Source organism: Schistocerca cancellata, chromosome 5 (assembly GCF_023864275.1).
Source record: "Schistocerca cancellata isolate TAMUIC-IGC-003103 chromosome 5, iqSchCanc2.1, whole genome shotgun sequence".
Classification (NCBI taxonomy): domain Eukaryota; kingdom Metazoa; phylum Arthropoda; class Insecta; order Orthoptera; family Acrididae; genus Schistocerca; species Schistocerca cancellata.
In genome coordinates, this window is record NC_064630.1 from 830,148,229 (window position 1) to 830,292,407 (window position 144,179).

Below are 144,179 nucleotides of genomic sequence, written 5' to 3' on the forward strand. Positions count from 1 at the left end.
TTGAGCACGTCTGTCACTAGTTTCGGATGGTATTATGAAATTTTTTCTCGGCAGGGTAACACCGGTTGTACGGCATCGTCAATTGTCATTTCAGGCACTCCTCATGTAGCGCTTTGCATATGGTTATGTTATTAGAAACGAACTTTGTGATTAATTACGTAATTAGGACCGATCTTAACATCAGTTTCCTAACCAAAATAAACAAAGTACACTAGCCTAAGCTTCCTATCCTCGACAGTTTTATTTTGTTGGGGATGCAGTTTGATTTTCCATGAGAAGAGCCAGGGTTCGAGTCCTGGAAAGGGCACTGCCTTTTTTAATTCTCCCCAGTCCCGGGCGGGGGTTTGCGTGGGGTGTTAGCACAGCACTCAGTCAAAGAAACTCCTGCGAAAATACGAAACTCCCATCAAAATACGAAATTCCCATAAAAATTCGAAACTCCCGTCAGTTGTTTAGATGGGTGGGGGAGAGGGGGGGGAGGGGAAGGTGTCGGCAGGGGTGCCAGGATCCACGTGCCAAGTGTGGAAAACACAATGATGACATTCGACAGTAGGAGTAGCGATAATTAATTGGTCACTTTAATTAATTTGCATAGCAATTTGGTGTCAATACTGGGCTCAGTGTCCCAGTACCGTACTCCTAACACACACACATATTCCGTATCGTGTCATGTGCCACTCACAAAAAAGGTGCTACACAGGGAGAGAAAGTGTCCATCTGGACAACTCCTAATATTTTTTATGTTAGTTTATCTGGGAATGTCGGTTCTAAATACTCTTTTCACGAAAATAGTTTGTTGATTTGACTTAGAAGTAAAATGTAGTGGTTTAAGTTATTGGTTTTTGGAGAAAGCTTCTACTTAGTATGAGGGGTATCTTACAGCATATCCGCAACCAACAAAATAGTCATTGCTGTGAAACGTGGCCAGAAACATAATTAAACACATATGTTGATCATAAATCTTTTTTTTCGATCATAGTTTTTTCTTCTTCATATGTCTTGTGGTACACCGGTCGTAATTTGCCGCCGAGTACATAGCCAAACCGCATATGTAATGGTCCCACCGCGATGGTAGAATGACACAGGTTGCTGCAAATTTTTCTTATAAGGGAAACTCCCCATCGCACCCCCATCAAATTGTTTGGTGAAATGGCCCAGTGGATAGACAGTCGGTCAAAACCTGAACACAGATTAAGCGTGAAAACAGAAAGAAGGTGTACTGAACTGTGGGAAAGAAATAAATAGGAACCGTGACAAGCTCAAGATGTGTAGCATCGAGCGAAGGTGAATAGCCCTCGCATTGTGGCTATGTGGTCACGGTGTTGGACTGCGAAGAAGGAGATTCGTGTTCAGTTTTCCTTCGTGTCCCTATATATATATATATATATTGTCACAAAATTCTGAACTGTCCGTCCGCTCATGGACGTGTTTGCGCGCTGTATTCAAATCTGGGTCTCTGTCGTGGTGTAATGTCAGTTGGCAACAGCGAGGTGTAAGGCAAGGACCTCTAGCCTGTACGTCCCTTCTATTTCCTGTACACGAGTACCACATATTACGACACTCTGGTCCCGTTTTGGAAGTTTTGTCTCGTGCATTCCTTTGTTGCAACGTAGTTCACACCAGTTTATTTGCTGTTTTCTGTGAGAGGTCTGTCGGCCATCTCGCCTGCTCTCACCGTTCATCACATTTACTTGCGACAGTAATACATTCTTACCACATGACTCATATTCTATAATCAGTATATACGAGGGTTGGAACTTTTAATAGTGGCAACTATTTATTTACAGCTCGTACAAAATAGATACGTCTTTCAAAGTTTTACTGACCTCTAGAGTAGTCACCAGCATTGTTGCCAGCGTTGCCAGCCATGTGGAAGTCGTGGGATACTCTTAGCAGTGCCAGTTGTGTTGACAGTTCGAGCGGCGCGGTCTATTGCCCGACGAATTTGTAGCAGTTCTGAAGCGAATGCCGTGAAGTGTTTTGGAGTGCAGCAGCTGGTATAGCACTTGGCAGCCGCATCACTCAAACAAATCAGTAGTTTTTTAGGCTCAGATGAGTTGAAGTATTCGTGCGCGTGTACGGTATGACACAGCTGAGTGGAGGAAACGGCAGCGCGAGTTGTGCCGGGCGATGCGGCAGCCGGTGTTGTCCCAGTGTGAACCAGCGGACTCGCTTCAGCGCCGCTTCCATGCTAATGCTCCGCCCTCGGCCAGTGCAGCTTGCCTCTGTGTCGCAGTCTGAGTTGCGTAGCGTTCCATATACTGTAGCGTACTGTATGGACTCACTGACAACTGTAAGTCGTCGTTACAACTTGAAATATAAAAATGTAGCTGAATTTGATGACACTTCCTGGTCGCTGCATGACAAAGTGAAGTTGGATATGCAAGTCTGTTAAGATGTAGGAGACATTTTAACAACATTGTGCTTCTCAGTGCTTCTTTATTTTTTATAATTTATAACAAATTCTTTATAATGCCTATTCTTTGTGTACCTACGTCGCAAAGCAACGTTTAGAATTCCAACATACGTAATTCTCTTTATCACACAAACTGGAACAAATAAGGTAAAAAAAAAGAGTCAAGAGAACTGTATGAAGTACATGTGAATCATGTCAAATAACATTTTGTACAATATTGAAATAATTAAATGAAATCAGGTGAAGATCAGTTTGTGCGAAGCCATCATATATCAGTGCTGCAGCACACATGTGTTTTTCTAAGCATCAAACGGATTGCGCTCTGTCTCACTTGCTGTTCAAATGGTGGAGAACTGCAAACAGGCTGTAGGATCCGTTCAGCAACTAGAAACAGAAAAGAAAATTCTAATGTAAAATTCAACACAATGAAAACCTGTTTGTATACTGCAGTAGTACGGCTAACAACGCAATGCTACGTTCCCATATGTTTGTGTCTGCCGTTGGTATCACGTCTAGCATTAATAATGCTGGTATTAGAAGAACAAATTAAACAATACGTACCAAGTATTATTATTATTATTATTATAACTCTATTGACAAAGCACTGCGTATGTAGTGTAGCAGACTGGAGAATGTGAAAGGGGAGTGCCTGCAGCCACAGTACTGCTGCATTATTCTGGCCAAGGGGTCGGGGGGGGGGGGGAGGGGGGCAAGAATGACAGGAAATACAGCAGGCCTTCGACACACCGTCCTCTGGGCAGACTGCGAGAGGCTGGTAACCTATACGAAGTAAAACAAAAAATATGCGCAAGTCGGTCTAGAGTGCTTAAATTGGATGGTCTCCAAGAAGACGGAATAACAAACGAAAACTGAAAATGAGAATTCTCCAGCACTTAACATATCTCTTTATATCTGATAACTGACGGTCTGCGTGCACAGTCATCTAGTCGACACCTGAAGCTCCCCACGCCATTCAGGATAGAAGTCAATGCCAACCGCCAATAACAGTGCGGCTATTCTAACATTATACGGAAGTTTCTTTAGGTAGTCTCCGCATGCATCGAAATATGCGATCAAAACCCAAAACCTTCCTTTCGTAATCTACACTCTGCCATCTGAGCTATCCAAGGAAGACCTACTGAAGCAGAGCTATCCGAGTTTTGTCGCTGTACCTTCTGTGTTATCTTGTTATGGAAACACTATACATGGATTACAATAAAATTACAGGAACACGTATTCGGAGAAACACATTATTGTCTCTCCTCATCTATATACAACAAATCAACATAATTTTGTTTTACCATTATAGTATAGTAACTCTGTGCATTTTGAACTACGTGTTACTGTGTTACTGTTGAAGGATTGTACTAAGACATTCAACACATCAGGTACACGGTGACAGTTACTGAACTATATCAAATAAAAGCGTCGTAACTTCTGAACGGTCTGCGTTAGGACGTTCAAACTGCACGGTTGGCCGCGGGGCATGATGGGAATTAGTATGCGCATGCACTGTTTGATTTAGCGACGAAGCCCACTTTCATTTGGATGGGTTTGTCAGTAAGCAAAATTGGCGCATTTGGGGGACTGAGAATCCGCAATTCGCGATCGAGAAGTGTCTTCACCCTCAGTGGCTGATGACGTGGGGTGCAACGTCCAGACACGGAGTAATCGGAACGATATTCCTTGATGGCACAGTGACTGCTGTGGAAGGTTTTGGAATATCTTTTCATCTCCATTATCCTGAGTGACCCCGCTTTCGACAATATGTGGTTCACGCAAGACGGAGCTTGACCCCATCGAGAGTGTTTGTTTGATGTCCGGAGGAGCACTTTGAGGACCGAATTCTGTCTCTGGGGTACCCAGAGGCCACTGGCATGGGCCTCTATTGGCCGCCATCTTCTCCGGATCCAGCAAACCCCAAAATCATTTCTGAGCTGAAAAGAACCATTAAGGAGGTCATCGACAGCGTCGATGTTCTGACGCTTCAGCGGGTCATGCAGAATTTCGCTATTCGTCTGCTTCACATCACCGCCAATGATGACAGGCATATCGAACATGCCATAACCTAAATTCGAATATCTGTAGTGACGTTTACATGTTAAGAAAAGTGTGTGCAGAGCGTAGTTTGTAACTAATCTACGTTTCTTTTCATATACTTCAGTAATTAGCATCCTGTAAGTGTTACTGATGTTACTCTACCTGATGTTATGCTGGTATACAGAGTTCATTATAAAGCTCGTTAGCTATACTCGGTAGTGTAAGAAATACTAAAAGTACTCAGAGCAGGACTTTAAATAATAGTGCTTATTACTTTGTCAAGGTCATCGTAAAGGAAATGACTGCTAAGCTGAGCTAGCATACGGGGTGGAGAGTGCCAACAAAATCATTACAATAGAAATTACGAAACCAAACCATTTCAAACGTTTTGTAAGCCGGTTAGTTAAAAAAAGGTAAAAATGTTTTCGACAAAATCTGTACTGCTGAAAAATACTAGCATTTTCGGTGGTCTTCCAGCCTACTTATGGACTATTCCCTACAGCAGAACATGTTTGCCTACAGAGAACACGGCGTAAAGTGTAACACACACGGTCTTCTATCAGTTGTAAGAGTGAGGGTTTGAAGGTGGAGCCGGGGGAGACGTCCGGGGATTGTGTAGTGCTGATGGGAGTTAGGCTGTGCTAAGGAGTACTACATTCCTTCACACAGTGCGAAAGCGACGATGTTCACGAACTCTTTGCAGAGATGGATGTATTTTCTGGAACACGGCACATCCACACTCGTTACAGCGGCCCAGTGTTGAGCCAACACTTCGATGTATCCACACAACCTGTTGGGGTCACGGCGGTTAACTAGCTCTGTGGTCACAATGCGTAGTCCAGTCTGTGCGACTGTATTGCTTCCTCTCTCTCTCTCTTTCCACCTATCTATCTGTCTATCTCTCCCTCTCTCTTGCTGTCATTTCGCTACGAGAAGTGACTCTGATTTACTACTGCTGAGGCTGTCGTCACAGTGACACCGACATCGGAGGATTCTGATGACGACCGACACTGGCCGATATTTACAGATCAGTACGGCAGGGCGTGTGCGATCCAACTGCAGTGGATCTCAACACCCGAACGTACGGACTTCGGACGATGATCGATGAAATTCAGATCAATTTCTATGTATAAAGACTGAAAGGACGAATGAAAATTTGTACCAATGTTCACTAGGAACATGTGCTAACCACTAAGCACACACTAGGTCAGTATGCGTCGCTGCTCGATCCACATTCCCACTCACGCCTCAGCTTACTTGGTATTTTCCCTAAATTGGTCGCTTCAGTCTACAGACAAGCATAATAGACGTTTGAGACTTGAAAAGGTCTCTGGAACCATAAAGTTTCCTCTCATCAAATAAGTTTGTTTTCTCCAGACATTACCACTCGCAAGACAAGGACTGTGAGAAATTTTTAAGTTTAGAACAAGTAACAAGACGTTTGTGGCATCCCGAGTATGAGAAACATAATGACAGGGGTGTGTCTTGGAATCAATGGTCTGAAGTCGCTACTTTATCGTAAATAAGAAGCTTAGAACAACGTAAAAATTTGTTGAAGGTTACCTTATGCTTGTTCTGTGACTGGCTACCCATTTCAGCATCATGTATAATCCTAATACAGCATGTTCTCTACAACACAGGCAAAATCAGTATTGGAAATTTTCGGTCTCACAAAATTATGTGTTCAAGGTAGAAAGGTGATGTATGTCCATTTTGATGCTTAAAGATTCCGTGTTGTGGTAGGTGGGCATTAGGTGCCTACGTTTCGATGATCATCCTTAATGACGTTCTTATGCCACTAGGGCGGTAATTCTGTTATATGAGGTGGTTTGCAAAAGTGGTGTACGTGTTTCCATTTTTCAGTACTTCAGTTGTTCACAGCGTCTTAGTCCGAAATTTATATCTGTCTTTCACACATACACTGAATGTCAGTCGTTGAAGGTTAACTGACATACTTCTGTTTTGCTTGATTTAATTGAAGTGAAGACACAAGGTAATTAAAGACATTAACTGCCAGTGGGCTTTGATTTATATCAATGCAGAAAGTCCCAGACCAGGAGTCGAAACCTGATCTCCCGCTTACTTGGGAGATGCGTTGACCACTCCGCCACCTGGACACGGTGGTCAGTATAACTGCACGAAGGAACAGACACCACACGTTTAGAATTGAGGCAAGTACGGCTAGTGATACCTTCAGTGCAGATGCACACCAAGCTCGAACCCTTATGGGAATCTGCGAAATGACGTGAGTAGTGACGATAACGGGCAGGGGTTACCACATCGGCAGTGTGTGGATAAGCTGAGAATTTGGGTCTGACGGGAAGCGTGCAGGTATAGTCCACATAGTTGGGTTGACCACTGTGTCTGGATGGCGTAGAGGTCAATGCATCTGCCCAGTGAGCAGGACGCCTAGGTTCGAATCGTGGTCCGGCACAAACTTTCAACTTTCCCTATTGATATAAATCGATCTTCAGAGGCAGTTAATGTCTTCAATTCCTTCATGCCTTGCTTCACACTGGCTGCAGGATCAAAATCCTAATCGTCTCGAGTATGTAATACACTGTCTCTATCCATATCTCACTTACACCAATAACTGAAGAAAGAGATTCTCACCTCCTTGATGAAATGGCTTTTGACTTTATCTAGCCTAACGGCCTTCAGCAGTGCATTTCAACCGGTCCTATCTCACCTTGCTAAGTCCTGGCTCACCCAGGACCGAACCTAGTTACCCAGGACCGGTTAAAATACACTACTATACAACACTTTCAGATATTTTCATTTACAAAACGCTTATTTTTGTATGAATTACTTAGAAAAATCAATGGAAATGGATATTTTCTCTAATCACAGGCACTTATTATAAAATAATTATTTTTTTCAACAAAAATGTCAATGTAAGAAAATAAATAATTTTTTTTTAATCGTGTATGTACGACAAAAATTTTAAGAACTGTACCATTCCTTACCCAAAATGTTTCTAATTCTTTCTTCTTCAGCAGCCATAACATTTTTATGAACCCATGTTTATAAATGTTTTTTGAGACGACTCTTGACTACACTTCTACCACATTCGCATCTACCTTTAATTTTCTGATATTCTTTGCTACATTTCTTACATATATTACAATATCACCTTTTCGATACTTATCTTTATGAAATTCATCAATATTTTTTATCCATACAGCATTTTTTATCCATTTTTATCCATTCAGCTGTTTGCTGTTGTCCATTTAAAAGATATAAAATTTAATAGGAAAAAATACAATTTTTATAAAATTCACATCATGAACTGTATATCACGAAATTTATTATTTCTATTTTTAAGTTTCTTCATTCCTTTATACACACATCAAAAAAGTTTTGCCTCATCCCAGTTCGCAGATATTGTATCACAGACAAACCCCTTTGGCCGTTCAGAGATGTCACTAAACCTGCCCAAAGATGTAAACAACCATGCATGAGCTATTAGACATAGGGAGTCCGACAGCCAATCACTTCCAGTCATTCCATCAGGAAGGAGGTGCATGCCTCGTGTCGTCTGTAGTTCAACTAAGCCTAGACGTCAATACCGCGGTTATATCGTGTCCGCATTGCTACTTTATGGCAGGATGGGTGAGGGAAGTGTCCAGGCGTCTCAGAGTGGACTAAAGCGATGTTGTTCGGACATGGGGGAGATTCAGAGACACAGGAACTGCCGATGACATGCCTCTCTCAGGCCGCCCAAGGGCTACTACTACAGTGGACGACTGCTACCTTCGGATTATGGCTCGGAGGAATCCTGACAGCAACGCCACCATGTTGAATAATGCTTTTTGTGCAGCCACAGGACGTCGTGTTACGACTCAAACTGTGCACAATAAGCTACATGACGCGTAACTTCACTCCCGCCGTCCATGGCGAGGTCCATCTTTGCAGCCGGGACACCATGCAGTGTGATACAGCCGAATGGACGGCTCAGGATTGGCATCATGTTCTCTTCACCGATGAGTGTCACATACGCCTTCAACCAGACTATCGTTGGAGATGTGTTTGGAGGCAACCCAGTCAGGCTGAACGCCTTAGACACACTGTCCAGCGAGTGCAGCAGGGTGGAGATTCCCTGCTGTCCTGGGGTGACTTTATGTGGGGCTAACGTACGCCATTGGTGGCCATGGAAGGCACCATAATGGCTGTATGATACGTGAATGCCATCCTCCGACAGACAGTGCATATTGGCGAGGCATTCGTCTTCATGGACGACAATTCGCGCCCCCATCGTGCACATCTTGTGAATGACTTCCTTTAGGATAACAACATCACTCGACTACAGTGACCATGATGTTCTCCAGGCATGAACCCTATCGACAATGCCTTGGATAAGTTGAAAAGGGCTGTTTATGGACGACGTGACCCACCAACCACTGTGTGGGATCTACGCCGAATCGCCATTGAGGAGTGGGACAATCTGGACCAACAGTGCCTTGATGAACTTGTGGATATTATGCCATGACGAATACAGGCATGCATCAATGTAAAAGGACGTGCTACTGGGTATTAGAGTTACCGAAGTGTATAGCAATGTGGACTACCACATCTGAAGGTCTCGCTGTGTGGTGGTAGAACATGCAATGTGTGGTTTTCATGAGCAATAAGAAGGGCGGAAGTGACGTTTATGTTGATCTCTATTCCAATTTTCTATACAGGTTTCAGAACACTCGGAACCGAGGTAATGCAAAACTCATCTCAATGTGTGTTTTTCTCTTTCATCTGTTCTTTTACAATTAATTGAAATTCCCAATCAGTAATTAATTTAGAATACTTACCTGGTAACATAATGTTAAACTCATTATTAAGATCCATACAAATTTTTTCTCCATATATAGTATTTAAATATTCACATCCGGCAATATTATAATAAACATTTATCTCTGATTCACCGTGTTTTTTAATCTCTTTTGTTGCTGAGATTCTTGATTATAGTCTCCATTATACAGAAAAATTTTATTACACTTTTTATAATTTTTAATGCCTGTATTGTAATGTATCTATTTTATTTTCCAAAACGTATCTTTCGTTATCACAGGAACTTAATGCTTTCTTCTTTATGTTTTTCACTTCGAATCATATAAATTTTTTTCTTTTCTTCTCTATTGGTAAACAAACAATCTTTATAATCTTCTAACCTTAATCTACTTTTAACAATAAATTTTATAGCTCCTTGAGATTTTTTCTCTATTTTATAAGCATGTTTTTTGTTTTGCTCTTTAACTACAAAATTCTTGCATTATTTTTCCATTGGATTCATCTTTCATTTTTCCTAAAACTCTCTTGTTTACTTCTGGAATACCACAAATATTATTTTCAGGATAACCACTTGTATCAAATGTATCAATCATTATTTTCGTGACTTCATAGAAATCTTCAGTTTCTATATTGTAGATATAACTGACTGTATCTTGATAACACAACTCCATGTTGTCTCCATATTTTGGTTTCATTATTCTCTAGCGAAAATCATACATCAGTCGTTTAGATAACTGAAGTATACTCATTCCAACAATGACTTGTTTATTAATGTAATTTTTGTTTTATTCATATGAATAGCAACAAGATTTTCATTAAATATAGTTCTCCCTTTAAAGTTTGGTTTTGCTATAAGTTTATCACACTTTTCTCTGACTGATACGCATTTTATATCAACTCTATTTCTCATACTTTCCATTGCCTTGCCAAATACTAAATAATTCATAAATTTTGTGAAAATCATTTTTGGATCCACCTCTCATTTCTGTATTTAAATCTCAATACTTCTTCAATCAATCATACTGTTTAAATTTTAAAACTCTATGTATTTTTGTTATTTTCATTCAAAGAAACAGATAATGTTTAAGATTTCTATAGTGAACTACATGATTATGTTTATCATTCAGAGTAGGCAACAATCTGCTTTCTTTAGTTCCTGGCACATTTTATTTCCAGGAGCTAATGGTACATCTTTGTGTAAATAATGTAATTCTTTTGGATATTCTAAATGTAATACAAAAATATATGCAATTTGAACAATGTCCAATATTCGACTTACATTTGTACAATCCAATTAATATCCATCATATGGTAAATGATGACTCATACTATAACCACATAAATTATTCACATCTAATTATGATAAATAATTTGGTAATTTACTATCAAAAACCTTCATATATTTATTGTTTACTTTAACATATCTTTTACAACACTGTTATTCCTTCTCTTATTCCCTTTTCAATCATTAATACCATTTAATAAGCATATAATAAATGAAGTGGTTGTTTAATCATTTCCATCATTGAGTACCAAGGTAATAGTGGTGCAATAGAATACCAAAATGGATCAGGATAATAGGTTTTTATATAAGTTTTTCTAAAAAATTATTCTAAAATTTTCAGTTTTAAGATATATATTATGATATTAACCTAGATTTTAATACTGATTTTTTTCAAACTATTTTTGCATGTTTATAATCATTAATTTCACAGCCATTCAGATTATTAAAATAATTTTCTTTGGCTGGTAATTCAAAATTCTTCCAAGAATACATATAGTCTTATGAATATATACCTTTTCTAATCACTAGATTAAATGACTCTTCTGGGAAAAATATTCTAATTTTTTTAATCTCTTCAAATTTGATGAAAGTTGATCAAGTGAAGAAGCCATAAATTTAAACGTGCCAATAAATCTCATTTCCAAACTTTCTGATCTCTTCCAAAAACTAATAAATAAATCAGTACAAGAACTTGTATGTTTTAACTATAAATTACATTTGCTACATAGTGGATTAATATATTTTCCAGTTAAATGATCATGGTGTTGAACATATTTATTTTTCTGCGAGTAATGACATATACACAGTGTACGAACTTTACATTTATTGCCTTGATTGTACTTCAGGCGTTAATGGTTTCATTTCTTCAACTTTAGAATAAATTATTTCAAATACCTTCAACTTCTTTTTTAATTTTTTTTACAGTCATCAGTCTTCTAACAGGTTTGATGTGGCCCAACACGAATTTCTCTCCTGTCCTAGCCTCTTCTTCTCAGAGTAGGACTTGCAACCTATGTCCTCAATTCCCTGCTGGATGTATTTCAACCTCTGTCTTCCTCTACAGTTTTTGACCTCTACAGCTCCCTCTAGTACCATAGAAGTCAGAATGTTATCGATCCCTTCTGTCTTATTTGATCTTAAGTCCTCCAAAGCTCCTTTAAATTCTGATTGTAATGCTCGATCACTTATCTCTTCTAAATCTACTCCTGTTTCTTCTTCTATCACATCAGGCAAATCTTCTCCCTCACAGATGCCTTCAATGTACTCTTACCCACTATGCACTCTCTCCTCTGCATTTAACAATGGAAATCCAGTTGCACTCTTAATATTACTACCCTTGCTTTTAATTTCACCGAAGATTGTTTTACTTTCCTATATGCTGAGTCAGTCCTTCTATCATTTCTTTCTCAATTTCTTCACATTTTTCATGCAGCCATTTCGCCTTAAATTCCCTGCATTTCATATTTATTTCATCCCTCAGCGACTTGCATTTTTGTATTCCTGAATTTCCCTGAACATTTTTGTACTTCATTCTTTCATCGATCAACTGAAGTATTTCCTCTGTTATCCATGGTTCCTTTACATTTATCTTCTTTATACCCATGTTTGTCTTTCCAGCTTCTGTGATTGCTGTTTTTACAGATGTCCATTCCTCTTCAATTGTACTGCCCACGGGACAATTCTTTATTACTGTATCTACAGCCTTAGAGAACTTCAAGCGTATCTCATCATTCCTTAGTATATTGTATCCTACTTTTTTGCATATGTATTCTTCCTGACTAATCTCTTAAACTGTTCTTCATCTCTACTACATTGTGATCTGAGTCTATATCTGCTCCTGGGTACGTCTTACAATCCAGATCTGATTTCAGAATCTCTGTCTGACCATGATGTAAACTCACTGAAATCTTCTCCTATCACCCAACCTTTTCCAAGTATACCTCCCCCTCTTATGATTCTTGAACAGAGTGTTCGCTATTACTTGTTGAAATTTATTACAGAACTCAAGCAGTCCTTTTCTTTTTTAATACATGCAATAAATATCTTTGGACAATTTGATCTTCTATAAACAACAGGACCTTTACAATGACCATTTATATATTTAATATACCAGTAGAATCCTCTTGGTTCATGTTTTGATATTTCATTGTATATGAATTTTCTGGATTCGGTTGGCAGTTGTCCACCTTCAATAGCAAACTTTCAAATCAGCATAAATGACAAATGGAGCTTTTTGTATAAATTGATAATTTTGGCATTTCTACTTTTGGCATTTTTACTTTTAATGGTTTTATTAATTGAACAGCTTGATGTGGGATTATCTAGTTTTTCTTTACTAGTGAAATGGAGTAAACATAAAACATAAATAAATTTTCAATTTGGTCATTCATAATTTGACTCAAAACAAACTTAAATAAATTTTTAATATAACTATTATGTGAATTACTTCCATCCTTGAAATAAAGGAGATATACATGTTTCTCTCTCTTACATTTTGCACTTTTTAATGGATACACTATTCTTCATCAAATGAATAAACATTAATAGATACATTAATTATAGTCACAATTTTTATATTTTCTAACTCCTCCAGATTTTTTGTCTACAGCTTATAATGCAGATTTTATAGCCCACAGACAACATTTTTTATGTTTATTTTTTACATTAATGTAAGCTTTTTTATTTTTATTTTACCCAGTAATTCAATGTAAGATAACCCTCTCAATGGAACATAGCTATTAATTCCTACTTGTAGTCCTATAATTCTATTTAATGACCATCTTGATTCCCATGCTTGAAAATTATACGTTCTTCATAAAATATACCATTTACCAATCTTAAGTTTTTTAATTAATTCTCTTTCATTTGTAATGCTATAGTTTTCTGTTTGGAAATCAAATTCCTGAATATTTTTCTTTGTCTGCATTTGGTACTTACAATAAACTTTTAAAGTTACTTTCAATCAACAATGTATTCTTAGATTATCTTCCACAGTTTTAATAATTTTCAATTTTACTGCACTCAAGAAATGATTAGGTTCAATTCAATTTCTACTATTTTCAAAACTTATAGTTTGTAAAATATTTGCAAATGCATTATCAACTATATAATCATGAACTGTTCTTCTGTTTTGGTTCTCTAATAAATCAGTACAAAAATTAAATAATTTTTCATCATCAGTACTAGCTTTTTGTTTCACAAACAACACCAGTAAAAATGGAAATATTACTTTCATTGGCTTAGTTTCACTGTTTTAAAAATTTTTATCATTGCTTCCAATTTTATAATAAGGTAATTGTTTCCAAACCCTTCCACCTTGCATTACATGATGTCTACTAATAACTCTAATTAGATCAACTTTGTTCAATCTACTGTAACCTCATAAGTTATTCATTTTACAATAATCATGAAGGTGAACAAACGTGAATTTCTGCAGTTGACTTTCCTATTCATAGGAAATAAAATTTATTAGATTTGTAAAAAATACCTGTCAAAATTTCCACCGCTAAGATTCCTTATTTAAGGGGACCACAACCTGCCTATCTAACCCATGTTAATTTAGGCAAGTATTTGACCATTTCTAAAAAAACTTTTTAATGCAGGGCCTTAATATTTTTACTGTATGTTGCATGATACTAATAGTCAACTGTACTAACATCTACTTTATCGATTTTGTAGTTTTTAAGAAAATCTTTTTAATTTATTAACAAATAATATTACATTTTTTCTACAGATAACATTTTTTGTGAACTTCCTAATGGGGGACTATTATTGAATGTAGTACCAGAGGTGGTTTGTTATGTTATGCAGAGTCTCTGAAATTTTCATTCATTTATGATAGTTTCTGATGTAATGGGCATATGAACTGAAAATTTTAATTTGTGGGAAATTGACTTTAAAGAAAAAACTTTTGAAATTTGTTACTTACAGTAAATTTAAACTGTCCTGCTACATATGATGGCCCTTCTTTGGCCTCTAGCTGGTCTTCTAGTATCTTTTTCACCTTCCTGGATGTTTGTTTTGTTTTCTTGGCCATATTAGATGCATACCTGTCTGCATCAGCTATCCTCATTTTATCGCAATGTTGCAGCCCAGTGAACATATTTTCACCAGGATTAATTCCCAGCTTTTTCAGTACCCAACACTTTCTAATATTACTACAATTGAATGTGAGAATAGCATCATGAAATTCTAGTTTCATTGTCTTCATGCCTACAAATAGTTTTAGGAAGATGGTTCCAAATTATGCTTCTGAAGCATTCATTTGGGTTCTGTGTCTGCTCATGCAGACATTTTCTTAGAAGGTCAGGACGAGCCAAGTCTCTGAAAATAGGTTTAACTGCTGTAATAATAACAGCAGGAAGAGAATGCTGGCGAGAATAAGATTCTCCAGTTGCCTGAGCCCTATTGTATTTGCACCAAGAATATTCTCCTGATGGACACAATCCATGACATGGCTTATCATTAGTAGAGGACTTATGGAAGAATATTGCCCAAACATCTCTCTTCATTGCCTCCAAATTTTCTTTATTTCTCCTAATTGCCTGCCCATATTATACCTGCAAGTTTTCTATTTCAGTTTTAGTTAACTGACCCTGTCCGGTCAACAATTTTCCATCTTCTAATTTTTTTCCTCTCATATCAACAGTTAGTTTTCTAAGCATTGTTCCCAAACGTTTTTGAACATGGCCTACACTGTCTATTTTGCTAATAATGTCATCTCCATATGGCTTAGAGTTCATCACATTGTTGTATGTCTTACTGTCACCATCGCCCAAATATTTGGTGTACTGTATGCCTCGTGTTTCAATGGAGCGATGAAATATTTGTTGTACTCCATGAACTCCCATACAACTACTTGTTCCTCTAAAATTAGGTACACAGTTGTGTTCTTTATGTTCATCAACTGTACAATATTTGCAATACTTAGACATTATCTCCACATCTAACACTACTGGTATCTACACTCGTGGCAGTCCATTCAGAGAAGTACGTCGTCTTTTCTGTCAACTTCCATCAAGAGCAACTGCAATATCTGAACATCCATCATTTTCTTCCACTGCTTCCCTAGCAGCCAGTTTCATACTTTCCTCACTGACCTCACATATATCTTTCTCTTATATTGCAGTCAGTTTTTCAAATTTATTTGGTGGTTGATGTAAGTTCATCACTGAACAAAATGTTCTCCCTGCAGCAATACCCTTGCTAATGGATTGTAAAGCATAAACTGATCTGGTATTGATTTCATAAGGGCTACTTGCATCTGGTTTTGAAGAACTCATAAATGAAATCACAGCTGAGCATTTAGTGCAAATTAAATTCAAAGCATTTGCTAGGCCTTCCCTCCCACTGGCACTCTCACAAATTTTCACACTCTGTGATTCACCACACTGTCTACATTGTACAAATTTAAAAATTACATCTGATAATATTCTCAAATTTATAATAATGTTGCTGCACCCCTACTTACAGTAAATTCGTTGTAACTCTCTTGAAATGCTGAGAGCTTCGTTGATGATGCACTTGTTGAAGAATCACAATTAGAAACATTGTTGGCAGGTGACATAACCTCTTGTACAGAAAGTTTCCTCTAAATTGTTGTTTCTTGAAAATGCCTTTACATTTCGTCATCTTCAATAAACACAACAAAACAATCATTGCAAATGTAAGTATAACCACTACTCGCAATCACATTTGAACAAAACTAACCATGTGTTTGAAAGCGTGTTGTTTACAAACAGCAAAAACATAAGAATACCAACCGTTGCATTCCAAGGATAGCCACCAAACTCGGGTGTAAAAAAGAATCCCTAATGTGCAATGTAGGGGATATAAAGATCTAAAATATATGCAGGCAAATGGGTGACAGAAAGGTGGCCATGGCACATAAACACACATAGTAGGAAAATTCTCTTTCATGCTCGAAAAAATTTTTTTTAGCAAAATCCTTTTCAGAGTACTTCAATATAAACCTTAATCTATCGAAATATGGTGAAAACTGAAAATCGATTTTTTTCGACCTGAGCCACAGTGTGGTCCCCTTAATAGATATCTAAATATTAAGTATGGGCTGATTCTTTTTTCTTATTTTTCACGTACTCTAAAGTGCAATTTTTACATTTACTGTCATGTTTATCTTTATGCGATGGATGAAATCTAAATTTTTAATCTATTGACAAGTTTTACGTTTTCTTAAATTATTTGGTTTCTTGTTTTTCATTAGTATTCATAAATAATATATCCAAATGTTTTTCACTCGGAATTCGTTATAAATGATTTTTATAATAATATTTAGAAATATTTTTCCACATATGTGGGGAATTCATGTACTGTTGTAATTTTTTGTATGATATTCATGTAAAATACACACTGTCTACACATTGTTCTATATCCAGCATTTGTATATATCCATGAAGTAAAGTTATCAGTTGACTTCTCAGTGTTACAATATTTACAAAACTTATATTTGACACAAGGTTGCTCTGCTTCTTGTTCAACTGGCTCTATTTATATAGGAAAAAGTTTATTACAGAAATAAAATAAAAAAATTCTGTTAAATGGAGTCGATTATAGATCTAATCAACAGTAAGCTTACATATAAGTATTTATGATTACTGATGTAAGGAATAATCCCTGGTTTTATGCAAATCAAGTTGCTGGTCTACTGTAAATCATTTGGAAATCTTGATAGTCCTGCTTCTGGTCTACCTAAATATATATGAAATTCATCAAAATTTATCAATGACCCAGGTCTATATTTTTTAGTTATGAGATCGAAAATGCCTTTTGAAGATTAGATTTATGAAGAATGTTTACCAGTAATTAGAAAACAAGGAGAATATAAAATTAAGTAAGAAATAAATACCAAACAACTGACTTCAAAAATTGAAAAATAATTTGGTAAGATCACGTACAAAACATAAATGGACTAGAATGAGATTTTCACTCTGCAGCGGAGTGTGCGCTGATATGAAACTTCCTGGCAGATTAAAACTGTGTGCCCGACTGAGACTCGAAATCGGGACCTTTGCCTTTCGCGGGCAAGTGCTCTAGAGCACTTGCCCGCGAAAGGCAAAGGTCCCGAGTTCGAGTCTCGGTCGGGCACACAGTTTTAATCTGCCAGGAAGTTTCATAAATGGACTAGTTGATACAAAGGTTACATGAAAGTAACGAAGAAATAAATACATTATTACCACATATTGTTCCTCAGACATTTAATAAAATTTAAGACCGACTTTTATTCTTTTAAAGTAATTTGACAATAACTGTGCACACACTTATTACGTAATTAGAGCAGAAGGAAAAAATTACAAAAACAATTATACAGAATCGAATGCTGATGATAAACTTGCAGAAGGTCAGCAGCCATATTATGGAGAGGCATAACTGAGTGTCATTTATTTTTATTTATTTACACATGTAGTTCTGTAGGACCAAATTCAGGAAGATATTTCCAAAGTCATGAAACATGTTAGTATATGAAATTACAGCATAAAAGTAATAACAGATAAAATAAACTGTTCATGAATCCAAAAATGCCAAGCCATAAGTTTAAGTAACCGCAATCAACAATATAACATAGGAATCAGCTTAATTTTTAAAGGAACTCCTCAACAGAATAGAAGCAGCAGCCTATGAGGAAACTCATCAGTTTCGATTTGAAAGCACATGGATTACTGGTAAGATTTTTCAATTTTTGTGAGTGAAAGCTGCTAAGCCTTGGGAATGAGCTGATATTGTTAACAAGAAACAACAGTAAAGAATGTATATATTGAAATGCCAAAGTCAGGATAAAGAGACTAGTGAAAAGGAGTCAACAAGTGGTTCGAAAATACACTACTTACTGCCTGATCTGCCCGTTTCTGAGCCAAAAATATCCTTTGAGAATGCAAAGAGTAACCCCAAAATATGACACCATACAATGTAAGCCAATGAAAACAAGCAAAGTAGACTAATATTCATGTCACTTACTTCAGATACCGGTCACGAATAGTAAAAAAGTCAGTATTAAGTCTTTGAACAAGATCCTGAACGTGGGTATCCATGATAGTTTACTATCTGAACACTTAGAAATTTGAACTGTTCGGTTTCATTAATAATATGCCCATTCTGTTAAATTAAAACGTCAGGTTTTGTTTAATTGCGTGTTGGAAACTGTAAAAACTGAGTCTTACTGTGATTTAGCTTTAGTTCATTTTCTACAAGCCATGAACTCATGTCATGAACTGCACTATTTGAAACAGAGCCAATGCTGTACACAACTTCCTTTACTGCCACGCTAGTGTCATCAGCAAACAAAAATATTTGAATATTAAGGTGTCTGCAGAACGCCTATTGAAGCGATTTTGTGTACCAGGAGCATTGTGATAGGGAGAGAATTACAGAAAGCCGTCAGCTTTGTGTCGCAGAAAGAGTGATGATGATGAGGTCCCACACTCCGAGGAGCGTAGGGGAACAATGTGGGAGACCCGCACCGCCGACTAGGCAATGTATTAGCGGAGGTGGTTTGCCATTGCCTTCCTCCGACCGTAATGGTGATGAATGATGATGATAAAGACGACACAACACCCAGTCATCTCGAGGCAGGGAAAATCGCTGACCCCCCCGGGAATCGAACCCGAAACCTCGTGTGCGGGAAGCGAGAACGCTACCATAAGACCACGAGTATGCGTAGCGTCGCAGAAAGAGTACTGGACACATAGAAGATGTTCCATGGTGTGATGCTAGCCTAATGGAAACAGCAGTACAATAGAAATACACATGCAGAATGACTCCAGCAATGTAATAGAGGCCCTTTCAACATCCCAGCAGCCTTGTGATGTAGACGCACCTGAGGGCTGAATTAGAGGCGTGGTGAGGCGTCTGCAGAAAGACAGTATTATGCAATGGCGAAAAAGTTTCTGTGTCCAAGCGTCAATCTGTACGTGCAAGGGTGACACTAAACCAGCAGCTGTACTTCGGTTACAGGCTACTGGACACCCAGAAGAGGTTCCATGGTGTGACCATTGGTGAATGGCAACGTCAGTGTCATGGATATACACTAGAAGATCGACTCCATAAAGAGACATATGCATTAGGGCAGCACCTGTCGGATGGAGAGGCATTCCTAATGGGCAGCATTTGTGTCATGGTGAGGTGCGTGCAGAATGGTGCAGAATGGCTATAGTGGTGCAATGACAAGGTAGTTTCTATGTCCCTGTAGTGATGTGTTGAAGAGAGTGTTACAGTAAGATAGACGCTTTGCCTCAGAGACAAATTATTGTAGACCCAGAAGGGGTTCCATGGTGACATCCTTCCATATTGCCAGCAGCATTAGCATAGGAAAACACTTTCAGAAACACTGAAACAGTCTCGTACTTACTCCTGTAGTAGGCCAACAGCCATTTCGTGGAGAGGCAACAGCATAACGTTAGAGGGAGTGGCATATTGAATCGTCTGTAGAATGAGTGTTATATTGCAGTGGCGAAGCAATTACTGTGTCTCAGAACTAAGGTGATGGGGAAAGAATGACAGCAAGCCCTCGGTTTTGTCACGCAGAAAGACTGCTGGACATTTGGGAGGAGTCTGCAGAATGCCAACAGCAGAGCAAAGGCACAGCCATTTTAGTGTCCCAGTAACAATAGTATGGCATGAGAGTTACAGGAAGTAAGCAACTGTGGCTCAGAGACAGATTATTGGAACCCCAAATGTGGCTCTTTGTTCAGACCAGTGCTACTTTCCAGCAGCAACATTCTCAACAAGACACTTGCAGTAGGACAGCAGCCTTGTCATGCTAAGGCAATAACTTAATGTTAGTGGGAGTGTCACATTGAGGTGTCTGCAGAATGACAAATCTATCAAAATTATGCAGTAATTACTGTTTCCAAGAAGCAAGGTGATGGGGACAGAGGTTCAGCAAGCCATCAGTTTTGCCTCACAGAAAGACCGCTGGAGTCCCATAATGACATTCTTGGTGAGACTCTACCAGAATTCCAGAAGCAGTCACAGAGAAACATACAAAATAAAAATATTCAATAAAAATTATTTTTAATAAATGTCAGAAATTCCAACCACATCTAATTCAGAAACATCTATGAAAAATAGATCTGAACGTATTAACCAAAACAATTGTCAACTATTTTAGGTTCTCTGTTTAAGGACATTTGGTTTCCTTCATTCGAAAATAAAAATGTATTAATTACAAATGATATTCTATGTATGACATCTCACCTCCAAATAATTTGGATGCAAACAATTTTAAGGAAAAGTAAATGTTATTATCTCGAATTTCTTAAGCTAAATAATATTTCTTTCAGAGAAATACATAACAATCAACTAGCTTTAGGGTAAGAATATATTCGCAACGAAATGAAAACATTAAGATGTTGTAATCTTGTTCAAAAAAATGTATTTTATTAACAGTTAACGATTTCAAAGAATCGATTATGATAATGAATAATAAAAACAGTAAACAAATAAGAAAATATTATATTACATCAGAAAAATATATTATTCATTTATATTAAATATAGATCAGAACAAGCAAAAAGAATTGTTGCAGGTTTTCAAAACCTATTAAAAATCAATGAAGAAGAAAAAGTAGAATTAAAAAAGTAAAAATAATAAGCTAGCACCATTCAATATGAATATGAAAATTTTTATTGATAAAGTTCAACAAAAACTAAAAATGGTTATATCTGCATTCAATAATTTTCAAGCAGGAAAAGCAGACAATATGTCCATTAGAAATGGACACAATGAACAAGATACATTTTATACATGCTATAATGATAAAGTATATGATGTAAATAAAGCAGAAAAACTAATTCATTAATTACTTGATGATTTTAGAGATAAGAAGAACAAGGAAATTTTTTTTACATTACCCACCATTACTTGATTTTGTCAAATTAACGATTGAACCCATAAACTAGCCTTTTGATTATTTTAATGTTTTTAACTAGAAATTCATAAACAGAAAATGTCTTCATGAATATTGCCACCTTCACCAACAAAAATTTTTAATGAATTTACTCTTTTTAGTTTTACATACTGTACAATGACCTTCAATTCTTTGTCATCCATTTTTAGTTGTTACTCTCTGAGGATATTGTGTTTTAGTAAATTTTTTACTCTTCAAACAGTAAATGTGATTCTCTTATATATATATATATATATATATATATATATATATATATATATATATATATATAGAGAGAGAGAGAGAGAGAGAGAGAGAGAGAGATGAAAAATTTCATAAGATTTTAATTACTTCATCAGATATTCTTAACTTTACATCAACTGGAACAGTTGTAACAGAATATTTTAAAATTATAGTAAGAAAAATTGATTTATTTACTATTATTGACTGATCAATAGGAGTTATGTGATAAAGATTATCATAAACACATACTGTGATATCAAAATCATTAAACAATAATTTCTATAAATAAAAACATTTTTAAACAATAAACCTACACCTGAAAGTGTACATTTTTTGTTCGCTTCCAGTCATATAATTAAATTCAGTTGCTTGCATATCACATAATTTATCTTTAAGATTACTTAACTCATTTAAATATAAGGCTAAATCTGTTTTTCTGATATACCTCTGGAAAGTTTCTCTATTTACTTTTTTGTAAGGTAATTAGTTAGATCATTTTTATTAAGTTGTTTAATTTATCATAAGTTGCTTAGTAGTGACATAATTTTTGACCTATGTTAGAATATTCATATATTTAGGTTTTGTATCAAGATTGTTTAACTCGCTTTCCAAGTACTGTTTTTTAACTGCGTCATAGCCATTTACATGATCTTTTAAACCTACTATTCTACCTTCAAAATCAATATATCCTTTAGTTGCTTTACAAATGTTACATTATTTCTTATGAAATTGTTTAATTAAACTTTCTGTATTTGGATCAATTTTTTTATAGTTCACTTTTCAGGTTTTCTATATTTTATTTAGGTTTTCTAAATTTTATTCTCTCAATATTGTAGTATAGATGAATTTATCCCAAATAGTTAATTAGTTGCTTAGGTATATTACTGCCAAATGAATTAAAAACAAATTTTTTATTTTCATTCTTATAATAAAAAATCCAGTGAGAACCAGAATGATTAGCTGTATCTAAATTTACTTTTTCAGATTCAGATTCTTTTGATTCATTAGGTAATTCAGCAATCATATACTCCACAAAAGTGTTTAATTTTTAATTTTTTAGCAAAATCGAGAGCTATCAGCTTTACTAATTCCTTGTGAATGAGAAAACAAAAAATTATTTACAAGCACCTAATAAGGCTACAGAGATTGTAATAAATGCTGATGATAAATGGCTTCATCCAAATCATGCACAATTATGCATGAACTTAAAAATTTGATAGTTAATCATGATGGATCAAAATCAGATTAATCAACAAATGATGGAAAATCTAATAAAAATTGATTGATACTTCTGTGGCAGAACTGTTTGGTTTTGTGACTATAAAGAAAAGAAATAATATTTTATCTAGAATCAAACATTCTTTTATTTCATCAACAGCTATGTTTTATTTGACTTCGTCTGTTACTGATAAAATAAGCTTGGAAGGACATATTCTTAATAATGGAAAAATAAGGAGTAAGACAAACAAGGTACTTTATCCACTTGCAGTACTTGGTGGATTTTTTAAATATTATAAAGAAATTATGTGGGAAAGAGATTTATCAGTCATTTCCACAAGATATTCTAGTTCTGGAGATGCAGTTCGTAGATGGCCTGATTGCAATGATACTGGAGTTGAAATTAAAGACACACTCCCTAAAGAAGGAAACATTGTAATAGAATTGATGGAAATTTGTGTAGCAATTGTTAAATATTAATCAGATTACGAGTTAGAACAATGAGAAAATGTTAGGAAAAATCCAAAAATTCAGATATCTTTTTATGAACTACAAATGTAGAAGTTGCAGTATTGAGTGGTAAGAAAAATTGTGTACTTGATATCACAAATTATTATAACTCTGCAGAATTTGACATGCCACATTTCATATTTGTTACATTTCAGACAAATTGTAGAAATAATCTTTTACTTGACTCTTCATTAATTGACAACATTAATGTATAGTGTAGATAAAAAATGTAAAAGAGAAATTTCCCACAGGATGTCTGGAATATTAAACTTCCATATAACTTTCTCAAAGTATGCAATGCATATTTCGATTTTAAACGAGTTACACTACTCAAATCAGACACTGACTTAACTCCATATAATTTAATTTCAACTTATCTGATCTAAGTGATTAATGTGACTCATAAAAAAATTGTAACTTCACAGAAAACGTCTTTGAAACTTTGTGCAACTTTAAATTAAAAGTGCCTTCAGATACTTAAGTGTATATAACAATGTATATTAACAAAAACTTAATGCATGATGCACATCACAGAATACTTACTAAAATTTTTAACTATATAAGTGTAAAAAAATTAGAAACGTTATATAAGTGTTTACTTCAGGTTTGCATTTCCTTTTGAATTATTTTCAGACAGATAGAGGGAATAGAAACTGAAAAAAATTGTATATCAATTATAGTATGTTATTTCAGATAGCTCTTGTTATGTAGATTATGTGAGCATTTTGAATTTTCAACATCGATTAGTATTTGCATGAGACAGATGATTGTTCCCCACTCATCGATACAAACAACATAGGTCTTGCCTGTGCAAGCCGTCTGAGGCCGTTGACAGCTCTGGGAATTTAGAGCTTGTTTGTAATCAGCAGCGTGTGGCCTTTAGATAAGATAATGCTCAACTAGTGCGACAGTGCTCAGAGGAAAAGAGATAAATCTGTGTGCTGGATTCTCCTGTTTGCTCCGTCTCGCTTATACATTCTAACTGAGCTGTTCACTAAGCAGTTCGTAGCTTCATTCAGAGATGGCGCTGAAGCAATTGCCATTTACAACATTATGGGAATAAGCCCCTGCTCAGCGAGGGTGATAGGATACAAATTTTAGAATATGTCAGTAGTCAGCATCAGTTATTGGATGATGGGGACGAAGATGTGGAGAACAAATGGAAAAAAATTCAAAGGCATCGTTCAATATGCCCTAGATAAGTATGTTCCGAGTAAGGTGTTAAGGGATGGGAAAGAGCCACCATGGTTAATAGGCGTGTCACAAAAGCGCTACATAAACAAAGAGCACTTCAAAAAAAAAATGATGATCAAAGAGCACTTCATCTCAGACTCATCTATTCATTCTCTCAGCAGCCACACCGGCACGGAAACGCAACAGAGAGAAGGTCGAAATACTGAATTCGGTCTTCCGAAGTTGTTTCACCACGAAAGGTCAACACTGTCTCTCCTTTGAATCGTCGTGCGAACGTCGAAATGACAGATATTGAGATAACCGATCGCGGAATTGAAAAGCAGCTACAATCGCTTAGGAACACATGAGATATAGGATTCTATAAAGATTATGCGAAAGAACGTGCTCCCCTTCTAGCAGTAATTTATCGTAGATCGCTTGGGCAACGAAAGGTACCTAACGAATGGAAAAAGCACAGGTCGTTCCCGTTTTTAAGAAAGGCCGTAAGACAGGTCCCCACAATTACAGGCCTATATCGTTGACGTCAATCTGTTATAGAATTATGGAACACGTTTTATGTTCAAGAATTATGACGTTTTTGGAAAATGAACATCTCCTCTACAAAAATCAACGCGGATTCCGCAAACGGAGATCCTTCGAAAATCAGCTCGCTCTGTTCCTCCATAAGATCCACAGCGCAGTGGACAACAGCTGATGCCGTGATCCTTGAATTAAGTAAGGCACTTGACACCGTCCATTTAATGAAAAACATAAGAGCTTACTGAGTATCGGAGCAGACCTGCGATTGGATTCAAGACTTCCGTGCAGATAGAACTCAACACGTCGCTCTTAACGGAACTAAATCGACAGACGTAAAAGTAATATCCGGAGTACCGCAGGGAAGCGTAATAGGAGCGTTGCTGTTTACGATATATATATCGTCTATATTGTCTATGCCAAAGTAGCCACGCCAGAAGAATTTGCACAACGACCTGCAAAGTTGATGAGTGGTAGAGGCTCTGACAGTTGACCCTGAACGTAAATAACTGCAACACATTGCGCGTACATAGGAAAAGAAATCCACTGCTGTACGGCTACACTATTGATGAAAAACAGCTGGAGACAGCGTTTGCCGTAAAATATCTAGCCGTAACTGTCCAGAGCGACCTTAAGTGGAACAGGGGGAAAAGCAGACACCAGAATCAGATTTACTGGAGGAGTCTTAAGGAAATGTAACTCATCCACGAAAGAAGTGGCTTATAATGCGCTTGTTCGCCCATTTCTTGGGTATTGTTCGTCTATCTGGGATCCCTATCAGTTAGGACTGATGAGATAGAGAAGATCCAAAGAAGAGCGGAGCGTTTCGTCACGGGATCGTTTAGTTGGCGAGAGAGCGTTAGGGAGAAGCTAAACAATCTCCACTGACATACGTTACAAGAGAGGCGTTGTGCCTCACAGAGAGATATAGTATTGACATTTCGGGACAGCACTTTTCAGGAGGAGTCGGACGACATATTACTTCCCCCCACATACATCTCACTTAGTGAGCACGAGGAGAAAATTCGAGAAATTAATACAGAGGCTTACAGACAATCATTCTTTCCAAGCATTGTTCGCGTTGGAAGCATCAGGTAGTGGTACCGAAAGTACCCTCCGCCACCCACCATCTAGTGGCTTGCGGAGTACGATGTAGATGTAGATACTTCATTTTTGACGTATGATATTCCTTTTAAACCTTTGAGTGCTGGAGGCACACCACCTGCTGAGGCGCTGCGGCCTGCCCTGTACCTCGAGCTGCCGCCTGGGCCAGAACGGCCCGCGCTGCCCCACCCATCGCTGGGCCGAATATTTCTGGGTGACTACGACTGCAGTCGAAGCACTGTGCCCTCTCACGGCTGATGCAGAATAAATGCTCTCATTACACAGCTTCTCTGCAGATGAATCACTGGAGAATCACACTGAATCGTTAAAACTATTTTCCATCACTAATTCATCTTGCTTGTAGTTTTTTTACGCGATTTTTGTAGCTTACGCCGAAAGCGATGCGATTTACCTCAATAGTTTACTGTTCTTTCTTGCATACCCGTTTATTACATCTGCGTTTCTCTATGGGTTCCTCACAGTACTAACTAAAGAACGAATAAAATAAGCCATAGATTACAGATTACTGTAGGTTGTTTTTGTTGTTCAAAACGTCTTTTATAGGAGAAAACGACATAAAGATCATTTTTCATATCGCACTACAACATTGGAATTTACTGTGAGTAATGGTAAGAACAATTTTACTTCACTTCGTTAAATTTGTTTTGTGACGTGCCTGATAATTTGACATGGCCTATTACGTGTTTCTCAGAATACAAAAACTGAGTGCTTACCTGCAGCAGGTACACTGTGTAACGCGTTACATCCAGGTACATATGCAGCCATCCTTTGTAGATGGTAATTAGTCCTGTTATATGTAGAATCGCCGGAAATGATTGATTGTCCGCCAAAGATCTTTTTTCTTGTGCTATACTTTTAATTCTTACACATAAATACCCAACAGCTTTTCCATCATTTGAAAGCTGTGAAATCTCTGCCTTTTTGTTATCGCAGTAAATTCACTTATAGAGAAGATGCAAACTCATGAACTGTAAACCTAGAAGTTCCTTTTACACTTTACGAATATATTTTCCATCTTTCTTTTTGATACAGGCTTTGGACCGCCATAAGTTAAAAAAATATATATTTTTTTACATTTTTATATTTTTTTCGGTTTCGAAGTTTCTTCTGATAGCATTGTTGTATTTGTTCGTACTGCGATTAGTAATTCGTTTTTGTGTTGTAATTTTCAAAACCAGGTGCGACACACAATGGTGTCCTGCAAGTTTTACATTCGCACCACCTTTCCCGACACACTATCTGTTCCCAGCAAACAATGCGTCTACGCATTAGCGTACTTTTCTTATAATGCTCACTTGTTATAATGTTTGGAGAATGCCTTTACAAAAACCTTTGAGGATTATCATCAGAACACCTTCTGCTACCAGCTTGTCTGCGCTCCGGTGCATATGTTTCCGTAAGTTCCCTTACCAGCGACAGATGAAACTCTGATATCGACATTTTACGACGTGTTATTGACCTGTGTATGGCATGAGCATTTAAAACACACAGATCGAGACAGTCAAAAAAGAACTTCTTACACCACTTCATTGTTTCCCGTATCCGTCGACAGAGCTAAGGGGCATATCAGAACCGTCAACTGCTCCCATATTCAAGCAATAATCTACAATTCTTTGTGGTTTCTTGATTTTCTCTAAAGTATTCCTATCAGTTTTTCCCGCGTCAACCATTTGTGTTGTGTCACATGTGCTCAACATCCACATTTCCCTTTTGTCACACCACTTTATAACAAGCATTGTATTAGTACACATAAATCGAATATCACCTCGTTTCAGTTTCTTCTGAAGTTTCAGCATGTTGCGTCTGTCCTTACGGAAAGTATCACATGCTCTCACCCCATGACTGTGGAATCGGGAAAATAAGTCTGGGCTTGGGCACCAATTATCGAGGTAGAGGGTACGTCCTCGTTCTAAACAGGGCTTTATAAATGTAGCCACTATGTCACTGCTTTTCCCCAAATTGTGGAACCCAGTTTCTGCTGATATCCCTGTATAAACAATGAAATATAAGACACAGCCAGTCTTACAATCACATAACATAAATGTTTTTATTTCCAATCTACTCCGTTTCGATTAAATGAATTGTCTGAAAGATAAGCGTCGTTTGAATATTAACAAACTTTCATCAATCATGAGTTTCTGATCTGTTCATAATTGCGAATAAACTGTCTCCTCCAGTGTTGGCACAGTTGTCACTGAATTGTAACATTCTCATAAGTAACCAACAGTGGTCTCTTGACATAAGTTCACTAAAAATTGGTATATTTAGAAGAACATCTCTGGTCCAGTAATCGCAAATTTTCAGGTTTATCACGCGACCCATCAGAGGACAAATAGCTATGAAAAATTACATTTCTCCATTCCCAGTATCTTTCCACTTTGTTATTCGAGAATGTACTGGAGTATTCTCCTTGGTGAATAAGTGAAACCGATTCGTTTCGTCAGCTATACATTTCATGTGTTCTTCTGTAAAGCCGGCCGCTGTGACCGTGCGGTTCTAGGTGCATCAGTCTGGATCCGCGCTGCTGTACGGTCGCAGGTTCGAATCCTGCTTCGGGCCGGACGCGTGTGATGTCATTACGTTAGTTAGGTTTAAGTAGTTCTAAGTCTAGGGGACTGATGACCTCAGATGTTAAGTCCCATAGTGCTTAGAGCCAGTTGAACCATATTCTGTAAAGAATAACACGGAAACTAACAATACCTGGCTCTTGAATTATTTGAAACACAAGTCCCGATAACGTATCATCAAATGCGTGATTAAGTGGCCGAAAATCATTTTGTTTGCAGTCAAATTTATCGTTTCGTAGGCGTTTCACTATCACTTTGTGTTTCTTCGGATTCAGAACAACTTACATCTCTTGTTGAAACACGAGACTGCATCGACACCCCTGCTGACCTGGACGGTTTATGACTACAGCTTTCTGATTTTGTGGAAGAGCTGTCACTTTCGTCAAAATCAAGTAGTTCATCATCACTGTGGTTCCTCGTAAGAATCTCCACGATTCCTTCCCCAGTGAACCGACGACGTCTTGTCATTTTCTTTGTAAAATACAGCACGCGAAGAGCACTGATGTAAATTCCGGTGGAGAGTGAACTGTAGTGCGAAGCCTAGGTTCACAGCAGACAACGATTCGGACGACAAGCTAGCGGCCAGGACTGCGAAAGGTTACCGAGGCATGGGGCGGGAAGTCCACTGTGCGACCCATCCCGTCACCAGGACTCGGGCAGCGGCGCGCCTCCACCCGTCATGGGCCGGCAGACGGGTGCGACTGAGCTCGACAACAGAGCTCAGAGCAAAACCGGCGGCCGCGACTAAACTCGTCATTAGCTCCCAGTGAGCATGACGAGTAAACCCGTCAACAGCAAAGGCATAAATCCTGTTGTAAAGGAGCCTTACATGTTAATTAAATTTCATCACTTCAAATAAAATACGAAAATGTGAAGAAAATAATTTATTTACGCCGAAAATAAACCGATGAAAATAGCACTTTTAGACTGTACTTCATCATTTAGATTCTAACTATATATACGGGAGTGGGCTGGCCACACAAGCAATGGGGACCATCGATCATCAAGTCGCTGCTGTTCGAGCTCTGACCCCTCAATTAAAGACAACGGGACCCGATGCAAAGATGGACAGCTACCTCGGTTTCGAGACGGACTTCGAAACAACCCGAAGGGTGGAATGTAATAAAAGAGTAAAGGTCAAGAAAAAAAAGTCCATCGGATTCCCTTCATGTGGCACCGAAGGTTTTTGGACTTTGAGGATGAAGTTTTTATTTAAATTAAATCCAACTGCCCAGTTAAATAATAACTAAAGAGCAAGTAAAATTTTAATATGAATTATTCTTTATGAAAATGAATTAAATATTTTTTCTTACATATACCTTTTATAAAAAAAAGTATTAAACTTATTTTCTTACGTCACATTTTGTACGAAATAAATAATTATTTTATGATAGGTGAATGTGATAAGAAAAAATACATGCCCTCTGTAGTAGGACGTCTACACATGATCTGAAATTGTTTGAAATATACGAAATAAGGCATTTTCAGTGGGGGTTATTAGTAAAAATATGGCCATTGTCTGGAACTGACAGACCGTACGAAACAACGTTTGTGAGATGGACAGTGAATCTGATCGAAAAAAGTCTGCCGTGAAGCAAGTTGTGAGGACGGGTTTGGTACCGCCAGGATATTTCCCAGTGAGCTGGAATAATGTAGAAATCATATGAGACGCGATGCTGGGTGAAGTCTGTATGACGGACGGGCAGAAGCTGCGGCGTGACACGCACCGGAAACATCTGGCAGCGATCGCTGGAGACTGAGCTGCACACACATCGAGGGCGTAAAAGAGAGTTAGGCGCTGCATTCCACTGATTCTGAACATGAGTGGCTTGTGTGCAACACATTTGTATCGTCGTCTTTTTCGTCTCTGCGGTAAATATGTGTGAAATCTACGTTTATCGTTACTACGTCTCCCTCTAGTTAACTGTAATGCTTCTAGAAAGAGCACTGTGAAAAGTAACTGTGAGTAAGTGGATACAGGAAGTCAACTGGTTAGAAAGATCAACATCCTGACCTATGCGGATAATGTAACTGTAACATTGGGTGGTTGTAATCAAACTGCAGCCCCTGACGGAAGTCCAGTATCGGCTGTAATTATTATATGGCAGTGAAATTTGATATATATGCTAAAGTGTTAATGTAGAACTGATTTACATTGGACAAAATATTAGTTCCCTTTGTGACAAATATGTGTGCTGTACACTGTTTGTATGACGGCATGACATCCACGCTGTCATTTGACAAGCCACAGCGTGAGTGAACAGAGAAAAGAGACCGTGCCCTGTTAGTGAAGTTAGTGAAAGTGTTTTATATGAGCGGCAGCAAGTTCAGTGCTCCTATGAGAGAGTACCGCCGACTGGACGGTCTGAGGAGAAGCCCAATGTCATTAAACGATTCAAAGAGGATGGCAATGGAATTCGAAAACACGGGTGAGCTTCGAGAAGCACTTAGAAGAAACAGCTCGTTCTCGTGCCTGAGTCACGAGAATTTTCCCTCCCATGATCACCAACACAGAATTATTTTGTGGTTTATTTTACACTTATACCCGTGCAAGATTCAGATGCTGCAGCAGCTGAAACCTCATGGTCCGCAGCAACGTTCTGAACTTGCTCTTGGGTTTCTGTCACGGATCGAAGTTGGTGACATGTGGCCAGGCAATATTCTACGGAGTCACGAGGTACACTTTACACTACTTGGTGCTGTGAATACACAGAACTGCCGCATTTGGGACACTGTTAAACCGCGTGTGTGCACGAAGGGCCACTGCACTCGCCGTGTGTCACTGTGTCGTGTGGATCCAGACGTACCATTATTCTCGGTCCATTCGTCTTTTAAGAGAATATACTGAGATCGCCTTTCAGGTGTGCCGTGACTTCTCCTTGTAGCGCATGTGATTGCCACTTTGGAAGAGCGCCACTGTGTGGAAACCACTGTTTTCATGCATGTCGCTTGCCCTGTGAAATATCTGTTTAGTGCAACCTTCCACGAATTTGTTTTCTCCAGACGTTTCTCAGATACACGATCTGGAAGACCACCTGATCTGAATCGATGTGTCTTTTGGCTCTGGGGATACGTAAGAGAACTCGTTCACCAGAGGCACGTTCGGTCTCAGGGCATTACACAGGAACACGTTGCTTGGATTCCACCAGAACGGCTGTGACCAACTGGTTACCGCGACATTTCACGGATGCAGCATTTCGTGGACGTCTCCAGTGCTCACATAAGAAATTGTGTAAACGGAACTTAATAATAACATAATGTCTTTCTCACTTGTTTGATATTTTCTGCCTACACCCCGTTTCTAATACATGTTGTTGTTGTTGTTGTGGTCTTCAGTCCAGAGACTGGTTTGGTGCAGCTCTCCATGCTACTCTATCCTGTGCAAGCTCCTTCATCTCCCAGTGCCTAATGCAGCCTACATCCTTCTGAATCTGCTTAGTGTATTCATCTCTTGGTCTCCCTCGACGATTTTTACTCTCCATGCTGCACTCCAATACTAAATTGGTGATCCCTTGATGCCTCAGAATATGCCCTACCAACCGATATGCCCTACCAACCGATCCCTTCTTCTAGTCAAATTGTGCCACAAATTCCTCTACTCTCCAATTCTATTCAATAACTCATTAGTTATGTGATCTACCCCATCTAATGCACATGGAAACATTTCTATATGTATTTCCTTCATTCCCGGAGCAAGAATTGCACCTGGTGGCCAAAACTGGAACTATGTTTTCTCCTGGTGTAAATCTGTTTCGCATTAACGCATTAGAATATATACCAAGTTTCGCTGCCATCCAATAATTATATCCCACACTTGACTTCTGCGAGTAGCTGTATTTTAATTATAACCACCAAGTAGCACATAATGAGCAAGATCTGGTCCAGACGGCAAGAGTGTCAATGAAATAGGCAATTAGAGCTGGCTTGAAAACGAATGTGGATAAGACCATATACCTCGTAGCTGGCAGGTAACGATGACAAACCCTTAGATGTAGATTGTAAAATTTTTGAGAGGATAAAAGAGTTCAAATACGAGAGGGTAGTATGCAGTGAAAGCAGTGTGATGGCCTAGGAAATAACGACAAGAATTCAAGTAGGAAAGAGGTCAAGGTTTTCACTGAGGAAGCTGCGAAAGTGCTCAAATCGCAGCTTCTATCGAGATCTGCAAGGTCTGATGGCTACAGCACTGGAATACATTTCGTATACGGAGGAGAGACCCGTACTCTGGCCAAAAACATAAAAGGAAATCTCCGAACATTTGAAAATGCTGTTCTGCGACAGGTTTCTGGACCAATGAAGGACTGAGACGACTGGAGAAAAGGAAAAATCGCGAACTGGAGGACTTGTACAAACCGCTGCACATTCTGGTAGCGGTCAAAGAGAGGAGACATGGCGCGCAAGGCGTCGAGCAGGCCAGATCACCTGGCAGGCGGTGCAAGAAGACATCCGAGATAAGCGACCAACGAGAGGGCCATGGCTGAGACGGATTTATGGGGCCAGAGAGGATATGAGTAGCATAGGACCAGCTGGGGAAGAGTACATGGACCGAATAAGATGGGAGAGGGTGACAGGCGGGATCAGAGATCTACTGCGATTTGCGTGGCCCAACTAATAAGTAAGTAAATAAGTAATGCTGCCTATATTTCTGTGGTGTGTAATGTTCCCGTCGACACAGCTTCATTATTTGACAGAATATCTGACTCAGTAATACCAGTTATGGCTTGATGACATACTGTTTGTCCTATTGTGGGAAAGTAGCTTGGGCAAGTTAAGGAAATAACAAATATTGATGTGATTATGATAACTGTGTTAACAGCCTCTGCACTATGAGGATGCTTGTGTGTACGAATATGCAGATATGCAGGAGAGAAACTGAATGTATAATTCTAATTGATTTTCAGCATGTGATTAATTGGATTAGTTGTGTTGCTAGTTTGATGGTGATGGTTTATTATCTATCGTAAGTCTATGAGGTCCATTGGTTTTTGGCCCTGGGATTTTCAAAATCTATTAGGAAAGTCACGTAGTTCATTTCTGTTTGTTCATTTTACGGCATCACACTTTTCGCGAATGCAGCGTCACTGTGGTAGTCTAATTAGCGTATGGTAAAGTCAGAATATCCGGTATAGGACGGGAATTATCTAAATGTGTCTCTCTAAAACTTCACTCACACAAAAAATTGCACTGTATAACATGAACAGCGGAGGGGGACTGCTGATATTGCGACTCCAGTAAGTTTTTGTTAGCGCGCTGTGGCATTTATAATCTGACTAACAGCAAAGAGCCAATTATCGTTATTCCAGTACCCGCTCGTCCTAGCGTACCACCCTCTACTACCCACTAGTCCTACAAATGACACAACAGCACGGAAATTTTATTCTCCAGAGCCCAGTAATTCTACCCTGCTAGCTGTTGCTACATCTTGCAGCGGTATTAGCACATTAGTCGTCAAACGAATGTGGCTAAACTTTGCACTCTAGGCGGTGCACAGATTGGTATATGAGTTCCGCATGTCGCTGCAATCCCAGTCACCTGTTGCTGGTACGCTGACGTGTACTGCCTCTGATAATGGATCCATCAGTACCGTACCTGTGGGAGTGGGAATTTTTCCAAGTGTTTGTATGTATTGCGGAGGACCTTTACAGAGCGGTCCTCAGCTGATTTCACTTACGTGTGCCTGTGAGATGGCGCTCGTCTCTGAATTACGATGTTGGAGCAAATATTCGCTATGAGTATTTGACACTAAATGAAACAACAAGTTTACTGTTACCAGTCACCGTTTTATTTTAATTTTTCCACGACGCGTTTCGAAGGTTTAAACCTCCATCATCGGGTGGATTTACATTAGTTAGTATTACATATGTGTGTATGTTGTGTTACGATTTTGGAGGAACTTGTGGCACTGCCTAGTGGGGAAACAAGACGCTATTTCAGAATATGGTTTTGGACAGCTTTTGACAAAAAATAAACTGATATCTAATGGTAAACTTTAATAAGTAAACTAGAGTACCTCCAGTGGTCACAGGTTCGTTTTTCTGTCGTAACACTTCACATGTATACTGCCACATTTGTAAACAAATATGGCGTCTGGAATCAGCTGGGTGCAAGGTTCGTACAGCAGAAGAGAAGACATAATCGCACCCAGCTGATTCCAGACGCCATATTTGTTTACAAATGTGGCAGTATACATGTGAAGTGTTACGACAGAAAAACGAACCTGTGACCACTGGAGGTACTCTAGTTTACTTATTAAAGTTTACCATTAGATATCAGTTTATTTTTTGTCAAATGCTATCCAAAACCATATTCTGAAATAGCGTCTTGTTTCCCCACTAGGCAGTGCCACAAGTTCCTCCAAAATCGTAACACAACATACACACATATGTAATACTAATTAACGTAAATCCACCCGATGATGGAGGTTTAAACCTTCGAAACGCGTCGTGGAAAAATTAAAATAAAACGGTGACTGGTAACAGTAAACTTGTTGTTTCATTTAATGTCAGTAACAGTCACGGTAAAGCCTAACATAAAAATGTTCGTATTTGATACTAAATGGGGACAGAGGTGCTGATGTAGAGTTCCCGATCACCAGTCTTCACGCCAGTATCCAGGATTAAATTCCACACCTCTCTGCAATGTGTCATGAAGCAAGGGCATGCTGATGGCGATCCATCCTTTATACGGGTTGTTAAGCCGCCAGCCCCGTTGGTGCTAACCGAGCAGGCCATGCGCCGGGACCAGGAAAAACGCCATCCTTTCTGTCCGGTCCATATAACAAACATGACACCATACAATACAAGGACCCATCACAGTCTTTTGCACTTAGTAGATACACTTAAGATACGGCACCCAGCAATACGACCACTGTGCACGGATGCCGAAGAATCTGTCCGATTATGTAGACGAACCTACCCCTCGATGAACCCACCCATCGTTGTCTCCCCACCAACAATGCCACGCAACTCCTTCTTTCTTACTCTCTGTGCGGCAGTACTATTCATACACAGTGATTGGTAGGCAGCGGAGGAGAATTTCTTCGGGGACGGAGGGTGGGGGGAAAGAGGGGAGGTGGTGTGGAAACGAGGAAGGAGGAAACAGTCCTTCCCATCACTCGCTTCTGCCGTGCTGCTGCCTATGGTCTACAACTCGGCGCGACTTGTTTGGCGTAGAGGTAAGTTTATTTATGTGCCACTGGAAAGAGTTATGATTAAAATTCAGGACGCAGCCTTACTTATATGATTTAGTGAATGCATGCCAGGAAAGATCTCACGAGTCACAGATGTTACCTGTTCCATATTTAATCGGCGTTCGGAACGGACATCTCGCGTCGCTGATGGTAGCTGTGTCCCATCGCACTCTCCCGTCTGCGCGACTACAGTGTCAGTCCAGCACGAGCTGCGTTTCCCGTGTGGCCTTTCTCCCATTTGCCGTGACACCCCTCGGACATTAACTCCGTACCACAAGACGCGCTCCTATCAGCTGAGTGCCCGCGTCACATGTCCAGAGCCGGCAGCAATTCGCGACGGCTCGCGCCAGCCTGTTGGTGCAGTCAGCCAGCCGCCTCTCCATGTGTACAGTCGGCCGGCAGACTCGTGCGCCATGGCAACGGTGACAGTGCCGCTACGGCAGAGTTACGAAACACATTTTTCCGAAATTCCCACACCAAAGCAGAAGAGGTAAATATTGCTGAATTCGAATGAACAACAACTGCCGAAAGTTAGAAGTAGCTGCCTCGTTGTAGCGAAGCAGCTTAAGTCACTCAATAAAAGTAAGTCTTCCGGTCCAGATTATGTATCAGTTATGTTCTGCGATGTGAAAATTACCGAACAATCAGTTTAATAAGCCACAGCTGCAAAATACTAACACGAATTCTTTACAGACGAATGGAAAAACTAGTAGAAGCCGACCTCGGCGAAGACCAGTTTGGATTCCGTAGAAATACTGGAACACGTGAGGCAATACTGACCTTACGACTTATCGTAGAAGAAAGATTAAGGAAAGGCAAACCTACGTTTCTACCATTTGTAGACTTAGAGAAAGCTTTTGACAATGTTCACTGGAATACTCGCTTTCAAATTCTCAAGGTGGCAGGGGTAAAATACAGGGAGCGAAAGGCTATTTACAATTTGTACAGAAACCAGATGGCAGTTATAAGAGTCGAGGGACATGAAAGGGAAGCAGTGGTTGGGAAGGGAGTAAGACAGGGTTGTAGCCTCTCCCCGATGTTATTCAATCTGTATATTGAGCAAGCAGTAAAGGAAACAAAAGAAAAATTCAGAGTAGTTCTTAAAATCCATGGAGAAGAAATAAAAACTTTGAGGTTCGCCGATGACATTGTAATTCTCTCAGAGACAGCAAAGGACTTGGAAGAGCAGTTGAACGGAATGGATGGTGTCTTGAAGGGACGATATAAGATGAATATCAACAAAAGCAAAACGAGGATAATGGAATGTAGTCGAATTAAGTCGGGTGATGTTGAGGGTATTAGATTAAGAAATGAGACACTTAAAGTAGTAAAGGAGTTTTGCTATTTGGCGAGCAAAATAACTGATGATAGTCGAAGTAGAGAGTAGATAAAATGTAGACTGGCAATGGCAAGGAAAGCGTTTCTGAAGAAGAGAAATCTGTTAACATCGAGTATAGATTTAAGTGTCAGGAAGTCATTTCTGAAAGTATTTGTATGGAGTGTAGCCATGTATGGAAGTGAAACATGGACTGTAAATAGTTTGGACAAGAAGAGAATAGAAGCTTTCGAAATGTGGTGCTACAGAAGAATGCTGAAGATTAGATGGGTAGATCACATAACTAATGAGGAAGTATTGAATAGGATTGGGGAGAAGAGAAGTTTGTGGCACAATTTGACCAGAAGAAGGGATCGGTTGGTAGGACATGTTCTGAGGCATCAAGGGATCACCAATTTAGTATTGGAGGGCAGCATGGAGGGTAAAAATCGTAGGGGGAGACCAAGAGATGAATACACTAAACAGATTCAGAAGGATGTAGGTTGCAGTAGGTACTGGGAGATGAAGAAGCTTGCACAGGATAGAGTAGCATGGAGAGCTGCATCAAACCAGTCTCAGGACTGAAGACCACAACAACAACATGTTCTTTTCAGAGTTTTCTGATACTGTCTCCATACTTAACTAACTCAATTACTCCAATAAAACAAAAACAAAACAAAAAAACAATTTTCTTTTGCAGACAGTTGCTTTGTACGAGAAATGGGACTTCTCTGGAAGAGATCTCAAGGAAAAGAAAGATTCTCGTAAAGACACTGATGTAATTGACTGGCTGTCTAAATACATGACACAAGTACGGAAACTGGAAAGTTCTTTTACACTGAAGAGCCAAAGAAGAGTACGAAGTACGACAGGGTGGAGATCTCTTCTGAATAGCACGTTGCAAGACATCGCAGATATGCTCAATAACGTTCATGTCTAGGGACTTTGGCGGCGAGCAGAAGTTTTTATACTCACAAGAGAACCTCCCCATCGCACCCCCCCCCCCCCCCCCCCCAGATTTAGTTATAAGTTGGCCCAGTGGATAGGCCTTGAAAAACTCAACACAGATCGATCGAGTAAACAGGAAGAAGTTATGTGGAACTATGAAAAAATAAGCAAAATATACAAACTGAGTAGTCCATGCGCAAGATAGGCAACATCAAGGATAATGTAAGCATAGGTGCGCCGTGGTCTCGTGCTTAGCGTGAGCAGCTGCGAAACGAGAGGTCCGTGGTTCAAGTCTTACCTCGAGTGATAAGTTTACTTTCTTTATTTTAGCAAAGTTATGATCTGTCCGTTCGTTCATTGACGTCTCTGTTCACTGTAATAAGTTTGGTGTCTGTGTTTTGCGACCGCACCGCAAAACCGTGCGATTAGTCGACGAAAGGACGTGCCTCTTCAATGGGGACCGAAAACATTTGATCGCAAGGTCATAGGTCAACCGATTCCTCCACAGGAAAACACGTCTGATATATTTTATACGACACTGGTCACGGCATGTGCGTCACATGACAGGAATATGTTGTGGACCCACCGAACTTGTACACTCGGCGAATGGGTAAAAAGATTCTTCTACCTTTCCCGATTTAGGTTTTCTTGTGGATGTGATAATCACTCCCAAAAAGTGATGAAAACATAAGAGTTTGTGACATAAACTGAAAACAAAAAATTAAAATTTCCACTCGAGGGAAAACTTGAACCAAGGACCTCTCGTACCGCATCTGCTCACGCTAACCACAGGACGACGGCGCTCCACAGCTCACCCTGTCCTTGATTTTGCTTATGTTGCGCATGGACTACTAAGTTTGTATATTTTGCTTATTTTTTCATAGTTCCACACAACTTCTTCCTGTTTTCTCGATTGATCTGTGTTCAGTTTTTCAAGGTCTATCCACTGTGCCAACTTAGAATTAAATCTGATGGGGGTGTGATGGGGAGGTTCCCTTGTCAGGAGAGTGTTTCTGGACCCACTCTGTGTGTGGGATATCGCATTGTAATGCTGGAATTGCCCAAGTCCGTCGGAATGCACAGTGGACATGAGTGGATGCAGGTGATCAGAGAGGATGCTTATGTAGGTGCCACCTGTTAGAGGCATATCTAGACGTATCAGGGTCCCACATCACGCACACACCCTACACCATTACAGAGCCTCCACCAGCTTGAACAGTCCCCTGCTGACGTGCAGGGTTCATGGATTCATGAGGCTTCTCCATACCCGTACACGTCCATCCGCTCGATACAATTTGAAATCCATCCGCTCGATACTGTTAGAAATGAGACTCGTCCGACCAGGCAACATGTTTTCATGTATCAAGAGTCCAGTGTCGGTGTTGACGGGCCCCGGCGAGGCGTAAAGCTTTGTATCGTGCAGTCATCAAGGGTACACCAGTGGCCTTCGGCTCCGAAAGCCCATATCGATGATGTTTCGTTGAGTAGTTCGCACGCTGACACTTGTTGATGGCACAGCGTTGAAATCTGTAGCAATCTGCGGAATGGTTGCACTTCTGTCACGTTGAACGATTCTGTTCAGTCGTCGTTGGTCCCGTCCTTGCAGGATCTTTTTCCGGCCACAGCGATGTTGGAGATTTGATGTTTTATCGGATTCCTGATATTCACGGTACACTCGTGAAATGGACGTACGGGAAAACCCCCACTTCATCGCTACCTTGGAGATGCAGTGTCCCATCGCTCGTGCGCCAACTATAACACCAAGTTCAAACTCACTTAAATCTTGATAACCTTCCCTTGTAGCAGCAGTAACCGATCTAACAACTGCGCCACACACTTGTTGCCTTATATAGACGTTGCCGATCACAGCGCCGTATTCTGCCTGTTTACATATCTATGTATTTGATTACGCATGCCTATACCAGTTTCTTTGGCGCTTTAGTGTATTTCGTCGAAACTGGGGTGGACAACAACATTACTTTTATTTGAGGGGTTCATGTACAATGTTAGTAGAAACAACAGCATTATTGTAGTGAATATTGAGTCTAATTCTGGCTTTATTCATTAGTCTACATCGATGTTATTCTCTTCAAAATATTCCACCTTACATATTATACACTTACGCCAGCGCTTTTTCGAAAACTCGAAACATTTCTGGAACTCTAACTTTGGGATAGCTTGTAGCCCAATCAGCGACTAGTTTTTAATCTCATCTATGCTTGTAAAATACTTCCCTTTATTTTTTTTGGGAACAGGGAAAATCACATGGAGCTAATATTGGGGCTAGGGAATTAATACAGTATTGTTCTCGGGCAAAAATTCGCGAAAACGCAACGAAATGTGAGGAGGTGAATCGCCGTGATGCAAACGCCACGAACTCCTTCGCCACAAATCCAGACTTTTTTGTGGATTGCTACACGCAAATGACGCTGTACTTGTAAGCAGTGCTCCTTATTGTTCGTTTCAGCTTCTGGCAAGATCGTACGGTACACTGCAATGCTAAACTCGAAGAAGGCTGTGAGCATTAGCTTCACGTTTGAACGTACTTGTCGAGCGATTTTCGGTTTTGGCGATCCAGATTGCCTCTTCCACTGGGGAAATTCGACCTTAGTTTCAACGTCAAATCCGTCAAATCGTATTTCACCATCTGCTATGACTCATTTTAATAGTTCTACATCTGTGTTAACTTCATGTAGTGACTTCTGAGTAGCCTGCATTCGTCGCTCTTTTTTTTTTTTTTTTTTGTGGGACCAAACTACTTAGGTCGTCGGTCCCTAAGCCTACACAGTACTTAATCTAACTTAAACAAACTTAAGCTATAGACAAGACACACACCCGTGCCCGAGGGAGACTCGAATGACCCACGGGGGGAGCCGCAAGGACCGTGACAAGGCGCCCCTGACCGCGCGGCTACTAAGTGCGGCTCTTTTCGTTAAAAACTGAACAATTTCGAAACATATTTACCCGAAACATTTGAAACAATTTCATGGCCCGACCAGGTGACATCGCAACGCCATCACCGACTTCTCTGATTACGATACGGCGATCACTTGTGCTCATTTCTTTCACTTTTTGCAACGTTTCATCGGTTGCAACAAAATTTAATACGAATTCTCTAAAACCGTTTATATGCAAAATAAACAACCTGTGATATTACCAAAATAAGCACATAACTGAGGACGTAGGTTGCAATTGCCGTCAACAAACCAGTCAGGAGACCGATGACTGAAAAAAGACCTTCCAAAACACCGGCAGCGTTCTTTCTCACAGCTGGCAACAGACTAAATACGCAATACGCGAAACTGCTCAACATTGTGCACATACTTTTCAGTCATGTTTACCAACACAATGACAGAAAATTTGTGCGAAGTGAACTAATACAACACGTGCAATTACATATTCCTTGTTACTTTTTGAACACCCCTCTTATAGCAAGTATTGTCACGTCTCAACACAGCTCTTCAATGGAAACTTCTACCACTTAGTAGCAACACGAAACAAAAAAAAATCGTTAAATTCTGCACAATAATTGCGCTATTTAATGTTGTACAGAGAGAGAGGAGGCAGACAAAGATTAACGGTAGAGGGGTAGGAGGAGTGGAAAGAGAGAGGTGGGAGGAGAATATCCAGTAATAGAAGGCTGCGATAAACAAATACCTCAGCAACACCGGGTTTCTCACTTAGTGTACAATAACATGTATGATTCCAAGAAGTTCTCTCATTCTCCAGTAGATGGCAGTGGCATTATTTTCACAGTGGTGTGGAATTTAATTCATCGCAATTCAGCCATTAAACATAAAATACACTCCTGGAAATTGAAATAAGAACACCGTGAATTCATTGTCCCAGGAAGGGGAAACTTTATTGACACATTCCTGGGGTCAGATACATCACATGATCACACTGACAGAACCACAGGCACATAGACACAGGCAACAGAGCATGCACAATGTCGGCACTAGTACAGTGTATATCCACCTTTCGCAGCAATGCAGGTTGCTATTCTCCCATGGAGACGATCGTAGAGATGCTGGATGTAGTCCTGTGGAACGGCTTGCCATGCCATTTCCACCTGGCGCCTCAGTTGGACCAGCGTTCGTGCTGGACGTGCAGACCGCGTGAGACGACGCTTCATCCAGTCCCAAACATGCTCAATGGGGGACAGATCCGGAGATCTTGCTGGCCAGGGTAGTTGACTTACACCTTCTAGAGCACGTTGGGTGGCACGGGATACATGCGGACGTGCATTGTCCTGTTGGAACAGCAAGTTCCCTTGCCGGTCTAGGAATGGTAGAACGATGGGTTCGATGACGGTTTGGATGTACCGTGCACTATTCAGTGTCCCCTCGACGATCACCAGTGGTGTACGGCCAGTGTAGGAGATCGCTCCCCACACCATGATGCCGGGTGTTGGCCCTGTGTGCCTCGGTCGTATGCAGTCCTGATTGTGGCGCTCACCTGCACGGCGCCAAACACGCATACGACCATCATTGGCACCAAGGCAGAAGCGACTCTCATCGCTGAAGACGACACGTCTCCATTCGTCCCTCCATTCACGCCTGTCGCGACACCACTGGAGGCGGGCTGCACGATGTTGGGGCGTGAGCGGAAGACGGCCTAACGGTGTGCGGGACCGTAGCTCAGCTTCATGGAGACGGTTGCGAATGGTCCTCGCCGATACCCCAGGAGCAACAGTGTCCCTAATTTGCTGGGAAGTGGCGGTGCGGTCCCCTACGGCACTGCGTAGGATCCTACGGTCTTGGCGTGCATCCGTGCGTCGCTGCGGTCCGGTCCCAGGTCGACGGGCACGTGCACCTTCCGCCGACCACTGGCGACAACATCGATGTACTGTGGAGACCTCACGCCCCACGTGTTGAGCAATTCGGCGGTACGTCCACCCGGCCTCCCGCATGCGCACTATACGCCCTCGCTCAAAGTCCGTCAACTGCACATACGGTTCACGTCCACGCTGTCGCGGCATGCTACCAGTGTTAAAGACTGCGATGGAGCTCCGTATGCCACGGCAAACTGGCTGACACTGACGGCGGCGGTGCACAAATGCTGCGCAGCTAGCGCCATTCGACGGCCAACACCGCGGTTCCTGGTGTGTCCGCTGTGCCGTGCGTGTGATCATTGCTTGTACAGCCCTCTCGCAGTGTCCGGAGCAAGTATGGTGGGTCTGACACACCGGTGTCAATGTGTTCTTTTTTCCATTTCCAGGAGTGTATATATAAACTACATCTATAAATCTTTCTTCTTGTTAAGTCGACCTCAGAGTCAAAACAGTACCAAAATTCCTGCAGTAGTTCCTGACACCATCTTGAACCTACAGACAGAAACTGTGGCAGGGGACTATGTATGTAGTAGCGACTCCTAGGCCTTCGTTCGCTCCACTTACTCCTAGTCTACAGTACTTGGGGCAATTGACCCCCTCCGACATCAACACCACAATCACAGCACAACACATTAAACTCCGTTCCAACCGCAACACGGCCCCTGGTCACGACTGTGTCACCTACCGCCACCTTAGAGAAAGCCCCTTCTCCTTCGTGACTGTCCTTGCCCATTTCTATAATGTCATCCTCTCTACCGGCTTCTACCCCGCCCTGTGGAGGACTTCCCCCGTCCTCTTATTACTCAAACACAACCAACCCCCTTTCGTCGCCTCTTTATATCACCCCATCTGCCTCACCTCCGTCTTCAGTAAGGTCTTAGAATCGATCCTCTCCCGTCATATCCATCAGCACCTTAATCAACACCACCTCGTCCCCCTTACCCAGTGTGGCTTCTTACCCTCCTTCTCCTTAATGTCGTCCACCTTCTCTCCCACCAGCTTAACTCCTGTCTCCGCCATTTTTGTTTTCCTCGACCTCCAAATCACCTGTGAGCGTTTATGGCATCCCGGTCTCCTCTGTATACTACAAACCTACGCCCTGCCTAACAATTTTGTCCATCTGGTCGCTTCCTTCCTCTCAATCTGCCCTTCCTACGTCACCCTCCACAACACCAACTCCCGTATCTTTAATCCCACTGCTGGCGTCCCCCAGGGCTCTGTCCTCTCCCCTCCGCTCTATCTCCTGTACACCGCCAATATGCCCAAGCTGCACCCACCTGTCCACCTTCTCCAATATGCTGATGACACCGCCTTCCTGGCTCTCTATCCTACCCTTCAATGGTCCCAATGCACCCTCTAAACCCACCTTGACCAGTTCACCACTTAGTGTAACCAGTGGTTCCTTCGTCTCAACCCCTCCAAAACCTAGGCATTAATCATTGACCACACCACCCGCTCCTTCCGTCTCCATGATTGCTACCTCACCATTTATGGCCGTCCCATCCAGCCCACCCCCACCCTGAGATACCTTGGCCTCACCCTTTTCGTCACCTCACCTTGACCCCGCACCTCCTGACCGTACTTCAGAAAGCCCATTCCCATTTTCGCCTCCTGAAACTCCTGTCTGTCAGGCTATGGAGATTGCATCTTTCCACCATCCTCCACACGTACAAATCCCTCATCTGTTCTATCCTCTCCCTCCAAATCCTCGAACACCAAGCACTCCGCCTTGCCTTCCGTGTCCGCCTTCCGTCCCCCATACAGCTCATGTATGACCTCATCCCCTCCACCGCTCCTCCTTTTCCTCTAACTTCTCTGCATCATTTACACTGTCTGTAAGCTTGATTCCCCCCTCCCCCCAACTCTCCACCTCCCACCCGGTGCCACGCCTCTATCGCTACATCCCTCGACCATCCACCTTCCCACCTTCCCTGCTACAGCCCTCAGATGGTCGTTCTTTTTCGTATCGCTTTGCAACTTTATGCCCAGATATTTAAACGACTTGACTGTGTCAAGCAGTACACTACTAATGCACTATCTGAACGTTATGGGTTTGTTTTTCCTACTCATCCGCATTAACTTACATTTTCCACATTTAGAGCTAACTGCCATTCATCAGGGCAACTAGAAATTTTATCTATGTCATCTTGTATCTTCCTACAGTCACTCACTTTCGACAGATTACCGTACACCACTGCATCAGCAGGAAACAACCTCAAACTGTTGCCCACTTCGTTCGCCAAATCTTTTATGTATACAGAGAACAACAGCGGTCCCATCACACTTCCCTGGGCCGCTCCTGACGGTACCTTGTGTCTAATGAACACTCGCCGTCGAGGACAACATACTGAGTTCTATTATTTAAGAAGTCTTCGATCTGCTCATATACCTGTGAACTTATTCTATATGCTCGTGTTTTCGTTAACAGCTTGCAATGGGACACCGTGTCAAACGCTTTCCGGAAATCTAAAAATATTGACTCTACCTGTTGCCCTCCATCGTAGTTCGCACTATATCATGTGAGAAAAGGGCAAGCTGAATTTCGCATAAGCGATACTTTGTAGAACCATGCTGGTTCTTTAACATAAGCTCCTCATTCTCAAGAACATTTATTGTATTCGAACTGAAATGGTTCAAATGGCCTTGAGCACTATGGGACAACTTCCAAGGTCATCAGTCCCCTAGAACTTAGAACTACTTAAACCTAACTAACCTAAGGAGATCACACACATCCATGCCCAAGCAGGATTCGAGCCTGTGACCGTAGCGGTCGCGCGGTTCCAGACTATAGCGCCTAGAACCGCTCTGCCACCCAGGCCAGCATTCGAACTGAGAATATATTCAAGGACTCTGCAGCAAATCGAAGCTAGGGATATTGGTCTGTAATTCTGCGGTTCCGTTCTTTAACTCTTCTTATATACAGAAATCACCTGTGCTTTTCTCCAGTTGCTGGGCGAGATACTCGCAATAAATGCAAGCTAAGTAAGGGGTCAATGCCGTACAGTACTCTTTGTAAAACCGAATTAGGATGCCATCCGGAGCTGGTGCCAGATCTTTTGCTAAGATAGGACGGTGGTAGTTGTAAGCTTCGCGCATCTTTTCACAGATGCACAAATCTCTGCTAATCCTTGCTTGGCGTCATTTGTGCGTACTCTTTTGAACTGAGAGTGCAACAGCGTCTGCTTCATCAGCATCTTCCGAATTTCGTTATTAAACCATAGTGGATCTTTTCCATCGTTCATCCACCTACTAGGCACGTAACTCTCCAGACTACGATTTACAATCTCCTTAAACTTTGCCCATAATTCCTATACGTCTATCATACTGGAACTAAGTGATGTCAATTCACTGTCTGAGAGAGATGCTAACAACTGCTTATTTGTTCTGTCTTCTTGACTGATTTATTAACTTTCGTAATCATAATTGCTAGCCGGCCGGGGTGGCCGAGCGGTTCTAGGCGCTACAGTCTCGAACCGCGCGACCGCTACGGTCGCAGGTTCGAATCCTGCCTCGGGCATGGATGGTAGCTCTACGGGACTGATGACCTCAGAAGTTAAGTCTCATAGTGCTCAGAGCCATTTGAACCATTTTGAACCATAATTGCTGTAAAGACATAAAACTAGAAAACGAAACTCCTCCCGAACAGGCCATGAAGGCCCAACTGTACCGAGCATCCGCCGTCTCATCCTCAGCCCATAGGCGTCACTGGATGCGGATACGGAGGGCCACGTGGTCAGCACGCCGCACTCCCGGCCGAATGTCAGTTTCCCAGATCGGCGCCGCTGCTTCTCAGTCAAGCAGCTCCTCAGTTTGCCTCACAAGGGCTGAGAGCAGCCCGCTTGGCAACAGCGCTCGGCAGACAGGATGGTCACACATCGAAATGCTAGCCCAGCCCGACGGTGCTTAACTTCGGTGATGTGACGGGAACTGGTGTTAGCACTGTGGCAAGGTCGTTGGCGCTATAATGACATCATGATCGCTAATCACCGTTTCTATACTGACATTGTCGATAAGGTCCGGCCTATTTGTAGCTACAAGGTCTAAAATATTTCCGTTGCGTATGGGCTACCGAACTAGCTGTTCAAGTCAGTTTTCAGAAAACGTGCTCGAAAGTACTTTGCATGACTGGCAGTACCCCCCCCCCCCCCCCCGCCACCTAATGAATCCATAGACATCCCAGTCTATACCCGATAGGTTATAGTCGCCTCCAATAGTATTGCATGATACTGTTATTTACGCGCTATTGATCGAATACTTTCTTTGATTGACTCTAGAACTGTCACAACGAAATCGGTTGGCCGATAAAAACATCCAACAATTAACTTGGTTTCACCTACACCTAACATCTATTATAAGCGACCAGATGACTTCATTGTCACACTCAACTTCGACCTCAACAGAGACAAAATTTTTGTCTACTGCAGTAAACACTCCCCTTCCTATTACCTGTCCTTGCCATATTCGTTCCACGACTCGCTAAACACGTCAGAGCTTTCCACTTCGGGTTTCAGTCACCTCTCGGTCCCAAGAATAACTTCACCGAGAGAATTTTCCAGGAAGGCAGCAAATTCTCGAACTTTTTTGCGAATACTTCAACAGTTACTGATAAAATTTCGACACTCGAAGTTACTTACTCTGAACGTGGACTGACTTCCCTTGCTGCGTATCGACTGGTGAGTATTCATCAGAATACCTCAAACTACTGCCTAGCCTGAAAAAACCTCATGTGCACTCCACAAGTACTCTGCTACCGCAGTAGCCGCTTCCTGCAGGCTCGATGGCCATCGGCAAGGCCGCCAAGCGGCCAGTCCCCACTGCGACGCCTTAGCACCCGCCTGCGATGAGGGCGGATCCACCGTGTCAGGTACACCACGAGGTGCCTCGACGTCAGAGCCCGTGGGCAAAACACCTGAGGTGTCCCACGTGATGTACAACATTCTCTGCCACCACTATTCCCCGAGGCAGCTTCCTGAAGACGATAACCAAATGCAATCAGCTCTTCGCGAACTGCGGCCAGCTGCTCGAGCATCAACACACAGCAAAAAAAAAGAAGGTTCAAATGGCTCTGAGCGCTATGGGACTCAACTTCTGAGGTCATAAGTCCCCTAGAAGTTAGAACTAGTTAAACCTAACTAACCTAAGGACATCACACACATCCATGCCCGAGGCAGGATTCGAACCTGCGACCGTAGCGGTCGCGCGGTTTCAGACTGCAGCGCCTAGAACCGCACGGCCAATTCGGCCGGCCACACACAGCATGCACACATTCTAACCATTCCAGCAAGACCAGCTGAGGAATCAAGCGATAAAGGCAGACAGAATCTCATATACGCAACATTCTACCCTCCTGATGCGTCACCAATGGATGCCGATGCGTTAGTGAGCTATGTAGCTGTCTGTTCAGTGAGCAACTACTGCGCTACAGCCTGAATGAATTTACCATTACAAAAAGGTGAGATTAAGTCTCTTAAACAGAACAAATCACACGAAATTTAATGAATATACTACGAGGAAAAAACAGTAAAAGGTAAACACTTAATTTGCCGTTCTGCCGATCAGCCGAGAGCTGCAACCTGACTGACTGGCTTAGTAAACTAACGGTCGCTTTGATTAATATGTTCACAACCAACGAAAATATTTCATGAGAGTCATGCATGTGTGGGTATCAAGACCACAAATTAAAAAAAGAAGAAAGAAAAGAAAACACACGTGATCTGCTCGTAGGCATGAGCCCATGAGAGCGCTCCTTTTGTAAAACTTAGTGTACGCTGACTCATTCTTCAGACTGACTCCTAGAATTACTTCACACGGAAATTTGAGGTGTACTTTCCGGACGTGACATGCAAAGAACAGTGTCCGCATTTAAGTTCGATTCACAGGAAAAGACAGCTGAAAACTGTGGCACCTGTTGTAATGCTGAAAAAAGTACTCTATCTAAATGAAGCAAATTCGCATTCCTTGCTGAAATAGTTTTTCAGAAACATTATATTCTTTGCATACAAAACTTAAATCAACAAATTTTGTATTTGGGTGTCTTTTCCGCTGTTAAGTTGTTATCAAACGATTGCAGGGAAACTGCTTGTTAAAAATATATCATTCTTTCACATCTTATAGTCTCACATCGCTACTTCATGACGAAGTGTCTGCTTTGAAGTTAAATAACTCACTTCTCAGTCTTCGAAGAATTTACACTGTGAGTGTGTACTGCGATCGCTAATCTGTGGAAAACAGAAACTGGCAGTCTCAAATTGTATTTTGTCGAAATGCGTGACCCAGCCATCTCTAGAAGCCTTTCGAAACCTTCTGCAGTCATCTACAAACAATTTCTGAATCGCACTCCATCTTCTCTTTATGAAGTTCATGAAACCGTCAACTTTTGTGAGCAAAGATACTACTTCAGGCTGTATATCACGCTGCACACGAAATGTAGTTAACATTTCGAAATATTTAATGTATAAAGTAACATATGCGAAACCCTTCGATCTGTCCATCTATTCCTGATTCCTTTGTCCATCCACATCCACCCCCACCCCTCTCTCTCCCTACACATCCCCTCCTGCCCCCTCTCTCTTTCCATCCATTCTTCTATCCATTTCGACCGTTTCCCCATCCATGGGCATCCACATGTGCAGCACCTACACAACAGCTCGATAATGCAGGCCAGTATTAGTCTAACACAACATGCCTGTCATTCAGGGTAGCCTAGTCACATGGGACTGGGAAACCCGCCTCTTGCCCGTAATGTGTAGGCTGCCCTTCATAGCAGGTTGATAAGGTAAGCTGATACAATTCCCACGCAACACACCAGTCATGCAGGGCTATCCACTACAGCAGGGGCTGATGAAACACTTTTTTGCCCTTTCTCCAGTCCTTCGGAGCTACGGGTTTATAATCCCCGCAATGCTGATACCTTTCAAGGTTTCAGTTTCTGTGCCAACTTTGGTTGAGATCGATCAGAGGATTGGGAGGAGATCCCAGACATACACTCATACATAAATACGTAATCTGCCTTTCCCACACGGATTCACCTGCATATGCATTCGACAGATATATTGAAAACACTCCCTCTCCCCTCTGCATGTCCAACTGTCTATATCCCCCTCCCCTCTCTCTCTCTTCATCTCCTCTTCGTCTATTTCCTCCAGCTGCTCTCTCTGATCATATCTTCCTCCCTCCTTACTCTGAATATATATCGTCCTCCTCCTTCTCTCTCTATCCATCTCTGCCTCCCCCTCTTCCTTTTTCACCAACCCATTACTCCTCTACACCTTCCACCTGCCTCACGCATCTCCCTCTCCTGCCCTATCTCCAGCCATTTCCTCCTCCCTCTTTCTCTGTCCGCCCCATTCACAAAACACCAGTCACGCAGGGCAGGCTATGTGTCGGGGCCCGGAAAAACTATTATGTGCCCCTGACATGTAGGCTGCCCTGCAAAGCAGGAAATCTGTCGGATGCCAGAAGCACGTACGATTTTTATATCCTTCCACCGGCCACATTAGATTCACTTGAGACCACTGCATTGCACGTGCAACACCTGTCAATAGTAACAAAGGCAGAGAAGATAGCAGACGAAAGTTTTCTGTAAAGGTAGCGCCGAAGGGGAGAGGACGGTAACTTTCTTTGATCGTCAACTAAAAGACGGACAGCCACTAGAACACGAGTGAGCACAACCGAATGTGAACCGGACAAGAGCGAATGTCATTTTCTCACACGTGCTAGCATTTACGACAGAGAGAGTTCTCGTGCGGAGGTGACTCACGTGCAGGAAGGTCTGCCTGGAGAGCGTGTAGAGGCCGCCCACGGTGACGCGCAGCGGCCGGGCGGCGCGCACGGCCAGGATGCGCAGCGCCTGCCGGAAGCGGCGCCCCCCGTCCGGCCAGCGGCTGCTGTACGCCGAGAAGGGCAGCCGCTCGCTCTGCAACACGCCGGACACCCCCGCGTCACGGGCACTGTGCGGCACGCGCCCTGCGTGTCTGCACTGCAAGCCAGAGCGCCAGCAGTTGTCCGTTACTTTGTCCTGATTCAGTCAGTGCTGGCTCGTGGTTTCCATACCGGGGGCGGCCTACCAGCGTGGCCAAATTCTAGAGTGGCAGAGACTCTTGAGGGGGGTAGTAGGACGTCAAACTGGCCGACTTAGGGCAGGAGAGGCACGACAGGACATTTTAATTTCCACTGTCTATACTTTTACAAATAAATTCATAAAAGTTTGTCAGCATGACCATGAAGGGTTCAGGATTCACGCTCCTAGCAGTTGAAGTTCAAAAATATAACAAAATATATTTTTTTACTTGTGAAATGTCATCATTTTTTCACTTACTATTGGCTGCATTCGTTGCTATAGGTACACTTTTCTTCATAAGTAATGGAGATTCTTCGATGCATTTTGCACAGCATACAAACCATACTTACAGGTGTATGAAACTCTAGAATTCTCCAAATCTATTAAAAACTGTGCTAAAAATTGAGATAATTAACCATAAAATTTGAGTTTTTCCTAAACATGAAGTTTAAAATGTAACAGCTCATTCATTTTTTCATTAATTACATAAATTCTAGAGTTTCATACACCTGTAAGTATGGTTTGTACGCTGTGCAAAATTCATCGAAGAATCTCTCTTACTTGTGAAGAAAAGTGTACCTATAGCAACAAATGTAGCCAATAGTAAGTGAAAAAATGATGAAATATCACACGCAAAAAAAATTTTTTTGTTATACTTTTGAACTTACATTGCTATGAGTTTGAATCCTGAATCCTTCCTGGTCGTGTTGAGAAAGTTTTATGAATTTATTTGTAAAAGTAGAGACAGTGGAAATTAAAATGTCCTGTGGTGCCTCTCCTGCTCCCAGACGGCCCGTTTGACGTCATACCCCCCCTAAACGGTTTTCCTTTCCTTTTTTTTCTCTTCAAATATGTATCAGTATACGTACTTTTGGCAATTCTGTTCAGTACACACATTGTAAAAACCGTAAAAACGCACCTCACCATACAGAAATGAATTTGCAAATAACAAACTTGATCAAGCAAAAGGCGTTAGCAAGCAAGGTTGGTTGGTTGTTTAGGGGAAGGAGACCAGACAGCGAGGTCATCGGTCTCATCGGATTAGGGAAGGACGGGGAAGGAAGTCGGCCGTGCCCTTTGAAAGGAACCATCCCGGCATTTGCCTGGAGCGATTTAGGGAAATCACGGAAAACCTAAATCAGGATGGCCGGACGCAGGATTGAACCGTCGTCCTCCCGAATGAGAGTCCAGTGTCTAACCACTGCGCCACCTCGCTCGGTTAGCAAGCAAGGAATGTGTTATAAGTTCGCTAGCCTCCAAAGCCGGTGTCATTTTGGATCGTATAATTTTTGAGCCACATCGTTATGAACTACTGAAACAACTAAGGAACGGAGCAATTTAATTGTTTCAATAGTTTACAATGAGCCGGCCTCGGTGGCCGAGCGGTTCTAGGCGCTTCAGTTCGGAACCGCGCGACTGCTACGGTCGCAGGTTGGAATCCTGCCTTGGGCATGGATTTGTGTGATGTCCTTAGGTTAGTTACGTTTAAGTAGTTCTAAGTTCTAGGGGACTGATGACCACAGATGTCCCATAGTGCTCAGTTCCATTTGAACCATTTTCGTTTACAATGCTGTGGCCCAATACACTGAATTATTTAATCAAAAAAGGACGTGCTAGCCACTAAAAATAATGACACACGTTTGACACGCTGATTTCACCTAATCGTTCGCGTAGCTCTCACTGGTTGATGTTACTTACGTTCCCGTATTTTATTGTACTCTAGCGAGAAATTTATATGTTTAGCATGTCTTTATTACAGCGGATAGCGCATTAGCAAATGCCAGGAACACAACAGTATCGTTAACACTACGGAAGCATTAGTACTAGAGGCCGATTAATGACGCATCGAAGCATAACACGCCGATATATGACAAGGATTCGAGAGGGAAGGTTCCCTCTCGTTGCAACCAATGAAACGTGAAAATCAGATGGTGGTTGGTGTGACTTCCTAAGGCTCAACTACTAGATCAGTCTAGATAGTCTCAAGTGCTGTTCCCCGTAGAAACCACGCCACCCACCCCCCTCCAAATCCGTGCTAATTGGCATTTCAAGGTGCAGGGTAATGACTTGCTACTAACTGCCTGAGAAACGTCACTCTAAATATGCAGTTCTACAAGTGTTGACTGTCTTTATCTAATCCAATGTGGGGTGGGGGCGGGGGAGGGGTGCTTGATGGGGGAGATTATGAATATTAAGTGAAACAAGAGTTATAACAGACAAATAAACAACTGAATAGCAGCTTGTGACAACTTTACACCAATATCGTTGGCATAGCCGACACAGGGATCGGGGGGAAAATCTAATGATCTCACAAGATATTTACTTGTAATTGCGGAATGCCTAGTGATTGTCGTAAGGTTGATGGAAGTGACTCATCCCACAGAAAGGAAAAGCACCACATCTGTGCCTGAACTTGAAAGCAAACTGTTCATTACTGACAAAATGTAAGATTTCAGAGCAAAACTTGAAATAATCAGAATATGAAAAATGACACTAATTTCGCTATGTCTTTTCTCGTGGCTTACATCATAATCTCAGTATAGCATTGCACTCGTAGTCGCTGCAGAATAGATTATTGGTGGATCCAACAGCCCTCACCAGCATCTGAGTCTAAATTAGCTCAAAAAGTCTCTCAGTCACCAATGCATCCGCTCAGAAGGATCAATGGCAACTCTCAGCGTCAAAGTCGTACTTTCCTATCTGATTTCCAACCCTACCTGAAATAAAAGGAAACCTCGCTTTGCCACATTTTCCATCTCTCACAGTATATGATTGGCTCAGATGTGAATCTTCCAAGTGAGTCTCGATCGAACTGCTCATTGCAGAAATTCGTTTCCTTCCCCTGATTGATGGCTCATTGGCTTTTATCTAACCATCTGCCAATGAAGATGAAGCGCTAATAGAAAGCACAGAAGCTGAAATCGTTATAGGTACAGAAAGCTGGCTTTACGAAGTCTCAGACGGTGTTCAGGAAAGATGGATTAGGCAGAATTGGTGGTGGAGTGATTCTGTCTGTCAGTAGTGGTTTATCTTGTAGTTAAGTCGAAGTAGATACTCCGTGCGAGTTGGTATGGGTGGAGGTTATACTTAACAGCCGAACTAAGTTAATAATTGGCTCCTTCTACCGACCCCAAGACTCCGAGGATATAGTTGCGGAACAGTTCAGAGAAAATTTGAGTCTCGTAACAAATAAATACCCCACTCATACGGTTATAGTTGGTGGGGACTTCAACCTTCCCTCGATATGTTGGCAATAATACTTGTTCAAATCCGGTGGTAGGCCGAAAACATCTTCCGAGATTGTCCTAAATGCTTTCTCCGAAAATTATTTCGAGCAGTTACTCCACGAACCCACGCGAATTGTAAATGGTTGCGAAAACACACTTGACCTCTTAGCCACAAACAATCCAGAGCTAATAGAGACCATCATGACTGATACAGGGATTAGTGATCACAGGGTCGTTGTAGCTAGGCTCAATACCGTTTCTTCCAAATCCACCAGAAACAAATGCAAAATAATTTTATTAAAAAAACGGATAAAGTGTCACTAGAAGCCTTCGTAAGAGACAATCTCCATTCCTTCCGAACTGACTATGCAAATGTAGACGAGATGTGGCTCAAATTCAAAGATATAGTAGTAACAGCAATTGAGAGATTCATACCTCATAAATTGGTAAGAGATGGAACTGATCCCCCATGGTACACAAATCAGGTCCGAACGCTGTTGCAGAGGCAACGGAAAAAGCATGCGAAGTTCAGGAGAACGCGAAATCCCGAAGATTGGCTAAAATTTACAGACGCGCGAAATTTGGCACGGACTTCAACGCGAGATGCCTTTAATAGGTTCCACAACGAAACATTGTCTCGAAATTTGGTAGAAAATCCGAACAAATTCTGGTCGTAAGTAAAGTACACAAGCGGCAAGACGCAGTCAATACCTTCGCTGCGCAGTGCCGATGGTACTGTTACCGATGACTGTGCCGCTAAAGCGGAGTTATTGAACGCAGTTTTCCGAAATTCCTTCACCAGGGAAGACGAATGGAATATTCCAGAATTTGAAACACGAGCAGCTGCTAGCATGAGTTTCTTAGAAGTAGATACCTTAGGGGTTGCGAAGCAACTCAAATCTTCAGGTCCAGATTGTATACCGATTAGGTTCCTTTCAGATTACGCTGATACAATAGCTCCCTACTTAGCAATCATGTACATCCGGTCGCTCACCGGTAGATCTGTACCTGCAGATTGGAAAATTGCGCTGGTCGCACCAGTGTTTAAGAAGGCTAGTAGGATTAATCCATCGAACTACAGACCTATATCATTGGCGTCGGTTTGCAGTAGGGTTTTGGAGCATATACTCTATTCAAACATTATGAATCACCTCGAAGGGAACGATCTATTGAAACGTAATCAGCATGGTTTCAGAAAACATCGTTCTTGTGCAACGCAGCTAGCTCTTTATTCGCACGAAGTAATGGCCGCTATCGACAGGGGATCTCAAGTTGATTCCGTATTTCTAGATTTCCGGAAAGCTTTTGACACCGTTCCTCACAAGCGACTTCTAATCAAGTTGCGGGCCTATGGGGTATCGTCTCAGTTTTGCGACTGGATTTGTGATTTCCTGTCAGGAAGGTCGCAGTTCGTAGTAATAGACGGCAAATCATCGAGTAAAACTGCAGTGATATCATGTGTTCACTAGGGAAGCGTCCTGGGACCTCTGCTGTTCCTGATCTATATAAATGACCTGGGTGACCATCTGAGCAGTTCTCGTAGGTTGTTCGCAGATGATGCTGTAATTTACCGTCTAGTAAGGTCATCAGAAGACCAGTATCAGTTGCAAAGCGATTTAGAAAAGATTGCTGTATGGTGTGGCAGGTGGCAGTTGACGCTAAGTAACGAAAAGTGTGAGGTGATCTACATGAGTTCCAAAAGAAATCCGTTGGAATTCGATTACTCAATAAATAGTACAATTCTCAAGACTGTCAATTAAACTAAGTACCTGGGTGTTAAAATTACGAACAACTTCAGGAGGAAAGACCACATAGATAATATTGTTGGGAAGGCGAGCCAGAGGTTGCGTTTCATTGGCAGGACGCTTATAAGATGCAACAAGTCCACTAAAGGGACAGCTACACTACACTCGTTCGTCCTCTGTCAGAATATTGCTGCGCGGTGTGGGATCCTTACCAGGTGGGATTGACGGAGGACATCGAAAGGGTGCAAAAAAAAAGGGGACAGCTCGTTTTGTATTATCACGTAATAGGGGAGAGAGTGTGGCAGATATGATATGCGAGTTGGGATGGAAGTCACTAAAGCAAAGACGTTTTTCGTCGCGGCGAGGTCTATTTACGAAATTTCAGTCACCAACTTTCTCTTCCGAATGCGAAAATATTTTGTTGAGCCCAACCTACATAGGTAGGAATGATCATCAAAATAAAATAAGACAAATCAGAGCTCGAACAGAAAGGTTTAGGTGTTCGTTTTTCCCGCGCGCTGTTCGGGAGTGGAATGGTAGGGAGATAGTATGATTGTGGTTCGATGAACTCTCTGGCAAGCACTTAAATGTGAATTGCAGAGTAATCATGTAGATGTAGATGTAGAAAAAGAGTACATCATTCTCTCTGTCTCTTTCTTCAACTAATGAGTACTCTGCCTCTTCATCATCCTGTCTCTCTTCCTTAGAATTTGTTTACGTTAGCCAATAGTGGCAGGTTTCACATTAAATAAACATTGTTTTTTTTTCTGCAAAACCAGAACATTTGGCGGTCTCCCACAATTTCTAAGGTCCACGACCAAATGTCCCCTATCCGTGACTGAGATGTTTAGCTTTAGTTTTCTCTGCTTTTCTCGGGAAATGGGCACCTTTCGCCATCTCCTGTACAAAGGTCCATTCCAGCTAAAGAGGGCGGAGTCCTCACTCCATTTACTGATCGTAAAATATTTTCTCCAGGTGTTTCTTTATAGGAGATGCTAGCTGCATTTCTGTAAATGGCCCAACTTCCTGTGGCGTCTCTGCACAGCAACAGAATCTGTCCGCTGGCCAGTGACCCCTTGGAACCCCTGGTGACCTTTCCAAGGATTTTTCCATTGGAGGAGACTTTCCTATGGTTTTGTCTGGTGTGCGCCCCTGACCATCGCTTCATGATGCTTCCAATATTTCCCATTGCTACATTGCACGCAAGTATGAATTAAAAGTAAGAGAACAGCAAGACTGCATCAGTTATCTACTGGCAACCACTAGTACTGTGATTTATCAGTTTTAAGAAGTAAATTAATTATTTCGATTAAATGGGAGTTACATTACCGATTCTGACGTGTGGTGAGACTGTTTGCGAATAACTGTCCCACGAAAGTGCACCATTTTCGAAATACTTCATAATAATTTAAACTCTGCCACCTATTATTGAGTGGCCATGGTGGTCTCTTTAGTACAGTACTAGGCTTATTCCCTCAAGGTTCCAGGTTCAGTTCGAGGTAGGAATGAGGAGTTTTTCTCATTTTAGCCCTTCCAGGATGGGCCCAGGTGTAGTCAGCCTGCTATGAAATTCAGTACGGGGCGTCTTGCCCAGTGTGTAATATGCGGCTGGAACGATCGACTCTCCAAACTCCCCCTGGCATGATGGAGTGTACGTAAGAATGCAGGTGGCGGGGCGATGTGCAACAGCAAGGAGCGGTGTATCACTTTGTTCTCAGGCCAATAGCATTATTCTGCCATGTCAGTCTGAAACTCATGCTTCAGGGAGCACGTAGAACATTTAGCATTGGTTTTCATTTTAGTTTAGGTATTGTGGTGTTGCTGACCCACTATAGTTCTCTACATGGCTGGTATGAAGCAAACAAAACTATTATTACATTAAGAAGTGACAGAGATAGTTTTGCAAGAAAATAAATTTTACCAGTGTGACGTTTACGCCAGCGTTGCCAGTTATCAGGTTAGGCGTGCGGCAGACTCCGAGGTCACACTGGCAACGCCGCAAAGTGTTTCCCGTCTCTCTCTCTCTCTCTCTCTCTCCGCAGAAAGCATCTTGCAACAGCCCTCTCACCGGCATAGTACTTAAGTCAGGCCAGCAGCCCACTGCGGCTTGAGCACCGCCGACTTCGCCTTCTGCTAATTACTGAAAAATCTAGCTTGTGGTTCACTCAGCTACGAGCCCGACCCGTAATTAGTTTGTTATAAATCCTGTCGTATGTGACGTACGGGCAGCAAAGCTGTCAAAATGGATTAAAGTGTTCAGAGGTGTCTGTACAACCGCTCGTGATGAAATAGAAACTGAGTGTCTACCTGTCACCATTTTAGATTCGATAAAGCAAGATGATTCATAACCCCAAGGAATCAGATGCTTTACGATTTTTTTCTTATTGTATGAGTTTATTGATCTGATACCTATTAGTATAGGTAGTAATAGGTATCAGATAGATTATATAATGGTAAGACAGAGATTTACGAACCAGGTTTTAAATTGTAAGACATTTCCAGGGGCAGATGTGGACTCTGACCACAATCTATTGGTTATGACCTGTAGATTAAAACTGAAGAAACTGCAAAAAGGTGGGAATTTAAGGAGATGGGACCTGGATAAACTGAAAGAACCAGAGGTTGTACAGAGTTTCAGGGAGAGCATAAGGGAACAATTGACAGGAATGGGGGAAAGAAATACAGTAGAAGAAGAATGGGTAGCTTTGAGGGATGAAGTAGTGAAGGCAGCAGAGGATCAAGTAGGTAAAAAGACGGGGGCTAGTAGAAATCCTTGGGTAACAGAAGAAATATTGAATTTCATTGATGAAAGGAGAAAATATAAAAATTCAGTAAATGAAGCAGGCAAAAAGGAATACAAACGTCTCAAAAATGATATCGACAGGAAGTGCAAAATGGCTAAGCAGGGATGGCTAGAGGACAAATGTAAGGATGTAGAGGCTTATCTCACTAGGGGTAAGATAGATACTGCCTACAGGAAAATTAAAGAGACCTTTGGAGATAAGAGAACCACTTGTATGAATATCAAAAGCTCAGATGGAAGCCCAGTTCTAAGCAAAGAAGGGAAAGCAGAAAGGTGGAAGGAGTATATAGAGGGTCTATACAAGGGCGATGTACTTGAGCACAATATTATGGAAATGGAAGAGGATGTAGATGAAGATGAAATGGGAGATACGATACTGCGTGAAAAGTTTGACAGAGCACTGAAAGACCTGAGCCGAAACAAGGCCCCCGGAGTAGACAACATTCCATTGGAACTACTGACGGCCTTGGGAGAGCCAGTCCTGACAAAACTCTACCATCTGGTGAGCAAGATGTATGAAACAGGCGAAATACCCTCAGACTTCAAGAAGAATATAATAATTCCAATCCCAAAGAAAGCAGGTGTTGACAGATGTGCAAATTACCGAACAATCAGTTTAATAAGCCACAGCTGCAAAATACTAACGCGTATTCTTTACAGACGAATGGAAAAACTAGTAGAAGCCGACCTCGGGGAAGATCAGTTTGGATTCCGTAGAAATACTGGAACACGTGAGGCAATACTGACCTTACGACTTATCTTAGAAGAAAGATTAAGGAAAGGCAAACCTACGTTCCTAGCATTTGTAGACTTACAGAAAGCTTTTGACAATGTTGACTGGAATACTCTCTTTCAAATTCTAAAGGTGGCAAGGGTAAAATACAGGGAACGAAAGGCTATTTACAATTTGTACAGAAACCAGATGGCAGTTATAAGAGTCAAGGGACATGAAAGGGAAGCAGTTGTTGGGAAGCGAGTAAGACAGGGTTGTAGCCTCTCCCCGATGTTATTCAATCTGTATATTGAGCAAGCAGTAAAGGAAACAAAAGAAAAATTCGGAGTAGGTATTAAAATCCATGGAGAAGAAATAAAAACTTTGAGATTCGCCGATGACATTCTAATTCTGTCAGAGACAGCAGAGGACTTGGAAGAGGAGTTGAATGGAATGGATAGTGTCTTGAAAGGAAGATATAAGATGAACATCAACAAAAGCAAAACAAGGACAATGGAATGTAGTCGAATTAAGTCGGGTGATGCTGAGGGAATTAGATTAGGAAATGAGACACTTAAAGTAGTAAAGGAGTTTTGCTATTTGGGGAGCAAAATAACTGATGATGGTCGAAGTAGAGAGGATATAAAATGTAGACTGGCAATCGCAAGGAAAGCGTTTCTGAAGAAGAGAAATTTGTTAACATCGAGTATAGATTTAAGTGTCAGGAAGTCATTTCTGAAAGTATTTGTATGGAGTGTAGCCATGTATGGAAGTGAAACATGGACGGTAAACAGTTTGGACAAGAAGAGAATAGAAGCTTTTGAAATGTGGTGCTACAGAAGAATGCTGAAGATTAGATGGGTAGATCACATAACTAATGAGGAAGTATTGAATAGGACTGGGGAGAAGAGAAGTTTGTGGCACAACTTGACCAGAAGAAGGGATCGGCTGGTAGGACATGTTCTGAGGCATCAAGGGATCACCAATTTAGTATTGGAGGGCAGCGTGGAGGGTAAAAATCGTAGGGGGAGACCAAGAGATGAATACACTAAGCAGATTCAGAAGGATGTACGAGGGCAGTTCAATAAGTAATGCAACACATTTTTTTTCTCGGCCAATTTTGGTTGAAAAAACCGGAAATTTCTTGTGGAATATTTTCAAACATTCCCGCTTCGTCTCGTATAGTTTCATTGACTTCCGACAGGTGGCAGCGCTGTACGGAGCTGTTAAAATGGCGTCTGTAACGGATGTGCGTTGCAAACAACGGGCAGTGATCGAGTTTCTTTTGGCGGAAAACCAGGGCATCTCAGATATTCATAGGCGCTTGCAGAATGTCTACGGTGATCTGGCAATGGATAAAAGCACGGTGAGTCGTTGGGCAAAGCGTGTGTCATCATCGCCGCAAGGTCAAGCAAGACTGTCTGATCTCCCGCGTGCGGGCCGGCCGTGCACAGCTGTGACTCCTGCAATGGCGGAGCGTGCGAACACATTCGTTCGAGATGATCGACGGATCACCATCAAACAACTCAGTGCTCAACTTGACATCTCTGTTGGTAGTGCTGTCACAATTGTTCACCAGTTGGGATATTCAAAGGTTTGTTCCCGCTGGGTCCCTCGTTGTCTAACCGAACACCATAAAGAGCAATGGAGAACCATCTGTGCGGAATTGCTTGCTCGTCATGTGGCTGAGGGTGACAATTTCTTGTCAAAGATTGTTACAGGCGATGAAACATGGGTTCATCACTTCGAACCTGAAACAAAACGGCAATCAATGGAGTTGGCTCCGACATCGACCAGTGGAATGGTACCATGCAGGCATACAGGCCCTCATTTCAAGGTGGCGTAAGTTCGTAGCATTGAATGGAGATTACGTTGAAAAATAGTGTTGAGTAGCTAAAAGATTGGGGAATAACCTGGTGTATTTCAATGCTGAATAAAACAACCCCTGTTTCAGAAAAAAAATGTGTTGCATTACTTATTGAACTGCCCTCGTAGGTTGCAGTAGGTACTGGGAGATGAAGAAGCTTGCACAGGATAGAGTAGCATGGAGAGCTGCGTCAAACCAGTCTCAGAACTGAAGACCACAACAACAACAACATGAGTTTATTTACGTTTATTAACGTTTTACGATTTGTTCACTAAGAATCTGTCACAGAACACATGAACGTCCGGAGACTATGAAGTAAAAATGGCCTCCGGCTGTGGTTTACAAATCAGGCAACATATTTTTATAAGAATGAAATTCAGAAGTTGATTGGTTGTTATGACAAGTGCCCAAATTTTAATGTAAATGGTGTAAAGTAAACTGACATATAAACTTTCAGGTAATACTACAATTGGTTTAAAACTACTCTGTGTTTGTTTGCTACAAATTAAGTACTTCCTTAAAAATACGCCTCACAAGTGAAAAGGATGCAACTGTCGTTACTGTTTTCCATCCTGGATTGACAAAACAAAGAAGCTAGTTGACCATTTGACGACAGACTGAACAACGTCTACATTGTGACGTGTTACTCTTTGTCAAATGTGCCACGTGACACAACGAAGTCCTGAGTTGTGCCAACCGGTACTGGGAAGATACCGGAGAAACCGTGTAGCGATGCAGAGTGCGAGCAGTCCAACGAGACCTCGACAGCGACGCATTGCTGACGGAGTGTACAGCCTCGCGCCACGTCGAGTGTGGAGAACGCTCTCTCCAATATGTGCAAAAAGTTGCGCAGCCTTGCAGTATTATGCACGTACACTGGAACACTCAAAAGTTCGATTCAAAATTATCACTTTTATGAAATTGTTGCTCGAGCTGTGACATTACGTACAAAATATTTTTTCTCACTTGCGACTCACACATATACGAGGTGGATTCAAGTTCTAAGGCCTCCGATTTTTTTTTCTAATTAACTACTCACCCGAAATCGATGAAACTGGCGTTACTTCTCGACGTAATCGCCCTGCAGACGTACACATTTTTCACAACGCTGACGCCATGATTCCATGGCAGCGGCGAAGGCTTCTTTAGGAGTCTGTTTTGACCACTGGAAAATGGCTGAGGCAATAGCAGCACGGTTGGTGAATGTGCGGCCACGGAGAGTGTCTTTCATTGTCGGAAAAAGCCAAAAGTCACTAGGAGCCAGGTCAAGTGACTAGGGAGCATGAGGAATCACTTCAAAGTTGTTATCACGAAGAAACTGTTGCGTAACGTTAGCTCGATGTGCAGGTGCGTTGTCTTGGTGAAACAGCACACGCACAGCCCTTCCCGGACGTTTTTGTTGCAGTGCAGGAAGAAATTTGTTCTTCAAAACATTTTCGTAGGATACACCTGTTACCGTAGTGCCCTTTGGAACGCAATGGGTAAGGATTACGCCCTCGCTGTTCCAGAACATGGACACCATCATTTTTTCAGCACTGGCGGTTACCCGAAATTTTTTGGTGCCGGTGAATCTGTGTGCTTCCATTGAGCTGACTGGCGCTTTGTTTCTGGATTGAAAAATGGCATCCATGTCTCATCCATTGTCACAACCGTCGAAAAGAAAGTCCCATTCATGCTGTCGTTGCGCGTCAACATTGCTTGGCAACATGCCACACGGGCAGCCATGTGGTCATCCGTCAGCATTCGTGGCACCCACCTGGATGACACTTTTCGCATTTTCAGGTCGTCATACAGGATTGTGTGCACAGAAATGCCAACTCTGGAGGCGATCTGTTTAACAGTCATTCGTCGATCCCCCAAAACAATTCTCTCCACTTTCTCGATCATGTCGTCAAACCGGCTTGTGCGAGCCCGAGGTTGTTTCGGTTTGTTGTCACACGATGTTCTGCCTTCATTTAACTGTCACACCCACGAACACCCTTTCTACACATCCATAACTCCATCACCACATGTCTCCTTCAACTGTCAATGAATTTCAATTGGTTTCACACCACGCAAATTCAGGAAACGAATGATTGCATGCTGTTCAAGTAAGGAAAACGTCGCCATTTTAAGTATTTAAAACAGTTCTCATTCTCGCCACTGGCGGTAAAATTCCATCTGCCGTACGGTGCTGCCATCTCTGGAACGTATTGACAATGAACGCGGCCTCATTTTAAAACAAATCGCATGTTTCTATCTCTTTCCAGTCCAGAGAAAAAAAAATCGGAGGCCTTAGAACTTGAATGCACCTTATATATATATATATACTGACCAGCGGGAAAATGCTCCTATCGGAACACAAAAAATGAGAATATACCATTGTTTATTAAAAGATTCTGACTGAAAAGTGGGATACCAGCTGCCTCATTTTGTCTCCCTCACTAGCTTCACAAATTTTCCCAAAAATTTTGGCATGTGAACATTTTCGTGCTCTTTATTAACAAGTGACTATTCTCCCACTCCCACAAGCTCTCCTAACTGTGACTCACTCACACCCAGCAGTCCATCGCCGTAAGTCGCTCGTACCCATCTGCTACCACTGTCCACGTTCATTCAGCACAACTCATTGTTATTATCTCTTTCTGTCTCCCTAACATCCACAACCACAGCCTCCTTTGTTCTGTACAGCTACAGCTGGCTCCTCCCACTGTCGCTGTCTCCCTCTTGCTCCCTCTCCCACTGCTAGTGCCTCTTCTCCGTGTCACTCTTTCTGTCTTCCTGGCTGTCCTTGTCACAGACTCTGTCTCTCATTGTCAGTAGCTATCACCCACTTCTACACTCTCCTTCTCTTTGCTCCTCTTCCACTGCTAGGGTCTTCTTCACTCTTTTTGTAGCACTGTTCTGTCACTGTCAAATATGTTCAACAGCCACTGTGTCCCTCTCTTTCTCTCTTACTGTCACTGTCTCCTTAGCTCTTTCCATTCTACAACTACCGTCTATTATCTTCCACTGTTTATTACTTTCCATCACGTTCCCACTGTCACTGTCTCCTTCTCCCACATCATCAAAAACTCGACAATGTTCGCATGTCAGATTTCTTGGGAACAGCCTTTAAAGGTGTTGACGAAGGTAGAATGAAGCAGCAAGTACCATACTTTTCGTTTAATCTTTTAATAAACCGAAATGTATTTGCCTTTTCTAAGCTCTGATAGGAACATTTTTCTGCTTCTGCCCTTACTTTCCCTGTTGGAGCAAGTCATTCATGTTGTTGTTGTTGTGGTCTTCAGTCCAGAGACTGGTTTGATGCAGCTCTCCATGCTACTCTATCCTGTGCAAGTTCCTTCATTTCCCAGTACCTACTGCAAACTACACCCTTCTGAATCTGCTTAGTGTATTCATCTCTTGGTCTCCCTCCACGCTGCCCTCCAATACTAAATTGGTGATCCCTTGATGCCTCAGAGCATGTCCTACCAACCGATCCCTTCTTCTAGTCAAGTTGTGCCACAAATTTCTCTTCTCCCCAGTTCTATTCAACACCTCCTCATCAATTATGTCATCTACCCATCTAATCTTCAGCACTCTTCTGTAGCTCCACATTTCGAAAGCTTCTATTCTCCTCTTGTCTGAACTATTTATCGTCCATGTTTCACTTCCATACATGGCTACACTCCATACAAATACTTTCAGAAACGACTTCCTGACACTTAAATCTATACTCAATGTTAACAAATTCCTCTTCTTCAGAAACGCTTTCCTTCCCATTGCCCATCTACATTTTATATCCTCTCTACTTGGATCATCATCAGTTATTTTGCTCCCCAAATAGCAAAATTCATTTACTACTTTAAGTGTCTCATTTCCTAATCTAATTCCCTCAGCATCACCCGACTTAATTCTACTACATTCCATTATCCTCGTTTTGCTTTTGTTGATGTTCATCTTACATCCTCCTTTCAAGACACTCTTCATTCCATTCAGCTGCTCTTTCAGGTCCTCTGCTGTCTCTGACAGTATTACAATGTCATCGGCGAACCTCAAAGTTTTTATTTCTTCTCCATGGATTTTAATTCCTACTCCAAATTTTTCTTTTGTTTCCCCTACTGCTTGCTCAATAAACAGATTGAATAACATCGGGGATAGGTTACAGCCCTGTCTCACTCCCTTCCCAATCACTGCTTTCATTTCATACCCCTCAACTCTTATAACTGCCATCGGGTTTCTGTACAAATTGTAAATAGTCTTTCGTTCCCTGTATTTGACCCCTGCCACCTTCAGAATTTGAAAGAGAGTATTCCACTCAACATTGTCAAACGTTTTCTCTAAGTCTATAAATGCTAGAAACGTAGGTTTGCCTTTCCTTAATCTGTCTTCTAAGATGAGTCGAAGGGTCAGTATTGCCTCACGTCTTCCAACTTTTCTACAGAATCCAAACTGATCTTCCCCGAGGTCCGCTTCTATCAGTTTTTCCATTCGTCTGTAAAGAATTCGTGTTGGTATTTTTCAGCCATGACTTATTCAACTAATAGCTCGGTAATTATCACATCAGGGAACACCTGTTTTGGGATTGGAATTATTATTTCTTCTTCAAGTTTGAGGTTATTTCGCCCATCTTACCAGATGGTAGCGTTTTGTCAGGGTTGGCTCTCCCGAGGCTATCAGTAGTTCTACTCCCGCGGCCTTGTTTCGACTTAGGTCTTTCAGTGCCATGTCAAACTCTTCTTCTTCATCTTCATCTACATTCTCGTCCATTTCCATACTATTGTCCTCAAGTACATTACCATTGCATAGACCCTCTATATACTCGATCCACCTTACCGCTTTCCCTTCTTTGCTTAGAACTGAGTTTCCATCTGTGCTCTTAATATTCATACAAGTGGTTTTCTTTTCTCCAAAGGTCTCTCTAATTATGCTGTAGGTATATATATATATGCCTCTACATCCCTACATTTGTTCTCTATCCATCCCTGTTCAGCCATTTTACACTTCCTGTCGATCTCATTTTTGAGACGTTTGTGTTCCTTTTTGTCTGATTCATTTACTGCATTTTTATATTTTCTCCTTTCATCAATTAAATTCAATATTTCTTCTGTTACCCAAGGATTTCTAATAGCCCTCGTCTTTTTATCTACTTGATCCTCTGCTGCCTTCACTATTTCATCTCTTAAAGCTACCCATTCTTCTTCTATCTTATTTCTTGCCCCCATTCTTGTCAGTCGTTCCCTAATGCTCTCCCTGAAGCTCTCTACAACCTCTGATTCCTTCAGTTTATCCAGGTCCCATCTCCTCAAATTCCCACCATTTTGCAGTTTCTACAGTTTTAATCTACAGTTCATAACCAATAGATTGTGGCCAGAGCCCACATGTGCCCCTGGAAATATCTTGCAGTTTAAAACATGGTTCCTGAATCTCTGTCTTGCTATTATATAATCTATCTGAGACCTTGCAGTATCTCCAGGCTTCTTCCATGTATACAACCTTCTTTTATGTTTCTTGAACCAAGTGTTAGCTATGATTAAGTTATACTCTGTGCAAAATTCTACCAGGCGGCTTCCTCTTTCGTTCCATAATCCCATTCCATATTCACCTACTACGTTTCCTTCTCTTCCTTTTCCTCTTGTCCAGTCAGCCATGACAATTAAATTTTCGTCCCCCTTCAGTATCTGAGTAATTTCTTTTATCTCATCACACATTTCATCAATCTCTTCATCATCTGCGGAGCTAGTTGGCATATGAACTTGTACTACCGAGGTAGGCGTGGGTTTCATATCTATCAAGGCTACAATAATGCGTTCACTATGCTATTTGTAGTAGCTTACCAACATTGCTATTTTGTTATTCATTATTAAGCCTACCCCTGCATTACCCCTATTAGATTGCGCATTTATAACCCTGTATTCACCTGACCAGAAATCTTGTTCCTCCTGCCACCGAACTTCACTAATTCCCACTATATCCAACTTTAGCCTGTCCATTTCCCTTTTTAAATTTTCTAATCTAACTGCCCGATTAAGGGATCTGACATTCCACGCTCCGATCCGTAGAATGCCAGTTTTCTTTCTACTGATAACGCCGTCCTCCTGAGTAGTCCCCGTCCGGAGATCCGAATGAGGGACTATTTTACCTCCGGAATATCTTACCCAAGAGGATGCCATCATCATTTAACCATGCAATAAAGCAGCATGCCCTCGGGAAGTATTACGGCTGTAGTTTCCCCTTGCTTTCAGCCGTTCGCAGTACCAGCACAGCAAGGCCGTTTTGGTTAGGCCAGATAATCATCCAGACTGTTGCCCCTAGAACTATTGAAAAGGCTGCTGCCCCTCTTCAGGAACCACACGTTTGTCTGGCCTCTCAACAGATGCCCCTCCGTTGTGGTTGCACCAACGGTACGGCTATCTGTATAGCTGAGGCACGCAAGCCTCCCCATCAAAGGCAAGGTACTTGGTTCATTCGGGAGATGTCATTCATATGAAAAGAAACTTATGGATCAGCAAAATTGTTATATTTTATATATTTAAAATTGATATAAAGCAAAACTGTATGGGTTTACGCCTCTGATCTGATTTTATGTGCACATAATTTTTGCATGTGCTCGGTACCACAACAACATGGGGTTCCCAGAACGCTTCTGATGATAACGGAGACACTTTAGAGCATATTTCTCCGTGCTATGTCACTTCATAAACTACCTCTCCGCATTTTTGTCCGTTTTCGAGCTACAGAGGTTCAAAGTTATTTGAACCTCTGTAGCTCGAAAACGGAAAAAAATGCCAAAAAAAATTTTCAAGAATGTTCGAGGTCAGTGTCCTGGGAATATACCGTAAAAATTACAATCACTTGCTGTGCATAGCAACCTTGGAGGCCGCGGCTCGGTTTTGGCACTCAAAAACCAGGTTTTTCGGGTTTTCTCAGGATCTGCCCATAAACTAAATGCTGCCGCCATTATCCCCTTCGACGCATCGTAAACCACATGTAATACAAAAGGAACCAACCCATTTGCACCATTCGCCTAAGCTGGAGGAGGTGTGTAACATTTAGAGATAGTCCCTAGCCGATGGCTATCCAAAAAATTGTACCCTATCTTTCTATCATAAGTAGAGCCTCAGGTATGAGCCCCGAAAAAAATCCCGTTCTTACACGCGGTGTTGTAAGCCATATTAGGTAGCACATGCTGTCGCATGTGTACCAATGAACATATATTACCTACGTAGTGTTTACTCAGCAAACCACAGAACCAGTATGATAGACCAGAACATAATTGGGTCACATACTGGAGGATTATATAAAGAAATCCATCACTGCGCAAATTGTTTTCAACATGGGGCTACAAGAAGCGAATATTCATACAAGTCAAAAATCATGTCTCAGACAAACATTTTTAGAAACAACAAGACACGAAACATGAAATAGGCGGTCTGCATTTCGCAGCCGTAATCGGAGGTCGTGCAGTCCTACTTCATCTGTGCCGAGTGCGAAGCTTGTGCTTGCATGGACCATCTGCCCGCCAAAGCTGTTACAGACTGTACGCTGTGCAGCGTAAGAGTGTTTCCGCATCATGTTGGCTGTAGCTCAGAAATACCGTTTAATCGTCACTTGATGTGATACAGCATTGCTTCTGAAGTAGAGATGGGGGATCCGCTCTTGAACTAATTCATAGAGTTGAATCTTTCAAAGGAGTGAACAATCAGTGATTCAGAAAAAAAGAACGGTAGCTCCAAACGTTTCCCACGGCAGAGAGAGAGAGAGAGAGAGAGAGAGAGAGAGATGGAGCATATCAGCAGCGCCTCTGCTGGTCAGAGCACAGTGCACGCCACACAACACAGCCAGCGCCGGCCTCTGCCCTGCTTCTACCTTGGCTGCCTGCATTGTGCAGTGCCCCATTGGATTTTGTGTTTCACATATGCCGTGCCGTCTCTGTGCGTCGTCTGCCGCGCGCAGTGTCTGGCGCAGCTTAACTTCGCATCGCACTCTGTCGGCGATCGTTTCAGTCGCACATCCTGCCCTCTGGGCAGTTGATGCGAGCAACAGGACAGAGAGCCACCTAGCGGATAACATAGGAACTACTTACAAAAACCTGCTCGCAAGGGAACGGACGATTTGTCTCGGAGCGGGTGAGTTCACCGCTCCCCCCCACCCACGAAACTCGCCCGCTCAACGCTCACCCCACCATCTCGACTCTAGCCAGAGCGTTGAGCAAAGCGACTCAGGTGTCACTGTGGTCTCTGCAGTCTCAGCTCACGCAGTAATACAGCTCGTGGCTCGACCTGCTCGACTCAGCGCCTCTGCATCGGAGTTCGTCCCTACCGGATATTGTTCTTCGTAGTAATACCGCTATGTATATTACATTATTATGTTATGTATACATCAATTGTTTTTATTTTATTTTTATTTGCTTAAACTGATTAGATTAGGTTCCTGATGACTCCTCTTACTATAGGATTTTTATTATGGACACTCGAATTTACGCTTTAATTACGAGCGAACCGTAAATGTATCGCAAAATGTGATACACCAATATTTTCCTTGTTTTATTCTGCGTAAGGCTATATGCAGCACTTTCGTTTTATAGTGAAATTTTTTTTTTTTTCTTATTCTGGTACGGATTTTGCGATTTTAGGCGTCTTCGGAAGGAAACGTTCACTTTAAAAATATATGGCTTGCGATGTATTTTTATGAGGTTAATGAAATTTTAATACATTATATCCAAATATATTGTTAATGTAAATCTCAAGTTACAACATTTTCCGATCACCCAAAAAACCACGATAGTGCAAAATAAATCAATAATCAAAGACTTTGTCATATCGTGGAAATTTCAATAAACAATACAAAATTCTTACTCATTATCTGTGTTACTTCAAAATAGGATCAAATAAGATCAAAATACAGGTATAGTACTGGAATAAACCAAGTTTAAAGGGCAATGTGCCTTCCATTTATTTTCTATTGTAAATGAGTGGTGAGTCATGAAAAAGAGCTAATTCATTTCAGGGAGTGAACAGTTCTGATCCAATCTCTGAAAAGAACAGTTTTGCCCATCTCTATTCTGAAGTACGCGGTACAAAATGTCTGTAAATTGAGATGCAGTAAACACAGACGACCAAATTCCTGGAGCAGCACTGACCATCACGAGCAATTATGGTTTGGTCTCCACAAACGTACCAGACTGCTTATAACAGCTTCTACGCCCACTCCTGCCTTCCCTTGTAAATCACAGCGGTGGTTGCGCGTAGCCCACCCACCTGCTCCATCAGGTTGTTGCCGTACCAGCAGTACAGCAGGTTCTCGAACAGGTAGCTCTCCAGGGTCATGCCGATCTTGGCCAGCGTGCTCAAGTCGCTCCTCCTCTGGAACAGCCGGGCCGCCGCTGCGTTTCAACGTTGCGGGAGTACTTACTATAGTATCATAGGTATAATGTAGGTCCATTCGAGGTATTACTTACCGTTGTAAGTACGAATGCATACACACAGATCAGAAGCATGTTGAAAACAAACTGCACGAAGATGGAGATTCCCATTACTTCCTGTAGGGTGTTAACGCATCTGCAAAGTTAAATGGGAAATGCCTGCTCATGAAGCAGAAAAATGCAAAACAATTATTAAACTAACCTAACATATAAATATAGTGTATTTTACCAGTCTTTTTTTCTACCTGCGACTCAGCCTATGAAACTGTTTTCCTGGATGTGTATTCTGTGTAAATAGCAATTTGAGTTACATAATGGTTATCTTTTTTTCATTCACAGACGTTAAACCTGGCTGAGGATAGAAAAGCGGACAAATGCGATTATGAGACGCGATCTGAGGGTTGCGTGCAAACTCAGTTATGTTCGTAAAAGATAATAATAATTTCATGTTACTCAGTGGCTTGGCCCAAGTCACCATTTCCGTGACCTGCGTGCACCTAACAAAATGGCTCTGAGCACTATGGGACTTAACATCTGAGGTCATCAGTCCCCTAGAACTTAGAACTACTTAAACCTAACTAACCTAAGGACATAACACATATCCATGCACGAAGCAGGATTCGAACCTGCGACCGTAGCGGTCGCGCGGTTCCAGACTAAAGCGCCTAGAACCCAGGCAACAATCTGGGACACGGGACCGACAGTTTAACGCGGAGTCCGAACCACGTGTTTTCTCTGGCGACTCCTGCAACTCCTCACACCAGGCTGTTCCAGCTCGTCGGCTCCGTTGTGAGCCACGGAGCGCTCCCTGCTCCAGGGAGCCTTGTCGCTCGCTGTGGCCATTCAAGTGGGCCGGCACGCCGGCACGTCGCACGGCTGGATGAGGCAGGCGGCAAGGCAAGCTATTTGATGTGCAAGCTGCGTCTTACAAGATCGACAACCTCATATTCTTAGCTGCTAAGACGTGGTGACATGCTACACCAAGAAATACGTTGTTCAGAAAATAAATAAGAAACAAGTGTTTTACAAGAATTTGCATACTATATTTATTGGGTCTCTGTAGCTTGACATTTTCTTTTCATTACAAGATCGGAAATTTCAGGCGCCAAAGTGCTCGCAGCGTTAATGCGTAGGATGGCCTTCATTGTTGCATCTTGAAGGAACGATCGTTCCTTACTTTTTACTCTTTTCATTGCTGAGAAAAGCTGCTCATAACAATACATAGATCCAAACACGCACATGATCTGAGCGGCATTGTTGTGAAGCTTGGGAAATGTATTTTGCCGTAATGAACGATACATTCGTCACATATCCAACATGTTGTAGTATCTCTCTTTCAACAAAGTTGAATTCTGCAAATCAATAATCTCCGATTGAAGTGACGATGACAAGTCATAGAGGGAAACTGAAAAAGGAGTGCTGAACACCGAAAGTTCCATTTCCAAACTAGTGAGGTCTCGGAATCGTGTTTGAAACGACCTGATGAGCTGCTTTAACTTTGCTTGGTAATCGTCGAAAGTAGTACCTTCAGGTAGTTTTAAAGAAGCAAGACGATTGAAGAACGTTAAATGTCCATTATTCATCTGCCTCTCAAATAAACGTAACTTTTCCATAAACGCTTTGATCTGGTCGTGCATGTCAACGATTAGCTGCCCTTTGCCCTGCAATGACAGATTTAAATTATTCAGATGCATAGTTATGTCAGCTAGGAACGCCAGGTCTGATATCCATTTTATCTCTTTCAGACAACCCATTTCTTCCCCTTTCATTTCGAGAAAAAGGGATATTTCCTCACTAATGGCAAAGAAAACACAATAACTTTTCCCCGACTCAGCCAACGAACTGTACTGTGGTAAGTTATATCCCCATACTCCGCTTCCATATCTTTCAACAATCCTTTGAATTGGCAATAATTCATACCGTGAAGCCGCACAAATTTCAGACACTTCACGACATCTTTCATTACGCCACCTAGCTCTACTGTTTCTGCACACAGTGCCTCTTGGTGAATAAAACAATGAAGAGTCAAACTGACTTTCCCGAATTCGTCCCTGAGTTTATTTTTCAAAAGAGAAGCAAAACCTTAGTGACGCCCGATCATTTGTGGTGCACCGTCTGTCGCTACAGAATGGAGATTATCCCACGGCAAATTCATATTGTCCACTGATTCACAAACAGCTTCGAAAATGTCACGTCCTGTTGCGGTGTAATCGAGTGGTTCCACATCCAAGAGTTCTTCAGTTACTTGCAGCTCCATGTCGACACCACGCACAAAGACTGCAAGCTGAGCACAGTCCGATATGTCGGTGCTTTCGTCAAGTGCTAGCGAAAATGCAACAAAGCTCTCTGCCTCTTTCCTGAGCTGTGTCTCTAAATCCGCTGCCATGTCCAGGATTCGACGAGACATTGTTTGCTTCGACAGGCAAACCCCTTCAATTGCCTGCACCTCCCTTGGAAACAAACATTCTGCAACTGCTAACATGCACGATTTTACGAGTGGTCCCACCGAAAACGGCTTGCCACTCGTCACAATGATGCGAGCGACCCTGCAGATTCAGTAGTGTTTTCTCCGCTCTCATTCACCTGAAAATTATAAACGCATTACAGAACACGAACTATGTTGCATGTTTTGATACCCTCTGTATTACGAAAGCGTTTTTAAACTTGCGTCTCCTGATTTGTCGTTCTTAAGCCTGGCTACCAGTTCTCTGCATGCAACGCCTTCTACCTGGTCGTAGTGCGCTGCATGAAGACGTGTATAATGTTGTTATATATTGCACCTCGTCCTAGAATTAAATGCTTTATGACATACAAGACACTGCGGATGACCATCCCTCTCAATGAACAGAAAGGTATCCTCCAATAGAGGTAGAGGGCTCCCGCGGCTAGTAATAGCTGTCACTGAACACGGATTATTGCGTCAGTTGCGGCCGCATGCGGCCAGGGGGCAGTGAGTTCGCTTTCCCCCTCCACGCGGGCTCCGAGCAGCCGCAGTGAGCGCTCTGGAGCGCTCCGGCTCTCTGGAGCTCGGTTGGAACAGCCTGCCTCACACTGTTGAGAGGTGATGGCCAGGTTTACAATTAATCTGAAAATTCCGTGTTACGATCGAGATTCGATATCGCGACCTCTCGATGTCCAGGCACGCACTTCACTGCAGGACAACCAGGCCTGACATGTATGTAAATAGTTCATCCATACGTTTTGCTGAGTGACTTCCGAATATGAAAATATGTGAGATATATGGCCGAATCTCTCGATTCCATTGACTTAGAAGCGTAAATTCTTTATCCGTCAAGCGACCGTAGACCTTACTACCGGACATAAATTTCAACTTTATGTCCGTTCCTGTGAACGAAGGGGTCTTAACAGTTGGCCATACAGACAGACAACATAATATGATCTGAAGCATTTCTAAATTTCATCTGGATACAATTACTGCAATACGCTATCGTAACGTACTTACACGAACGTTATTTTCTCCATACTTGAAAGTCAGCTTGTATTCTTAGGAACTTGTAACTTACCAGCATCGGTTTTTAATCGTTCGTATAAGTGGAGCAATACTATAAGATTTTAGAGACCTGGTCGATAATGAAAGAGTGATCAATATTGTAGTGTTGGCAGAGGAGCCAACACCGTGTTACTAGAGGAGACCGAAATGGACGCGTTTTAGCTAACGAAGGCTGGCGTGAGGAAGGAAGAACTATACTGACGTGAGGTCTGGAACATGACAAGGAATTAGAATTCAGAAAGCGGACGCAACTAGATTGATACTTAACTTTAATCCATTAATTATGAACGTCGCTTTTGACGGTACATGATTCACAATATCAATATCAATAGTAACTGGTAAAGGCGCCTTGCTAGGTCGTAGCAAATGACGTAGCTGAAGGCTATGCTAAACTTTCGTCTCTGCAAATGAGGGCGTCTGTAGTCAGTGAACCATCGCTAGCAAAGTCGGCTGTACAACTGGGGCGAGTGCTGGGAAGTCTCTCTCTAGACCTGCCGTGTGGTGGCGCTCGGTCTGCAATCACTGATAGTGGCGACACGCGGGTCCGACGTATACTAACGGACCGCAGCCGATTTAAAGGCTACCACCTAGCAAGTATGGTGTCTGGCGGTGACACCACAAATATATCAGTAGCATAATAGTTGGAGAACTCTAAGGAACAGGAGACGTCTCTATACATATGGGTCACTAATTTCTGTGGTGCTGGCTTTCTAAGAAATACACAAAACAAGAGTGATTTCAACAATTATGTTCCTGTGGAAAGCTAACTGATGGTACTAAACCTGAGTTTTATGAAAAATTGTGCGTAATTTGGAAGGTAAATGGTCGTTGGTTGGAGCCTGATGGAGCTACATCTGTCTGAACTGTGAAAAAGACAAGTACTATATATCATCTTAATTACTGGCAACGACTGAGTTTGTTCACTGAAATAATCGAAACATTGATGTTTGAGTAAAGCATTCGAATGAACTGGAAACTGAAACGCTTGTCATTTTTCGTTGACAACGATCACGATAGCAAATGTGCATTTAGCTGACTGTCGTTATCCAATGATATCAGTCACCCGAAATTGTTTCAGGCTTTATTTTCTATTGAAAATAGTCTTCAGTAATCGAGAAGCCGTGCTGGTGGATGCTGTGTGGCGAAGTTCGAGTTCTAGAAAGGCGTAACTGTCAGTGCTGTTTCTCTGTTCCATGTGCGAGTGTTCAACAATCATTTACCAAAAAGTCTACACTTGCTAAATAGCAGTTTCATTCATTGTTTAAATACGATGTGCTGAAAAAATTTGACTTTATATATTCCTGGAGTTCAGTGGTCTGACGACGATGAGAAGTAAAATTAAGTTAAATAACATTACACTATTATGGACGGCAAATCGAAATTCACAGTTAGAGATTTTATTGTTCAGTACATTTGTATTTCAAGAAGCATTAAGTATATAAGTATTAACTCTGAGTCTTGATAACTACACACATCAAAAAAAGTTTTGCATCACCTTGGTTTCGAGATTTCCGGAACCCGTACAGAAATTGCAATATAGATCAACATAAACATCATTTCCGCCCTTTTTGTTGCCCATGAAAACCACACATACAGCGAGACCTTAAGAGGTGGTGGTCCAGATTGCTGTTCACGCCGGTACCTCTAATTCCCAGTAGCACGTCCTCTTGCATTGATGCATGCCTGTCTTCGTCGTGGCGTACTATCCACAAATTCATCACGGTACTGTTGGTCCAGATTGTCCCACTCCTCAACGGCGATTCGGCGAAGATCCCTCAGAGTGGGTCGTGGGTCACGTCGTTCATAAACAGCCCTTTTCAATCTATACCAGGCATAGGGTTCATGTCTGGAGAACATGCTTGCCAATCTAGCGATGTCGTTATCCTGAAGGAAGTAATTCATAAGATGTGCACGATGGGGGAGCGAATTGTCGCCCATGAATACGAATGCCTCGCCATTGTGCTGCCGATATGGTTTCACTCTCGGTTGGAGTATAGCATTCACGTATCGTACAGCTGTTACGGCGCCTTCCATGATCACCAGCGGCGTACGTCGGCCCCACATAATGCCACCCCAAAACATCAGGGAACCTCCACCTTGCTGCACTCGCTGGACAGTGTGTCTAAGGCGCTCAGCCTAACCGGGTTGACTTCAAACACGTCTCCGACGATTCTCTGGTTGAAGGCATATGGGACACTCATCGGTGAAGAAAACGTGATGCGAATTCTGAGCGGTCCATTCGGCATGTTGTTGGACCCATCTATACCGCATTGTATGTTGTCGTGGTTGCAAAGATGGACCTCGTCATGGACGTCGGGAGTGAAGCTGCGGATCATGCAGCCTATTGCGCACAGTTCGAGTCGTAACACGACGTCCTGTGGGTGCACGAAAAGCATTATTCAACATGGCGGCGTTGCTTTCAGGGTTCCTCCGAGCCATAATCCGTAGGTAGCGATCATCCACTGCAGTAGTAGCCCTTGGGCGGCCTGAGCGAGGCATGTCATCGACAGCTCCTGTCTCTCTGTATCTCCTCCATGTCCGAACAACATCGCTTTGGTTCACTCCGAGACGCCTGGACACTTCTCTTGTTGAGAGCCCTTCCTTGCACAAAGTAACAATGCGGACGCGATCGAACCGCGGTATTGACCGTCTAGGCGTGGTTGAACTACAGACAACACGAACCGTGTACCTCCTTCCTGGCGGAATGACAGGAACTGATCGGCTGTAGGAGCCTCTCCGTCTAACAGGCGCTGCTCATGCATGGTTGTTTACATCTTTGGGCGGGTTTAGTGACATCTCTGCATCTCTGAACAGCTAAAGGGACTGTGTTTGTGATACAATACCCACAGTCAACGTCTATCTTCAGGAGCTCTGGAAACCGGGGTGATGCAAAACTTTCTTTGATGTGTGTACGTTATTACAATTTCTTATGCAAATAATAAGTGTTTCGTAGGTACATTATGGATAGGTTGATGTTCAGTTTGAAACAATGGAAACTCCAGGCTCCAGGTAGACATATCAACAGCATATATCTATATATATATATATATATATATATATATATATATATATATATATATATTCAAACTGAACATCAACCTATCCATAATGTACCTACGAAACACTTATTATTTGCATAAGAAATTGTAATAACGTACACACATCAAAGAAAGTTTTGCATCACCCCGGTTTCCAGAGCTCCTGAAGATAGACGTTGACTGTGGGTATTGTATCACAAACACAGTCCCTTTAGCTGTTCAGAGATGTCACTAAACCCGCCCAAAGATGTATATATATATATATGGTGTAAATAAAGTCGGGAACACTCTCAATTATTATATATTATAAATATATAATCTGCATGTGTGCTCTTATAGGCTTCATTCAGACATCTGAACTAGTAGCATAATTTAAGAAAAGTTTTTAGGAATATGTCAAAATAAATTTTGCTCTAAAAAATTTTAATTATATTGTGTATGTGCTTAAAGTCACTTGTTAGTGAATCTGCTTCAAAAATTCGAATTTTTTTCCATCTTTAATCAATATTTAGAGTTTTTTGAACAAAATGGTAGTTAAATGAATCGATTCGGGCATCGGGAACATCTTTACATACAAATTTAAATATATGTGGGTATGCGACGGTCGGATGTCAAATGACGTCATTATTATTTGCGCGGAAAGAAACAAGGTTTCACAGTACAACTGAAGGAAAGTAACGGAAAGTCTTTCATTTGTAATTACATAAGACGAAAAAACAGCTTTTCACTGAGTTCCTTTAATCCGTTTTTCGGTTTGTATTTCCGTCTTTGAGAGCGTCTTTTCCTGGGAAAGTAAGTGTGTATCAAATTGAAACTGATATCACGTACTAAGGTTGGTGGTCGCTTGGTGGTGTCAAAGTTTGAAGCTTGTAAGTGAAGGCAGGGAGGAGTTAGGGTAATTTATGCGTTCGCGATGTGTGTAATTTATGAGGCAACCAAAGACAACAGAATAGCACAGAGGAGCAAGAAAAGGAAGAGATAAGATGAGGAACACACAAACCAAGAATATTGTGCAACTGGAGAGCTTTAAGAACAACAGAGGTGAGTAACAGATGAAGTGTACCTTTAAACTGAATTTCCCAAGAGTCAAATTTTCTGACATGTTTATTTTTATGGAAAAAAACTATTTGAGCCAGAGGTCTGAAATTTTTTTGTGATATTTCAGGCTACCATTTGGAGAAAAGTAGACTACAAATACCAGCTTACTATCAGCAGGAGGAAAAAATATACCCTTATTAACTATAAAAAATTACCTTAATTTTGATTGTCTAATGTATGTATTTATAGTATAAAAACTATTGATTGAAATCATTTGATTGTAGTCTGATTTGTAGATAATAATGTCATAAATGTGTGCGCAAAGTTTTAAGCATCTAGGAAATGTAGCTAATAAGTCTATAGACTTCAAACATAGACTGGCAGGAAAAATTTTACATTACTGACCGACATAAATGTTTATATAATAAATTTTATATCGAAGCTATTCTGATTATTGTTATACCAATACCTTCATCCTCAAAACACTTTGATTATCCTAAAATTTCTGTGTATTCGGAGTTCACATTATGTAGTTAGACCCTGATAAACTTCATGAAAATTATTACTGTTTTTTCACTGGCAAGTTACCTTAAGGAAGGAAAATAATTGCGGGCATTAGGTGAAGGCTGCTTCAGTTTGGAGCACAGTGCTTGTTTTGGCCAGAGTAATATACAGAGTGACAATTATTGAACTACATGAAACAAAATCGTCATAACTTCTGAATAGTTTGCTTTAGGACGTTCAAACTGCACGGTTGACCGCGGGGCGTGGTGGGAGTTATTGATGTGAATAGCGACGAAGCCCACTTTCATTTGGATGGGTTCGTCAATAAGCAAAACTGGCGCATTTGGGGGACTGAGGATCCACACCGAGAAGTCTCTTCACCGTCTGTGGGTGACTGTGTGGTATGAAATGTCCAGGCACGGAATAATCGGTGGGATATTCCTTGATGGCACAGTGAATACCGAAATGTAGTGAGGGTACTGGAACATGATTAGATCTCCATTATTCAAAGTGACCCATATTTCGACAAGATGTGTTCATGCGAGACGGAGGTCGACGCCATCGAAGCAGCAGAGCGTTTCATGTCCTGGAGGAGCGCTTTGGGGGCAGCACTCTGAGCAGGGGCCACTGCCACGGGCCTCGATTGGCCGCCATATTCTTCGGATCTGGAGCCATATTAATGACAAGGTGCACACTAATAACCTCAACACCAATGCTGAGCTTAAAACAGCCATTCAAGAGGTCATCGACAGCATCGATTTTCCTGACACGTGAGCAGGCCACGCAGAATTCAGCTCTTCCTCTGCGCCACATCATCACCAATGATGGCAGGCATATCGCACATGTCGCAACCTATATCCGAATATCTGTAGTGACGTTTACGTGTTGAATAAAGTGTGTGCACTCCGTAGTTTGTAACTAATTTACGTTTTTTTCGGATAATTCAATAATTGTCACCCTGTGTAACTGCTGTGTACAGCATAGTAGTACTGATCTGAGCGCAGTGTATCGGATAGTGGGGGATAAACATGGTAGCCACTAATGTATCACAATTATAGTTTGTAGTAATAACTTGCAAATGCATTTCAGGTGAGTACAAGCCACAGAACAAATGTACACATAATCTTAAAAAAGATTATATAGAAAGTACGAAATTATAAGCATAACTCTCATTCTTTCTCCAGATACTGTTTGGTGGAACAGGGAAAAATCTTAATATAAGATACAAAGTAGGCGTAGAAGCACTTTCTCTTCTTTTTCTTCTTATTTTTCTTTTTCTTTGTATTCGGTGATTCTTCAGTCGGTGACCAGCCTTCGCCTCTTCCACCATTTGCGCCAGATATTGCAATGTTGTGGCAGTGATTTTCTGTTCCTGTATCGCCTTCTACGTGGATATTCTACAGTAACACCTATCAGCACGATCTTTGCCCCCTTCTTTTATACCCCTGTGTCACACATACAGTATGTGCCACATGCCCATCTCAGTCTCGTTGACTGCGTTGTCTTTGTGATGTGTGGTTCTTTACAGATGGCATAAAGTACATTGTGTAAGTAGGTTGTTTATGTTGTTTATGTTTTCTTTATGTAAGTAGGCTGTTTATGTTTTCTTATTGGCAACGTTACGTAGCGCTCTATATGAAAATCACTGGCTGTGCTGTGTATGTAAGTAGGCTGTTTATGTTGTTTATGTTTTCTTTATGTAAGTAGGCTGTTTACGTTTTCTTATTGGCAACGTTACGTAGCGCTCTATATCAAAATCACTGGCTGTGCTGTGTGCAGTCTGTGGCTAGTTTGCATTGTTGTCTGCCATTGTAGTGTTGGGCAGCGGCAGCTGGATGTAAACAGCGCGTAGCGTTGCGCAGTTGGAGGTGAGCCGCCAGCAGTGGTGGATGTGGGAAATTAGATGGCGAATTTTTGAGTACAGAATGGATATCTTGAACTGCTATGTATATTATGATTTTTCAACACTATTAAGGTAAATACATTGTTTGTTCTATATTAAAATCTTTCATTTGCTAACTATGCCTACTAGTAGTTAGTGCCTTCCGTAGTTTGAATCTTTTATTTAGCTGGCAGTAGTGGCGCTCGCTGTATTGCAGTAGTTCCAGTAATGAAGATTTTTGTGAGGTAAGTGATTTGTGAAAAGTATAGTTTAATGTTAGTCAGGACCATTCTTTTGTAGGGATTATTGAAAGTCAGATTGCGTTGCGCTAAAAATATTGTGTGTCAGTTTAAGCAGATAAAAGAAATTATTCAGGTTGTGAAGGGAGACGAAAATTTAATAGTCATGGGTGACTGGAATTCGTCAGTAGGAAAATGGAGAGAAGGAAACATAGTAGGTGAATATGGATTGGGGGGAAGGAATGAAAGAGGAAGCCGCTTTGTAGAATTTTGCACAGAGCATAACTTAATCATAGCCAACACTTGGTTCAAGAATCATAAAAGAAGGTTGTATACATGGAAGACCCTGGAGATACTAAAAGGTATCAGATAGATTATATAATGGTAAGACAGAGATTTAGGAACCAGGTTTTTAATTGTAAGACATTCACAGGGGCAGATGTAGACTCTGACCACAATCTATTGGTTATGACCTGTAGATCAAAATTGAAGAAACTGCAAAAAGGTGGGAATTTAAGGAGATGGGACCTGGATAAACTGAAAGAACCAGAGGTTGTACAGAGTTTCAGGGAGAGCATAAGGGAACAATTGACAGGAATGGGGGAAAGAAATACAGCAGAAGAAGAATGGGTAGCTTTGAGGGATGAACTAGTGAAGGCAGCAGAGCATCATGTAGGTAAAAAGACGAGGGCTAGTAGAAATCCTTGGGTAATAGAAGAAATATTGAATTTAATTGATGAAAGGAGAAAATATAAAAATGCAGTAAATCAAGCAGGCAAAAAGGAATACAAACGTCTCAAAAATGAGATCGACAGGAAGTGCAAAATGGCTAAGCAGGGATGGCTAGAGGACAAATGTAAGGATGTAGAGGCTTATCTCACTAGGGGTAAGATACATACTGCCTACGGGAAAATTAAAGAGACCTTTGGAGATAAGAGAACCACTTGTATGAACATCAAGAGCTCAGATGGAAACCCAGTTCTAAGCAAAGACGGGAAAGCAGAAAGGTGGAAGGAGTATATAGAGGGTCTATACAAGGGCGATGTACTTGAGGACAATATTATGGAAATGGAAGAGGATGTAGATGAAGATGAAATGGGAGATACGATACTGCGTGAAGAGTTTGACAGAGCACTGAAAGACCTGAGTCGAAATAAGGCCCCCGGAGTAGGCAACATTCCATTGGAACTACTGACAGCCTTGGGAAAGCCAGTCCTGACTAAACTCTACTATCTGGTGAGCAAGATGTATGAAACAGGCGAAATACCCTCTGACTTCAAGAAGAATATAATAATTCCAATCCCAAAGAAAGCAGGTGTTGACAGATGTGAAAATTACCGAACAATCAGTTTAATAAGCCACAGCTGCAAAATACTAACACGAATTCTTTACAGACGAATGGAAAAACTAGTAGAAGCCAACCTCGGGGAAGATCAGTTTGGATTCCGTAGAAATACTGGAACACGTGAGGCAATACTGACCTTACGACTTATCTTAGAAGAAAGATTAAGGAAAGGCAAACCTACGTTCCTAGCATTTGTAGACTTAGAGGAAGGTTTTGACAATGTTGACTGGAATACTCTCTTTCAAATTCTAAAGGTGGCAGGGGTAAAATACAGGGAGCGAAAGGCTATTTACAATTTGTACAGAAACCAGATGGCAGTTATAAGAGTCGAGGGACATGAAAGGGAAGCAGTGGTTGGAAAGGGAGTGAGACAGGGTTGCAGCCTCTCCCCGATATTATTCAATCTGTATATTGAGCAAGCAGTAAAGGAAACAAAAGAAAAATTCGGAGTAGGTATTAAAATCCATGGAGAAGAAATAAAAACTTTGAGGTTCGCCGATGACATTGTAATTCTCTCAGAGACAGCAAAGGACTTGGAAGAGCAGTTGAACGGAATGGATGGTGTCTTGAAGGGAGGATATAAGATGAACATCAACAAAAGCAAAACGAGGATAATGGAATGTAGTCGAATTAAGTCGGGTGATGTTGAGGGTATTAGATTAGGAAATGAGACACTTAAAGTAGTAAAGGAGTTTTGCTATTTGGGGAGCAAAATAACTGATGATGGTCGAAGTAGAGAGGATATAAAATGTAGACTGGCAATGGCAAGGAAAGTGTTTCTGAAGAAGAGAAATTTGTTAACATCGAGTATAGATTTAAGTGTCAGGAAGTCATTTCTGAAAGTATTTGTATGGAGTGTAGCCATGTATGGAAGTGAAACATGGACGGTAAATAGTTTGGACAAGAACAGAATAGAAGCTTTCGAAATGTGGTGCTACAGAAGAATGCTGAAGATTAGATGGGTAGACCACATAACTAATGAGGAAGTATTGATTAGGATTGGGGAGAAGAGAAGTTTGTGGCACAACTTGACCAGAAGAAGGGATCGGTTGGTAGGACATGTTCTGAGGCATCAAGGGATCACCAATTTAGTATTGGGGGGGGGGGCAGCGTGGAGGGTAAAAATCGTAGGGGGAGACCAAGAGATGAATACACTAAGCAGATTCAGAAGGATGTAGGTTGCAGTAGGTACTGGGAGATGAAGCAGCTTGCACAGGATAGAGTAGCATGGAGAGCTGCATCAAACCAGTCTCAGGACTGAAGACCACAACAACAATACTGCCTCCATAGCCGACCATAATTGCGAAAGTGTTGCTGGCGCAGGGTTTTGTGCACGAAGTGACCTCTCGTTTATGTCCCACAAATGTTCGATGGGATTCATGATGGGTGAACAGGGTGGCCAGATCATTCGCTCGAATTGTCTTCAGATCAGTCGCGAATAATTGTGCCCCAGTGACATGGTGCATAGTCATTCATAAAAATGCCATCGTTGTTTGAGAACATGAAGTCCATGAATGGCTGCAGATGGTCTCCATGTAATTAATTTCCAGTCAATGGTCGGTTCAGTTGAAACAGAGGACCCAGTCCATTCCATGTAAGACTACCCACATCATTATGAAGCCACCATCAGCTTGCACAGTGCCTTGCTGGCAACTTGGATCCATGGCTTCGTGGCGTCTGCACCAGACACGAACGCTACCATCAGCTCTTACCAACTGAAATCTGGACTCATGTGGCCAAGCTACGTTTTTCCAGTCGTCCAGGGTCCAACTGACGTGGTCTCGAGCTCAGGAAAGGTTGTTCTTGTACTTGTTTTCAGTGAGTGGGGTTTTGTTCAGTCTGTGAAGCATATATTGGAAGCCGCCTAGTTTGTGTGTAATCGGATGATTAGAATCTTTGTGAATGGCTGTGCTGGTGGTGGTCACTTTCCTGAACGTAGAGAATTGGTGTTGGTTGTTGTGTCTGTATATTGTGAGGTCAAAGAAGCTTAAACTCTTGTCTTGTTTTGTTCCTATGGTGAATTTTATTTTTGGGTGTACTTTGTTTATATCACTGTGGAGTTGTTGGATGCGACTTGGTGTTTCATCTACAAGGCGTATTATGTCATCTGCAGTAGGTACTGGGAGATGAAGAAGCTTGCACAGGATAGAGTAGCATGGAGAGCTGCATCAAACCAGTCTCAGGACTGAAGACCACAACAACAACAACAACATAACAGTACCAATATATTATCCGGTACTGTTTGGGTGTTACTATTGTTTCAAATATTTTATTTTCAATGTGATTGACAAAAATGTTGGCTTGGAGTCCACTGACAGGTGATCCCATTGGGAACCCGTCTTCTTGTGAGTAGAACTGATTGTCAAATGAGAAATAGCTTTGCCCTGTCATTAGTTTTAGAATGCTAGCTATTTCTCTTATGTGGGGATTGGGAATTTTGGCTTGTTCTTCTAATTGTTGTTTGATGATGTTGATGGTTTCTGTGGTGGGGATATTGATGTACATGGATGTGATGTCAAATGATTTGAGTGTGGCTCTTGTGGGTATGTTGATGTCTTTGATTCGTTATATCAGTTCTTCAGTGTTGTGTATGCTTCTGTTATTTGTGTATATGTAATGTTTTTGTAAGTATGTGTGCATTTCTCTGGCTAAGTGGTAAGTCGGTGGACTTCTGAAATTGTCTACATGGCTTATCGGAATGCCATCCCTGTGCAGCTTTAGTAGACTGTTCAGTGTGGGTGCTTGGGGGTTCTGTTGTTTCAACCATTTTGCTTTCTGATTTGTGAATATGTGTTAAATATTTTTTAGGAATGTTAGTGTGTTTTTCTGGTATCTTTGTATTGGGTTACTGGTTAGCTTTGTTATGTTGTTGTCTTCCACAAATTTTAAGGTTTTTTCCTTGTATCCATCCTGTTTTATTATTATCATGGTGCTGCCCTTGTCTGATTTCGTAATGAGTGCCTCATTGTTTTTAAGTTCGTCCTTTATTTTTCTGCATGTTTTTTCTTCTTCAGTTTTTGTTCCTGCCAATATGTTGTTTTTGTTTTCCTTTGTTGTGCATCTTATTTCTTCTGCGACTAATTCTCCTTGTCAGACCTGCATTGCAGTTTGGATTATTGTTCCTTTCTTGTTGTTTTATGATGTGCTCACTTTCTGTGATAGGATCCTCCACTGTCTTGTGTGTGATGTGTGTGTGTTGACATGGTATTTTGGGCCTTTTTCTAGAAAATTTATTTCTTGGTTGGTTAGTTGTATGTCAGTAAGGTTGACCAGGCGTTTGTGGAATGTGTGGTTTGCTTGCTTTCTATTTTTATGTGCTAAAACTTCGTCTTCTTTTAAAAGAGTGTTTAGTTTTTGTTGTTGTTTATTCCATTTTCATTTTATTTGTGTCATTGTGTTTTGTTCGACTCTATTCATGATATCATTAAATATTTCAGGGATTTTAATGTGATTTCCTAGTTCATGCCGAATTTTGAATAGTTCAACATTGAGCTCCTGCTTTTTTGTATGTAGGCATCTAATTTCTTGCTTCAGCCATTCATTTTCAGCTTTGTGTTTGGCATGACGAGCTGCAGGTGACATACTGTTTACATTTGCATATATACAGTTATTCTTTATATTCAGGAGATATATATTGGTACTGTTATGTACATAACATCATATGCCTTGTAGATGAAACACCAAGTCGCATCCAACAACTCCACAGTGATATAAACATAGTACACCCAAAAATAAAATTCGCCATAGAAACAGAACATGACAAGAGGTTAAACTTCCTTGACCTCACAATATACAGACACAACAACCAACACCAATTCTCTACATTCAGGAAAGTGATCACCACCAGCACAGCCATTCACAAAGATTCTAATCATCCGATTACACACAAACTAGGCGGCTTCCAATACATGCTAGACAGTCTGAACAAAACCCCACTCACAGAAAACAACTACAAGAATGAATTGCAGACAATCAGACAAATAGCAGTAGAGAATGGATATGACACACACTATAGATAAACTCAACCACAAAATTAAAACAAAATTAAAAAGGACACCCAGCACACAAAAACAAAAGCCTCCTCATCAACTTACAAACACACAGAACTCACACATGAGCACACACGAACAAGAAACACCTTCAACTGTTCCACTGTCAGCCATCTTGCTTTTTTTACATCTTCAACTGTTCCACTGTCCACCATATTTGTTTTTACACCTGGTAACCAGTGAAACAACGACAGTGACACTGGCAACTCAATATATAATGTCTGACGGTGATGAAGATGAAGAAAAAGAAAATGTAAGTGAAACATTATGTAAACAGACACACACACACACACACACACACACACACACACACACACACACACACAGAATTACTTAATTTCAGTCATATAAATAACAATTTTCAAATCGTAATTTTGGCTCAATTAATTTATCTTCTTTAAGGTGTAAGTGGTTGCAGATGACAAACTGTGGAAGAATACAGTCACTGTAGAAACACAACACATCAGAAAAGCAACACTCTGTGGTAAAAAGGTATGAATTCATAATTTATGTGTTTTTCCAATGTGTAATTACGACTTAAAAACTAATAGTTATATGTATACAAATAGTTTGGAACACTCTTTATCTTTAACAGATGAAAAATAAAAGCCCACTGAAGATGCTGCAAGTGCAGTGAAACATGTTTGGGTTAAAGAACAAAATTGTGTTTTGCTAAAGGCGGACCCTGTCCCAAAACATACGTACTGTTAAAGCAAATACGGAAAACAAGAGCTTCAACCCAAAGATGATTATGTTGCCTACATGTTGATGTTTACATACCCTTATGAGAGTCACGCTGCGTTGCCTACACGATGCAAAAACGCCATCAAACGAAACTCTTTGATAACCCCTTATACATTGACCTCTGGCAAGGAATTTTCATTTCGATGGATTAGGAACACGATGGGGCATGGAATCCTCGAAATTACTTTAGTTAAAATTTAGGTAGAGTGGCAGGTGAGGGATGATGGCCCCACCTGTTGAGCGCCTGGTGGTGCCTGACGCAGCCAATCAGCAGGGAGCAGTCGTCGTCGTCGTCGCCCTTCTCCTCGGACGGCCGGCAACTCCTGGCGACCGCCTCGTTGAGAATCTCCAGTTCGACGCCCAGGTAGACCATGACGCTGACGTAGAAGACGTCGATGACGGCCGTCGTGATGAAGGCGATGTACAGCGTCACCGACTGGTACAGCAGCGCCAGCTCGTAGTTGGGCGACGGCACCGGGTCGAAGGGGAACCACGCGTCGAAGAGCAGGTGCCTGCGGGCGCCACCCACACCGCTGCCTACTCCCCCACGACATTCGGAACGTTATTGCGTATATACTTTTATACTTGAATTTGCCCCACTGAAACTTTAAGCTCCCTGCAATTACACCGAAATTAGCAGTAAGTTCAGGATATCGTCCACAGATAACAACTGCTATATACAATTCCTCTGATCACACTGCACGTTAAAATATGAATGCTGTCTTGTTGCCTGGGGCCTATGGTTTCAGTCTAACTCGGAATGGTTTTTCTTTCTTAATTCGTTTCGAAAGGCCATCTTTTCATTAAAAAGATTTCTGTATGTTATGTGTCTCGAGTATAAATTTTCGTGTAGACTACTGTGACTGGGAAGAATTGATTAAAAGAGTTATGTTGAAAACTGAATAAAGTCATTTTGAATGTAATGAAAGCATGCAAATATTACAGGGCCACACTACTCTGAAAACTGTTGTGACTTGTCAAGACAGCCAAGTCACTATGATTGGTAGCCGAATGGCACGCGTTTAAGCTCACGCAGGCTGGCGTGAGGTCTCGAACAGTTATAGGAGTTTATAGTAACAAGAAAAGTACGTAGCTTCTGGAATACTTAACTTTAATCCATAATTGGTGAACATCGGTCTGACGGTACATGTATCACTAGATAAATAGCAAATGATAATGGCGCCTTGCTAGGTCGTAGCAAATGACGTAGCTGAAGGCTATGCTAACTATCGTCTCGGCAAATCAGAGCGTAATTTGTCAGTGAACCATCGCTAGCAAAGTCGGCTGTACAACTGGGGCGAGTGCTAGGAAGTCTCTCTAGACCTGCCGTGTGGCGGCGCTCGGTCTGCAATCACTGATAGTGGCGACACGCGGGTCCGTCGTATACTAGCGGACCGCGGCCGATTTAAAGGCTACCACCTAGCAAGTGTGGTGTCTGGCGGTGACACCACAAAAACAAATTTAAAATAAGTAGTTTGGGCAACATGTTGTAGCTCTGGTTGCGCATTTAACAGAAGTTAAATTCATTGCTGGATGTTCATTTTGTCGTCATGGCAGAAGTACGTATTATTGTTACAGAAAATACAGCGGTTGTTCAATAAGTAAAGCAACACTTGTTTTCTGAAAGTAGATTGGCTGATTCTTCGCCATTCTTTTGACTATAAAATCCTATTGTTCTAGATAATCTCCGTTCAGTGCGACGGCTTTACTCCCGCACAGTACCAATCCGCTGGTCGACGCCGCAACCAACGTCTTGCTCCGTCAGTAACCTCCCGATCACCCACGTACTGCTTACCACGGACGACAACCTTCATTCGGCCAAACGGGTGGAAATGTTCTGTTAGGCAACCAGAAACCGAGCGGTCACACACACTTGAGTACCCCAACTGCTGAACGAGTGTGTCAGCATTACCGACAGGAGTGTCCAGCTGTGCAGCGAGGTGTTTGACTGTGATCCGTCAACGACCTCGAATGAGTGAGTCCACACGTCCCAACACTGCAGCAGTCGCCGCTGTGTGCGGCCGGACGGCACGCGGGAGATGGGACAGGTTTGCGCGCCCTTCTGGTGATGATGACAGATGCCTCGCTCGACGACGCACCGTGAGTTTGTTGACTGCCAGCTCTCCGTAGACACTCTGCAAGCGCTTGTGAGTATCTGCGACGCTCTGGTTTACCGCCTGACAGCCCCCTGCTTGGAACGCACCTCTGTTACAGACGCCAATTTGAAGCTACGTATAGTACCGCCACCTACGAGAAGTTCATCAAACTCTAAGGGCTCAAGTGGGAATATTCCACGTTGTCCCACAACGAAATCCGCATTTTTTCAATCGAAACTATTTGAGAGAAAAGGTATTGCAGTACCTATTGAACGCCCCTCGTAACTTCATATTTCTCTCAGTAGTGTCAGTGTCGTCGTAACTGCCGTCCGCTTCACGTCTGCTGTGCAGCGAGCTACCTTAATTTAAGTATTAACTGTATTTTTCTTACTTGTCACTTCTTCTTCCGTGTGTTTTTGCTTTTAGGAAGCTTTAATTGTCGAGTCCTATTAATAGTTCCATAGATTTCGTGTTTGTTTTGAATACAGTCAGAGAGAGTCCCTTTAGTCAACCATAGTGGCAGTAGTGCTAGTGTTTGTTTTCAATACAGTCCAGAGACAGGTAGTGCTATTTTCATTGTTTTCTACAAGAAGTGGCTAGCAACCACAGTTTAGTCAATAAACAGCCGCCTTTAGTGAATTAGCAGTCTAGTTAAAGGTTGATTAACTCTCTTCAGTAAATTGATTCCTTAGGATGGATAGGATGTGTGACTGCTGTGTACGGACGCAGGGGGAGCTGGCCACTGTTCGCGAACAGCTGAGCGTGTTGATGACCGCGGTCAGCCATCTTCAGGCTGCTGCCTCGAAGTGTAGCGGCAGTGGGGAATCTGGTGCGTCGCAAGGTACACCCCAGGTGTTACATGCTTCACCCACTGTCCCTGCTGTCGAGACATCTTCGCGGGTACCGGGCTCGGTTGGGCCACCCTCTCCCCAAGGGGAGTGGCGGGTTCAGTGGCGTTCGCGGCGCACTAGGCGGAGGCTCAATCTGGAGGCTGGCCGTGTGGCATCGCCCGCTCTGACTGTGAGTTGACATGTGGCTGCTCCTTCAGCAAGGTCCGAGCAGGCACACGGGGAAGGGGTTTGTTAGTTATTGGGAGCTCCAACGTTAGGCGGGTGATGGAGCCCCTTAGGGAAATAGCGGGAAGGTCGGGGAAGAAGGCAAGTGTTCACTCTGCTTGCTGGGGGGTCTCATCCGAGATGTGGAAGAGGCCCTACCGGCGGCGATAGAGAGTACTGGGTGCACCCGACTGCAAATTGTTGCTCATGTCGGCACCAATGACTCCTGCCGTCTGGGTTCAGAGGTCATCCTCAGTTCGTACAGGCGGTTGGCGGAATTGGTGAAGGCGGAAAGCCTCGCTGGCGGGGTGGAATCAGAGCTAACTATTTGTAGTATCGTTCCCAGAACCGATCGCGGTCCTCTGGTTTGGACCCGAGTGGAAGGCTTAAACCAGCGGCTCAGACGATTCTGCGGAGATCTGGGATGCAAATCTCTCGACCTCCGCTATCGGGTGGAGAAATGTAGGGTCCCCCCCTGAATAGGTCAGGCGTGCACTACACGCCGGAAACGGCTACAAGGGTAGCGGAGTACGTGTGGAGTGCACATGGGGTTTTTTTAGGTTAGAGAATCCCCTCCCTAGGCCCGACAAGACGCCTCCTGAGACGCGGCAAGGTAGTAGTAGGCAAAATGCAACAGGGAATAACAATATTAATGTGCTAATAGTAAACTGCAGGAGCATCTACAGAAAGGTCCCAGAACTGCTCTCATTAATAAACGGTCACAACGCCCATATAGTACTAGGGACAGAATGTTGGCTGAAACCAGACGTAAACAGTAACGAAATCCTAAACTCAGATTGGAATGTATACCGCAGAGACAGACTGGACAGTGAAGGGGGAGGCGTGTTTATAGCGATAAGTAGTGCAACAGTATCGAAGGAAATTGACGGAGATCCGAAATGTGAAATGATTTGGGTGAAGGTCACGGTTAAAGTAAGCTCAGACATGGTAATTGAATGTCTCTATAGGCCCCCTGGCTCAGCAGCTGTTGTGGCTGAGCACCTGAAGGATAATTTGGAAAATATTTCGAGTAGATTTCCCCACCATGTTATAGTTCTTGGGGGAGATTTTAACTTGCTGGATGTAGACTGGGAAACGTTCATAAGGGGTGGCAGGGACAAAGAATCCAATGAATTTTTTTTAAGTGCTTTATCTGAAAATTACCTTGAGCAGTTAAACAGAGAACCGACTCGTGGCGATAACATATTAGACCTTCTGGTGACAAACAGACCCGAACTATTTGAAAAAGTTAACGCAGAACAGGGAATCAGCGATCATAAAGCGGTTACGGCATCGATGATTTCAGCCGTAAATAGGAATATTAAAAAGGGTAGGAAGATTTTTCTGTTTAGAAAACGTGACAAAAAGCAGATTTCAGAGTACCTGTTGGCTCAACACAAAAGTTTTGTCTCAAGTACAGATAGTGTTGAGGATCAGTGGACAAAGTTCAAAACCGTCGTACATTATGCGTTAGATGAGTATGTGCCAAGCAAGATCGTAAGAGATGGAAAAGAGCCACCGTGGTACAACAACCGAGTTAGAAAACTGCTGCGGAAGCAAAGGGACACAGCAAACATAAACATAGCCAAAGCCTTGCAGACAAACAAAAATTACGCGAAGCGAAATGTAGTGTGAGGAGGGCTATGCGAGAGGCGTTCAATGAATTCGAAAGTAAAGTTCTATGTACTGACTTGGCAGAAAATCCAAAAAATTTTGGTCTTATGTCAAAGCGGTAGGGGGACAAAACAAAATGTCCAGACACTCTGTGACCAAAATGGTACTGAAACAGAGGATGACAGACTAAAGGCCGAAATACTAAATGGCTTTTTCCAAAGTTGTTTCACAGAGGAAGTTTGCACTGTAGTTCCTTCTCTAGATTGTCGCACAGATGACAAAATGGTAGATATCGAAATAGACGACAGAGGGATAGAGAAACAATTAAAATCGCTCAAAAGAGGAAAGGCCTCTGTACCTGATGGGATACCAGTTCTATTTTACACAGAGTACGCGAAGGAACTTGCCCCCCTTCTTGCAGCGTAGTACCGTAGGTCTCTAGAAGAGCGTATCGTTCCAAAGGATTGGAAAAGGGCACAGGTTCAAAATGTTTCAAATGGCTCTGAGCACTATGGGACTCAACTGCTGAGGTCATTAGTCCCCTAGAACTTAGAACTAGTGAAATCTAACTAACCTAAGGTCATCACACACATCCATGCCCGAGGCAGGATTCGAACCTGCGACCGTAGCAGTCTCGCGGTTCCAGGCTGCAGCGCCAGAACCGCGCGGCCAATTCGGCCGGCAAAGGGCACAAGTCATCCCCGTTTTCAAGAAGGGACGTCGAACAGATGTGCAGAACTATAGACCTATATCTCTAACGTCGATCAGTTGTAGAATTTTGGAACACGTATTGTGTTCGAGTATAATGACTTTTCTGGAGACTAGAAATCTACTCTGTAGGAATCAGCATGGGTTTCGAAAAAGACGGTCATGTGAAACCCAGCTCGCGCTATTCGTCCACGAGACTCAGAGGGCCAGAGACACGGGTTCACAGGTAGATGCCGTGTTTCTTGACTTCCGCAAGGCGTTCGATACAGTTCCCCACAGTCGTTTAATGAACAAAGTAAGAGCATATGGACTATCAGACCAATTGTGTGATTGGATTGAGGAGTTCCTAGATAACAGAACGCAGCATGTCATTCTCAATGGAGAGAAGTCTTCCGAAGTAAGAGTGACTTCAGGTGTGCCGCAGGTGAGTGTCATAGGACCGTTGCTCTTCACAATATACATAAATGACCTGGTGGATGACATCGGAAGTTCACTGAGGCTTTTTGCAGATGATGCTGTAGTATATCGAGAGGTTGTAACAATGGAAAATTGTACTGAAATGCAGAAGGATCTGCAGCGAATTGACGCATGGTGCAGGGAATGGCAATTGAATCTCAATGTCGACAAGTGTAATGTGCTGCGAATACACAGAAAGATAGATCCTTTATCATTTAGCTACAAAATAGCAGGTCAGCAACTGGAAGCAGTTAATACCATAAATTATCTGGGAGTACGCATTAGGAGTGATTTAAAATGGAATGATCATATAATGTTGATCGTCGGTAAAGTAGATGCCAGACTGAGATTCATTGGAAGAATCCTAAGGAAATGCAATCCGAAAACAAAGGAAGTAGGGTACAGTACGCTTGTTCGCCCACTGCTTGAATACTGCTCAGCAGTGTGGGATCCGTACCAGATAGGGTTGATAGAAGAGATAGAGAAGATCGAACGGAGAGCAGCGCGCTTCGTTACAGGATCATTTAGTAATCGCGAAAGCGTTACGGAGATGATAGATAAAGTCCAGTGGAAGACTCTGCAGGAGAGGCGCTCAGTAGCTCGGTACGGGCTTTTGTCAAAGTTTCGAGAACATACCTTCACCGAAGGGTCAAGCAGCATATTGCTCCCTCCTACGTATATCTCGCGAAGAGACCATGAGGATAAAATCAGAGAGATTAGAGCCCACACAGAGGCATACCGACAATCCTTCTTTCCACGAACAATACGAGACTGAATAGAAGGGAGAACCGATAGAGGTACTCAAGGTACCCTCCGCCACACACCGTCAGGTGGCTTGCGGAGTATGGATGTAGATGTAGATGTAGATATTTCTACTGTCAGCTGCTTAGGTAACGAAAAGTGGTAACTCACACATGAATGTCCATCACAAACATAATTCGATGAAATTATGTATGTTGTTATTATATGGCGTATTCATCAGCATCAAATTATATTTTTCAAAATAATATACCTAAGTTGCAATGCATACAACAACCGCATAGTGTATGTCGGTGACACAGAAACACACATGGTGTTCTGAAAACAAGTTTAGCACTTATCAGTTATGGCGAGAAACTTCGTTTCAGATGATTTACGCCGAAATTCTACGAGAGGCAATTTAGTGAAGCGAAGTGCTTCACAGCAGTGGAAAGAAGGGCAAAGTACGAGGACGCTCAGAGTACTAAACCCGACTGCCGTGCACTGATGGCTGGAAACGAGACTGTCTTAAAAATATTTTGTGGTTTAACGATCTTTCTCTTACGATTAAGTCACTGATTCCTGAATTCGTAGATGGTCAATTCCATTTAAGTGACATTTTTCTTCACTATCATAAACTCTTGAGGAGTTGGACAAAAATATCGAAACACCGCGAGAAATACGTGCTCGAACATAAACGAAGATGCTAGCCAATCCTACAGGTGGCCCTGTTGTATCTAACCACGAACGGCACCCGTGCAGTGTCCTCAATACGGTCCAAGTGTCTGCCGTGGACAGAGGAGTGTCGTGAGTGCAGTGTGTCGGGGCCCAGCGCATACGACCGTGGGCAGACGGTCGGCGCTCGTACGGTGGCTGCTGGCTGCTTCTGCAGTGGGGGCAGTCAAAGTGTTTCAGGTTGCAAGAGGCAGCATATCGAAGATTTATGCGGCGTACAGGGAAAGCGGGGAGACGCCATCCGTCGAGACACAATGTGGGCGAAAACCTGGGTGTCGAGTCATCGAGCCGAACGGTCACTGAAGAGGAGTGTGACAAGAAGTAAGTGGATGACAGCTGCAAATACCACTACAGATCTGATTATCGCACTCGGAAACCCCATCACCATCAAAACAACACGAAGGGATCTCCATGGGCAGAGAACTGCAGGGCCAGTTGGAATTACACACTGGTCGTCAGTGATGGAAATGTCTGTAACAGCAAAACGTTGTACCAGAGCCATAAAACATGGACTACGGAACAAAGCAAGAAAGTCATTTTGTCTGATGAGTTTTGTATGATGCTCTTTGCAACTTCTGACTGAGTTTACGTCGTCCCAAGAGCGAAACGTGGCCGAGATTCGGCGATGATCTGGGCAGGTACATCGTGCTATTCCACGGACGTCACTGTTATTCTGCAATGCTGCATCACTGCCGTCGGGGAATGTATGATATTTTGACTTATCGGCTGGATCTCACGTTTGTTCCACAATGGTGATTCCGTGCCCGAAGACGACAGGGCCCTTTTTCACACTGTCACATCGTCGAGGACTGGGCCGCGCGGTTCGAGACGCCATGTCACGGATTAGACGACCCCTCCCACCGGAGGGCATGGACGTGTGCCCGCCGTTCTTAGCATGAGTTATTTTAAATACTGTGTAAGTGTAGAGACCGATGACCTCAGCAGTTTGTTCCCTCAGGAATTTCACACACATTCCGTGCAGGACTGTTTCTGTGACCACGAGGATCAATACTGCATATCTCCAGGCTACCAAAGACAGATTTTGTGCCTCCACTGATGTCATCCTGTTCGTATATTGCTATATAAGTGATGAATCTGGTAAGAAGGCAGTCAGTCGTCAGCAAGCCTTTCCGACGTAGCCGGCCGTTGGTGGCCGAGCGGTTCTAGGTGCTACAGTCTGGAACCGCGCGAGCGCTACGGTCGCAGGTTCGAATCCTGCCTCGGGCATGGATGTGTGTGACGTCCTTAGGTTACTTAGGTTTAAGTAGTTCTAAGTTCTAGGGGACTGATGGCCTGAGATGTTAAGTTCCATAGTGCTCAGAACCATTTTTTTTTTTTTTCCGGCCTCTACACTGTGCCTGCAGATGGCGCCCTACTATCTACTGGATGTGTAGACGGATTATAATATGAATGTTGATTATGTTAAGCTTATTGATGTGATGCGCGGTCAGACTGTGTTTCGCCGTTTACGGTTCGACCTTGATTTGACAGGTGTCGAGATCCATCCTTGACAAGTGTGATTCACTGTTCCTGTTGTTCGTGGGTAAATTGTGAGAGGACGATTCAGTGTGTACATTTGTTAATCAACCTGGAATTGATAGGAAGTTTATTGGTGAGACTTTGCGTTGTACTTTGGAGAGAGGGGTGCCCGATTACCACCCACCTCCATCATCGTTATGTGAAGTAGCCACTAGTTTGCAGGAGAGTGCCACGAGATTGCCTCGAAAAACGTACAGGACCCGTATTTATCCATTTCGAGACGACTGATTGTTGTTTCGATTGCCACCTTGTTTCCTGTACAGTATCAGGCACGGTAATGTGTTGTAGTTTTTGTGTTTTCATGTTTTTGTACAGCGTCGGAATTTCACGAAAACTGGATAACTTTCAAATTGTAATCTTAAGTTTGCTTCGCCTTTACGTGAACTACAGCTGGCTACTAGTGCGCACCTGGGCAGCGTGGCGTTGGTGTCGGGGTCCGGGACGAGCGCGGCGTTGGCGACGAGCGGCGAGGCGTACCAGGCGAGCATCATGAGGTGTCCGCACAGGTAGAAGGCGGCGGCGGCGCGCCGCAGCAGCGCGCCCGACTGCGCCAGCATGCGCTCCGGCCGGCCCGGGGGCAGCGCCGCCTCCGCCGCCGCGGCGGCGCGCCGCTCCGCCGCCAGCTGCGCCACCAACCGCTGCGGGCCGCCCCAGTAGCCGAACGTCGACACCTTCACCTGCCGGCAGGCGCCGAGGCGGCAGTGCAGCGGGGACCACGGGGCAACTGCACAACTCCCTGCGTCTAACAATGTCTACCCTAACCCGGAAAGTAGATCGAGAGGCCAACACGCCTTTAAGACACGAGCTGCAATCACTGTGCACAATGGACTGGCTAGCTATGTATCCTAAAGTGGAGAAATACACTACTGGCCATTAAAATTGCTACACCACGAAGATGACGTGCTACAGACGCTAAATTTAACCGACAGGAAGACGATGCTGTGATATCCAAATGATTAGCATTTCAGAGCATTCACACAAGGTTGGCGCCGGTGGCGACACCTACAACGTGCTGACATGAGGAAAGTTTCCAACCGATTTCTCATACACAAACAGGAGTTCACCGGCATTGGTAGAACGTTGTTGTGATGCCTCGTGTATGGAGGAGAAATGCGTACCATCAGGTTCCGACTTTGATAAAGGTCGGATTGTAGGCTATCGCGATTGCGGTTTATCGTATCGCGACATTGCTGCTCGCGTTGTCGACATCCAACGACTGTTAGCAGAATATGGAATCGTTGGGTTCCGGAGGGTAATACGGAACGCCGTGCTGGATCGCAACGGCCTCGTATCACTAGCAGTCGAGATGACAGGCATCTTATCCGCATGGCTGTATCGGATAGTGAAGCCACGTCTCGACCACTGAGTCAACAGATAGGGACGTTCCGAAGACAACAACCATCTGCACGAACAGTTCGACGACGTTTGCAGCAGAACGGACTATCAGCTCGGAGACCGTGGCTGCGGTTACCCTTGCGCTGCATCGCAGACAGGAGCGCCTGCGATGGTGTACTCGACGACGAACCTGGGTACACGAATGGCAAAACATAATTACTTCGGATGAATCCAGGTTCTGTTTACAGCATCATGATGGTCGTATCCGTGTTTGGCGACATCGCGGTGAACGCACATCGGAAGAGTGTATTCGTCATCACCATACTGGCGTATCACCCGGCGTGATGGTATGGGGTGCCATTGGTTACACGTCTCCGTCACCTCTTGTTCGCATTGACGGCACTTTGAACAGTGGACGTTACATTTCAGATGTGTTACGACCTGTGGCTCTACCCTTCATTCGATCCCTGCGAAACCCTACATTTCAGGAGGATAATGCACGATCGCATGTTGCAGGTCCTGTACGGGCCTTTCTGGATATGGAAAATATTCGACTGCTGCCCTGGCCAGCACATTCTCCAGATCTCTCACCAATTGAAAACGTCTGGTCAATGGTGGCCAAGCAACTCGCTCGTCACAATAGCCCAGTCACTACTCTTGATGAACTGTGGTATCGTGTTGAAGCTGCATGGGCACCTATACCTGTACACGCCATCCAAGCTCTGTTTGACTCAATGTCCAGGCGTATCAAGGCCGTTATTATGGCCAGAGGTGGTTGTTCTGGGTACTGAATCTCAGGATCCATGCACTCAAATTGCGTGAAAATGTAATCACATGTCAGTTCTTGTATAATATATTTGTCCAATGAATACCCGTTTATCATCTGCATTTCCTCTTGGTGTAGCAATTTTAATGGCCAGTAGTGTACAAAGGAATAAATTTGACGCAAAAGTAGCTTCGGATTAACACATTAATTTATTCAGTTTAATGATAATTATATTAAACTGATCTGACTATAAAAGAATATCAATCGATTTTACAAATTTTCCCTACGTGAATTCTGCCAAGTCAACTTTTTGGTTCTCACCGTTACATAAAGGAACAACACATGTCCCTTAGACGCAGCTGACCGTCTGAACATTAATCACTAACTTTTATACGAACGCATACAGTGACTGTTGGCCTGATAGTTATTGAGAAACATGTGGAACTACTGAGTCAATGCTGGACCTGCGACTAGTGATGGCAATGGCTTGAGTGACTGCGAACTAAGAGTCGCCCTGTGTGACGCCGTTGTTGCCACTCATGCCGACCGCAGTTGTTCAGCACGAGACGCCGTCACGGGCGTCGGTAGCAGCACTGGCCGCTATCGTCTTGATATCAGGTGTGGAATAAATTGGTATCTGCGTTCTCTGTTCATGAACGGCGTCTGTTACTCTCTCCTGTATCCACTAAAGAGCCCCGCAGCGTGCAGAGGAACACACTGGCGATGACCAAAAGGAAGTGCGACAAGGAGCTTTGGACACCACGTCAGGAGAATTTTTTTTCCTTCTGTTGAGTTTTTTTGTGTGTGTGTATGTTACATTTGAAACGTATTAGTTGAAGTATTTAAGTTGAGGAATCATGGTAAACCAGGGAGAGCAACATCTAAGTGCTGAGCGCCGTCTAAGATCTGTCGATCAGTTTCAGAGTCAACAAAGAACAGAATTGCTGTCAGGAGTTTCTGGCCTCGTACAAGCGCAAGCAATCAGCAGCAAAATGCGCCAGAAGCTAAAGAAGAAATTCCGCTTCCCCGTCCTCTCTCCGGACAGTTGAATCGCGTCATACATTTTTCCTTTCATGTGCCGGAGATTACCAGTACACCTACCCCCCCCCCCCCCTCCTCCCTAGTGAAATGGCTTCCCCTCAGTTAGCCACGAACCCAGCCCTACGAGGTCATAATAGCAAGAGTAGAAGAATTTTTTCAAACATAAGTCGCTACTGCAAGCTATAAATTTTTCCTCACGCAGTGTCATAGTTATCAATCCCATAAAAAATTGATTGCGTGATTTTAAGGCACGACTAGAGTCTGTAAATTCAATTGTGTCTGTGGTGCAACTTATCAGGATGAAATGCTTCGTGATGCTCTTACTCACAAGCTATCAGATCAGAGATTAGTGCCCGATATTTTAAATCATAGCAACCGTAACCGCAGTGAAGTGCTTAAGTTATAGACACAGCCGAAGTTCAAGATATAGCCGAGCAAGGTTTCCGTCCACCAGTCATCGCTTCACTTGAGACAAACAATCCGTGCCCCAGCCACAACCCGGGCCCCAGCGCTCGCAACTCAGCACCGCCTAACACGACCGCACACCCGACCACATGCAGCGTTTGCCAGGCCGGAACAACGCTAATTACACGGCCCCAGCTCCGCGCGAAGCGAAGTAATCCGTGAAATGAATGCCACATCACCCACGATCGGAGAATTGCTTCTTCAGACAAACTGAATGCAAATTTTGTCTTCGCTCGGGACGTACAAAACCGGTCTGCTTGCAAAATAATAGAAAGCCCCCCCCCCCTCCCCCGTTTGACACGGGAAGCAGAAACGGAATTCCTGTTCAGATTCTGCGCCTTATCCTGCTCAAAAATCAGATAGGCGAAGACGTTGAAAACTAACACACAGGTTTAATACTTCAAAAAGTCTAAAAAATGGCTCTAAGCACTATGGACTTAACATCTGAGGTCATCAGTCCACTAGACTTGGAACTACTTAAACCTAACTAACCTAAGGACATCACACACATCTATGCCCGAGGCAGGATTCGAACCTGCGACTGTAACAGCCGCGTGGTTCCGGATTGAAGCGCCTAGAGCCGCTCGGTCGCAGTGGCCGGCTCAAAAAGTTTCTCGCAGTCTTCAAATTCGCTCAACTAGCTCTACTGGGCTGGTGGACACAAAGAACAGTTTTTCACAACGTGCAGTAGACAATTGTATTCAGATAACACACCGCAAACTGTGGATGACATTGCAAAGTTGTAACCAGTCAGTGCCTTTTCAGCTACATAGCGGAGCTTCTCTCATGTTGCTTAACTACATACATATGGAAAAATTGTCCTACGACCTTTGCAATCATAAAGTCTACATCTCACCGCCTATAACGGCAACAGCTTTTCAGTGCTTAGAACATGTCGCCTGCCTGCAGAACACAAAAATACGACTGAAGAGGTCCCTTTCACTGTAGTTCGCCGACGCACGAGACGAAATACTTTCGGCGTGGATGCGTTTGATTCCTTTGGGTTAGACATACAGGGCAATGTGCTTAGCACTACCACAGAAGTTACCCATGTTGCAATTCAATAACTCTGTGAGAATTATCAGCATTTGTTCGATGGTGCTATAAGATGTGGAAAAGGTTTTGACGCTCACGTTACGCTGAAAGCTAATGCGCAACCCAAATTTTGGCACGCACACCCTGTGCCACGTGCATTACGCGACAACGTCGCCACAGAAATTCAGAGACTGGAATCCGTTGCAGTCTTAAAGCATTTTACAGCAAGCAAATTTTGTGGTAAGATCTTATGGGACCAAACTGCTTAGGTCATCGGTCCATAAGCTTATACACTACTTAATGTAACTAAACCTACGCTATGGACAACACACACACCCGTGCCCGAAGGAGGACTCGAACCTCCGATGGGGAGAGTTTCAGCAAGTCAGTGGGCATCACCCTTAGTAGTCATTCGTAGGCAAACGGGAAGGTTCATCTTTGCGCTGATTTCAAACCATGGGAAATTCACAGACAGAAGTTGATTCCAACCGGTTCTCCCGTATAAAGGAAATCTTGGATCGCCTAGCAGGCGGACAGTTCTTCTGAAAAATTTATCTTGCGAAAGCCTGTCTTTAATTACCATTGGACGAAGAGGCAAAGAACATATTTGTTGAGAATACTCATGTCGGCCTTTCTGAATATCAACGCCTACATTTCGGCAGTGCTGCGTTGTTTCAAAAATTTCTCGACAAAGTAACGTCCAACGTGCCTTCTAGTTTTAATTGTCTTAATGACATAATAGTCTCCCGACAAGCACCGTAAACAACACCTTAAAAGTTTTGACTGTTCTTTTGAGGCGGGCCTCAAACGTAACTTACAGAAATGTTGTTTTCTCAGCACAACGATGGAATACTTAGTACATATCATCGACACCAGTGGCGCTAGTTATTCGACGAAACATTTGCAAGCATTCCAACAATTTTCATCTCCTAACAATTTAAGTGAACAGCGTTCTTGGAAAATTGACTTACTACATAAAATTCATTCCTAAAGTGGAGCAAATTGACGCGCCTCTGAGCCGCCTCAGACGTAAAAATGTACCGTTGCGTTGGACAAAAGACTGTGACGAAAAGTTCCAAAGACTGAAAAATGCGTTGCTTCGTCAACCTTGCTTTATGCACTACTATCTGCTCCAGCCACTTGTACTTGCTGTTGATGCCTCATCGCATGACATCGGGGCGGTTTTATCCCACAAAATTGGCAAAACAAGGCGCCCCAACGCATTTGCTTGCAAAACTTTGAGCATCGCTCAGATTAATTATAGTCAGCTGGAGAAGGAATCCCTGGCTAGAGCATATGGTATCACAAAATTTCATCATTACCTGTACGGCAGAAATTTTTTCCTGGTCATGGCCGATAAGCCTTTGACTGCACTGTTTCATCCCGACTGCACGGCGCAGAAAGACAGGACTGGTGGTCAGAGGGGAAACGATGGCGTTATTGGAATCTAGTTTTCCATTAAGAAAAAGACTACTTCTGCTGTATCATAAATCATTACTTATTATCCAGCTAGTTTGGCGGCGTTAGTGCCACATCTTCAAGGGTTACATCTGTATATAAACAAGAGTAAACGAATCCGGGTTCAGTTAAAATTTAGTTGAACTATACGTCAAGCAACATAGGAAAAATTACGCATTGTTATTTATTTCATAATTTAGTTAGTAGGTGATCAAACGTTCTTTGTCTAGTTGTGATGAAAACGTCTACCCGTCAAGAAATCGGTAATCAAATTTAAAATAGAGCAGAATGCAGGGAACATCAGCATCATACAGGAGAACTAAAATAAGAATAGAGTGGTAAACCAGATGAATGTAAAAGGTACAACAAATGATGTATACGTTGAAAGCGACCTTCACACTGGCAAAATAATACAAATCTCATAAAGTAAAACTTGTATGATCGAAGACTAGGTAACGCAGGTGCACTTTAGATAAAATGCTGCTTGCAAAATAGGCGACCTAGCTGAAGAAAGACTGGGGAAAGGTAGAATGCAAGGAGCATTATCCCGATAGAGAAATAAAGAATAAGGATAATGCGGTAAGACGTACTGCAAAAGCATAAAACGAATCATGCGTAGATGATGATACGTACGTTCATGTCGTACGGCGAAAGAAATCTGATGAAGCACTGCACGACAGGTAACGGAAGTCCAGTGTAGATACAATGGCGCTTAGAAAATGGACCGCCATCTAGGTCTGGAGAAAGGAAAGCTTGAAATCGTACATAGACAACGTTGTGGCAACATCCACAGTGAGCACCTCGACAAACGGAGCTGAAACGGAGCCGGCACTGATAAAGGAAAACGGGCGTATGCAACGCGAAGCGACACAGGAATAGAGTCGTAAACAGTGGCAGAGAAAGTTGGGTAGTAGTTTTACATGTGAAGTGTGGAAACACCTAAAATACAATTCCTATTTTATTTTTAAACACAAGGGTGGGGGGTAACCATGCATAGTGGAATACAATTACAATAAAAGGAATTCAAATGGTTCAGATGGCTCTGAGCACTATGGGACTTGTCGGTCACCGAAGTATGGGATGTGCGGTGGTTAGAAGCGCCGTCCTGCATGCGAGATTCCTCGTTAACCCATGTGACTACAGCTGCTCTTCGGTTTTTTGTCGTTTGGATCTATTTCTCAAAATGCCGTTTTGATATCTTCTGCGAAGTAGACATCGTAACAATGCAGTGTACCGAATCAGCTGATATTCTTTATCCCTGGATTCACTGGAAATATTAATGCCCGAAATGCGGCCGTTTTGTATGGCAAGGGATGATTAGATGTACTATGAATTGCCAAGTCTGTAGTGGTGGGGTTCCTATAAATGTGGTAATGAATGGTGGTTAGTTCTAGCGTAATCATGAGATCCAGAGAGGGTGAAACTCCATCGGCACTTTGTTGAATGGTAAACTGGATGTCGTTATTGAAACTGTTTGTTTTTTTTTTCTTCAAAATTGCAACTGTCTTATTTAGTGCCCCTGTGCTACAACAACACGTCGTCTACATATGAGCACCATTTAACGATTCAGTTAGCTTCAGTTCGAAATTGCGTCATTTCATCATATTCTAAAAACGATATTAAAATTTTTGACAGAAATATGAGAGCGGCGAACCCATTGCCAGCCCAAGTTTTTGAATAAAAATGCGTGGTCCAAAATCAATATAATTATATTTTGAAATTGTGCCAAATAATAAGAGCATTTCTTTTATTTCGTTTGTCGGTCTACCACTGTATGTTCTTAAATTTTGTGCAGCAATGTAAAGGACTTGGTCTTTAGGAATGTTGGAGTACATGCTTGTAACGAGAAGCATTGTTAAATTCGAAGGTTTATTAACCAGATGTTCTGTGTTTCGTATATTGAAATCAGTGAGATGTTAATAATACTTGTTTAAATAATCTACAAGGAATTTTTCAGTGTGATAAACCACTCTCTCACTCGCATCAACAATCGACCTCAGGGCATATCACTCTTATGCAGCTTAATTGCAGCTCTGAGTTTGAGGGTTGTTGGTATCACTGAGGTCCTTCTCTTTTCCTGGAAATCGTTTAACATACATTTCGTAGTATTAACAGCCTTTTTCAAGTGTGCAGCATCTTTGTTAGTGATGTCGTACCTACATTCTTGAATATGATTGGTGTTAGCGAACACATGAACTTTAGTGATGTATTTGCTTTCCTGTAGAAATACAACATTTTTATCCTTATCAGTCTGAACGACCAAGACATAATTTTGGTCTACTTTCTTATTAATAGTATGTAGTAAGTATTGTCGCTATTCAGCATGTTGAAGAGGCTATAGCAGCTATTGAGGAAACAGGGTGCAATCAGCTGCAGATTGTGGCGCACGTTGGAACAAATGATGCCTGTCATCTGGGCTCTGAGGTCATTCTCGGATCATTCCAGCGACTGGCAGAGGAGGTTGAGAAGACCGGCCTTGCGCTTGGTGTTTCTACGAAGCTCAGAATTTGCAGCTTTCTCCCCAGAACTGATCGTAGGTCTCGGTTTCTGTGTCGAGCGGAAGGACTGAGCCAGAGACTTGGAAAGTTCTGTGAAACGCTTGGTTGCGACTTCCTGGACTTGCGCCACAGGGTTTAGAACTGTAGGGTTCCCCTAAAAGGGTCAGGTGAGCACTACACATCACTCAGGTAGCTGACTGCGTGTAGGCTGCACAGAAAGGTTTTTTTAGATTACGCGACTATTCATCCAATCCAGATAACAACAGCTGTAGGAAACCGAAGGATCGAAAAATGTTCAAATGTGTGTGAAAACTAATGGGACTTAACTGCTAAGGTCATCAGTCCCTAAGCTTACACACAACTTAACCTAAATTATCCTAAGGACAAACACACACACCCATGCCCGAGGGAGGAATCGAACCTCCGCCGGGACCAGCTGCACAGTCCATGACTGCAGCGCCTCAGACCGCTCGGCTAATGCCGCGCGTCTAAGATCGAAAGAAATGCCTCCCACAGGCGAGAGTATTGAAATACTGAAGGTATTGTTAGTTGAAACCTGAAATCAATAGCAGTGAGATTTTTGGGGAAAATTTAAGTGTATATCAAAATGATAGGGAAATGGGAATTGTAGGTGGTGTGTTTGTCGCAGTAGACAAGAAACTCAAACCCACCGAGCATGTGAGATTGTTGGGGCAAGATTCAGTATCAGGGGTGGGCGCAAAATGATGGCTGGATCCTTCTGTGGCCCATCAGTCTCATGTCCAAAGGTAACCGAAATCTTTACAGAAAACCTCAGTTCACTTGCACGCGTGTTCCCCAATCACACTGTAATCATCGATGGAGACTTTAATCAACAAAAAATTAATTGGAAAAATTTGTTAGTGGTAGGCATGATGAGACATCCTGTGCAACTTCACTAAATTACTACCTGGAACAGATAGTTAGTGGGAATATATTTGATATAATGGTGTAAGGTGCCAGGATTGGGGCACTTACGCGTTAGCTTGTCAACGGTAGTATTAATAATAAAGGAACTGGCAAGGGCATCAAGTCATGACTTGTAATATGAGTCACTCTCGAGTAGTATTCCCTGCATGTCTGCACGATTAAGTTACTGCCTTAAAGCGTCGGTGAAAAGTGTCGAAGCTGAGAAGTGTAGAATATAATGTCTGCAGCTGGCCGTAGCTCGCCGGGCCGCCGTGGCCGGCAGGTGGCGGTCACCGGAAACGCGGGACAAGCCAGCTGTGCTGGGCAGCACGTGGCGAAGACGGGCATTTCGCTTGCCTAGGGAAGGTATGACGGACGCGATAATTGGGTAGAAACTAAAAAATGGCGTTGGAGGGACTTCGGCGATGTTAGAGCATTCGACACTGGCCGAAACTGAGTATTCTTCCGCAGCGTTTTCGTACTCGTGGAAGACGGGAGAATTGTGGAGAAAGAGGACTTCGCCTTCAGCCATCGAGCGTCTCGGTTCGAAGGGAGCGGACTTCGACATGTCGGCGAGTTAGGACGCATCCCGCGAGATCTAAGACGCGAATTGTTCCTCTGTGCAGAATAGCGCATGGAGGGATTTGTCTGTCCTGTGGGTTGGAAGTTTGAGAAGCCACTTTCAATTGAGATTACCTCAGACTGGGAGTGCTGTGATTCGGCGACGGCAGAGCCATCCGAATTATCGGTATCTTCACCATAGGGCCAGTTTGAGTGATTGCCTTCACTATAGGTGTAGGATTGCGCATTGTTTTAGGTCTGCACGACGAGGTTCAGCGCGGGAGATAAACGGTCTGTGTCGCAGCATTGCACCAACGGCCGTTCCATGCAGAGTTCTGCGCTTAGAGCTCTTTGTGTGCTCAGAAGGGAGATTTTCACCAGCGCTTAACCACTTCCAACAACTTATCTTGTATTCTTCATCTTGTAGTTATCCTTGCAAGGTGCCGACTATTCAGTAACGTAGCTGCCGGTAATTGGGACGCGTAATTGCAAACTAATTAATATACCATTCTCAGAAGTGTGTGAGTGGTCAAAAAAATCACATTTTTTTAATTTTTGTCAATTGTGGGAAATACCAATATTAAATGCCAGTAATACAATCGAATTACCGACTTCATTGTTTCTAGCAATTAATCTCTCCCAGTAAGCTTTACATGTACCCTAGTCACTGCACAGCTTGCCCAGACGGGAAGGAAAGAATGTTTGCGATCTTCTATGCCAGCGACGGACAAATAAGGTTACAGTGGTAACAAATAACCTAACCTCTTTGAGGCTGTTCACATCGAAACTGGTATCAGTGACCATGATGCAGTTGTGGCAACAATGATTACCAAAGCACAAACGGATAACTAAAACAGAGAACTAAAGCAGAGAGATATATATGCTCATTAAACTAGATAAAAAAATCAGTAGTTCATATCTCAATCAGGAACCTGAAACTTTCAGCATAGGGCAGGAGCATGTAGAGAAACTCTGGCTCAGGTTTAAGAGAATAGTTCACCATTCACTGGATAGATATGAATCCAGATGATAATGAGAGGAAACCTCCATGGTATACAGTCACTGCAAAGCAACTTGTAAAGAAACAGAGATTACTGCATAATAGGTGTAAAACAAAGCATAGGTCTGTAGGTAGAGAGAGAGACTGAATTAATTGTGTTTGGCTGATAAGAGCGCAGTGCGTGATGCCTTCAGTGAGTACCGTAGCAGCATATTATCGACTGATCATTCACAGAACCAACAGAAGTTCTGGTCGTGTTAGTGGCACTGTCCTGTCGCTAGTGAATGAGACAGGAACTGATATTAAGGGTAGCAAGGTGAAATACTTAACTCCGTTTTAAAATGTTCCTTTACAAAGAAGAACCCAGGAGAATCACCCCAATTTAATTCACTTAACACTGAGAACAATGAATAAGTATTAGTGTTGAGAAACAGCTGAAATCGTTAAAAAGGAACAAACCTCCAGGACCCGACGAATCCTTGACAGATTCTATGCTTAATTAGCAGCCTCTTATTACTATAATCTATTGTTGATCCCTCGAACAAAAAACCGTGCCCAGTTATTGGAAAAAAGCACAGGTCACATTCGTCTACAAGAGGGGAAGTAAAAGTTATCCACAAAACAATCGTTCAATATCCCTGTCATCGATTTGTTGTAAAATCTTGGAACATACTCTCAGCTCAAAAATAATGCGGTATCTTGAACAGAATGATCTCCTGAACGCCAGCCAGCATGGATTTTGAAAACTTGGATCTTGTGTGTGAAACCCAAATTGCACTTTCCGCTTTGGATCAAGGCAGTCAGGTAGATGCTGTATTTCTTGCTTTCCGAAAAGCTCTTGATTCAATAACACACCTACGCTTATTTCCAAATGTACGATCATATGTGGTATGAAGTGAAATTTGTGACTGGATCGAAAACTTTTGGGGGGTGGACGCAACGTGTTGTCTTGGATGGAGAGTCATCGTCATATGCAGAAGTAACTTCGGGTGTGTTCCAGGGAAGTGTGTTGGGGCCCTTGCTGTTCGTGCTGCATATTAATGATCTTGCGGACAGTACTAATAGTAAAATCAGGATGTTTGCAGATGATGCTGATATCTACAATGAAGTACTGTCTGAAAGATCCTGATAAGAATTCAAAGTGGTGCAGAGATTGGCAACTTGCTTTAAATGTTCATAAATGTAAAATTTTGCACTTCACAAAACGAAAAATCGTAAAATCCTATGACTATAATATCAATGAGTGACTGTTAGAATCGTTCAACTCATACAAATACCTGGGGTCACACTTCGTAAGAATATGAAACGGAATGATCACATAGGTTTAGTGATGGGTAAAGCAGGTGGTATGAAACTTCCTGGCAGATTAAAACTGTGTGCCGGACCGAGACTCGAAATCGGGACCTTTGCCTTTCGCGAGCAAGTGCTCTACCAACTGAGCTACCCAAGCACGACTCACGCCCCGTCCTCACAGCTTTAGTTCTGCCAGTACCTCGTCCCCCACCTTCCAAACTTTACAGAAGCTCTCCTGCGAAACTTGCAGAACTAACACTCCTGAAAGAAAGTTTCATATCAGCGCATACTCCGCTGCAGAGTGAAAATCTCATTCTGGAAACGTCCCCCAGGCTGTGGCTAAGCCATGTGTCCGCAATATCCTTTCTTCAGGAGTGCTAGTTCTGCAAGGTTCGCAGGAGAGCTTCTGCAACGTTTGGAAGGTAGGAGACGAGGTACTGGCAGAAGTAAAGCTGTGAGGGCGGGGCGTGAGTCGTGCTTGGGTAGCTCAGTTGGTAGAGCACTTGCCCGCGAAAGGCAAAGGTCCCGAGTTAGAGTTTCGGTCCGGCACACAGATTTAATCTGCCAGGAAGTTTCATATCAGCGAACACTCCGCTGCAGAGTGAAAATCTCAGACTGCGGTTTAGCGGTAGAATACCGGGGAAGTGCAATCTGTCTACAAAGGAAATTGCTTACAAGTCGCTCGTGCAACCGGTTCTAGAATGTAGCCCAAATGTGTAGTACCCGTACCAGATAGGACTAACAGGGGATATTGAACATATACCAAGAAGGGCGGCTTAACTAGTGCGAGAGCGTCACAGAGATACCGAAGAAAGTCAACTGGAAGACTCTTGAAGATCGACTTAAACTCTCCCGAAAAAGTTCATTGACAAAGTTTCAAGAACCGACTTTAAATGATTACTCTAGGATTACACTACAACAGCCAACGTAACGCTCAGATACGGATCGTGAAGATAAGATTAGAATAACTGCTGCATGCACAGAGACATTCAATCAACCATTCTTTCCGGGCTCCGTACAGTAATGGAACAGGAAGAAACCCTGGTAATTGGTACCATGAGGCACCTCTCTGCCATGCACCTCACGGTTGTTTACAGAGTATAGAATTAGAGGTAGACGTAGAAAGTTCAAAGAGGAGCAGCACGAGAAATAGAGGAGAGAGTGTCACTGAAATGATACAGGATTTGGAATGGAAATCATTAAAACAAAGGCGTTTTTCGTTGCGGCGGTATCGTCTAACGAAATTTAAAATATCACCGTTCTTCTCTGAATGCAAAAATATTTTATTGGAGCCGACCTACATAGGGAGAAGCGATCATCGCAATAAAATAAGGGAAAACGGAGATCGCACGGAAAGACATACGAGTACGTTTTTTCGCACGCGCTCGTCGAGACTTGAATAATAGAGATTTACTGTGGATGTGGTTCGATGAACCCTCTACCAGGAATTTAAGTGTGATTTGCAGTGTATCCATGTAGATGTAAATGTAGCTGTAGATATGTCTGTTTGCTATCTGCTGGCCACAATGAGCTTATTTGCATTTATGGCCACTTGATGACGTTCCGATGTCGCAGTCGGGGAGACAACGGTTCAAACCCTTGTCCGGCCATCTTGATTTAGGTTTTCCGTGATATTCCTATATCGTTGCAGGCAAATGCCGGAATGGTTCCTTTCAAAGGGCACGGACCCTTTCAAAGGGCACGGACAACTTCCTTCCCCCCTCCCCCCCCCCCCCCCCAGTCAACCAACCATGGCTGTGTGCAGGACGGTAACAGTATGTCATATTAAGGAGATTGTTTGTTGTTGTAACGATGCACTGTGAAGATTGTATGATAGCCCCTTTTCTAAGAGCTGCATTTCATTTTCAGTAAAGGTTATCTCCATTAAATTGCTAACTATGGGGAAAAAAACTTAAAACATTTCCACTACAAGTCCGGATACCTGCTGTTTCGATGCTATATACCTTATCGATTTTCGTATTATGTATATTTGCCGATTTTTTTTTTTCAGTAGCGGCGTTATTTGAAAAATGTCTTCTTGCGCCCGATCGAACTGTGCGTTACGAACAGCTTTTGTGAGGACTAAGCGTGCTTCACAAATTCTCTATTCTTCTACTGGCTTTCGTAGAATATAACAAATTATTCTGTCTTCTAATACCAAAAAACAACATGCGTCGTAAGTAATAAGCAGATTTATCCAAACGAGAATGGAATATGTGGTGCACTTTTTCTTTAAAATCTTATTGAATGATAAGTAGCTCTAACAGTTATTAGTGTTTTGCTCAAATTTAATAAGGGAGTTTTGAGAAAGTTGTACACATTTAAACAAGAATAAAACGAGGAACAGCTACAGTCACATCGGTTGACGCGGGGTCTCGCATGTAGGACGACGCTTCTAGCCACCGCATCCCATAGTTCGGTAACGTTACGGAAAACGCTGCGTCACAACTACGAGATAACATGTCAGTGGCCTTTCTTGTACCACGTAACGTCGGGAAGAAGTATAGGCACAAAGAACACTCTAGCAGTAGAAAATACAGTAGTAGTGGGATATACTGCATTACGTGCGACAACTATCCTATGAGATACGTTGGACACACAGGCAGAAGCTTCTGCACGAGATTTAAAGAACACCTTAATCTAGCTAACTCTAAGTCAGCTGTAAGTAACCAGCTGACTGAACAGCGACACGCCATTACAGATTTGCAAAACAATTAAAAAATTGGGCATCGGGAAGGAAAGGGACACAATGTCAACATTCTCGAAGAAATCGGATATTACGGTGCAGAAATCGTCTCCCTCAATGGGCAGCTCCAGTTGCGCCATCGCAACGTTTTAGCAAAATTCGACTGCTTAAACAAAATATCGTAGTACACGTGCCAGTTCCGTAATTTAAACCATTTTTACTCAATTTTACATGCGTCCCTGAAATCACAGTTCTCCACTCTGTCGTTCCGTGCTTGACCTCTAGAATTGTTAATCATTATGAGATTCATACATCACTATTTATGTATTTGCGATTCATAAAACAGTTTATTAATAAAGTCCTATATAATTCCTTTTATTATAATTGTGTTGCACTATGCATTGCTACCCCTCTTGTTTTTAAAAATAAAATAGGAATTGTATTTTAGGTGTTTCAGCCTATCACTATGTAAAATTATCCATGTAAAATTATTTGTACAGATTCTACCCAACTTTCTTTGCCACTGTTTACGACTTTATTCATGTGTCGGTTCGCGTTACATACCCTCTTAAGAGCATGCGCCCGTTTTCCTTCATCGGTGCCGGCTTCGCTTCAGCTCCGTTTGTGTAGGTGGTCAGTACGGGACACATGTTGCCACGACGATGTCTATGTTCGATTTTAAGTTTTCCTTTCTCCAGTCCTTATGTCAACTAGATGACGGTCCATTTTATAATCGGCAGTATATCTACATTGGTCCTCCGTTACCTTTCGTACAGTCACGCAGGCTCTGTTTTACGAGATTTCTTTTACCGTACCAGATTAACGTATGTTTCGCTACCTACACATAATTCGTTTTATGCTTTTGCCGTCCGTTTTACCGGATTATCCTTATTCTTGATTTTCTATATTGGAATGGTGCTCCTTGCATTCTGCCTTTCCCCAGTGTTTCTTCTAGCTAGGTGATCTATTCTGCAAGCAGTATTTTATCTAAACTGGACTTGCGCTACCCACTCTGCAGTCATACAAGTACTGCTGTATGGGATTTATTTTATTTGCCAGTGTGAATGTCGCTTTCGCCATCTATACATTATTTGTTTTATCTTTACAGTACATCCATGTGGTTTGCCGCTTTATTATTACTTTAGTTCTCGTGTATAAAGATGATGTTTCCTGCATTCTGCTCTGTTTTAAATTGGTCTAGGACCGCTTAACGGTCGAACATTTTAATCAAAACCGGACAAAGAACATTTGGTGATCTACTGGTTAACCTTTGAAGTAAATTATGAAATAAATAAGAGTAAATAATTTCCCTGTGTCACTTCACGTGTAGTTCAACTACATTTTTACCGAAACAGGATGTTTATTTGTTTCACTCTTCTTTACATACGGGTGTATCCCCGAAGCTGTGGTCCTAAACGCCGCGAAACTAGTTGGATCATAAATAAAGATTTATCATGAAGGTGACGCAGTCTTCACCTACATCTACATCTACGTGGCTACTCTGCAAATCTCGCTTACGTGCCTGGCAGAGGTTTCATAGAACCACCTTCACAATAACTCTATGTTATTCCACTCTAGAACAGCGCGCGGAAGAAGAGAACAACTATGTCTTTCCGTGCTCGCTCTGATATCTTTCATTTTATTATGATAATCTTTTCTCCTTATGTAGGCCGGCGTCAACAAAATATTTTCGCATTCGGAGGAGAAAATTGGTGACTGAAATTTCGTGAGAAGATTCTGTCGCAACGAAAAACTCCTTTTTTGCATGATTTCCACCCCAAATCCTGTATCATGTCCGTGACACTCTCCTATTTCTCGGCAACACAAAACGTGATCCTCTTCTTTGAACTTTCTCGATGTACTCCGTTAGTCCTATCTGGTAAGGGTCCCAGACCGTGCAGTAGTACTCCAAAAGAGGGCGGAGAAGCATAATATCGGCAGTCTCTTTAGTAGATGTGTTGCAGTTGCTCAGTATTCTGCCTTTCCTGCAACATTTTCTGTGTGTTCTTTCCAATTTAAAATGTTCGTAATTATAATTCCTGGGTATTTAGTTGAATTTACGGCCTTTAGATTTGACTGATTTATCGTGTAACCGAAGATCAACGGATTCATATTAGCACTGATGTGGGTGACCTCAGACTTTTCATTACTTAAGATGAATTGCCAATTTTCGCACCATACAGATATCTTACCTAAATCGTTTTGCAATTTGTTTTAATCTTCTGATGACTTTACTAGACGATAAACGACAGCATCAGCTGCAAACAACCTAAGACGACTGCTGAGATTGTCTCCTAAAGCGTTTATACAGATAAGGAACAGCAGAGCGCCTATAACACTACCTTGGGGAATGCCAGAAATCACTTCTATTTTACCCGATAACTTTCTGTCAATTACTACGAACTGTGATCTCTCTGACAGGAAATCTCGAATCTACTCACATAGCTGAGACGATATTCCATAAGAAAACAATGTCACTACAAGCCGCTTGTGTGGTATAGCGTAAAAAGCTGAATTTGTCATGGTATAATTCTACAGCTATACAAAATTTACTGCAATCTAGTTGTCAGATACCGTTGGCTATATGAATGTGTTCAATGTGGATAAGAAGTGGTGGGAATTTGATGCGATGGTAGAGGATACAGGTGGGGAAAGTGATGCAAAAAAGCGAAGCAGAGGACATGGCGTCAAGGATTTGGAAGGATTGATAGAAAATGAATTGATTGCATATGCGTGCAACATCTGAATAGCAGAGGAGGGATCGGATCAGTGTTTGAAGGCGTGCAATAATGTGAGACCCACAACAACAACACCAGCTTTCTGTTGGATGGTTAGTAGGTGAGGCTTCCATCTTAGTTGCCGGTATAAATAGTATAGGTATTTCAGTTAATTTGTTAATTGGGTAGGATGGTTGAAAATGGTGTACTAGAAGTCATGGCAATGGAACCAGTGGGTGGTTATTCCTATAATTATTTCCGGCTTTTTGAGGAGTCGTTGAGTGCACTATGAGGTAAACTGACTGAGGTGGGTTTGGGGGGATCGTTGGGTTTCCTAGGGCGTAGGACAGAGGGCAAGGAAAGCGGTGTCATCAACGTACTGAAGAAGGTGGATTGTTGGAGGTGGTTTGGGCATATTATTAGTGTAGAGGAGATAGGACGGAACCTTATGTCATACCTGCAGTTGGGTGGACGTCATAGAAGTGCTATTATTAATAGTGGTGATGATGATGTTTGGTTTGTGGGGCGCTCAACTGCGTGGTTATCAGCGCCCGTACAATTTCCCAACCTTTGCTCAGTCCAATTTCGCCACTTTCCTGGATGATGATGAAATGATGAGGACAACACAAACACCCAGTCATCTCGAGGCAGGTGAAAATCCCTGACCCCGCCGGGAATCGAACCCGGGACCCCGTGCTCGGGAAGCGAGAACGCTACCGCGAGACCACGAGCGGCGGACTATTATTATTAATAGTGACAAAGGATGAACAGTTAGTTACGAAGGGTGCTGTAAGGACAACACGAGTAACAGAAAGTTTGAAAGGGAGACCGAAATGCCACCCCAGTAGTAGGATTTCTTCTAGTTGAGGGATACAAAAACAGCGGATTCTTTTTTGTTGAGCTGGTGGGGTAGGAGATGAGAGATGTACAGGTTTTGGGCATCAGAGGGGAAGTCGGGACGGAAGTCACTGTGGTTAACAGGAAGGAGGTGGAGTTTGTTTAAGTGTTAAAGGATATGCCAGGAGACGATGAATTCAAAGATCTTGCAGAACTGTGAGGTGAAAACGATGGGTTAGTAAAAGGAGGTGTCATTAGGAGTTTGTGTGGGAAGGGGGAAACTAGTATTTTGGTTGTTTTCCACAGTGCATTATAGTAACCTGTCGATAGGTCTATACCATGAAGGATGGCAAGGACTACTAGAAAGAAGAACGGACATCCATTTAGATGTCGACAGGTAATAGGGTCGTGGTTAGTGTGTTATGTTGTTTGCAAGGTAGCTGTTTTTGTCATGTGCTGTGATTGGTGTCTTTAAATATGGTTGTTGTGTATTGTCAGTAAACATGACTCGTGCATGTGATGTGATTTATATGTATTTGACGACGCTGGTGCTGATTCCGCATTTAACAGTTGACTATGCCACTATGGCTGCAGTGCTTTAGGACTTTGTTTTTATGAGACAGATCTGATGATGGTCATTAAAGACCGAAACCGGTAATCCGTTAAGATTGTGACCATAGACGTAAATTAAAGGAAAATTATTACATATACGGGTCACTGTGTTTTTTCGCGACGATGTCGCAGCTTGTGAAAGAAGAGAATCGAAGCAGTTGAGATGTGGCACTATAGAGAGACGTTCAAATTTAGGTGCATCGATGAGATGAGTAACGCGGAGATGAAGTGAGGAACACATGGAAAATACCGAAAACAAGAACAGACAAGACGATGAGGCGTGCGTTAAGAAATGAGGGTAAAACATCCGACGTACTAGAGGGAGCTGTAGAGTGTAAAAACTGTAGGGAAGACAGAACGATGTCGAGCAAATAGCTGAGAAGGTAGGGTGCAAGCGCTGTTCCGAGGTGACGAGGTTGGCACAAGAGAGGAGTTCGTGGCGGGGTGCATCAAACCTGTCAGAAGACCGACGACTCAAAACAATTAAAATACCGTAAAATGGGGTTACTTTGTGGCTGTAGGGGCTACTTTGTGACATACGTTCATTTTCGCTTATTTCGAATCTCCCGCTGCGTCCAAGATGCGTAGAAACCAAAGATTAGCTCCAGCGGCTTGCCTGTAGTGCTGCACCATCTTGCGGCACGCAGCTGAATCTCCCGCACTTCTTTTGTTCGTCGGAAGTGCGTTCGCATTGGCACCTGCTTTGGAGCCATTGTTTGCATTGTTGTAAACTTTGTGTGCTGGAGCCGTCCATGTGAAAGAACTGCAGATAACAGGTATGTACGCCTGGTTGTTAATATGTTGGCTACATTATGGCGCGATTTGACGTTAATTGTAATGTGTATGTAAGCAGTATAATTATACAACCATAAAATCAGGATGTTAAGGGGTTCCATTGTGACAGTTTCGCGGTGTCACAAAGTAACCACACTGTGTTTTAAAGTGTAAATATTTGACCTTTCTGTCACCGATAAGGTCGATTCCTCAGATGAGAGCGAAAGCATCAGGTGGACCCACGAAGATGCGAGTGCCTGGGAAGCTCTCTGTGAGAGTTCATCGGATTAGCCGTCAGACAGAGACGCACCTTCGACTACTGGTAAGCTACATCGAGAAACAAGAAACGTCCACCACTTGAAAAGGTCCACTAGAAAGACCCGTGAATGCACGCTCAAACTTGATGACTTAGTGGTAGTAAACTTCGAAGGGGAAATGTTCCCTGGAAGAGTGACTGATGTCGATCCAGGAGGCTACATGGTAATAATCGTGGGGAGGTCAAAAATTTACTGGAACTGGTCAGAACCAGATGACTGCATTTATTATTCAGCGGAGGAAGTTCTGTATAAAACAGGTCCTCCACCACCTGTAGGAAAGCGAGGTCTTTTTGATGTTAAAGATTTATTTTTAGATTAACTAGGTACTTTTGTAAATTCTTTATGTTGTCAAACAATAAACCCATGTTTTGTATATTGCTTAAAATAAACATTTGATGGGGTAACTTGATGTCAATGTTTATTTTCCACGCATTTCGATGCAAAAACAAAGCCTGTCACATAGTAGCCCTACCCAGTGGGCTAACTTTGTGACAAGTTGTAACAGTTGTATAATGGTTTTCTGTTGAACATATTTATTTGTCTAACATGTCGCCACATACTGGAAGCTTTCAGCAATTTCTTGGTATTACTTATTTACACTGTCCAGCCAATGCGAGCAAAACCATAAAAACTGTCACAAAGTAACCCCATTTTACGGTACTTACAAGGAACCTCCCCATCGCACCCCCCGCAGATTTAGTTATAAGTTGGCACAGTGGATAGGCCTCGAATAACTGAACACAGATCAATGGAGAAAACAGGAAGAAGTTGTGTGGAACTATGAAAAAAAAAGCAAAATATACAAACTGAATAGTCTATGCGCAAGACAGGTAACATGAAGGAGAGTATGAGCGCAGGAGCGTCGTGGTCCCGTGGTTAGCGTGAGCAGCTGCGGAACGAGAGGTCCTCAGTTCAAGTTTTCCCTCGAGTGAAAAGTTTAATTTCTTTATTTTCGCAAAGTTATGATCTGTCGGTTCGTTCATTGACGTCTCTGTTCACTGTAATAAGTTTAGTGTCTGTGTTTTGCGACCGCACCGCAAAACCGTGCGGTTAGTAGACGAATGGACGTGGCTCTGCAATGGGAACCGAAAACATTTGATCGCAAGGTCATAGGTCAACCGATTCCTCCACAGGAAAACACGACTTATACATTGTATACGACATTGGTGACGGCATGTCCGTCACATGACTGGTTTATGTTGTCGACCCATCTAACTTGTACACTTGGCGAATGGGTAAAAAAATTATTCTACTTTGCCCGATTTAGGTTTTCTTGTGGATGTGATAATCACTCCCAAAAAAGTGATGAAAACATAAGAGTTTGTCACATAAACTGCAACAAATGAATGCAACAGTTTCACAGTCGCACAGTTTTCCCTGTGCTCTGTCAAAACATACGTTTTTAACGTTTTCAAATTTTTGCGTGTGTAGCCCGTCAAATCCTGCATATGTCCAAGCAAATCGGAACATGTTCTGGAATTTTGGAGAGCGAAGTTTATTATGTGTGAGTGCCTGAACTTTGATAATTGACACACGATCACGTAAACAATACTGCTCTGTGTACCTGTGCAGCTTCGCAAAATCATACAATCTTTTCACGAAGTATTTCACTTGCCGAAAACCAAACACATCTAACGGTTGCACAAGAGGTGTACAACCTGGAGGAATGGTAATCACGTCTACTCCCATACTAAAATTGTCTGAAAATAAGAATTTAAACTTTTCACTCGAGGGGAGACTTGAACCAAGGACTTCTGGTTCCGCAAGTGCTCAACGCTAATGAGGGGACCACGGCGCTCCTACTTCCTGGCGTTCCTCGATGTTGCATGTGTTGCGCACGGACTACCCAGTTTGTATATTTTGCTTATTTTTTTTTCATAGTTCCACACAGCTTCTTCCTGTTTTCTCGATTGATGTGTGTTCAGTTTTTCGAGGCCTGTCCACTGTGCCAGCTTATAACTAAATGTGAGGGGGGTGCGATGGGGAGGTTCCCTGGTCAGGAGGCCGCTAGGCAGACAGAGGGAGCCGACCTGTGCGGCGAACACGGCGAAGCAGATGTAGGCGTTCATGGAGAAGGTGGTGACGTCCCCGCTGGCCCAGAGCGCGGGCAGCGCGGCGGCCACGCTGGCCAGCAGGGAGAGCGCCGCGGCGCTGCAGGCGGCGGTCGCCGCGTGGTAGAGGCGGCCCGCCGACGCCGGCTTCCACAGCAGCACGGCGGCGAGCGCGCGCGTCGCCGGCGCCACGTGCCGCTCCATGCCGGGGCTGCAACAGCGTCAGTAGGCTGCTTATGTTTTCTTATTGGCAACGTTACGTAGCGCTCTGTGCGAAAATCACTGGCTGTGCTGTGTGCAGTCTGTGGCTAGTTTGCACCGTTGTCTGCCATTGTAGAGGGGCAGCTGGATGTTAACAGCGCGTAGCGTTGCGCAGTTGGAGGTGAGCCGCCAGCAGTGGTGGATGTGAGGAGAGAGATGGCGGAGTTTTGAAATTACATATATTATGACTTGTGATGATATTAAGGTAAATACATTGTTTGTTCTCTATTAAAATCTTTCATTTGCTAACTATGCCTATCAGTAGTTACTGCCTTCCGTAGTTTGAATCTTTTATTTAGCTGGCAGTAGTGGCGCTCGCTGTATTGCAGTAGCTTGAGTAGCGAAGATTTTTGTGAGGTAAGTGATTTCTGAAAGGTATAGTTTAATGTAAGTCAGGGCCATTCTTTTGTAGGGATTATTGAAAGTCAGATTGCGTTGCGCTAAAAAAATATTGTGTATCAGTTTAAGCACATTTAGGTATAATTTTTCTAAGGGGACGTTTCAACAGCGCCCAGGCTAGCCTGTGGCTCATTCGTCTACACAGGTGTTACACGTCCGTCAGTACCGTCCCCCGTCAGATATTACACGTGCAAGACCCCGCAACAGTTTCAAACGGTTAACCTGACCCGGCAAATTAATGAACAGTGGCACTCACCTTCGAGACCCGAGCTGAATTACTGTGCACAAACGAAATAACTAACGCATAGAATCTGCAGCCCTATCTGTGGATCCCAAAGTGGAGAAATGCGTAATATTAAAAATGAGATTAACTGAAGTTGTTAGAGAAACAAGTTTTAAATGGCACACTAATTTATTCAATTACACCTCAAATACTAAATGTAGTGGCTGATCAAAAAGTCAGTATAAATTTGAAAACTGAATAAATCACGGAATAATGTAGATAGATAGAACGTAGTCGAATGTAGTCGAATTAAGCCGGGTGATGCTGAGGGAATTAGATTACGAAACGAGAATTCAGTCGAATTAAGTCGGGTGATGCTGAGGGAATTAGATTAGGAAATGAGACACTTAAAGTAGTAAAGGAGTTTTGCTATTTGGTGAGAAAAATAACTGAGGATGGTCGAAGTAGAGAGGATATAAAATGTAGACTGGCAATGACAAGGAAAGCGTTTCTGAAGACGAGAAATTTGTTAACATGGAGTATAAATTAAAGTGTCAGGAAGTCGTTTCTGAAAGTATCTGTATGCAGTGTAGCCATGTATGGAAGTGAAACATGGACGATAAATAGTCTGGACAAGAAGAGAATAGAAGCTTTCGAAATGTGGTGCTACAGAAGAATGCTGAAGATTAGATGGGTAGATAACATAACTAATGAGGAGGTATTGAATACAATAGGGCAGAAGAGGAGTTTGCGGCACAGCTTGACAAGAAGAAGGGACCGGTTGCTAGGGCATGTTCTGAGGCATCAAGGGATCACACATTTAGCATTGGAGGCCAGTGTGGAGGGAGACCAAGAGAAGAATACACTAAGCAGATTCAGAAGGATGTAGGTTGCAGTAAGTACTGGGAGATGAAGAAGCTTGCACACGATAGAGTAGCATGGACAGCTGCACCAAACCAGTCTCAGGACTGAAGACCATAACAACAACAATGTAGATAGAGAGGTACAAATTGAAACACATGCTTGGAATGACATGGGGTTTTATTAGAACCAAAAAAAATACAAAAGTTCAGAAAATGCCCGACAGATGGCGATTCATCTGGTCAGAATAGCAATAATTAGCATAACAAAGTAAGACAAAGCAAAGATCATGTCCTTTACAGAAAATGCTCAATATCTCCACCATTATTCCTCAACAACAGCTGTAGTCGAGGAATAATGCTGTGAACAGCACTGTAAACCATGTCCGGAGTTATGGTGAGGCATTGGCGTCGGATGTTGTCTTTCAGCATCCCTAGAGATGTCGGTCCATCACGATACACTTGCGACTTCGGGTAACCCCAAAGCCAATAACCGCACGAACTGAGGTCTGGGGACCTGGTAGGCCAAGCGTGACGAAAGTGGCGGCTGAGCACACGATCATCACCAAACGACGCCCGCAAGAGGTCTTTCACGCGTCTAGCAATACGGGGTGGAGCGCCGTCCTGCATAAACATCGTACGTTCCAGCAGGCCAGGCTGGAGATGATGCGATTCTGTAACATATCGGCGTACCTCTCACCCGTCACAGCAGCAGTTACAAAACCAGAATCACGCATTCCGTCGAAGAAAAAAGGCCCCATAACGGTAGATGTGGTAAATACAACCCATACCATGACTTTCTCGTCGTGCAATGGAGTTTCCACTACAGTTCTAGGATTTTCGGCAGCCCAAATTCTGCAGTCGTGGGCGTTGACAGATCCTCGGAGCGTGAAATGAACTTCGTCGGTCCACAACACGTTACTCAATCAATCGTCATCTTCCGCCATCTTTTGAAACGCCCACACCGCAAATGGCCTCCGTTTCACTAAATCGGCAGGTAACAGTTCGTGATGGCGATGGCTTTTGTACGGATAGCATCGGAGGGTACGCCTCAGTGCCAACCAAACAGTAGTGTAAAGAATGCCGGTGCGACGTGCGACTGCACGAGCGCTGACTTCCCCGTGCACAGACGAACCCGCCACAGTCTCCATTTCTTCCTGTACTGCCTCAGCAGCATTACGCCTTGAGCTCGGTCGGCCACTACGGGGTCTATCGTCTAAATAACCCGTGGCTTCGAAGTTCGAAACCATTCTCGCCACAGCTTCATTTGTCAACGGACCTTTACCCGTTCGAATCCCCTTCCTACGGCGATAGGATCGTAACGCTGAACTAGCACATTCCCCATTCTAATAATACAGCTTCACTAAAAGCGACTATTCGGGTAACGTCAACTTGCTGCGACTGCTGTCGCATCTGATTCTCTCTCTCATTACAGCTCCTTTTATCCACGAGTGTCATGCGCAGTCACTGACGTTTTGCTGTCCAGCGCCATCTGTCGGACATTTTGTGAACTTTGCTTTTGTTTTGGTTCTAATAAAACGCCATGTCATTCCAAGCATGAGTATCAATTTTTACATATCTATCTACATTATTCCGTGGTTTATTAAGTTTTCAAATTTATACTGACTTTTTGGTCACCCGGTATCTGACTACTTAACAATCTCAGTTAATATCTCAAAGCTGCACTGCATCGATTACACCAAGTGGACCTGCTGGTTCTCGGTGTTACTTGAAACTCTTGAGAAAGTGCCCTTTAAGAGCACCTGATTTCCAAAAATGATCTACACGTCTGTACGTGACACAGTGACTAACTTTGTAAACATATTGAGAACGGCAGTGATCACAATGGATTAGCAATAAAATGTTAATTTTATTCGTAAGTGGTGACTGTTAGCCTGAAACTTAGACTGAGAAACCTATAACACTGCTAGGCTCGATACATAATTGCAATGATCTGACTAAATTCTGATCGAGGGCTGCCCTACTGCGCCGGTACTGCTGATATCGCTCACAGCGAATTATTAGCGTGGGGCATCCAGACCGTTGCTGTCAAGACTACCCCTCTGAAGTTTGAGGCGAGGAACACGGTCCTGCCAATACGGATTGTGAACCTCGGACGAAGTCCTAGATCCGCCCTCATTTGTGTTACCAGACGAACGCTGTCCCCGAACGAACTCTAGTTTTTCTAGCCGAATCGTACAGCTCGCTCGTCCCTTCCGAGCTAGGCATGACCACTGATCGCAGTACGAGAACACTGGCATGACTGCTTCTCCAGCAAAAATCCTGCTAAGAAAAATGCATCAGCTTCAAAGTCCATCACTTTTCGACCTACCCTTCTTTTTCAAACAACTTCTCACAGTGAGCCGACTTCCCGATGTCTCAAGCATTTTCTCCGGTCGCACATTGTCGGCGCCCGTCTGCTGGCCTCACGTCAGAAAGTAAAAAGCTGTGCCCGCTGTGGTTCTCGAGGAAGACGCTAGATCGTCATCTGCTGAAAGCTGCCATCAGAACGTAGCAGAGCGCCCACCACTCTCCCGCTGATAAAAGTTCCTGCCCTCAGCACTGCTCAGCTGCTGAGTTGGAGACGGGTCGTAAATGAACAGTAGCACCTGTCCCCTGGGGCTCGTCCAGTGATGCGGCTTTCACGGACACGAGTGTTTCGTCGACGCTCGGGTCCATTTTCTCGTTAAGTCGGCTTCTCCCTTGCCCGTCACAGATCCAGCATGTGCGCCGTTTCCAAGCACTCTCAGAAAGCATATAAAATGGAGACGTTCACCTTGTTAAGCATAGTTAGGATATGGCGTTTTTGAGACGTCTGTGCATACGGTCACTTCTCTTTTATCAGTGCCATTGGTGTTGAGAAACTTCTGAAATGGTCAAAATTGAACAAACCTCCAGTGTCCGATAGAATCCCTGTCAGATTCTATACTGAACTGGCGGCTGAGTAGCCTCTCTTCTCTTTATAATCGATCACAGATCCTTAGAACAAAAGACCGTGCCTAGTTCATAGAAAAAGGCACAGGTCACACCCATCTACAGGGCGGATAGTAGAAGTGATCCACAAAACAACCGTTCAATATCGTTGACATCAATTTGCTGTAGAATCATAGAACATATTCTTGAGCTAAAACATAATGAGATATCTTGAACAGAATGACCTCCTACACGCCAATCAACATGGTTTTCGAAAACATCGATCATGTGAAATTCAACTCCCACTTTTCTCACATGATACACTAAAAGCTTCGTATCAAGGCAGTCAGGTAGATGCTGTATTTATTGATTTCCAAAAAGCATTTGACTTAGTACCACACCTACGCTTGTTGTCAAAAGTACCATCATATGGGGTACCAACCGAAATTTGTGACTAGACAGAGGACTTTTTGGTAGGGAGGTGGAGAGCCAACGTCAGATATAGAAGTAGCTTCTCGTGTGCCTCAGGGAAGTGTGTTAGGATCCTTTTTGTTCATGTTGAATGTTAATGACCTTGCAGACAATATTAATAGTGAAATCAGAGTTTTTGCAGATGATGCAGTTATCCATGGTTCAAATGGCTCTTAGCACTATGGGACTTAACTTCTAAGGTCACCAGTCCCCTAAAACTTAGAACTAATTAAACCTAACTAACGTAAGGACATCACACACATCCATGCCCGAGGCAGGATTCGAACCTGCGACCGTAGCGGTCGCGCGGTTCCAGACTGTAGCGCCTAGAACCGCTCGGCCATCCTGGCCGGCCAGTTATCTATGACGAAGTACTGTCTGAAAGAAGCTGCATAAATATTCAGTCAGAACTTGATAACATTTCAACATGGTGCAGGGATTACCATCTTCCTCTAATTGTTCAAAAATGTAATATTGCGCACTTCAGATAACGAAGAAAAGTAGTATCCTATAACTATAACATCAATGATTCACTATTGGAATCGGCCAACTCATAGAAATATCTGGGTGTAACAATTTGTAGGGATATGAAAGAATGATCGTATAGGTTCACTCGTGGGTGAGGCAGGTGGAAGAATTCCGTTTATAGGTAGAATACTGGGGAAGTGCAATCAATCCACAAAAGAAATTGCCTACAAATCACTTGTGCGACCCGTCCTAGAAAATTGCTCAAGTCTGTGATACCAGATAGGACTAACAGAGGATACTGAAGGCATGCACAGCACGAATGGTCGCAAGTTTGTTTAATCCGAGGGAAAGTGTGGCAGAGATACTGAAGGAACTAAAACAGCAGACTCTTGAAGATAGACGTAAACGATGCCCAGAAAGTCTATAAACCAAGTTTCAAGAACCGGCTTTAAATGATTACTCTAGTGATATACTGCAACCCCCGTACGTATCGCTTGTGCTCGGCTCGTGAGGATAAGATTATAATAATTACTACACTCACAGAGGCATTAAAACAATCGTTCTTCCCACACTCCATATTTGAATGGAACAGGAAGAAACCCTAATAACAGGTACAGTGGGACGTACCCTCTGTCATCCACCTCACGGTAGTTCACAGACTACAGATGTAGACGCAGATGTAGAGGTATCAACCATTATTGTAACATCTCACCTCCTCATTATCCTCTTATAAGGGGAGAGCACGGGGCGCGTCTCTCCGATTTTGCTGAAACTGTGAGAGAAGAAAAAAATGGTTCAAATGGTTCTGAGCACTATTGGACTTAACATCTGTGGTCATCAGTCCCCTAGAACTACTTAAACCTAACTAACCTAAGCACATCACACAACACCCAGTCATCACGAGGCAGAGAAAATCCCTGACCCCGCCGGGAATCGAACCCGGGCGTGGGAAGCGAGAACGCTACCGCAAGACCACGAGCTGCGGACTGTGAGAGAAGAAGCAAGTATTTGACCTCTGAAGTTCCTAAAATATTTCGTCTGAGTGGGTCGTAGAAAAAGAGAAAATACTATCGACAGTTTTCTGATGACGTTGTGAGTAATGTTTGAATAACAATCCTGCAGTTAGTGGTGTGGTGCAATCGGTTAGCGTACGGAATGATAATTTGGCGTGTAGAATTCTGTTACTGCTGGCAACCAATTTTTTTATTCATTGTATTTTATTCCTTGCAGTATTAAACAAGGAATTGTAAAATTTAAATATACACTCCTGGAAATTGAAATAAGAACACCGTGAATTCATTGTCCCAGGAAGGGGAAACTTTATTGACACATTCCTGGGGTCAGATACATCACATGATCACACTGACAGAACCACAGGCACATAGACACAGGTAAAAGAGCATGCACAATGTCGGCACTAGTACAGTGTATATCCACCTTTCGCAGCAATGCAGGCTGCTATTCTCCCATGGAGACGATCGTAGAGATGCTGGATGTAGTCCTGTGGAACGGCTTGCCATGCCATTTCCACCTGGCGCCTCAGTTGGACCAGCGTTCGTGCTGGACGTGCAGACCGCGTGAGACGACGCTTCATCCAGTCCCAAACATGCTCAATGGGGGACAGATCCGGAGATCTTGCTGGCCAGGGTAGTTGACTTACACCTTCTAGAGCACGTTGGGTGGCACGGGATACATGCGGACGTGCATTGTCCTGTTGGAACAGCAAGTTCCCTTGCCGGTCTAGGAATGGTAAAACGATGGGTTCGATGACGGTTTGGATGTACCGTGCACTATTCAGTGTCCCCTCAACGATCACCAGTGGTGTACGGCCAGTGGAGGAGATCGCTCCCCACACCATGATGCCGGGTGTTGGCCCTGTGTGCCTCGGTCGTATGCAGTCCTGATTGTGGCGCTCACCTGCACGGCGCCAAACACGCATACGACCATCATTGGCACCAAGGCAGAAGCGACTCTCATCGCTGAAGACGACACGTCTCCATTCGTCCCTCCATTCACGCCTGTCGCGACACCACTGGAGGCGGGCTGCACGATGTTGGGGCGTGAGCGGAAGACGGCCTAACGGTGTGCGGGACCGTAGCCCAGCTTCATGGAGACGGTTGCGAATGGCCCTCGCCGATACCCCAGGAGCAATAGTGTCCCTAATTTGCTGGGAAGTGGCGGTGCGGTCCCCTACGGCACTGCGTAGGATCCTACGGTCTTGGCGTGCATCCGTGCGTCGCTGCGGTCCGGTCCCAGGTCGACGGGCACGTGCACTTTCCGCCGACCACTGGCGACTACATCGATGTACTGTGGAGACCTCACGCCCCACGTGTTGAGCAATTCGGCGGTACGTCCACCCGGCCTCCCGCATGCCCACTGTACGCCCTCGCTCAAAGTCCGTCAACTGCACATACGGTTCACGTCCACGCTGTCGCGGCATGCTACCAGTGTTAAAGACTGCGATGGAGCTCCGTATGCCACGGCAAACTGGCTGACACTGACGGCGGCGGTGCACAAATGCTGCGCAGCTAGCGCCATTCAACGGCCAACACCGCGGTTCCTGGTGTGTCCGCTGTGCCGTGCGTGTGATCATTGCTTGTACAGCCCTCTCGCAGTGTCCGGAGCAAGTATGGTGGGTCTGACACACCGGTGTCAATGTGTTCTTTTTTCCATTTCCAGGAGTGTAGTTGAACGGTTTCATTAATATACATAAAAGTGGTATATAAATTTACAACTAGCAATGATTACTTTAATTTGAATAATGAATATAACAGCATGGATTGTTTTCTAAATGATTCATTTCTGTAGGTTTGTGATTTCAACTGTTTCCTGAAATTCTGTAACGGTCACTACAGCTGTGAACAGCATTTCGCCAAGTGTCTGCGATGATTTTTCATAAATGCTCGTTTTACTGGAAAATGGAAACTAAGCAAGACTTTCTGCCAGAGAAGTGACTGGTAAAAACATCGTAATTAAAACTTTTGATGAAGATTTCACCTGTGCTCTTCGTTATGCTTATCCAGTTCACGCAAGCAAAGACATAGTAGCCGACAATCCTCTCACGTGTGTGGGTCCTGCGGTAGCAGTTCTACATCACGCAACTGCAGAGCAAATTATTGAAATTATTACTGATAATTTCATAGTAAATGATGGAGATTTAATATTATTCACCAAATATTATGAACAAAATATTTATGAAGAGGTATGTGGATTTTCTCATTCTCTTTTTCTCCCTATGGTCACATACACTTTCGCTGTACTATTTCATTTGTAACAGATTCTCTTTTCAAGTAGAGACGCGAGCAATGATGATTACGATCCAGATGAATATTCTTTCGTACTTTAGTGTAAGTGGTTGATAAGAAGAAAGTGATCAATTTTACCGACGCTCATCCAGAATGGAGGTTCCATCAGTAAAAACGGATTATTTGAAATGGTTCTAGGAATGACAAAATATCATTCATCAACTCCGAAACATGGGAAAGATTTCAGGACACTTGAGGCAGTTATGAACCAGTAAGGACGAGAATGTTACAACAGCGGGCAATGACAATTGCATTGCCATGTTTACTAGAAAAATTTCACTTTAACACTACTAATACCTGAGTAAAAACCTTCAAATGTAAATATTCAACAAGGTAGCGAAAAGTCACCAAATTCGTCAGCAAGAATGATGTTACAAGTTTGAAAAAAAAAACAGGAGAAGCAGCAGAGAAGTTTTGTATACAGAAGAAACATATAATTCCCAACTTCAACCTTGATTATGTAATTAACACTGACCAGACTGGATGCCAGCACGAATTGACGAAAAACAGAATACTGCGTTGAAAGGGTGCGAAGACCATTTTGATGAAAAAACTCACTCTGCCCCAAAACACTCGCTCTCACACAGTGCAGCACTGTTCAACCGCTTCAGGGAAAATGATGCCCCTTGTGTTTTTATACATGCAAGAGCCTGCCAATAAATTTGGTTCTCGAGTTGCTGTTAGCGTGAAGAAATTAGAAGAAGAGCGTAAGAATGTCGTCGTTACCTTACTCCAAGTCAGGAAAATTAACTTTATGCAAATTTTTGGAAACTATATTAAAACCACACGTTTGCTACCAGCAAATTCATTCTGTCGGTGGATTCGTGAAATGGCCTAGCAGGTCTGACGGTGCATGATGAGACACTGACCAATAAGGAAGGCGAAGTAGCGTGTACTGTGAAGATCATTGCGCGCAAGTGCACTCGTCTTGCTCAGCCCTGTGATGCATATTTCTGTCACCAAGTCAAACACCTAATTAAAAGATTACAAACTGTCCCTGATTTTCTACAACAGCAGCGAGAATTATCGCCAAGGGAAGATGCAATTACAACACATTCGATCATGCACCATCAATTCAGTGCTCCTGTTTTCACTCTAATGGTTCGATACGCTTGTACGCATCAAAATTGACAGAGGAAAGGCCAACATTTAAGAACGTGAATGAAGTAGGCTTTCCACTGAAGGTATTTCGGAAAAATGCTATTGGTTATGTGGTGTCACCGCCAGTCACCACACTTGCTAGGTGGTAGCTTTAAATCGGCCGCGGTCCATTAGTACATGTCGGACCCGCGTGTCGCCACTGGCAGTGATCGCAGACCGAGCGCCACCACACGGCAGGTCTTGAGAGACTTCCTAGCACTCGCCAAGTTGTACGACGACTTTGCTAGCGACTACACTGACGAAGCCTTTCTCTCATTTGCCGAGAGATAGTTAGAATAGCCTTCAGCTAAGTCCATGGCTACGACCTAGCAAGGCGCCATTAACCATTTCTAGAGAGAGTCTCACTTGTATCATCAAGAATGCTGTATACAAATGATGGATTAAAGTTAAGTATTCCAGCAGCTAAGTACTTTACTTTATAGCATTCATTACGTATCCTGTTTCAGACCTAAGCAAGCCTGCGTGAGTTAAGAACGTGCCCTTTCGGCTTCCTCGCCTTGTGTCTAGACTGTCTTGTCTAGACACAACAGGTTAAAAAATTCATTAATGAAATGTGCATGGTGTGAACATATTTATGTTTTAAAGATGTAATGTCACTGCCTATAATAAATAAAAAGTAGACAATGCCTTGCCAGAATATTCGGAAATATTACTTTCATCGAATACTTTATCCAGTTAAAAATTAACTGTTTAACTATATTCATTATCCAAATTAAAGTAATCGTAACTAATTGTAAATCGTATATATTAATTTTACGCATATAAAATTAACTGATAAACTATCAAAATTTTATAATTGATAGCTTAACATTACGAGGAATAAAATGCAATGAATAGAAAAAGAAGTTGCACTGAAACTGAGCCAGTAGAATTCATTTCCTCCGTTTTGGGAAACCAGTTTAGTCCGATGTCAAGAGAACGCAAACACAAAAGGGTAGGGGTCTATTAAAGTTAGGCAGTTCGGACGTACAGCGAATGACGGTAGCCCTTAGATAAATAGCAGCAACGGACAACAGCGGACACCAAGTGCACTCAGTGTGTAGGCCTAAGAGGCTACTCCAGCAGCCACTGAGGGAACGAGGTGCAGCAAACTGCAGATTGTCGTCTGGGCCCCGAGATCATACTTAACTAATTCCAGCGATTGGCAAAGAAAGCTGATGGGTCAGGTGTGCACAACACATCAGAAGCTGCTGCTCAGGTAGCTGACTGTGTGCGGGGTGCACACAGGGGTATTTTAGGTTACATGACCAATCGAGATAAATGTAGCTGGAGGAAATGCAGAAGTATCAGTTGTTGTTGTTGTTGTGGTCTTCAGTCCTGAGACTGGTTTGATGCAGCTCTCCATGCTACTCTATCCTGTGCAAGCTTCTTCATCTCCCAGTACCTACTGCATCCTACATCCTTCTGAATCTGCTTAGTGTATTCATCTCTTGGTCTCCCCCTACGATTTTTACCCTCCACGCTGCCCTCCAATACCAAATTGGTGATCCCTTGATGCCTCAGAACATGTCCTACCAACCGACCTTCTTCTGGTCAAGTTGTGCCACAAACTTCTCTTCTCCCCAATCCTATTCAATACTTCCTCATTAGTTACGTGATCTACCCATCTCATCTTCAGCATTCTTCTGTAGCACCACATTTCGAAAGCTTCTATTCTCTTCTTGTCCAAACTATTTATCGTCCATGTTTCGCTTCCATACATTGCTACATTCCATAAAAATACTTTCAGAAACAACTTCCTGACACTTAAATCTATACTTGATGTTAACAAATTTCTCTTCTTCAGAAACGCTTTCCTTGCCATTGCCAGTCTACATTTTATATCCTCTCTACTTTGACCATCATCAGTTATTTTGCTCCCCAAATAGCAAAACTTCTTTACTGCTTTAAGTGTCTCATTTCCTAATCTAATTCCCTCAGCATCACCTGACTTAATTCGACTACATTCCATTATCCTCGTTTTGCTTTTGTTGATGTTCATCTTATATCCTCCTTTCAAGACACTATCCATTCCATTCAACTTCTCTTCCAAGTCCTTTACTGTCTCTGACAGAATTACAATGTCATCGGAGAACCTCAAAGTTTTTACTTCTTCTCCATGGATTTTAATACCTACTCCGAATTTGTCTTTTGTTTCCTTTACTGCTTGCTCAATATACAGATTGAATAATATCGGGGAGAGGCTACAACCCTGTCTTACTCCCTTCCCAACCACTGCTTCCCTTTCATGTCCCTCGACTCTTATAACTGCCATCTGGTTTCTGTACAAATTGTAAATAGCCTTTCGCTCCCTGTATTTTACCCCTGCCACCTTTAGAATCTGAAAGAGAGTATTCTAGTCAACATTGTCAAAAGCTTTCTCTAAGTCTACAAATGCTAGAAACGTAGGTTTGCCTTTCCTTAATCTTTCTTCTAAGATAAGTCGTAAAGTCAGTATTGCCTCACGTGTTCCAGTATTTCTACGGAATCCAAACTGATCTTCCCCGAGGTCGGCTTCTACTAGTTTTTCCATTCGTCTGTAAAGAATTCGTGTTAGTATTTTGCAGCTGTGGCTTATTAAACTGATAGTTCGGTAATTTTCACATCTGTCAACGCCTGCTTTCTTTGGGATTGGAATTATTATATTCTTCTTGAAGTCTGAGGGTATTTCGCCTGTTTCATACATCTTGCTCACCAGATGGTAGAGTTTTGTCAGGACTGGCTCTCCCAAGGCCGTCAGTAGTTCCAATGGAATGTTGTCTACTCCAGGGGCCTTGTTTCGACTCAGGTCTTTCAGTGCTCTGTCAAACTCTTCACGCAGTATCGTAGCTCCCATTTCATCTTCATCTACATCCTCTTCCATTTCCATAATATTGTCCTCAAGTACATCGAGTGTAAGATCGAAAGAAATGCCTCCCACAGGTGAAAGTATTGAAATCCTAACAGTTGACTGACGAAGCATTCGCAACAATGTCCCAGAGGTTGAAGCGCTCCTGAAAAGCGGTGACGCTCACATAATACTAGGTACAGATACTTGGTTGAAAACTCAAATTGATAGCAGTGAAATTTTTTGGGGAAAATTTAAGTGTACATCGAAAGCAGAGGCAAGTGGGAAGTGGAGGTGGTGTATTTGTCGCAGTAGACGAGAAACTCAAATCCACTGAGCTGCTTGTGAGACTGTTCGAGCGAGACTCAGTATGAGAGGTGGGCATAAAATGATAATTGGATCCTTCTGTCGCTCACCCCGCTGACGTAACCGAAAACTTTAGACAAAACCTCAGTTCACTTGTACAAAAGTTCTCCAGTCGTACAGTAGTCATCGGTGGAGACTTTAACTGTCCAACAATTAATTTGGAAAATTACAGTTTTGTTAATGGTGGACATGATAAGACAGCCTGTGAACATTGCTAAATACGTTTTCTGAAAAATGCCTAGAAGAGGTAGTTAGGAACCCCAGTAATGATGAAAATATATTAGATATGATGGCAACAAATAAACCTGACCTCTTTGAGGACGTCCACACCAAAACTGGTGTCAACGACCATGACGAGGTTATGGCAACAATGTTTACCAAAGTACCAAGGAGAACTAAAACAATAAACTAGATAAAAAAATCACTAGTGTCATATCTCAATGACGAGTCTGAAACTTTCAGCACAGGGCAGGAGCATGTGGTGGAACTATTGCTCAAGTTTAAAACAATAGCTCAGCATGCACTGGATACAACGCACTACAACTGTTCATAAAGGGAGGGACCTCCGTGGTATACAATTACTGTAAAGAAACTTCTAAAGAAACAGAAATTTCTGCGTGATAAGTGTAAAAAAAGAAACAAAGCGTACTGAGCTCAAACGTAATGATGTATCTTGAAGAGAATGACCTCCTCATTATGAACCACCATGGATTCCGGAAACACTGATCACGTCAAACTCAATTCGCACTTTTCTCACATGACATACTGAAAGCTTTGGATCAGGGCAGTCAGTTAGATGCAGTATTTCTTGATTTCTGAAAAGAATTTGACTCAGTACCACACCTACGCTTGTTGCCAAAAGTACGATCATATGTGCTATGAAGTGAAACTTGTGACTGGAATGAGGGCTTTTTGGTAGGGAGGACGCAGCATGTTATCTTGGATGGAGAATCGTGGTAAGATGTTGAAGTAACTTCTGGTGTACCCACGGAAGTGTGTTGGGGCCCCTGCTGTTCTTGTTGTATATCGGTGACCTTGCAAGACAATATTAATTATAACCTCAGACTTTTTGCAGGTGATGCATTTATCTACGATGATGTACTGTCTGAAAGAAGGTGTATAGATATTCAGTTTGATCTTAATAAGATTTGAAAGTGCTCAAAACATTGGAAACTTGCATTAGGTACTTAGAGACGTAAAATTGTGCACTTCACAAAACGAAAAAACGTAGTATCCTATAATTATAATATCAATAATCAACTGAAGAAATTGGACAACTCACACAATTACATGGTTGTAGGGATATGAAAAGGAATGATCACATACTCAGAGTTATGGGCAAAGCAAGTGGCACACTTCAGCTTGTTAGTAGAGTACTGGCAAAGTGCAATCAGTCTACAAACGGGACTGCTCACGTACCAGACTGCTCACGTACCACTCGTGCGACCAGTTCTACAACATTGGTCAAGTGTGCGGTACCCGTGCCAGATAGGACTGAAACGGGATGTGGATTGTATACGAAGAAGGCCATTACGAACGGTCACAGGCTTGTTTCGTCTGTGGGAGAATGTCGCAGAGGTACTGAAGGAACTAGACGCAAACTATCCCGAGAATATCTATTAACAAAGTTTCAAGAACCGGCTTTAAAAGATAACTCTAGAAATACATTACAACCCGCTACGTATCACTCACATAGGGATCGTGAGGATAAGATTAGAATAATTACTGCACGCGCAGAGGTACTCAGACAATCATTTTTCCACGCTCCATATGTGAACAGAACGGGGACAAAGCCTAATAAGCGGTACAATGGAATGTTCCCTCCGCCATGCACCTCACGGTGGTTTGCAGAGGGTAGATGTACGGTGCTCAGCGGAGAGTATGCTCTAGAACTACTAGCCATGTCCTCACGCATTCCACTTGGAAACAGAGCGAGAGAAAACAACTGTCTATAAGCCACCGTAGGAGCCCTAATTTCTCGCAACTTACCCTCGTGGTTCTTAGGCGCAATGTACGCCGACAACACTTGAATCTTTCTGCAGTCAGCATCAATGCCGGGTCTCTACATTTTCTCGATTGTGTTCTTCGAAAAGAACGTGGCCTTCAGGGATTCCCATTTGGGCACCCGAAGCATATCCGTAACACTTGCGTGTTGTTAGAACTTACCGGTATTAAGCCTAGCAGCCTGCCTCCGAATTACTTCGATGTCTTCCTTTAATCCGACTTGGTGCAAATCCCAAACACCATCGCTTTACAACGTTACGCTTGGACATTTAGTTCAGGTGATTGTCAAGCAGCACAGTACCATTGCTGTATTCGAACATTATGGGTACGTTTTTCCGACTCATCTGCATTTAGAGCTAGCTGCCACTCATCGTACCAACAAGAAATAATGTCTAAGTCATCTTGTATCCTAGCGACTGCACATTCCCGTACACCACAGCTTATCAGCAAACAGCCACAGATCGCTGCCCACCCTCTCCCGAAGATCATTTACCTACGTAAAAATTGACAACGCGGTCCAGTCACAGTTTCTGGGGCACTCCAGATATACCCTTGTCTCTGATGAACGCTCGCCATCGAGGACAACGTACTGGGTTCTATTACTTAAGAAGTCTTCGACCCACTCACATATCTTAGAGCCTAATCCACATGTTCGTTAACCGTCTAGAGTGGGACAGCGTGTCAAATGCTTTTCGGAAATCTAGAAATACGAAATCTACCTGTTGCCCTTCACCTATTGTTCGCAGCATACCACGTGGGAAAAAAGTAAGCTGGGTTTTGCACGAACGATACCTCCTAAAACGGTGCTGATTCGTTGGTAGAAACTTTCCCGTTTCAAGGAAATTTATTATATTCGAACTGAGAATATTTTCAAGAATTCTCTACCGAACCGATGTTAAAGATATTGGTCTTCAGTTCTGGAGCCCGTTGTGTCACGCTTCTTGTATACAACAGTCAAATGCGCTTTTTTTCTAGTCGCTTGGGATTTTGCGTTGGCCGAGAGATACGCGATAAATGCAAACTTGATAAGCGGCCTGTGGCCCGGAGTATTCTTTGTACAACCGTATTCAGATTCCATGCGGACCTGGTGACTTATTTGCTTTCAAATCTTTCAGTTGCTTTTCTACACCGTGGATGCCTATTACTATGTCGTCCTTACGTGAGTCTGTGCGATGGTCAAACGGTATTTTTGTACGATCCTCCTGCGTGAACGAAGATCGATCTTTTGTTAATAAAGACTGTTGCGGTCCACAGTCAAATGGATTTCGGACGTCAGGAACTGCGGCTACCACGAGACTGGGTCGATCTTTGTCTTTCAGAAAGTGGTCTGAGAAAAGCGCCATTTGGGTTTCGCATGCCCAACATTTCAGGAATCCTTGCCGGTTAGTCTGGAGGAAATTCTTTTGTTCGATGTACCTCGTTACGTTTGAGCTCAGAATACGTTCTAATATTCTGAAAGAGGTGGATATCGGCGGTATTAGGCGATAGTTTTGTGGGTCGCATCTGCCGCCCTTCTTTTAGATAGGCGTGACTTGTGCTTTCTTCCAACTATTTGGGGACTGATCGTTTACTTGAAGAAACACCCCGGTGCTCCGTAAAAATATTCAGTGCGTGTACCTGGGAGAATCGTCGAGGAAAAGAATTGTATACCAAACACTTATTGTGATAAGGGACGGAACAGTGGCACTCAATACGTCAGGGAAAAACTCCCTTGATACCAGAGGGAGCCGTAGAAGGCAACAACTGTAGGAAAAGGCAGAGAGAATGGATACGTACAGTAAATAGTTTAGACTGCTGAGTTTTGCTCTCACTCTGAGATGGCGCGGTAGCTCGCCGCAACAAATCAGTCAGAATATGGATGGCAGTGAAAAAAGAAGAGAGCTGGCAATGTTCGGAGACTCAAGGGACTACTGAACTACTCCGAAACTTCCTTGGGGCTCAAAACTGTAAACTGGAACAGGATTTGAATTCATTACTTTCTTTGTTATTGGCTGTGTTCTTACAAATGTTTCTTTCCATTTTTTAAAAAAATATTATTCTTTGACGTGGTTTCATGACATAGTTGTTGACAATAACAAAGCTGAATTGACGAAAATAAATTCTTCGTGGACTTCAAAAAAATGGTTCAAATGGCTCTGAGCACTATGGGACTTAACATCTGAGGTCATCAGTCATCTAGAACTTAGAACTACTTAAACCTAACTAACCTAAGGACATCACAAACATCCATGCCCGTGGCAGGATTCGAACCTGCGACTGTAGCAGTCGCGCGGTTCGGACTGAAGCGCCTAGAACCGCTTGGACACCACGGCTGGCTCGAGGACTTCAGAAAACGTTATTTATTGTCCCTTGAATAGTGAAAAGGAAAATTAAAAATACAATTATAAATAACTGATTGCGTACATATTTCTTGGGCTAAGGTATATATGTCAACAAAAGCACATCTTCCTCTAGTCTATATTCTTTTAAGTCCTTTTATTCGAAACTTGTACCGTGGAGTATTATTTTAACTAATTGTAGAATCTGGCACTTAGTTTGTGTTTTATCCTTTCATTTGAATGGGGAACTGCTGCTGTTGACAGACATGCCTAAAGCATTTTGTACTTTGAAAGTCGCATTCGCTCATTGTGTTCCGTTATTAAATACTGCCATCACTCCTTCAGGTTTACATATACATATACGTCCACATCCACATCTACGTACATACTCCGGAAGCTACCATACAAAGGCCCTTGAGGCATGATCGTCCGCAGGAATTTTTCCAGGACAGGACAAGATAACCGACTTGCGATTTTTTATGTATGTTTGCTCAGTTTGACAACACTTCGTTGATAAGAATTACGCAAAATTTATTATAGCTCAAACTGTTGATAGTTATCCAATTAGTATTTTTGTGATAGATTACTTTCGCATCTATACGGTAAGCATATTCAACAGGGTACACAAATACGTTATTAACCTTTATGATTCAACGGTCTGAAATCTTATCTTCACTTGATTACGTCGAGGGTACACAGCACGTTATCAAAGGAAGGTATAAAATATTAATAAAAAAAACTATTTACAATCCCATAATGTGGTATGAAACGAACATTAAAAATTTAAATCATAAAAACGTGAGAACCTTTGAGAAAATGCTGTTGGATATCAACAAAATAACATTAATATTCCTCGACGTGGAGTAACAGACTCTAAACTTTCAAAAATGGTGGATCAGATTTGATAACACATCTGATCACATTAATGGACGCACAGGGATTGGACAGAAATGTGGAAATACCGAGAGAAATAAACGCAGATGGTAGCCATAACTTCCGGTGGCGCTGTTGTATTTGACCATAAACGTCACCTGTGCATTGTCCTCAGTATTTCGAAAGTGTCAGCCGTGATCAGAACAATTTTCTGTGTAGTTTTGTGAACATTGCGTCGGAGCTAAGTGAACTGCACCGCGGGCAAATTGTTGGTGCTCGTATGGCGTGTGCTTCCGTAACGAAGGGAGACAAAGTGTTTGGTGTCTCAAGAGGTGCCGTACCGGAAACATGTACGGCATAGAAGAAAGCGAAAAAACCATTCACTAAGTCACAACGCAGACGAAAGTGCATGCCGAGTGATCTTGATCGACGGTCACTGAAGAGAATTCTGACGAAAAATAAAAGGACGACAGCTGCAAAAGTCAGTACAGATCTGAATGTCGCACTCGTAAACCTGTCAGCACCAAAACAACACGAAAAGTCGAATGAGTTTTATTTCACACGGTTTCGCACTGAAGGCCGAGTTTACGCCCCAAAAGTGAAACATGGCGGGGGTTCGGTGACGATTTGGGCAGCCATATCGTGCCTCACAATTACTCTGCAAGGTCGAGCTGCGCCAAGGATTATGTGACCATATTGGCTGAGAGGGTCCATCCCACGGTACAACGTTTGTTCCTAAACGCTGATGCTGCGTTCCAAGATGGCAGGGCTCTTGTTCACACAGCTCGCATCGTACAGGATTAGTTTGGTGAGCACTAGGATGAACTGCTGCATCTCCCCTGGACACCAAAATCTCTAGTTCTCAATATTATTGAGCCTTTGTGGTCTATTTTGGAGAGAAGGGTTGGTGACTGCTATCTAAAAAAATGGTTCAAATGGCTCTGAGCAGTATAGGATTTAATATCTGAGGTCATCAGTCGCCTAGAACTTAGAACTACTTAAACCTAACTAACCTAAGGACATCACACACATCCATGCCCGAGGCAGGATTCGAACCTGCGACCGTAGCGGTCGCGCGGTTGCAGACTGAAGCGCCTAGAACCGCTCGGCCACAACGGCCGGCGTGACTGCTATCCAGCTTCGTCATAATTACCGGAACTTACCAATATTTTCGAGGAAGAATCGTATATGATTCCCTTGGAAATCATACTGGCCCTGTATTTATCCATTCCGAGATGACTGGAGGCTGTTTCGAATGCCAACGGTTTCCCTACAACGTTTCGGCTATTGTAATGTACTGTGTTTTTGGTGCTCCCACATTTTTATTCACCTCCTGTATTTCGTCAGTTTCGTGCTCCTAGTTTTTGGCATTGAGAGTTAAAGCTTAATGTGAAGAAAATGTTTTTAGAAAACTACTTTTTTGGCTTGTAAACTTTAGCTGTAGCTGACTCGATGGATGCGGGAAATCTTCCAAAACTACTGGCAAGTTGGACGAAGCCCGCCAAAAATCTTTATGACTACAAGTGTTGTTCTGTTGCGCTCCGTGGCGTTGAGGAACTTGCAGGTCCTGGAGAGCTCATCTTTTGGACCTTGAAATTTCAGACATTTTATGCCGTCTTCTAGCGCTCAAAAGTGTATTTTCAGCTTGGACTGAAGCATTTTGACTCATAAATTACGTACAGACTGCTGTGTTCTTGAGAGCCTACTCACTGCTGCAACACCTCTACTATATGCCATCACAGGTATCTTTTGTCCACAGACAGACGGTCAAGTTCTATTGTGCGTAAGGGGATGGGCGTTCTTGAACAAGTTGAGAACGGATCATGCGCGCGTTTATAGTGCTGCCATGTTTATGCGGTGCTAGACATCAACAGGTCAGGATGATGGGCCAGCCGCTTCGAGTTCGTCGCTTTTTAGAGCTCATATTAACGGCACTTTTGTTCTTGTTTTGGTCTATACTATCACGCCGAAAGTTGCCTATCTCAGCAACAAAAGTACCGGTACATGTATTTCACTGTCAGAGTATCAGATCGATTTTCGCTTATAACTTCCAACTCGGTCGTTTCCGGACCAGAGCCCCTAACCTCAAATTGATACATTTAGCCTTCTGCAGGATCCCTAAAAGTGTATGACATCGTCACAGACGCACCACGTGGACACGCGGCTCGACGCGTGCAGCCCGCCACGGACGCACGCTGGTGGGAGCAGTCTTATGCTCTGGGAGACGTTCTCTTGCGCTCGCATCGGACCTGTGATAGTAATCGCAACCGCCTGCATCCCTTCGTGCTTGATGTCATCCCCCACGGCGATGTCATCTTTCAACAGTATAATTGTCCGTTTCTCGGAGCCAGAGCCATGCGACAGTGGTTTGAGGAGCATTGTAGTGAAATCGCGTTGACGTCTCGGCGGACAAATTCGCCCGATGTAAACTCTATGGAACCCATCTGGGTGGCTGCCGGGCGCCGTCACCGCCAACCCAGGTTAGCGGCCCCTCATTAACGCCACTAACACGACCTGTTCGTGGACATCTAATGCGACATACCCGCACAAACCTACCAGAAAACCGTCGGATGCCTGATACGCACCACGCCCGTGTTCCCGGGTTCGATTCCCGGCGGGGTCAGGGATTTTCTCTGCCTCGTGATGACTGGGTGTTGTGTGATGTCCTTAGGTTAGTTAGGTTTAAGTAGTTCTAAGTTCTAGGGGACTGATGACCATAGATGTTAAGTCCCATAGTGCTCAGAGCCATTTGAACCATTGGAACCTGATACGCAGAATCAGTGATGCATTTCGTCGTTCCAAAGACGGACAAACAAGCAGGTGATCATAATGTTTTCGCTCATCAGTGCACTTCTAGCCTTTCAAAAAAAATATACGACTTCTTATTTCAGTTTAGTTGTAATGCGCCAGTAATACATTGGGGTAATCGAAGGAAAATAATAATTCTTCTGGAACAGAGATTAAGGAAAATTTACCCTCAGTATCAGTGTTAGAATATGTACCCACCACAGGTTTAGTAATGAAATACTACGCCCGCCGGTGACAGCACTTCTACATGTATACAGTCGGATAAGGACTTGGAAGGTCAGTTGGACGGAACGGATAGCGTCTTGAAAAGAGGTCATAAGATGGACATCGACAAAAACAAAGCAAGGGTAATGCACTGTAGTCGAGTTAAATTAGGCGACACTGCAGGAATTAGATTACGAATTGAGGCAATAAACGTGCTTGATGACTTTTCCTATTTCGGCTGCAAAATAACGCAATGTGCAAAGTAAACAGAATGTAAAATGCGGAGTGCAGATAGCAAGAAAAGTGTTTCTGAAAAAAGAAAACTTGTTAATATGGACATAAATTTAAGGCTTTTCTAAGGTATTTGTTTGATGTGTAGCGTTATGCGAATGTTGAAGCAGTAAACGAAAGAAGCTTTTAAAATATGTTGCAGAAGAATGTTGAAAATTAGAACTGTATATCATGTTGTGGAGGACGAGATACTGCATCGGACTGTGGAGAAAAGAGCTTGATGGCACAGCCTGACCAAAAGAAGGACAGGTTCGAAGTTCCTGAGATATCGAGGAATAGATAGTTAATTTGGTGATGGGGAAAAGTGTGCGAAATAAACACGGTGAAAGGAGGTCAGGGCTTGACTAACGCAAGAAATTTCAGGCGGACGTAGGCAGCAGTAGTCATGCTGAGGTGCACACTACACTACAGGCTACTGTGGAGAGCAGCATCAAATGAGTCTTTGGCCTGAAGCCATCGCCTGTCTGGAGAAGCCCAGTTTAGAACAAAGATAAAAGTAATAATTAGTCTCGTAAATCAAGAGCAAATGAAATTACTCAGCCAGAGACACTTAAGAAATTTACAGTGTCATGGTGAGGGCGGGATTTATTCAGTGGCCAGGTAGACGCGGTCCTACGGCGCCGAGAAGGTAAAGGCCGCTGAGGGACCTGCATTTTCGATAGACTTGCTCTCTCTCAGACCCACACATTCCGTGTAATTTGAAAACATGGAAGGCAAGCGGACAGCAGTGTCTGTAGAGTAGCGTTTCGTTCATTGAGAGTTTAGATGGTAAGGAAGTGTTCAGTCACCAGTGGCACAGTGCGTCTATTCGTGTGCAAGCAGAAATCGATTTGGTTGTCAGTTGACATCATTACACATATCACCTATTGTCGTTTTTTAAAAAAGTAGACTAGGCACCACGATTAGCCTGAAATAGGAAACTAACTACAAAAACGGACGACACATTTCAAGCTAAAAGATTTGGCGAATATATTTGCACAGTGCAGAATATGTCACTTTTTAAATAATTACGTTACTGATTACTTTTTTTAATATGGAACCTTCATTTAGTCGGTTTCGGAGACGTGAGGCATTACTGACCCTGTGTCTTGTATTAAAAGAGAGTTTGAAGAAAAGCAACCCTTCGTTTGCAGCATTCGTAGATTTGGAGAAGGCTTTTGACAAAGTTCACTTGACTACACATATTTCTAAAATTTTGAAGGTAGCAACGATAAAATACAGGGTTCAAAAATTTTTACACATCTTCTACAGAAACCTCGCTGCACTTACAAGAGCCGATGGACATGAAAGGGAAGCAAAGCTTGAAAAGGGAGTGAGACAGGGCTGCAGGCTGTTCGCAGCGTTATTTAATCTGTTCATTGAACAATCTGTGAAGGAAAGCAAAGTAAAATTTGAAAAGAGAATTTAAGCTGAAGGAGAAGAACTTCGCAGTTTGCCGATGACTTTGGACTGTGTCAGAGACAGCAAAGGAGTTGCAAGAACAGTTGAACGGAACGTATGGTGTCTTGAAAAGAGATCGTAAGGTCAACGTCAACAAAAGTAAAAGAAACACATAAAGGTCAGGCTGGAAAATCAAAAGGACAGATTGCTACGCTCTGTAAAAATGACATGCTGAATCGCAGACAGTCACAACAAAAAGAGTGTTCCGCACTGGGCTTTAGGCCGGAGCCTCCATCAGGAATGGAAGCACACTCACACATTCAGACAAGGTGGCGCGCCTCACGCACAGGTGACCGCTGTCTCCGGTCGCCAGAATGTGGCCAGAGTGGCCAGAGATGTTGGTCATGTGTGTCGTCTTGTCTGAATGTGTGTGTCTGTGTGCTTTGTTTTCTGAAGAAGGCTTTGTCCTAAAGTTCCATGTGTACACTTTTTTCGTTGTACCTGTCTGCAATTCAACGTGTCATCCTCACGGTGAGTAGTGATCTACCCTTTTCATGGTATTACGTCTGCTAATGAATAAGCTGTATGCCATTACCAGGGACTTTAAATTCACATCCACAGTTAGAAGTCTGTTAGAGAACCGTAGGTTCTCTGTGGAATTCCAAGGGATGCATAGCAGGTGGCGGGCCCAGAAAAATGGTCTCCCTCAGGGCAGCGTACTTGCACCCTTACTTTTTAACATATACACCAACGATCAACCACTGCCAGCTGGTACGGAAAACTATATCTACGCCGATGACCGTGCTATGGCCGTACAGGGTGACTCCTTTGAGGATGTTGAGACAAAGCTCACGGATGCGCTAGACATGCTCTGTCAGTACTACGCCGACAATCAACTCAAGCCGAACCCTAGCAAAACACAAGTTTGCGCCTTCCGTCTCCGTAACAAGCAGGCATCCCGTAAGCTGCGTGTCTTCTGGAAGGACACACTCCTCGAACACTGCGCTAACCCCATATACCTAGGAGTAACCCTAGACGGGGCTCTGACGTATAAACAGCACTGTATTAACACCAAAATGAAGGTGAGCGGTAGAAATAATATTCTTCGGAAAATAACGAACTCCTCCTGGGGCGCAAAGCCAGAGGTAGTGAGGACCACAGCACTAGCAGTTTGCTTCCCAGCAGGCGAATATGCAAGCAGTGTCAGGTACAACTCTACTCACGCTAAACAGGTCGACATTGCTCTGAACGAGACCTGCAGGCTCGTCACTGGATGTCTGAAACCGACGCCAACAGACAAGCTCTACCATCTTGCTGGGATTGCACCTCCTGCAGTGCGAAGAGAAGCGGCAGCCTATAGTGAAAGAGCCAGCCACCAAACGCTTGAAATCTAGACGCAGTTAGAGCAACCGAAGATTTTAGCGACCAACCTGGATCTAGGGTGGATCTGGGTGGTCTGGAGATCACTAAACAGGCTACGCACCAACACTGCACGGTCAAGAGATAACCTTCTGAAGTGGGGATATTCTACAACATCTAATCTCTGCGACTGTGGAGAGGTGCAGACGACCCAGCACATGTGTAACTGCCCTGAATGTCCTTCACACTGCACTTTAGAGGATCTGATGTTGGCAACCCCAAATGCTGTCGACGTAGCCCGCTTATGGGCCAAATGCCTATAACATTTTGTTTCTGTGCACACATATATATATATATACACTCCTGGAACACATTGACACCGGTGTGTCAGACCCACCATACGTGCTCCAGACACTGCGAGAGGGCTGTACAAGCAATGATCACACGCACGGCACAGCGGACACACCAGGAACCGCGGTGTTGGCCGTCGAATGGCGCTAGCTGCGCAGCATTTGTGCACCGCCGCCGTTAGTGTCAGCCAGTTTGCCATGGCATACGGAGCTCCATCGCAGTCTTTAACACTGGTAGCATGCCGCGACAGCGTGGACGTGAACCGTATGTGCAGTTGACGGACTTTGAGCGAGGGCGTATAGTGGGCATGCGGGAGGCCGGGTGGACGTACCGCCGAATTGCTCAACACGTGGGGCGTGAGGTCTCCACAGTACATCGATGTTGTCGCCAGTGGTCGGCTGAAGGTGCACGTGCCCGTCGACCTGGGACCGGACCGCAGTGACGCACGGATGCACGCCAAGACCATAGGATCCTACGCAGTGCCGTAGGGGACCGCACCGCCACTTCCCAGCAAATTAGGGACACTGTTGCTCCTGGGGTATCGGCGAGGACCATTCGCAACCGTCTCCATGAAGCTGGGCTACGGTCCCGCACACCGTTAGGCCGTCTTCCGCTCACGCCCCAACATCGTGCAGCCCGCCTCCAGTGGTGTCGCGACAGGCGTGAATGGAGGGACGAATGGAGACGTGTCGTCTTCAGCGATGAGAGTCGCTTCTGCCTTGGTGCCAATGATGGTCGTATGCGTGTTTGGCGCCGTGCAGGTGAGCACCACAATCAGGACTGCATATGACCGAGGCACACAGGGCCATCACCC

General features: G+C 42.8%; 1 protein-coding gene across 1 annotated transcript; it reads right to left on the minus strand.

The window, feature by feature from the left end:
* Positions 1-9,699: 9,699 nt before the first annotated feature.
* Positions 9,700-118,748, minus strand: LOC126188828 (odorant receptor Or2-like). The gene is made up of 7 exons (XM_049930441.1): positions 118,524-118,748; positions 96,649-96,848; positions 87,464-87,742; positions 70,917-71,016; positions 70,717-70,821; positions 50,842-50,997; positions 9,700-9,939 (listed from the first exon to the last, which is right to left on the minus strand). Exons 1-7 carry the CDS (start codon positions 118,746-118,748, stop codon positions 9,700-9,702), a joined length of 1,305 nt encoding a protein of 434 aa, XP_049786398.1.
* Positions 118,749-144,179: the final 25,431 nt, after the last annotated feature.

Bases quoted from the DNA above. Each gene is read 5' to 3' on its own strand.
- LOC126188828 (XM_049930441.1), bottom strand. From the start codon at position 118,748: ATGGAGCGGCACGTGGCGCCGGCGACGCGCGCGCTCGCCGCCGTGCTG. The intron at 87,743-96,648 runs GTACGCCTCGCC...TGGCGCCCGCAG, and splicing joins CACCTCATGATGCTCGCCTG to GCACCTGCTCTTCGACGCGT. The intron at 70,822-70,916 runs GTAAGTAATACC...CGGCTGTTCCAG, and splicing joins ATGCATTCGTACTTACAACG to AGGAGGAGCGACTTGAGCAC.